Source organism: Psammomys obesus, unplaced genomic scaffold (assembly GCF_907164565.1).
Source record: "Psammomys obesus unplaced genomic scaffold, mPsaObe1.curated_primary_1811, whole genome shotgun sequence".
Classification (NCBI taxonomy): Eukaryota; Metazoa; Chordata; class Mammalia; order Rodentia; family Muridae; genus Psammomys; species Psammomys obesus.
In genome coordinates this window covers 12,825,976-12,934,237 of record NW_026591598.1, presented here as the reverse complement: position 1 = coordinate 12,934,237, position 108,262 = coordinate 12,825,976, and the positions used below count along the sequence as shown (strand labels likewise).

At 46.7% G+C, this 108,262-nt stretch overlaps 2 protein-coding genes and 1 long non-coding RNA gene across 4 annotated transcripts in view; 2 read left to right on the top strand and 1 right to left on the bottom strand.

Annotated features, from left to right (window-relative positions):
• LOC129679523 (blood group Rh(D) polypeptide-like) overlaps nt 1–29,397 on the bottom strand; it is a 31,687-nt gene extending 2,290 nt beyond the window's left edge. Inside the window, exons 1-8 of the mRNA XM_055610723.1 lie at nt 29,220–29,397; nt 18,403–18,601; nt 14,005–14,155; nt 9,726–9,888; nt 8,144–8,310; nt 6,122–6,259; nt 2,005–2,129; nt 1,569–1,648 (exon numbers count right to left, since the gene is read on the bottom strand). Coding sequence (XP_055466698.1) covers nt 1,569–1,648; nt 2,005–2,129; nt 6,122–6,259; nt 8,144–8,310; nt 9,726–9,888; nt 14,005–14,155; nt 18,403–18,601; nt 29,220–29,397 — 1,201 coding nt within the window. The remainder of the gene's footprint in view (nt 1–1,568; nt 1,649–2,004; nt 2,130–6,121; nt 6,260–8,143; nt 8,311–9,725; nt 9,889–14,004; nt 14,156–18,402; nt 18,602–29,219) is intronic.
• On the top strand, nt 14,070–17,262 carry LOC129679524 (uncharacterized). Its single transcript, XR_008720561.1, has 3 exons — nt 14,070–14,140; nt 16,693–16,903; nt 17,112–17,262. It is a non-coding gene; the product is annotated as an uncharacterized LOC129679524 (long non-coding RNA).
• Nucleotides 29,398–39,170: 9,773 nt separating the features above from the next.
• Nucleotides 39,171–103,297, top strand: Maco1 (macoilin 1). Of its 2 annotated transcripts, none has more exons than XM_055611112.1 (11): nt 39,171–39,423; nt 57,674–57,815; nt 59,188–59,314; nt 65,311–65,434; nt 67,105–67,283; nt 69,089–69,587; nt 90,368–90,526; nt 91,743–91,925; nt 93,539–93,659; nt 97,522–97,696; nt 101,424–103,297. In XM_055611112.1, exons 1-11 carry the CDS (start codon nt 39,344–39,346, stop codon nt 101,624–101,626), a joined length of 1,992 nt encoding a protein of 663 aa, XP_055467087.1. In that variant the 5' UTR covers nt 39,171–39,343; the 3' UTR covers nt 101,627–103,297. The 2 variants fall into 2 exon arrangements, with proteins under 2 accessions (XP_055467087.1, XP_055467086.1); XM_055611111.1 differs by having other exon boundaries at nt 39,172–39,423; nt 69,086–69,587.
• The last annotated feature ends 4,965 nt before the right edge of the window (nt 103,298–108,262 follow it).

Genomic DNA, 108,262 nt, shown 5'->3' with positions numbered 1-108,262 from the left:
GGAAGGAAGGAAGGAAGGAAGGAAGGAAGGAAGGAAGGAAGGAAGGAGAGAGAAAGAGAGAGAAAAAGAAAATGAGAAAGAAAGAGAGAGAGAAAGAGAAAAAAGAAAACGAAGAGAGATCACTGAAATATTCTATGTAAATGACACTATCTCAACAGAAATCCCTCTCCCCATAGTTTTGAGACAGATAAACGGAAACTCAGCCTACTCTGGTAGCTTCCTTCATTCTGTAGACCCCCTCCTAGGGAACCATGCGTGTTGGACCTGCTGTTAAGCTCCAAGTTGCATCACCTGATATCCCCTGAGCTCAGAGCTCAGGGCTAAAATGACAGAGTCCCTTCCTCACCTGGGCTCCCTCCTCTCCACCTGATCTGGGGTTTTCAGACTCTAAGGAGTGTCACTGCCCTCAGGGAGATTACAGGCCCAACCCTTCCCCTTAAGAAGCCCCGCAGTGTGCACCTGGGGATTCCTGGAAACACTCTTCATGCTGATGACCTGTCTAGGTACCTTAGCTTCCAACCAGTGACCTTTTTTCACACCTCTAACAGTACCTGGCGGCACACACCTTAACCCCAGCACTCAGGAGGCAGAGACAAGAGGATCACCAATGATCCTCTTCATAGTGAAACCCAGGATGGAAGAGAGGGAGGGAAAGAAGAAGGAAGGAAAGAAATAAGAAGATGAGGAGGGATGGTGGATACATTTCAAGCACAAGAGAACCGCACCCCTGCCACCCACCCACGGAGGTCAGAAGAGGGCAGTTGGATCTCTGGACCTGGAGTTACAAATGGTTGTGAGCACCATGTGGGGTGCTGGGAACAGAACCTGGGTCCTCTGCAAGAGGAGCCAGTGCTCTCATCTGCTGAGCCAGCTCTTCGGCCCTCTAGCTTGCTTTTAACCACCAGTTCCCTGATACCAAGTGCAATAAGTCAAAGGAAAGCAGACTGGTCCTCACTCTCACAGCAAAAAAAAAAAAATCACTTTTTCTCCAGCAAAACATAAAGCTCCCCAGAAAGCATGGCATGGAGGCACTTGTAATCCCAACATTCAGCATGCTGGGGAAGGGGGGTAGAGAGTTCAGACCAGCCTGGGCTACTGACTGGAGTGAGGCACTGTATCAGAAAAACAAAAGTACGGAGGGGATGTGACTTCCTGTGCTGATGTTGATGCGTAGTGACCAGTGCATTTGCTAACCAGAGTGTCCATTCCAGGAGGATCTGTCTCCCTCTTCTGGTCTCGACAGACTAACACAGATCTATACTGACACAGACATTACATAGACATACATGCAGGCAAAACACCCATACACGTAAAATAAAATGGAAAAAAATTTTTTTGAGACAGAGTTGGCTTGGCTGTCCTGGACTCACTCTATAGACCAGGCTGGCCTTGAACTCACAGAGATCCGACGCCTCTGCCTCGCTGACTGCTGGGATTACAGGCTTTTAAAATCATCATTTGCACAGTCTGCTTTACGGAGCTGAAGCTGAGGGGACTGAGTTCCGGAGGACGGGGCCTGGCGTGCACACATGTATGGAGCACACTCCAGGGCATGAAAGTGTACTGACCTGTTAGGAGTCCGGCCACCATCCCCATCGCCATAGCAAAGCTGAGAGCCCCAATTTCAAGGACCATCCCCGTAGCAAACCTAGAATGGACAAAGCAGAGAGATCACTCAGGTATCGGGCTGCAGGTCCCGTGTTCGAACACATACACAATAAACCCTCATGTATTTACAGTGGAGTCAATTCCTAATAGTCTTTGGTGGTCTCATGAACTGGGAATAACACTAGCACCAGGGAGGCAGGGGCAGGTGGATCTCTGAGCTCAAGGCCAGCCTGGTCTACAGAGAGAGTTCCAGGACAGCCAGGGCTACACAGAGAAACCCTGTCTGGCCTGGGGGCTGGGGTAGACTTTCTGAATAAACTGGCTCTGAGTACATTTCCTCCCAAGCTGGACGAGGTTAAGGGGCTATGCCAAGCAACACAAGCAATGCACACGTACTCAGAGCTTCTGTACGTAGTTTCTCTCAGCAGGAAGTAGGTGACACCTCCGAGCAGACCTGGCAAGCCGAAGGTGTAGTGGACCCCACTGGGGTTAGGGTCCGGCAGCACGTGGCTCAAACACACCTGGGACAGAAACAGCTTTGTAAGTAGACCAACCCTCTTTGACATCAGGCCCAACAGGCAGAGCAGACCTGGAGGCTCACCCAAACATGCCCTGTTGGTATCGAAAGGGTTAGACTAACTTTGCAACCTGTATGTCTTCTAAAGCCTATAGTTTTGAGTTTTAGGTTCAAGTTAAGCTAAAGCCTCTTAGTACCTTTCCAGAGAATGGAGGAATGTGACCCTATCTGTGAGGACAGAAAAAAAAAAAAGGGCAAGCAAGCAATGACCTTCACTCAGCAAAAAGAAGGACCAGACCGTTGTCTTTGAGATAGTGTTTCTTAGCAACGAACCCAGACTTCTTCTGAGTAGCTTTTGACCTCCAGCCAAAAGTCCACAGCCCCTAATCTTCAAGGATGAGCTAACCACCCCCACCTTCAATTGCAGCTGCATCCACACTTGGCAGGACTGGCCAAGCTTGAGCACCTAAGACTAACCAATTATCTTACTTTATAGCTTCCTCATCCAATCCTAAATTGCCAAGACTGCAACTTCAAATCTCCCGCAATTTTTCTTTAAAAAACCTAAAGGCCTTTGTCTCCCGGTGCCACTCTTTGCTGACCGGCAGGGGTGACCCCATTGCGCAATGGTTAATAAACCTCTTGCTTTTGCAACGAGTCTTGGTCTGGGGGAGTTTCTGGGAAGGGTGCAATCTTGAACTCCTGAGCTGTGAGACCCCAGGTCTTACAGGGTCTCATGGATTCCAAGCTCCCAACTTCATGGTCCACTGAAATGTGAGCGGGCAGCTGCTACCCCCTCCTGCTGCCAGAGAGCTGCCCGGTGGCCATGCTTTTGCCACCATGATGGACGGCATCCCTGCAAACCATGATGCCCCGCTTCCCCCATCCTCAAGTAGCTTCTTGGTGGCATTTGGTCATGACAGCATCCAGCTGTTTCCACTCTGTCCTCACACTCCCTCCACTTCTGCCCTCAGCAGGCCTGAGGAGACAGGACATTGCCTTAGGTTCCTTCTGTCCTTGCGGCCTCCACTGTCTCCAGAGCGAACATCCAGAGCCCTGGTTATTCCAGGAGATATGGCCCGCACTTCTCACCTCTTGAGGTGCTGGTCTCACCAAGGTCCTGGCTAACCCAAACGTTCTGCCATGGTCGTACCTTTCTGTACCTCGGAGGGGCCACACTTCTCACGGAGCATTTGAAGGCCCTGTCCCTGCCTGGAGCCCGTTTCCCTCTTTGCCTGGCTAATCCTCCTGACTGTCTACTGCTCACCTAGGACGAGCTCCCGTCTGGAAGTATTGGCTTTTCCACTCTGACCTGACCTCGGCTAGCTTAGGTGCTCTTCTGGTGTTTGTCGGTGTGTTGTGTTTATAGGAAGCAGAACGAGGACTGGAGGATGTGTGGTGAATGACTGAATGGATGAACTAATAAACAAATGAGTCATCTTCAAAGTGACAGGGCCACCCTGCTGTGGTGAAAGAGTCAAGGGGACTGAGGCACCGAGACATCAAGGGGCTTGTGCTGACTAGTTTTATGTCAAGTTGACACAAGCTAGAGTCCTTTAGGAAGAGGGAACCTCAGTTAAGAAAATGCCTCTGAGGGCTGGAGAGATAGCTCAGAGGTTAGGAGCACAGGTTTGCCCTTCCAGAGGTCCTGAGTTCAATTCCCAGCCACCACATGGAGAACATTATATATTTAATAAATAAATAAAACTTAAAAAAAAGAAAAAGGAAAAAGAAAATGCCTCTGGGGTCATTTTCTTGATTGATGACTTTTTAAATCTATTTATTTATTTATCTATCTATCTATCTATCTATCTATTTATTTATTTGATGGGTTTTTTAAAAGAATTATTTATTTACTTTATGTATGTATTTCATTTATTTTATGTATGAGTGTTCTATCTGTAGGTCACTTGCATGCCAGAAGACAGCATTACATTATAGATGGTTGGGAGCCACCATGTGGTTGCTGGGAATTGAACTCAGCACCTCTGGAAGAGCAGACAGTGCTCTTAATCACTGAGCCATCTCTCCAACCCCTTGACTGATGATTAAAGTGAGAGGGCCCAGCTCCCTGTGGGACCTCTCAAATAGGGCACCACCTCTCTTGGTTCTGGGTTCTATAAGAAAGCAGGTTGAGTAAGCCATGGGAGCAAGCCAGCAAGCTTCACTACGTCTCCACATCATTTCTTGCCTCCATGTCCCTGCCCTAACTTGTCTAAATGACTGACAGACTACCAACTGTAAGAGGAAATGAACCCTTTTCCCCTCAAGTTGCTTTTGGTCTTTATCACTGAGATTAAAAAAAAAAACAAAAACAAAAAAACAAAAAACAAAACGAAGACAGGACTTGAGCCCAATGGGAATGTGTCACCCGAGGAACCATTCTCTGCTGGTGTAACAGCTGCTTGCAACTCAGGGTTTCAAAGTCGAAAGAGAGAAGAGGATTTGTTCCCACTGCAGATGAAAAGCAGTCAGGCCTAGCTTTGATCAAATCGAACACCTGATAAATTCTTCTTTGAGTTGAAATCCCTCATCCGAAGTCAGACTTCAAAAACCTGTGGGAGATGGCACAGTGGGAAAGACGCTTGCTGCCAAACTGGATGACCTGAGTTCAATTCCCGGGACCCATCTGGTGGAAGGTGAGAACAGACTTATGCAAGCTGTCCTCTGACTTCTACTGGTGCTGAAGAGTTTAAGTGAGCCTGGGTATAACTCCATTTTGAAATAAAGATCTTGACTGGGAGCTGAATTCAGGCACCAGGAAATATCACAGAATGTACGCCCGGCAGAGAACAAAGTTAACTCTCCTAGCAACACCCCCTAGGAAATATAACAGAATAAATGCTTCATAGAAAACAGAGACAAACTCCCTGGCAATAATCAGGTGGGAAAATTCTCCCCAATATTTCAGATATGTTTTAGAAGAATAGCCATTGTGATTATATGCTTTACCCATTGTGATTACATGCCTTAGCCATTGTGATTGTGTGCCTCAGAGAAGGTCACCCTGCCCTGCTAAACTTCACCCAATTCTGTAACGCCAAGGCTTGTGCCCCCTTGCTTGCTGCCATGGAGACCCCCTGATCACAGACTTTCCCTTTAAAAATCCTGTTCACTCAGGGCTCAGGGTCCCACTTCTCTACTGCTGCATCAGTGAGAGTTGGGTCCTGAGTTCGATCACTCTCGTAATAAAGCTCTCTTGCTATTGCATGGAGTCGTCTCCTGGTGGTCTCTGATGGTCTCAGATCTCTGAACCTGGCATGACAGTACTTACAACAAACAAACAAGCAAATAACTGAACAAACAAACAAATAAATAAATGCAATTTAATTTTGTTTATTTGAGACAGGGTTTTTCAAATAAACAGAGTACCGCTCGCTGTCCTGGAACTCACTGTGTAGACCAGGCTAGCCTGGGATTCAGAGATCCACCTGCCTCTGCCTCCCAAGTTCTAAGATTAAAAGTATTTGACACCACCAGCTGGCTGCAATTTAATTTTTTTTTTAAGGATTAAAATGATGGACAGAAATGCCTCTGGGTGGGCTGGAGAAATGGCTCAGAAGATAAGAGCACTGGCTGCTCTTCCAGAGGTCCTGAGTTCAACTCCCAGCAACCACATGGTGGCTCACAACCATCTATAATGAGATCTGGTGCCCTTTTCTGACCAGCAGACACACATAAAGGTAGAACAATGGATGGATGGATAGATAGATAGATAGATAGATAGATAGATAGATACTTTATTTTAAAAAATGCCTCTGGGCATGCTCAGCTTGTACCATAAAGCTTTACCTGATACAAAGGCTTCTTGGAAGCCACACCGACACAGGTGTCTTCCCCTGACTGTCCCCACCTGCTTACTCACTCACACATCCCGGCTTTGTATCTGCCCTAAGAAAGTGTCAATACCTGCTTCATGAACCCATGACCCATCCAGGTACCCAGATCCCACGAGACTGAAGCAAAGCAGAGGGCGGTAGCTTTCCAGTTCATTACCGGCTGGCACTTGGCTCCCGCGGCGGAGATCAACCCAGCTGTGAGGCCCAGCACCATGGCAATCCACGGATGAGTAATCAGGGGGCATGGGGTGCCCACAGCCACACCGCCTGCCAGCACTGCATTGTGGATGTGAATCTGCAAAGAGACAGTTTGTGGGTGGGTGGGTAAGTCAGAGAGGCCATTCTCTTGCCCACAGCCTGATGAAGCACCAGGTGACCTTCATCCACAGGCTCCCTCAGGCTCAAGAAGTAGCCCTTCTGACTGGGCCTCCTGGCGACCCCTTAGTAACACACCCTTGAGCTCTTAAAAGAATAGGGTTTGAGCTGTGCTGCAAGCCTGTAATCTCAACTCCCAAGATGCTAGGACAGGACTATCTTGAGTTCAAGGCCAGCCTAGGCTATATGGTAAAATCTTGTCTTCCCTCCCCCCCATCCCCCATCCCCCACCCCCGGTTTTTCAAAACATGGTTTTCATTCTCTGTATGGCCCTGGCTGACCTGGAACTAGCTGTGTAGACCAGGCTAGCCTTGAACTCAGAGATCTGCCTACCTCTGCCTCCCTGATGCTGGGATTAAAGCCATTCACCACCACCATCCAGCTATGTCTTTTCTTTCTTTCATTTTTTTTTTTTTAACTTTAAAAAGATTTATTTTTTTTTCTTTTTCTTTATGGGTGTTTTACTGTCTATATGTCTGTGCACTATCTACATGTCTGCTGCCTGTGGAGGCCGGAAGAGGGCATCAGATCTCTGGTAAAGGAGTGTGCCACCACCGCCTGGCACTTTTAGAGTTCTGGTAAGCCCTGAGTCAGACCTTAGCCCAGGGTCTGGCACAGAGCCCAGAAGCCGCTGTTACATTGTTCATGAGTACTAGCTACTTGCTGCTTAGGATAGCTATGACCACACTGGGCTCCAGTATGCTGTCCCTGGCTCCTGGGTCACACCTCCACTGTTGTCCCTCCATCCCCCTTGCCTCCTCTGACCCCTCAGTTCTAAGCCTTAGAATGGTGACACCTACTCCTTAGCCTCCCTAAGCCACCCTGCCTTTGTCTGCTCTTAGAATTCCTGTCACCAAGCTGGAGAGATGTCTCAGAAGTTAAGAGCACTGGCTGGCTCTTCCAAAGGTCCTGAGTTCAATTCCTGAGTTCAGCAACCACTTGGTGGCTCAAAACCATCTATAATGGAGATCTGCTGCCCCCTTCTGGCCTGCAGGTGTACGTGCAGTACAGACTACTGTACACAGAATAAGTAAGTAAATAAATAAATCTTGAAAAAAAAAAAGAATTCCTGTCACCACCATGTTCACCTTTGGGCATACCCACCTCCCCCCAGTGACTGCACTGTGTTGGGAGCCTGTCATCTGTGGCCTGGTTCCTCTCAGGTCCCCCTCTCTTCCCTCCCCCCCCACCTACCCCATCTGGCAGCTCTTCCCAGTGCTGCTGACTGCTGAGCCTGGCTTTTCTCTTTCTCCTTTCACCCATCCCTTTCCACAGAGTGTCCTCCAGTGAATTGGTACCAGCTCCACTCCACATTAAGTACTTTTCGTGTATTACCTATTTTTTCTTCCTTTCTTTTTCTTTTCCTTGAGGCTGGGTTTCTCTTTGTAGCCCTGGCTGTCCTAGAACTCATTCTGTAGACCAGGTTGACCTTAAACTCACAGAGATCCACCGCCTTTGCCTCCCAAGTCCTGGGACCACTGCCCGGCTAAATTTCTTGAGGGAAGAGGAAAGGCTGACTAATTTCATTCCAGTTTGTTCTGCTGACTCTTAATCATGGCGGTTGGCTTCAACCGCTAACAGAAACGAGGTCTACTGTCTGGTCAGTGTGATATTAACATGATTCAAACACCCGCACCAGCCCCAAGACAGCCCGTCCAGCTTCTGGTATTCTCCCTACAGGGCAGACACGGAAGGGCTTATCACAGGCTTTCCTCGTCCATAGCCTGAGCCCCTGGCAGAGCCATGAGCACGTGTGTTAGGCACAGAGACACATGTGCTGCCCACACAGCGGCCTTCTCCTCACCATGTTGATCTTCCCCTTGGGGTGAGTCAGGGCTGACACGGCGGTGGCTGCTACAGTGCTGACTGCCAGGGCGTAGTAGGTGTTGAACACAGCATTCTTCTTGTCGTTTATCGCCTCCAGGAGAGCAGAGTTGAAACTTGGCCAGAATATCCACAAGAAGAGGGTGCCTGGAGGGCAGAGGGCCATCAGCCAGAACCAGGCCCTCGTTCTGACACCAGTCTTCCAGGGTAACAGAGGAATGGCCTGAGGCTTACAAGTGAGGCTGGTCACTTTCCAGTTTGGTGACTAGTCGCCTCTCCCCTCTGAAGTCTCAGGTCGGTGGGAAACAGACAACACGCTCTCCAGACAAGGGATGGAAGGCCCAGAGCACTGAAATCTCCAGACGCCAGGCCTCACTCTAACGCTTCCCTTTAAGATGCAAGGCAGAGGCTGGAGAGCTGGTTCTGTGGCTAAGAGCACTGGCTGCTCTTACAGAACACCTTCATTTTTCTCCCAGCACCCACACGGGAACTCACAACCATCTGTAACTCCAGTTCTAGGAGATCCAAAAGGCACACACACGGTGCACATACATGCATGTAGGCAAAAGAGTCACACACAAATAAATAAATAAATATATATATATATATATATATATACACATATATATATATATAATACATATATATGTATTAATGCAGGGCAGTTGTGTGTGGTGGCTTAAAAGTGTTGTCTCAGTTCTTAGGAGGTGGGAGTCGGAAATTTACAGTGAGCTCACGGCCAGCCCAGGCTACATAGTGAGCTAGGGGCTAGCCTCGGCAACTGTACGAGCTCATCTCAGAACAAAAATCTTCCTCCTGCTGTGTGTCACAAGGATGAACTCAGGTCGTCAATTTTGGTGGCAAGAATCTTTTCCTATCGAGCCATCTTGCTGGTCCATAACTCTCTGTATTTTTTAAAAATATAATCTTTTAAAAATATTTTTGTGCATAATAGGTGTTTTGCCTGCATTTATGTCTATCCACACGTGGGTGCTTGATGCCTGGCAGAGGCCAGCGGAAGGCCTAAGAGCATCTTAGGCCTTCTAGGAGCTGGAGTTATAGGTGGTTGTGAGCCACCATGTAGGTGAAGGGAGTAAATCCAGGTCCCTTGCGAGAGAGCCAGTGCTCTAACCACCGAGCCATCTCTCCAGCGCCTCTCTACATTTTTTTAAAATCTTAATTCTTGCTTTTCCTCATAGTGTTTACTTGCCCACATGCTTCCTTTCTGTTAGACACAAAAATGTCGGATAAACTTAAAAGTCAAGTGTAATGAGACTCTCTGAGTGTTCAATCCTCTTGCCTCCACTTCCCAAGTGCTGAGTGGTCCAGGGTTTCACCACCATCCCCAAGTCTCCACCCAATATTACTGAAGAGAGGTTCCCTAAAATGAGAGGCTTAGTCCGGAGCTATAAAGTAAACAGCGTTTCTAGAAGCAGAAGGCCTTGGTGGAAGGGAGCAGGACGCTGGGGTCAGAGGCCAAGGAACGATTTCGCAAGCAGGGCTCACGTACAGTGTCTCGGCTCCATTTCGGGCTAGAGACTACCCAGCCCGCTTGTCCTTACCCAGCATGGCAAACAGATTGGAGCTTGTGGCCATCTGAACCTTCTCTGTCTGGGCTCTCATATCCGCTTCCTTGGGCAGAGACCTGGAGAGGCACCAGGCCACAAGCAGCCCGAAATAGGCCCCGAACACGTGCCCATGCATCATGGATATGTGCTTTTCTACCTGTAACACAGCAGGACTGTGGTGAGCGTCCTGCCCTAGGCAGAGCGGTCAGCCCTGCCCCCCGCCGCCCCACAGTCCTGAGCTTCCTGTGGGAGGTGAGACTGGAGCTCTTACCTGGTGTTCAGAGCTTATCCAGCCCAGCCAGCCAGCTTCCCCTCAGAAGAGCCCATGGGCAGCTAAGCCTGGGCTGACCAGTGTCACAGCCTGTCCTATGACACCATGACACAGCTGAAGAGATTCTGGGTTCATGCTAATCGTGCCTTGTGGATAGTAATTTTGTTATTGTTATAGTTTTGTTTGTTTGTTTGTTTGTTCATTTGTTTTTGGAGACAGGGTGTCTCTGTGTAGCCCTGGCTGTCCTGGAACTCACTTTGTAGACCAGGCTGGCCTCGAACTCACAGAGATCCACCTGTCTCTGCTTCCTGAGTGCTGGGAATAAAGGTGTGCACCACCATGCCCTGCTTATGCATAGTAAATTTAGTAAGCCTTAGGCCTCATTCTTAGTGGGTTTAGAGTAAAGGCTGCTTTTCAGAGTCTTTCAAAAACACTCAGAATGGATTGGCTCTTCAACCACTTGCCCCTGATGTTGCCTTGGCCAAAGCCACCTTCACAGGCACTCCAGATTTCTGCAATAACCTCCCAGCTGGACTCCCTGTTTCCACCCTTGTCCCTATTGAATATTCTCCAAGCAGCTCTAGACCCTGCCAGTCCTGGCTCAGAATTCTCCAGTGACTTCCGTGTCTCTCAAAGTGACAGTCCTTTCCATGACCTGCAGGGAGACCCCATGAGATCTGCTCTAATCCTACCTCTCTCCCTTCCTCACACCTCCAGTTGTCTCTCAGTTCAGGCAGTTCAGCCTCCAGAAATGCTGGTTCCCTGGGCAGAGGGGGATGGGCAGGGAGGAGGCAACCTCAGACCTGGATGGTGAGCAAACGGGCAGGTGCAGATCTGTCTGCTTTCTATAATCACCAAGGGGCAAGATAAATGGGCAACGTAAGGGGTGTGGGCAAGAGATACAAGGGCCTCTGGACAGATGCAACCTGCCATACACCCCGCCTGGGCTGGCCAGTGTTGCCAGACCCCCTCCAGGGCTGGCCTCAAAAATTCCTTGGTCAAGATGTCCTACTGGGCTGTCCTGGTATCTTACCCCACCCCCTCACATTTCTGCAGCACCCTCCTTTATTTTATTTTTCACCATAGAATTGGTTAATAACATGACACATCTTTTGCCCATTTCATTTTTTCTCTTTTTTTTTTTTTTTTTTTTTTGAGACAAGGTTTCTCTGTGTAACCTTGGCTGTCCTGGACTTGCTTTTGTAGACCAGGCTGGCCTTGAACTCACAGGGATCTGCCTGCCTCTGCCTCCCTGAGCGCTGGCGTTAAAGGCAGGCACCACCACACCTGGCTCTTTTTTATTCGTTCCTTCCAAAGCAGCAGTTTCCCTGAAGTTGCATTTTCCCGTGGTCACAAGAGTGACTGGTATGTGACAGGTACTCAGTAAAGCACTTGGTGGGTGGATGATGCTAAGGAGCCCTCTCTCGTGCATAAAAATGCAAGCTCCCCACTGATGCTGCCTCAGCCAAAGCCACCTTCACGGGCACTCCAGATTTCTGCAGTGACCTCCCAGCTGGACTTCCTGTTTCCACCCTTGTCCCTATTGAATATTCTCCGAGCAGCTTCCTCCTAAGGACCAGAAAGAGGACATGACTGTACTTTCTGTTCATAGAAGGTTGACGCAAGAGAACTCTGTGAGTTCAGGGCCAGCCTGGACTACAGAACTGAGACCCTGTCTTAGATCCACCTAAAATTGGAACTTGTATATAGTTCATTCTGTTGAACAGTTGCCTAGTATGGAAGGCAGGAAGGCAGGAAGGCAGGAAGGCAGGAAGGAAGGAAGGAAGGAAGGAAGGAAGGAAGGAAGGAAGGAAGGAAGGAGGGAGGGAAGGAAGGAGGAAAGAAAGAAAAGGAAGGAAGGAAGGAAGAAAGAAGGAAAGAAAGAGCATAAATATTTTGTGGGGGTGTAAAATGTACATTTCCAATGTCATTCAATATTAATTTTTTATTTCGAAATATAATTTTTATGTTACTGTATCTTTTAATAACATGCAACTACCTAGACAAAACTACCTATAACCTGGCATGTTATATAATGGATATAGAATTGTGAATTTGTTCTCAATTCTCTAGGTAGTCAACAAAACTTTAAAGGCAGTCAGTAGAATTCCACAGCCTTCCTTACTCTCCTTGGCCATATTTTATGTCTTTGAATTATTGGCAAGGACCACAGTATACCTCTTTGGGTTCCTAGATTCAGAACTTCAGCTCTGAGTGTACAGCGTGGAGTAACTGTAGAAAATACGAAAGGGCAGTGTAGGAGGCTTGAGTCGCGGCTAGAAGGGCACAGGGGATAGGGATTGATATGGGAGGGCCCAGACCCCTGTGGGCGGTGCCTGCACGGGTGGTCACGGTTCCTGAACCAGCGGTAAGCGGCCATCCTCCACGGCTTCCGCTACAACTCCTGCCTGGAGTTCCCCTCTCCTAATTTCCCTTCTTGGTGAACAGGAAGCTGTAAGCTGAAATAAGCCCTAGTTGTTTTGGTCAGTAATGAAACCATAATTAAGAGTCCCTCTTTCTCTTTTGATGTGTGATAGGTGTTTGGGGGTGTTCGTGCATATGTGTTCAGGTCTGAGCGAACAAGCAAGAAGAAGATAGCACGCACCCTGCTCAGTCTCTCTCCACCTTATTTCCTTGAGACAGGGTCTCTCACGGAGCCTAGAGCTGGGATGGCAGGCAGCCCAACCCAGCAAAGTCTATCTTCCCGTGCTGGGAATGTGAACTCAGATCCCCTGCTTTCGAGGCATCGCTCTTGCCCCCTGAGCCATCTCCCCAGCCCACCACACTTCTGCCATTTTGAAGATCTGTGGTATGTCAGTGAATAGATACAAGTACCCCCCAGGCCTCTGAGGCAGTGACGACGCCCACCTGGGGCAAATGAAGAGGCTGAGGCAAAGTTATTGTGGTGGGTACCATGGGGACTCTGCCGGGGGGAAAGTTGGGGTGCATACCCCGGTCTTTTTCTCCTGGCACAGGCTGAGACACTCGTGCCCAAATGGCCCTGCTGCTGTCACGCTGCCTGATGTGGGTACTTCCTGCCCCTCTCTGGGCATTGGCTTTCTCATCTATGAGGTAAGAAGGCTGGCCATCTCATCCCTCAGGGTCACGGTGGGGTCGGGGTTTGAGCCGAGGAACTGGGAGAGCCACTTGGACTGGCACCGTTACAGTGGGCTTCAAACCTCGACTTCCAAGAGTCCCCCCCAGCAGAAGGGGGGGGACTGGCCTTGCGTTGCCCTAAAGGAAGCCACTAAGGCTGGGTGTGGTGGCGCAGGCCTTTGCTCCCAGCTCTCTGGAGGCAGAAGCAGGTGGCCGGATCTCTAGGAGTTTGAGGTCAGCCTGGCCTACATAGCAAGTTCCAGGGCAGCCATGGCTACACAGTGAGACCCTGTCTCAATAAAACAAAAAACAAACCATCAAAATAAAGTAAGACACTCAACATGTAACTTTCACCAGGGCGACCCTGTGGGACAGCAACTCTTAGTTGTCGCCGACATCTGGACTCAGCTGAAACCCAAGAGGCTGGGTATTCCTGTGAGCAGTTTTTCTTGACTGAATCATTTGAAGAGGGAAGACCCCCCTTAAGTCTCAATCTTTTGAGGTGGGGAGATCCACCTTAAATCCGGGCCACTCCTTCTGGTGTGAGCTTGCTCTTTGCCTGCTCGCCCTCACTCTCACTGCCAAGTTTATTCCTTCACTGGCATTAGAGCCTACTCCTTCAGGATTCCAGCGTCTGCTGAAGACCAGCTAGGGCATCCGGCCTCATGGACTGAACGACTACTGGATTCCTGGACTTTCCTATATTTTGGGAGTTCACCTTATGCATCCCATAATAACCCTGTGTGGCCCCAGGCCTTCCCTTGCTGTGTTTAACCTTCAGCGGAGTTGAACCTCTTGCCGCCCCACTTGGGGCCTGTCCGTAGTTTTAAAACCGCGGCGCTTCATCCAGGTGGGACAGCGTCCTCCCTTCCCACCCTCTCCCAGGGCCCCCGGGACGGGACTCACGTGGAAGAACTTCCTGCTGACAGCACCCAAGGCACTGAAGGTCACCGCCTCTATCAGCACCATCGCGGACAGCTGCACCAAGTTGACCCTCCCCAGGACAGCGCAGGCCGAGATGAGCAGGGGCACGGTGCTCATGGTAGCGATCTGGAATCTGGGGGCGGGGGGGGGGGGGGAAGGGAGAGGAAGCGCGTGAGACAGAGCACCCCTGAATTCCACCCCTAACCCCACACTTCCTTCCCGCCGTCAGCGCCCCCAGATGCTCGCGAGGGGGCGCTCTCCACCAGCCGGCCCTCCACCGTCCTCCTTTCCCTCCTCGTGCCGGAGACAGGGTTGGGGAGTTTGGATGTGGGGCGAGCCTGGCTTCCCACGCCAATTCCACCACCCAAGCAGCCGGCTAACCAAACAGCGCGCCCATCTGTGAATTGAAAACGCCCCTGTTTGTTTCCCGGAGCTGCGGCCGGGGTTGGAAGGAAAGCTTTGGGGGGGGGGGGCGGTATAGACCACAAAGGCTGCCAGGCGCCCAAAGAGGGAACTCGGGAACGGAGGCAACTGCCAGCGTGGAGGCTGTCGAATCTTTCCTCCTGTGGACAAACATGCAGCGTGGAGATTCGGGTAGAGAAAAACTTTTTTTTTTCCTGTCTTCAGAGGTTTGGCTGGCGAGACACAGGCTTCCTAAGTCAGCTGTGCCAACTGGACTTATCATGGAGAGCTCCCTAGAGGAGGCGGTCTTCCCCTGAAGCCCGTCCTTCCTAGGGATTTCATGAGGCTGGCATCTGGATGCTGTTGAGATGCCTGAGGTTAAAGGTCAGGCCTCCAGAGGGAGGTGCTGTGTCCCTCGTGTCCCTCACTGTGTACAAGAGGGCATGCAGCTGGAAGGATGGCCACTACCTACTGAGAACAAGCACTGAGGTTCAGGCCCAGCTGGCCTAGATCTAAGCCCACATCCACCGGTGTAGACACAGCCTCCCCAGTGTTCACTGCTGTCCATGGGGCTGAGGACGTGAGGGAAAAAGTAAGGGAATGGGTCCTGTGTGGACCGGGAGTGGCTCAGTATATGGGCTAACTCGGCCAGGCATGGTGGCACACACCATGAGTTTGATTCCAACTCTTGGGAGGCAGAGGCAAGCAGATCTCTGTGTGTTCAAGGCCAGTTTAGTCTACAAAGTGAGTTCCTGGACAGCCAGGGATGGGGTCAGTGGCAGATGGCTTGCCTAGCCTTTGCAAGGTCCTGGTTTGATCCTCAGCAGCAGGTGTGCCGGGCGGTGGACATCACTCACTGAGAGATCCTTTTGTTTTCATTTTTCTTGCGATGAGCATTTGCCACGCCCTTACTGTGTGAGCAATCCTGAAGGCCTCTGCTCTACAAGGATTCATTTGGAACCCATTTGGTACCAAGCCAAACAGCACATGCTTGAGTCAGGCCAGGGAGCAGGGCAGGCAAAGCCCACTAGCCCAGCCCTGGCCTGACAGGCCGGCAGGTGCCCCTGTCCAACCCTGCAAAGCCAGTGCCAGCTAAGTCTCCGCTGGGAGGATCCGAATGGCTTCCTGTGGCATGTCAGCTGGGTGGCACAGAGGGGTAACAGGTCCCTGTGGACATCAATGTCCTGGAACACTGCTGTCCTAGTTTGCCTGGGTGCTGAAGGCTAACCTCTGTTTGACCTTAAACCAAGGCAGCAGCAGCCCCAGCCAAGGTTCACCACTGTCAGAAGCCCCCAGGGAGGCCTTTGACACAACCCGGGAGTCTCCAATCCCCGAAGGCAGTGGCTGCCCTCCAACTCGCTATGTGACTGGGGAAGACTTTGAACTTCTGATCTTTCCACCTCCACTTCTCAAGGGCTGGGGTGACAGAGCATGTCACCATGGCCAGTTTTTGCGCTGTTGAAATAGGACCCAGGGCTTCATGCATGTTAGGCAGGCGCCCTGCCCTGCTAACTCAGCTATATCCCCAACCCTCTACAAAATTTAAAAAGGGATGAACCATCTCTCTCTGTCTGGTTTGGTTTCTCTATGTAGCCCTGGCCATTCTGGACCAGGCTGGTCTCAAACCCACAGAGATCCACCTTTCTCTGCCTCTCAAGTGCTGGGATCAAAGGCAACTCGCCACCCCCCCCCCCCATGCCACCCTGCCCTTGAGAGGACTATTTTGTGCTCTACCTGTCTCTCCCCTTAGCTTCGGGACCCCAGCCACATGTCCTGTGCTCTCTGAGCCTTTATTTTCCTTGCCTGCGTATGACCGTAGACCCTAACTCTGGATGGACCAACCAGAACATCAGCGACGCGTCTGGCACAGTGTTTGGGTTCACAGAGAGCTGTCCAAAGACAACCCCCCTCCCCCGAAGGTAGAGCGAGGCCTATGAGGGACAGCTGGCATGGCCTTGACAGGGCCCAAGAAGTTCCCAAGACACAATGTTCTGAATCTTAGAAACTCAGGGTTGGATAAAACAACAACAAAACTTTTTGTGGGGGGCAGTGGTGAGAGTTGAGACATGGTCTCACCATGTAGCCTTGGCTGGCCTGGAACTCCCTGTGTAGACCAGGAGATCTGCCTGCCTCGCAAGTGCTGGGCACCCTCCTCCGGTACACTGGCACTCATGTGGGCAGAACATTTTATACATAATAAATAAATAAATCTTTAAAAAAAGAGAACCATCTTGTTTTTATTTATTTATTTGTTTATTATGAATGCAGTATCCTGCCTGCACATGAGCCAGGAGGCCAGAAGAGGGGACCAGATCTCACTATAGGTGGTTATGAGCCACCACGTGGTTGCTGGGAATTGAACTCAGGACCTCTGGAAGAACAACCAGCACTCTTAACCTCTGAGCCATCTCCCCAGTGCCAAGAATCATCTTGTTAGAAGGGACCCTCCAATGAGGACTTTTCTCCAACAAATTGGCCTGTGAGTATGTCTGTGGGGCATTTTCTTAATTGCTAATTAATGAGGGAAGACCCCCCACTGAGTGTGGGTGGTACCTGCTGGTATTAACCCAGATAAAAAGGGACTTGGCAGAAGGAGGCTCATTTGCCTCCCGCCCAGCCGGCCTTCCCTCTTGCTGCAGAATTGATCCATCTTGCTTCTGCTAATTCATTTGTTGATAAGTTTCCAGGCTTTCCTTTGTGGACTAAGGACATCACTCTCTAAGACTGAGCAAGCGCAAACAGGGTCGTCAGCCTCTGGACTGTGCCAGCTGCCGAGGTACCCAGCCTCAAGGATCAAGTAAATCAACCATGTTCTTTGCCTCTCGATTGTGAGACACCTGTTATCATAGTTTTAATGTAATCAAATTCAATAGATTCTTTTGTTTATGTTTAAATTTTTTTCTAAGACAGGGTTTCTCTGTATAGCTCTGGCTGTCATGGAACTCTCTCTGCAGGCCAAGCTGGCCTGGAACTCAGACATCTGCCTGCCTCTGCCTCCTGAGTGCCAGGATTAAAGGTGTGCACCACTACCACCCAGCTCAGTAAATTTTTTATATGACTATATTTAGATAGATAGATAGATAGATAGATAGATAGATAGATAGATAGACAGACATTGTTTGTGTATGTATATGTATATACACACACAATCATCCTGTTGGTTCTGTTCTTCTAGAGAACCCTGACTTACCTGTATCAATCTATCAGTCATCTGATCTCTATTAATCATCTGCCATGTATTAATCTGATATTCCCAGGTGATCACAGAGATTGTTCACCGAGCCCATGGTGCTCCTTCCTAATCAAAATTTGCCTGTCGCCTGGGGAACCACTATTCTACTTGGACTTCTGGAGTCATAGTTTGGTTTTGCCAGTTTGCACCATCTCATTTAAGTACATCTACATGGATCAATGTTATCGTAAAGAAAATAAAAGTATGATACTTCCCGTCAACTGGCATCTCAGAACTGACTCTTCCTCTGTTTCTCCTCCCTTTCTCCCTCTTCCCTCTCCTTCTCTCTCCTTCTCTGCCTCTTCCTCCTCCTCTTTCAGTTTCCTCCTTGAAGGCTGGGCATGGAATCCAGGATCATTGAATGTGCTAGGCAACTGCCTTGCCACCAAGGTACACGCCCAGGACACCCTGCTTTCTCTTTAAGACACTGCCTCTCTGGGTAACACTTCTGTTTGCTGTTTTGTTAGGTGGACTCTTTTTCATTACTTTTCTATGGACCTGTGTTGATCACCTGACTTTATACAATCAGAATCATTAATAACAAAATAGGGAGACTCGAGGGAAAGGCTATAGCTCCAGATATCCAGTAGGGTCCAATTAAATTAGATTTTTGTATATGCAGTGAAAATCTTGTAGAAAAAGCATGTCTTACCTATTTTGTATGTCAGAGATAGAGCTCACGAGCTTCTAGAACCTTCCTCTGTGCATTCCTCTGCACCCCAAATGACCCAGCTGCTTTCACTCACCTGCTCACAAGGCTTTTGTCTTTGCTTTCACCATTCCATTGGAAGTACTGGTACAGAAAATAGTTCATCAAGATTGTCCCTTGTACCCCGAGGGCCAACATGAAAAGGTTGAAGGCCACGCTGCTCCAGCCGTGTCTCCGTAAAGATGAGGAGAGGAACCCGAAGCCCAAGGCTGCCACAAGAGTCAAATCCTGGAAGACTGTGAAGGGGAAGGGGGGAGTGGACACAAAGGGAAAAGCGGTGAGAGTGGCCAGTGTGGCCACTGGAAGGGACATCTGAGATCATTTACGAGAACTTGGTGTGCACAGTGGCTACACAGAAAAACCTTGTCTCAAAAAAAAAAAAAAAAAAAAAAAAAAGGAGAACTTGTTAAATTGCCTCTCCTCTTTGAGCCTCAACTTTCTCATCTGAAAAAGGGGGAAATGACCACTCAGCCTGAGATGGGGGAAGGTGAGTTAAAGCTGGTGAAGAGCTTCAGGCAGGTAGGAAAGCACAGGGAAAAGGCAATGGTTATGAGGAATGAACACTATGACTCGGACAAGTGCAGTGTCATGGCCCCTGCTTGGCCCATCATTGGCACTCGGTGAAGGGAAAATTTCACTGGGGTTGTGGGGGCAGAATTCCGCCCTGGTCATGCACACTAAGATCTCAGCAGCTGAATAATCCAGGTGAGACAGAAATGAGAAGACAGAGGTGACTTCAGAGTCCCTGTGGCATGAGCCAAACCATCTTCATAAGAAGCAGGTAGGAAAAAATTATGTATTATTATAATATACTACATTTATAATACACACACACACACACACATAAATAAAACAACCTGGGTGTTGGTGGCAGCACACGAGAAGTGCTGGCGTGATGAGTCAGCAAGAAAAGGTACTTGGCGCTGGAGAGATGGCTCAGAGGTTAAGAACACTTGCTGTTCTTCCAGAGGTCCTGAGTTCAATTCCCAGCAACCACATGGTGGCTCATAGCATCTATAGTAAGATCTGATGTGCAGGCAGAATGTTATATAAATAATAAATAAATCTTAAAAAGAAAGAAAGAAAGAAAAGGTACTCATTTCACAAGCCTGGGTTTGGCTTCCTGAATCCATAGGGGAAGGAGTCCTGGAAGTTGTCCTCTGACCTCCACTAGGGCTCTCACACCCACATATTCACACAGGTGAGCACACACACATACAAATGATCAAAGTTTAAAAAAAAAAAAAAAAAAAAAGAAGCTGAGCAGCGGTGGCGCACGCCTTTAATCCCAGAACTCAGGATGCAGAGGAAGGAAGATCTGTGGGTTCCAGGCCAGCCTGGTCTGCAGAGTGAGTTCCAGAATGGCCAAGGCTACATAGAGAAACCCTGTCTCAAAGAAAATGAATGAAAGAAATAAGGAAAGGAAGGAAGGAAGGAAGGAAGGAAGGAAGGAAGGAAGGAAGGAAGTTGTCTCTTTGCCAGTTCTTGTGAGAGACTGGTGGGCCTCGGGGCTTGAGCAGGAACTGAAACAGGTGAAGCAAAAGTCATCCCAGAGGCCCCAGCAGAAGGATGAGGGGGCTACTTTCATGTGATTCCAGTTTTGAAAAATAATTAGCACATGTAAGCCAGAACCAGACAAACTTGGCTTTGGTGAGACTGGGCACTTCCCAGCTGTGTGGTCTGGGTGGCTCTGAGCTTCAGAGGAGCCCAGTATTTAATGGCCAGTGACGGCTGTTCTTGACCAGCAGCTTGCCTGGACTGAGAGGTCCCCAGGAGATCAGCAAACTGACTCTGGACAACTTAAGGATGCGTCTTGGCTCTGGACCCCACCCTGCGGCTCCCCTGCCTCCTGGCTGCTGCAAGGTGGGCATCCCTGCCCTAGAATGCCCCTCACCCATTACATCATCACCACAGCCCAGAAACAGCAGAAGCCAGGGGCCCACAAACTCGAAAGTGATCTTCCCCCCTCTAAACTGTTCCTTTAGGGTATTAGCCACAGCAGTAAAATAAAATTAAAAAAAGTCCAACTGGAAGTGGGTTGCTTTAGATAAAGCAGACAGAGCCGGGGTGGTCTTACCCTAAACCATTGGTTGGAGCCTTCACCCTAGTTTCAGTACTACCCTCTTCCAGTTCTCACCAGTGTAACAGGAACAATTCCACAAGTTCCTCAGACTCTCCCCGATGAAATGGGATGATACATGGAAAGACTGTTTTACCAGCAGACATTGATCATTTTCTTTTCTTTCTCTCTTTTTCTTTTCCTTTTTGAGACAGGGTTTCTCTGTGTAGCTCTGACTGTCCTGGACTTGCTTTGTAGACCAGGCTGGTCTCAAACTCAGAGATCTGCCTGCCTCTCCCTCCCTGAGTGCTGGGATCACAGGCATGTGTTGATTGTTTTTCTACATACCTGATGGCTGCACGGATTCCCCCCCACCGTGACTACTGTATGAGGTTTATGAGAAAATACTCATAACTCATCTTTTTTGCTATCTTCTTTTCATCAGTATGACTTTGTGCCAACAGTTTACAATCGCCTCTAGTTACTCACTCATTTCCCCCCTGTAAAACAGCTCACAGCCATTTATTATTTTAAAATAGTCCACCTGTCATGGTGGTGGTACAGACTGGTGACTGAAGGGCCAGAGGCAGGAGGATCAGAAATTTAAAGCCAGCCTGGGCTGCACTGTGTGTATATGTGTATGGGGGGTGGGAAATGGGATGGCTGGAGAGATGGCTCAGCGGTTAAGAGCCTTTTCTGCTTTGCAGAGGACCCAGGTTCAGTTCCCAGCACCCACGTGGTGGTGGCTCCCAAACACCTGTGATTCTCTTTCCAGCATACCTGATGCCTCCTCCGGCCTCTCTGCAGGCACTAAGCATGCCTATGGTGCACAGACATACATGGAGGCAAAACACTTATATTAAAAAATAAAATAAAATACACTAACTCCCCACCACCACCACCACACATTATCACCAAAAAACAACCGGATCCCTCTGAGGCCTTGGCTTATTAGGAAAAGGGGGCCGTCTGAGGACAAAAAGCCACAGCAGATGTCGCTCACTTATGATTACATACACATCCCACAAGCCTCTACAGTGGGCTGGCCCAGAATCCCAAAGTCCCTGGATGGCAGTGTATGCTTCACCTTTGACCTCATGCACAATGTTTAAAAAGCCACTGAGGACAGAGAGCCCCTCCCTCATGGCCACACCTAAGGTTCTTCCTAAAAAGAATGTTCTCTTCCATGCCTGTCTCACTCCCAGTGCGGTGGATCAGGCCTTCCTGTCTTCAGGGAGTGAAGCTGGGTGTCCCTCTCACTAGTCCTGTGGTCCCCCAGGGCTCCACAGAGTCAGCCCAGGGCTGGGGCTGTGGGTCTCAGCCAGCTCTGCAGAGAGCTTCCAGTTCATGGAGGTGACAAGCTGGAACTCATCAGAAGGCTCCACACTGGGCCCCTGCTGTCTTTGAACCTGGCGGTGGCATCAGCTGTCCAGTCCCCGACGGGTGCTCTGAACACTCCCACCTCTTCCTCTGTCTTCTTAAGTAGTGCTCAAAGCTGGACTCCAATCACATTAGGCTAAGCCCCTCCAGGACCCAAACTGTCAGGTGCCAAAGAAATCCGGGACAAATGGCTCTTTGAGGCGTGTCCATTAGCATAGCAAAGCCCACCATGGCCTCTGGGCTCCTCTCTGCTCTTCTCAAACCAGCCTGCTATCTAAACTTCTCCAGCCTACGGGGCAGGCTTCCCTTCCCATCCCCCAGCTTCTCTTTTCTATGTAAACCTGAAATTTTTGGCTACATGCTCTCTTGGGTTCTCGCTCTCTATCCACTTGCCCCACTCTCTCCTCTCTTCCTCTCTCACTCTTCCATCTCCGTTTTCTTGTACGGCCTAGTTCAGTCTGGACCCTTGATGATGCCTCTAGCTGTACTTTTCCTCTTAGCTACAGTAAAAACCTTGGCCTCATGCCAGGCATGGCCTTTAATCCCAAGCATTCTGGAGGCAGAGGCAGTTGGATCTCTGAGTGCTAGTCAGGCCTACAAACGGAATTCCCAGACAGCCAGGGCAGAGAAACCCTGCCTTGAAAAAAAAAAACAAAAAAACAAAAACAAACCAACAACAGCAACAATGAAACCTCCTCATTCTGCCTTGGAGTGTTCACGTCCTCCTTTTCATTCACAGACCACAGGGCAAGCCGACCTACCTGCTGTAAAATCACCACAGCTGATGGCTGTTACCACAGCGTAAACATGGTGCTGGCCACTCCAGCCTTCTGTGTGCAGGCACAGACTGGGGAACTCAGCCACGGACAATCTGCTTAATTGCACTTTTGGCAGTTTCTTTCCCAAGTCCCAGACAACAGAATGCCCCCCCACCACAAAAAAAAAAAATGGTGAGAGATATTTCCCCGCCTTCTATGCACAGTGAGATGTTTCCAAACGGTCTCTGAAGGAATTCGGGGCCATTGTGATGGGAAAGGCACTGCTGAAGCTATTTCTGTCCAGGGCCTGGCATGAGGCCAGAGAGAGCTGTTTACTAACCATCACCACAGGAGGAAATCACCTGCCTCAGGTCTCAGTCTTAGCTGTGCATACTGTTGGCCTGCAGGTGGTTGGTTCTGTTGGCCTGCCCCCAGGGACCCAGCAATCGCTCATGTCATGGACTGCCTGCAAGGTGCAAGTGTGTGCAGGCTGATAAAAGGACCACCAGCTACTCAGCCCTATCTCTGCTCTCTCTCTTCATTTCCTCTCTCCTCTGTGTGTTCTCCCCCGCCCCGCTCCCACTTTCTGTCTCCTCTGGATGGTGACTTGATGGACCCCCCTCTTGCGAGGTTGGCAAACCCTCCCAAGAGCTGCCTCCCAATAAGCCTGCATTTATACTCTCATTTGGCTTGAACGGGCAGGAGAATACCTTGTCACACACAGGATGGACATGCTCATTACCGGAAAGTTCCTTTGGTGTCAGAGGCCACTGAAAGGCACTTCCTTTTTAGAACACAGAGTGTCTGTCAGACATAGGCATTTAAAGGGTAAACACCCCTGAAGTCTGGAGCCTTAAGAGTTGTCATTCAGGAGACTGTACCGTCTCCCCTGACGTGGGTGGAAAGGAGGAAAGGTACGCTGGTGGGGTTCCTTCTCCTGTCCATCTTCCTGGCAATACTATAGTGTGGGGGGAGGAACATGGCATCCTTTGCACTTCCTCTTGGGGTGATCCAAATTTCCTCGGGAGCCAAGCAGGAAATGTGTGTCTGAAGGTAAGATGCACATTTGGGAATGAGAACTGTGGCCAGATGAAAAGCCTGGAAATATTTCAGTTGAGCCTATGGTTGCACATCGCCCCTAAACCTGCCTGCCACCTTGCAGCAGGTTTACTGAGGTTTGGAGGGGACTACCGGAGTGAGCTCGGTGACCTTCCCTCATGGCCACACAGCACAGGAGATTCTGAACTGGTACCGTGAGTGCCTTTCTGCCAGGAAGGCTGTCTCTCAGTCTGGCTTGAGCCTCAGTTTCCCTCTCCAGAAACCATAGCATTGGGCTTGATAGTCTCTGTGCCCTTTACAGCTCTGGGGTCATTCTGAAGATGAGGTTAGAGGAGGGTAGAGAGGAAGAGGGTAGAGTTGAGCCTGAATGAGAGGATGGGGTTGGGAAGAGGCATTTCCTGGCCCAGCTGCCACTGATGCCAGGTATGGAGGCCTCATAGGGTGGGGTCTGTTAGTTCACAAGCTGTCCCTCCCTCTCCGCCCCAGGAAGAGACCTGTGCCTTAAACTGGATGAAGAGACTTAGGGCAACAGTTTCCAGACAGCTCTTTCGCTGTTTTAGGAACCTGTGTAGTCAGTTCAGATCTTCACTGATAACATCTGGCCTCAGGCGCCCTCCCTGCCCCCACCAGGCTTTCCCATTTCCTCTCCAGCCTCCTGAGACTCCAGACTCACAATGACTCTTCTCAGGGCTCACTCCTGCCCCTTCCCACCCCCACCCCAGGTCTGAGTCCCCCTTAGGCTCGGGGCACCTCCCCGGCCATTAGCCTCAGCCTCTCAGAGCTACTCGGCCCCACGCCAGCCGCCAGCCGGGCCTGATAAACTGGTGGACGGCCAGGTGTTTGGGGTTTGATAAGGAGCTGAGAGGGTGGAGTCGGGGAGGAATTTTACTGCCTGAGTGAAATTTCAGAGCCCAGCAGCGAGACACAGGACTCAGTCCCCAAGACTGGTCCCACTTCTCAGCCTCACAGTCTGCCATAATCACCATTTATCTTTCTTGTTTTACAGGAGGAGGAGGGAGACACAGAGGGCCGCTATGACCTAGCACAGGTCACACAGGGAGACATACGTGTGTGCCACCTCCCAGATCATTGTTTATTTACGCCACGTCTGACCACTGAGTTTGCTGTCAGGGCTGAGGCCTGGTTCTCCCTGTGTGTCTCAGCTTCCTAATCTGTAAAATGGGTAGTGGCACCTGCTCCCTGGCTCTTGTTTGGTCTGGCGCTGTGACGGGGCAGGACCGGCTGCCCGATGGTCAGGTGTACTCTTTGGATGACAGTTCCCTCTCTGAGACTCCCATTTACATAACTGCAGCTCAGCCCTTGAATTATCTCCACACAGACCTTTTCCCTTTCCCCCTTCCGGTCCTGCCCACCCACTCTAGTCTCTTCTAATAGCCTGAGGAAACAAGACTTCAGGGAGGCACTCTAAAGCCTTGGGGGCCATAGCGCTCCGCACCATCTCCTTCCCCAGAGACTCTGCTCCCTCCCGAACCCCACCATCACGGAGCAATCTGGGAACAGAAACAGCTTTCCCTGAGAGGGAGGCCTCAGGTGTGGGGTACTCACTCCTCGCTGGGAAACCCCTCATGTTTTCCCATAACCCCTTTCCTTGCCCCAGGAGAGCAGGGGCCAATGGGTGGCTTACAAAGCAAAAGTCCCCAGGGATGGTACCCCCAGTTTGGCAGATGGGCTGTCTTTGGTAAACTGTTTCAGTAATGGCCCCCAGAGGAACATGCCTCTGGGTGGGGGTCACTCTCCTGTGAGTTTGCCCTTATAATTAGCGTCAGACAATCGGGTGTGGGTAGACATTGTACAAACACCCCCCCCCCCCCGTTTTGTTCTCATAAACTCCTCTGCTGTCATGTGACGTCTAGGGTAGCCTGATGGGAAACCAACTGCTCGCCAGAAGGAAACGAGGCCAGGTGGAGCCATCTTGCCCCAGTTAACCTTCTAGGTTTTGGACAGGGGTGTGACCCTGAGTGAAACTGCCAGCTGCGTGATGCCCACTTGCACGGTTGGTTTATTTGTGTGTGTGTGTGTGTGTGTGTGTGTGTGTGTGTGTGTGTGTGTGTGTGATAGGTTTCTCTGTGTAGCCCTGGCTGTCCTGGAACTCACTATGTAAATAAGGCTGGCCTTGAACTCAGAGACCCACCTGCCTCTGCTTCCAGAGTGCTGGGATTAAAGGCATGTGCCACTACCACCTGGCTTGACATGGTCGCTTCTTTCAGGCACTGACATTGGGGATGGTTGTTACACAGCTGTAGATGACCGACAGAGTCGGCTTCCCTGAAGCATCTCACAGACATCTCCACCTCCGGGCCAGAACGAACATATCACTGTTCATTTACACCACATCTGGCCTCTGTTTTTGTGTCTCTTAAGAACTGGCACAGAGTGGTAGTTTGAATGAGAACAGCCTCTGCAGGCTTACAGAGTAATTGGTCCTTTGTTGGTGAAACTGCTTGAGCATGGTTAGGAGGTGAGGCCATGTTGGAGGCTCTGTGTTACAGGGTCAGGCTCTGTGTTACAGGGTCAGGCTTTGAGGCTTGAAATGCCTCCTGCCATCTCTAGTGTACTCCGGGCGCCTGCTTGAGATCAGAAGTGTGAGCGCTCAGCGTTCCTGCCTCCACGCCCTCATTCCACCAACATGGACTCTAACCGTCCAGAAGGGCAGACCGATCAAATGCTTTCTTTCATAAGTTGCCTCCGTCACGGTGTTTCATCACAGTGATAGAGGATCAATAGAAACTAAGGCGCACAGCTGTAGTCCAGCCACAGGTTGGAGACATTCCCGGCCCTTCTCTTTCCCCACGTGTAGGTGATTTCATCTCCTAAATGTGGCTTGAGGCTGACTCTGCTCCCGCTCTCCCACCCTGTGCCCATTTGGCTCCATTACAGGTCAGCAGAACAAGGAGCGTGCACCTTGGAAGATGTCCAAGACAGTCCTTACAGGCTGCTGGAAGAAAAGATTAGCACCTCCAGTTTTATGTTTTTATCTAAGTCTTTATCTATATATATTAGTTCTTTCTTTTCTGCTTTTTGAGACAGGGTTTCTCTGTGTAGCGTTGGCTGTCCTGGACTCGCTTTGTAGGCAGGCTGGCTTCAAACTCATGGAGATCCGCCTGCCTTTGCCTCCCAGAATGCTGGGACTACAGGCATGCACCTCTGGGCCCGGCTGTAGTTTGTTCTTTATTTTTTTTTTTTTAAGTCAGTATTTCTCTGTGTAACAACCCTCGCTGCCCTGGCACTCTTTGTAGACCAGGCTGGCCTCAAACTCATAGAGATCCACCTGCCTCTGCCTCCTCAGTACTAGGATTAAAGGGGTGTGCCACAATGTCTGGATTTGAAAAAAAATGTTTTTTACATGGTAATTTTTTAAATCCTTGTTATTCGTTCATTTAAAATTATTATTATTATTATTATTATTATTATTATTATTATTATTATTCCTGGTGTGGGGGGATTTAAAGAGGGCATTAGAAGCCTTAGACTTGGAGTTACAGATGTGCGTGGTGGGAACTGAAGTTGGGTGGGTCCTCTGGCTTTTAACCGCTGCATCACCTCTCTCGCCCTATCTATATCTTTTTAGATTTCTGTTTCATCACAGAACTTTTAAAAAAATAATTTATTATTTGTTTTTTTATTATATGTATGTTGGTGCTCTCACTGCATTGGTGCCTGTCTGTGAGAGTGCTGGATCCCCTGGAACTGGAATTAGAGTTCTGAGCTGCCATGTGGGTGCTGGGAATTGAATCCGGGTCCTCTGGGAAGAACAGCCAGGGCTCTTAACCACTGAGCCATCTCTCCAGCCCCCTTATTAAGAATTACATTTGTTTGTTTGTTTGTTTGTTTGTTTAGAACATGCAGAAGTTGAGGTCAACCTGCAGACACTAGTTTGTCTGATTGGCTCCCACCTACTGTTTAGGGGACAAGTGGCTCAGCCCTACTGTGACAGAGGCCATGAGACATACTGTTCAGACACAAGCAAACAAACCCAGCATGCCTGACTGTCAACCCGATGTGCCAATGCCTGCTGAATGACCGTGGGCCAATGACAACAGCAGAGTACCGACTTCCTCAGTAAGAAATCGAGGGCGTAGCAGCGCCTCCTTGGGTTGCTGTGAAGATCCAACCGGAAGCTGTTTGAATAGTGCCTGCTGTACAGCAAAGGCTCAATAAAGACCGACTGCCCAATCCCTGCTTCCAGACCCCACGCTGGGTGCAATACTCAAGTCAGTGGAGGAACAGGGCTGAGCGGAGTTAAAATAAACATTGGGTTGGATTTAACAGGAGTGAGTGAGTGAGCCGGTCGATGGTGGTGCACACCTTTAATCCTGGCACGCCAGAGACAGCGGCAAGTGAATCTCTCTGAGTTCAAGACCTGCCTGGTCTGCTAGTTCTAGGACAGCCAGGAATACATAGAGAAACCGTGCCTTAAAAGACATTAAAAAAAAAAAAAAAGCACATGCGCGCGCGCGCACACACACACACACACACACACACACACACACACACAGGAGGAATTGGAACTGTGCCAGGAGCCTCTGGCTTCACCTCTGCTTCCAGCTAATTGGTCAGTTCACACTGCAGAGGACCAAACCCCGACTCTGCCAGACTCAGGCTCTGTCACTGGGACACCCCTCAAGGAGCCCATCTGTTTATCCTGAGCATCCTGTCAGGGAGAGGAGAGGCCTCAGACATGCCGAGATGGTTTGTACAGAAGCGAACACACTCCACTGTGGTCGTGTGACTTACCCAAGTCGCCCTCATCACAGCCACACATGAAAGAACCGTCTCTAAACTCCCCTGCAGTCACTCATTTTGGTTCTAAATTCACACCCGAGGCAGGCTTCCCAGCCTTGGAGAGGGTCAGGGAACAGGAGGGATGGAGTATAGAAAAGAGCCAGCAAGCGGGGCTGGAGATGCAGTGAGGGTCTCGTTCTTGCAGAGGACCAGTGTTCGGTTCCCAGCACCCCCCACCAACTGACTCACTATTATAACTCCAGTTCCTAGGGGATGTGGGGCCTCTGGCCCCGAAGGGGCTCTACATTCATATCCACACCCCCACACACAATTAAAAAGGAGGGAGACACCCTACCACACAACACAGTGACAGTCATCGCACAAAGAGAGAAGGGGAGCAGAAACTAAAACATCGTAAGGACAGGGAATTCAGGACCAAAGGCAAGCAGCTCTGTGCCCAAAAATCCAGGTGGGGCTCACGGAGGACAGAAATCAGGTGCACTCCTGAAGCTCAGCCCACACTGTCTCCACACAACCGACGGAAGGGCTGGAAATCCTTTCTTTTTTTTTTTTTTAGAATAATTTATTTTACGTGCATTAGCATGAATGTGTCATTCAGTATGAATGTGTACGATTCCTTGGACAGTTGTGAGCTGCCATGTGGGTGCTGGAATTGAACCAGGGTCCTTTAAGGAAGAGCAGGCAGTGCTCTTAACCACTGAGCCATCTCCCCAGCCCCTGGAAATCCTTTCTTTGGGAATGCTGTAGAAAGGAGTGCCTGTACCCTTGGAGAGCTGAAGACCTCCCCTCCCCTCAGCCCCTTCCCCCCTTTGACCCCTCTCCCAGGCACCTCACCTCGATAGTGCTCCAAGAACTTGTTATCCACCTGATCCACCGAGGGAGAGGGAAGAGAGGAAGAGGAAGAGGAAGTCTGATAGGGGATGAAATAAAAGAGAGGAATGAAAGCCGCCTGCAGCAGGAGGGCCCCCAGCGGCAGGCAGCAGCGCAGGGACCGTGGGTACTTAGAACCCATCTTGGATCTGTTGCTGTGCCCAGTCTCTGCCGGCACCCGGCCTCACTGGTGTCCCCCCACGCCGCTCGAAGGAGTGATAGGAAAGCCACCGCCAAAGGTCTTATCTGAGGCTGCAGGGCTGGCCGGGCTGGCCTAACACAGAGTGGAGGATTGTCACAGGAGGAAGAGGCAAGAGGCAACACGTTTATTCAAGGTGCTTTTCCATCAACCAGTCCTGGCCGGATTCCTGTCGGGAGCTCCTCCTACACTCAGTTTTACTTATTTTGTCTGTCGTTTCTGAGCTGGGGGATCGCCATGTGGCCCTGGCTTGGAACTCATTCTGTAGACTACACTGATCCCAGACTTGCAGCCATCCTCCTGCTTCTGCCTCCTGAGTGCTAGGATGGCAGGCAAACGGCACTACGTCTGGCTCTGTGCTCAGTTTGAAGGAGAGCATCCTGTTCGCTTGATATCCACCCATCATCCTTTATACGTGTTCCCTTGGTCTACCCTGGAAGAAAGGCAGGGCCTGGGCTTAGAGCTGATGGCTGGAGTTCTGTGGAAGAGCATGAACCAGGCCCAGGAGCCTGGTCCCAGCAACCGTTTTGACAAAAGAGAAGGCATCTTGGTTTCTTTTCTCTCTCTCTTTCTTTCTTTGGTTTTTCAAGATAGGGTTTCTCTGCGTAGCTCTGGCTGTCCTGGAACTCATTATGTAGTCCAGGCTGGCCTTGAACTCACAGAGTATGCCACCGCATGGCGCACAGTTCAAGATACAGTTCATCCTGATGGGGAAGGCGACAGCAGCTTGAAGCAGCCCCACATCGAGGCTGCAGTGCAAAGAGAGAAGTGCATGCTGGGCAGTGTTCCGCTCCCTTCCCTCACTTACACAGCCAGGCCCACCCACCATTAAGATGTGTCTTCTCACGTCAAGTTACAGAAACAAGGTAATCCCCCACAGGCAAGATTCCAGCCCAAGTGATTTACCAAGCTCACAATGCTCTCTCACAGAGGGATGAATCAACGTCCCAACTTTTCAAAAAGGGAAACTGAGGCTCAGAAGTGACTTTAGATTCGAAAAAACTTACCTTTAAAATTTACCACATGGTGGGTTGGGGAGACGGCTCTGTAGGTAAGGACACTTGCAGTGCAGGCATGAAGACGAGTTCAAAATCCACGCATGACCTCTTGGGCTTGTACTAGCAGTGCTACGGGGCACGGAGACAGGAGAATCCCTGGGGTTTGCTGGCCGCCAGCTTAGTTCCACATTCATCAAAAGAATAATGCAAAAAGCGACAGAGCCGGACATCCGACATCCTCCTCCGACTCCATACATGTGCACATGCGTAAGCATACCTGCACATATGAACCACGTACCCCACACAAATGAGCAGTTAATAAGCCTTACCCCGTAAATCAGGGCACCCAGGAGGCTCTTGTGACGCACACTTTGAATGAACAGAGGAGAGTAAAGCAGGCTGCTCAGCTGTGCTGGGGGAGGCAGACGGGAGCCACGCAGCTCCAACTGCTCAGTTATATGGTTAACCTGCCTGCATTGAAACGCTTGCTTTTGATTTTTTATTTTTCTTCTGAGACAGGGTTTCTCTGTTCGCCCCTGGCTATCCTGGAACTCACTCTGTAGAACAGGCCGGCCTTAAACTTAAGATCTGCCTGCCTCTGCCTCCCACTCGCTGGGATTAGAGGTGTGCACTGTCTCTGCCGGTGGCACATGCCTCTGATCAGGCTGAGGGGGGCAGCTCCAGCCTGAGTGTGGGCAGCACAGGTTCTGTGGGCTGGGATCCTGGAGTGGAAAGTGAGACAAGCACCGGCGCTTGTCCTCCTCCTCTTCAGGGTTTACTTATTTATGTGTTTTGCCTGAATGGATATTAATGTAGCCCACGTGTGCCTGCGGTGTCCAAGGAGGGCAGAAGAGGGCATTGGATCCCCTGGAACTGGAGTTCGGGATGGGCCTCCATGTGGGTGCTGGGGACTGAGGCCTGGGTCCTCTGGAAAAGCAGCGACCGGTGCTCACAGCAGGGCTGTCTCCCCAGTCTCTCCCTTTGTTTCTTGACTGTGAATATGAGCAGCAACCTGGTCCTGTGGCCATGTCCTCCTTACCATGTTGGACTGTCAGGAAAAGTCAAGCCGTCCTTCCACAACTTGCTTCATCACAGCGATAGGAAAGGAACCGATACAGAGCCAGCCAGTGGTCCGTCCTGAGACAGATGGAGAAAGCAGGTCGCTGGGGGCGTGTCTTTTCTGTATTTTCTTTCTCTCTCCTTCCCATCTTGAGTTGAGCAGCCCAGTCTCGTGCTGCCAGTGTGTTGAGACTCACACTCACCACAGACCCAGAATCAGCAGAGACAACCACTCCGGCATAAAAACCTACACCCCCATGAACTAAAACAACAATTCCTTCCTTCAAGTTGTTCCCCTGAGTGGCAATGGTTGAGGTCAATGAACACAGAGGTAGGGCCTCCATTCTTCTCCAGAGGATTGTCCACGCCAAGCGTGTGAGCTTGCTCTGGGCATTGGGTGTGGTCATTCATTCAATACCAATGAGATTTGGAGCTAGGCAGTCTGGGTTCAAATCTGCAATTTATTAGCTGTGGTCTTGGGCAAGACAATAAGTCAATCTCATAAAGTTGGTGTAAAGATCCAGTGAGGTGATGGCAAGGTGTCTCATGTTTACCCAGCATGTGTAAGGCCCTAGGTTTAACCCTCCAATACCAGAAAAAAATATAAAGAAAACAGAAGCGTTTTGTGTATGTGTCCTTTCAGATGTCTTCCTATTCACGTGAAACTGCACCCCCACCCCAGAATTATATAGCACACACTTGTGTGTCTTGCTTTCTTTCATGAACAGTTTGTCGAAGCAGTTTCCAAGCAGAAAGGTCTTTCCACAGCATTTTAGCACGGTGCCTAAGCGTCCAGGCCATGGGGGCAGATGGGATGGATTTGAATCCTAACTCTTTCCCATACTGTGTGACCTTGGCTAAGTGAATTCACCTCTACTGCAATCTTCTAATTTATGTTATGGTGTCAGTAGTCATTTCCCCCTTCACAGCACTGTTGTGAGAATTAAAGCAGAATGTATACGATCTTTAGAGCTTCAGCAATAAGTGCTTGTGCCAACAAGATGGCTCAGCAGTGGTTTGCCACTGAGCCTGACATCCCAAGTTTGATACTCCAGGACCCACTTGGCAGAAGAAGAGAAGCAACTCCTTCAACTTGTCCTCTGACCTTCACACATGCCCAATCTCAAATAATTAAATGTAATCTAAGTGCTGTGTATAACCGTGCTCCATGCTACATAGATTTCCAGGTAGAAACCTGTGATCCTCCATTGGACCAATATGCTTTGTGGGACATCTGAGCTGTTTCCTGTCTCAATTTCTTTCCCATTTCCTACCGGGTAGGATCTCAGATAACCCAGCCTGATCAAATTCTCTGTAGTCAAGGATGACCTTGATCTCCTGATCTTTCTGCCTCCACCTCCCAAATGCTGTGGTTACAGGCTTGAGCCATCACCCTTGCTGTGTGGTCCATCCTGAACACCATGGCGAGCTTCCCTCCTCAATAGGTTCCCTGGGGATAAAGGCAGGTGTGTAAGCCAGCCTTCCCAACACCTGGTCTTTGCTGGGACTCTGTGGGCACAAAGCTCAAGGCAGCTGGCCCACTGATACCCAGTGGAAGCTACAGGGGAAGATGCTGTGCCTATTTGTAAAACAGGATCACTCCAGTTTTGCTCTGAGCTCAATTGAAGCCCAAATGCAAACCCCAGCATCTTGCTATCATAATGTGCCAGGAAGGACAGGCCTAACTTCCCATCTGACCTTGTACCTCTGTTTTGATTCTAGACAGCTGTATTAGTTGCTTCTCTTCTCTAGTTGCTGTGACAGTAACAAAATACCCAACAGAAGTAGCTGAAGGAAGGACGGGCTGGCCTCCTACCTTGACCCACAGTCTGTGGTGTGGGTCCATCATCTGGAGATGCCTTCGCATTGGGAGCTTGAGGTAGCTGCCCATACGGCAGCCACAGTCAAGAGGCAGAGAGAGATGAACATGGGTCAGTTCACTTTCCCCTTTTTATTCTGCCTAGAACCTCTAACTCAAGGAATGGTACTGGCATGGGTCTTTCCATCTCACTTGGGAGTTGGTCTGATGCTGTATTTTGGTGCTAATTATTGGCCCTCAAGATCTGGTTACTGCCTGCATAAACCTATCCTTGTTGTGTGAACCTGCCAAAGACCAATCAACATGATTGGCTGATTAAAGGCCTAAAACCTAAGCAGGGCAAAATGGGGTAGCCCAGGGTTTCAATTCAAGAGAATCATGGGAAACAGAAGGATGGGAAGAGAAGAGTCAGGAGGATGCCACAACAGCGTGGAGAAGGAACCATGTGGGCTGGAAGGAAGGATTCTGAGGATGGTGTGGATGGAGAAACACCAAGATAAAAAATATAAGCAAGTACCTTGGGGTTATGATGGAAGGATTGGTTGGTTATTGATTATGGATGGAAGGGATGGTTAGGAAATGGTTAAGGAAGATGGCATTGGATGGGGGCTGGGAGATGGTAAGGTTATCGAGACAGCGTAGGTGAAATATCTGCCCAGCCCAATGTAAATAAGGTAATTATAAAATTTAACAGGTGTCTGTGTCTTATTAATTGTGATATCGGGTTAAATAATACCGCCAATATAATTACAGGGCAAAAAGTACATAACAATATATAGCCCAATCCCATTTTATCGCCAACAACAGTTAACCCAATCTAGAAACTTCCTCACACACAAACGGTAATTCTAGATCCTCAAGTTGGCATTGAAGATTAAGGACCACAGCAGCAGACTCTAGTAGCCCAGGCTGACCTTGAACTTCTGATCCTCCTACTTTCATTACCCACTGCTTCGATAAGCACACACCAGAGTGTCTGACTTAGGAGGGGGCAGGGATGGAACCTAGGGCTTTGTACATGCCAGGGAAGCAAGCGCTCTACTGGCTGAGCTACATACAACCTCGCCCCCAACCTGCTAACAGAGCAAGTCATCTCCTCCTTGTTAATCATCTGTGAGAAGGCTACTGCTCATCCCCTCTGCTTCCAAATGGGTGGTGAAGCAAGGGAGCGGGGGTGAGACCTATCCTGGAAAGAGGCTGACATAGGTCAGCTTACTTCTGTGCGCTCTGGATCTCAAGAGGCTATCTCAGGGGAAAGGGAGGCACTTGGCTAGAGCCCAAGAGACTCACCGACTGTGTGTGAAGCGATACATGCTGCTCTGAGAAGCACAAAGGAAAGACTCAGAGACAGCAGTCCCCTTTGGGCCTGTCCCTGGGCTGGCGGCAAGAAGACCATTCTCTTGGGTTGACCGGATGGCTCTGTGGGTAAAGATCCTTTCCATCAAGCCCAACAACCTGAGTTCGATGACGGTACACTGTAAGGTAGGAAGGAGGGCGACCACGCCCACTCAAGCATGCACTCGCACCGCCCCCTCCCCAATAAACAGGATCTAATAAAAAGACACCGCTCTTATCTTCTCGGCCCAGACAACGGCATCAACTCTGGCTGCCGGCAGCTGTGGCAGGCTCAGGTGTACGTGCCGGTCCCCGGTAGGCTGGTGCTGAGCTAATAGCTTTTCTCTACGAACTACGATGGTCAGGAGACTCTGTAAAATGGAGCTAACAGGACTCAGCCTCTAGACGCCAGGCTAGAAGTGGGCTCTGGCACAGAGTAGACCGGTGACTCAAGGACACTGAGTTGTCATCAGAATAAGGAGTGTCACTGGAGTTCCGAGCCCGGGCCACTGGTCCTTGAGAAGCCAATTAGGCAGACACATTAATAGAGAAAATGGGGGTGGGAGGAGGGACTTTATTTACCTGCCCACACCGAGATAGGGACAAAGCCACCAGTGACCCTCTCTACGCCTCCGCAGGCTCACATTCAGTCCTAACAAGAAGGCAAGATCTACAGAGAGGCAGGGTGTTCGGGACACAGCAGTCTGGGTCAAGGTGTGGTCCCGCCCATCGCTGACCCAGGATTGTCTCAGCTCTAGGCATTCGGGCAGGGTGGTTGGTGAGGTTGTGAGGCTTCCCTGAAGCCCCTGTTCTGGCTGCCCTGTGCCTCAGGCTTTTCTGAGGCTGATACTCCTGTGGGATTCCAGGTTCTTGGGGTCTACTGTTTCAGTAGTCTGATGGCTAACGGCAGCTTGAGGGACCCTGTAGAACATCCTCACTCACGCCAGGCCGGTTACAGATGGAAACCCACACCTCCAGGCCATCTGGTCGCTGCCTCTCAGTCATCACCCCGGGAGTCTCTCCTGCTCCATTTAAGATCTCCACAGTAACTCTTGGCCACACCCTCCCACTTCTCCTAGCAACAGCACACTTTTCCCTGCGCAATTCCAACACCTATAAAACGCCCTTGTTGGGCACCTGGCTGCAGACTGGACTGTGAGCTACCGAGAACCAGCACGTGTTCCCCGGTGCTGTGTTGTAGCTCTCACCTGGCTTGCTCACCTGTCTAATCTGCAGTGGGATCCTAGCAAAGACAGGCTGAGCAGAAGGGAGTGCAGAACCTTCTAGTCCCAGGGAGTAAGGATGTTCCGGTTTGGAGGGGCCATAGTATCCAGAGCCCAAACCTACAAGCATCTGTTCCCGCCAATGCATTCACCTCTCCAAGTACCTGCACTTCCTCTGTGAACCAGTCTGCAGCTGAAGTCTAGACTACTCTACATGCTCTGTTTCGTTCCTTTCTCAGTGATGGACAAACCTGAGCAAAACTTGGATCTCGGAGTCTCTAATCCCAGCCACCCAGTGTTACTGTGGAGTAGAGGTGGGAGAGGAGAGCCAGTGTGAAGAGCTGTTCCTCCAGCTAGGTGTGATGCTGCACACCTGTCGTTCGTGTGGGCACTGGGATGGCTGAGGCAGAAACTCAGCAGTTCAGAGGCCAGTCTCCAAAGGGGGAGGAAAAGAAGACAAAGAGCAGAGCTGGGTGTGGCGGCTCATGCTTATAATAATGGCACTTTGGAGGCTGTTGCAAGCTCAAGGCCAGCCTGGACCTTAAACTTGTGAGACCTTGTCTCTTTCCCCAGGGCCCAAAACAAACGGGCAGAGCAAAAGAACAGAAAGGCCCGGGGAAAAGAGAGAGAGAAAGAGAAGCTCACTTCACCAACAGCTGGATGCCAGGCCCTGAGTGCTCATTACCCTTCTTCATCCTTAACACAGACCGGGAGTGTAATCAGAGGCTGTTGGGGACTCAGTAACTTGCCCAAGCTAGTAAGTGGCCAAGCTGGAATTTCAACTTTGGCCTTAAACAGCATGAACCGCTGCTGTTTTTTCCAAAACTGCATCTCCACAGGGTATGGATCGGATCCCCAAGGAGCGTCCTGCACGGTGGACACTTTAAAGCGCTGTCAGAGACAGAGGCGGGAGAGCAAGGGAAGGAGGGAAGGAGTGAAGATCGAGTTGTGGCTGGGTTAAAAACAGAGCGTGGAAGCCAGGCATGGTGACGCACGCCTTTGATTCTAGCGCAAAGGAGGCAGAAGCAGGTGGGTCTTCATGAGTTTGAGGCCAGCCTGGTCTATAAAGCAAGTTCCAGAACAGCCAGGGTTACACAGAGAAATCCTATCTTGAAAAACGAAGAAACAAACACACACACAACAGAGCAAAACAACACAAAACAGGGCTGGAGAGATGATTCAGTGGTTAACACTAGCTGCTCTTTCAGACAGGAGACAGATTCAATTGCCAGGCTGGGTGGTGGTGGCCATAACTTTAATCCCAGCACTGGGGAGCCAGAGGCAGGTGGAGCTCTGTGATCCTGGCCTTTATACAGATTTTGGGGCAGCCAGGGCTATAAAGTGAAACTTTATCTTAAAAAACAAACAAAACAGAAACCCCAAATCCAGAGCAGAAAAGGCTTGCTTGCCTGGATGACCTGCAAGGGGAGAGTAGCTTCCCACGGTGGAACTGTGGGTGCCATCAACATTGGGTTTTCCTTTCCAGGGACTGCGGGATCTTTGAAGGCGCCGGTAGGAACTTAAGAGCTTTGGAGTGGTGTTGACTAAGATGGGTGACCACAGGCAGGAGAGGTGCGCTGTAGTCCCAGGGCAAAACAAGATGGCACCTCGTTACTGGGATAATAAAAACGAAAAGAGTGCTAGATGACTGAGGACACTTTACTGAGGCAGTAAGGGGGAAGAGCCACTATTCTGCAACCCTCGTAAGAAATATTCATAAAGGGTTGTAACAACACGTAAAATGAAAACCAAGGTATGAAATTAAATGTCTAGTATGGGCTCTATCCTATTTTATAGTAGTATTATCAACTATGCAAAACCCCCCAAAAGTAGAATACATACAATAAAATGTATTGTAGTCATGACCCACCAGGGCTTTCCCCAATGGTTACTCTTCTACACTTCCCTAGCTTATTTAAAGTTGTTATTTATATATATATATATATTTTTTTTTTTTGGGGGGGGGAGGGTTCGAGGCAGGTTTTCTCTGTGTAGCTGTGGCTGCCCTGGATTCGCTCTGTGGAGCAGGCTGGCTTTGAACTTACAGGGATCCACCTGCTGGGTGGATGTGTGCCACCACCGCCTGGCCGCCTTCTTCTTCAAAGATAGGGTTTCTCTGGGTAACAGCCCAGGATGGCCTCGAACTCAGAGATCCATCTGCCTCTGCCTCCGGAGCGCCGGGATCAGAGGCGTGCGCCACCGCGTCCGGCTTTCGTGGCTGTCTTTCTGCTTGTAATATTTACTTAGGAAGCGCGTCTGTGGACGCGCGGGGGAGGTCAGGAGTCGGTTCTGGGGTTCGAACTCGGTCGTCGGACCGGGCAGCAAATGCCTCCACCCGCTGAGCATCCCGTCGGCCCTCTGCCGTCTCGCCCTCGCCCGTAGGCTGAGCTGCTAGCGGACCGAGGGAGCAGGCAGGGCGGACGCCGCGCCGCGCCAGTCTCCGAGGCCGCCGGGCGCAGCCTCGGCGTGCGCCAACCTGCCGACGTGGAGCCCGGCCACGCCGCCGCACACGCCCCCGACAGCCCCGCGCGGCGTCGCGCGCAGCCCGGGCCCCGCCTCCTCGTGACGCGGCCCGGGGGGCGGGACCGCACAGGCCCCGCCCCGCCGCCTTCGATTGGCCGGCGCGCTGTCAGCACGTCGCGGGAAGCCGGCGGGGCGTGCGCGCGTGTGTGTCCGTGTGTGTCCGCGTGTGGGCTTTGCTTTGTCATTCGTGCCGCCGGCTGACGCGGCCGGCGTGGCTGCGCGCTCGGGCGCCCGCCGGGGGGCCGCGCCGCCGCTCCCGGGACGCCCTCTTACATAAGGACGCGGCGGAGCGAAGCACATGTCCGCGCCAGGTCCCCCCCACCACGCAGCGCACCACGCCGTTCGGTCCTTACGCGCCGGGCGGGAGCCCGCGGCGCCGCGCCACCCGCTGTGCTCCGACGTGGGCCTTCCCACAGCGCGACGCGGCCCAATGACCGCGAAGCGCACCTTCGCAACAAGGCATAATATAGGATGTTATATTTATAGGGCCTATTTATAAGCCTCTATTTAGCTCTTTTCTGATAGGCCCGGCCACGCGTCTGGGCCCTGTCCTGATTGGCGGGCCCGTCTGTCCTTCAAAGAGGCGGGCCCAAGGGGCCGTGTCGCCCCAGCGGGCCCCGGGATTGGCGGGGCGCGGCACGGCGGCGCCTCCCATTGGCTCGGCGGGCCGTCCGTCGGGGCGAGGGAGGCGGGGCGCGCGGCTGGCTGGTGCGGGGCGGGCGGGCCCCGGAATTGTCATTTCTTTGTTTCCGAAGGCGGAGGAGGCTCGGCGCCCCCCTCCCGGCCCCCCTCCCCCCGGTGCTGGCTCCATGTCTGTGTGACCGGCCGCAGGGGTAGAATCCAGGCCCGACGCGGGGCGGGCGGGCGGGCGGCGGCGGCTGAGGTGAGAGGCGGCGGCGGCGCGGCGCGGGCACCGGCCCCCCAGCGGGAGGATGAAGCGGCGGAACGCCGACTGCAGTAAGCTCCGCCGCCCCCTGAAGCGGAACCGGATCACCGAGGGTATCTACGGCAGGTGAGCGGCGGCGCCCCGCGTGGGCCGGCGGGTCGCGGGCGCCGCTCCGGAGGGGGCCCCGGCCCCGTTATGTAACCCCGGACTAGGCCGCACGCCCGCGCCGGGGGCTCTCCTGAGGCGCGCCGCCCGCGGAGCGCCCGGCCAGCCCGGCGAGGGTCCGCCCCGGGCCGCGGGGTGTGGCGAGGGCCGGGCGGAGGGCGCGGGCGGGAGCCACGGGGCCGCCGTTGGCCGCGGTGTCCCGGGGGGAGGGGCGGCACCCCCGCGGCCCGGAGCCCAGAAGCTCGGGGGGTCCCCAGCAGGCTGTGCGCCCGGCCCCCGGCGGAGCCCGGGCCACGCTGGGCTCGGGAGTTGGCCGCCCTGAGTTCGAGGCTGGTGCACCCGTGCGGGGGGTCCGGAGCGAGGCAGCCCAAGTTGGGAGCTGCGGGGGGCCCTGGACCCCCGAGCTCGGGGCGGGGCCGCGCCGGCTACTCTTCCGGCCTCGGCTGCCCTCCTGGGATCCGCACCTTGGTCGGGAGCGCCGGGGCCGGTACCCCCAAGTGGTGCCCGTCACCTTGCTCCGGGCAGGCTGCTGCCAGTTTCTCGGCAAACATTTTGACAATTGCAAGCAGATCCACTGCTCTGAACCTTTAGCAGAGATTCTCCTCCCAGCCTACTTTTTGTTGTTGTTGTTGTTTTCAGTCACTTGTTCGTGAAGGAAAGTGGTGTCCCTTTAAATAGAAATTGAATCCACTCCTCTTTGGGAGAAGGACAACAGGTTCACGGGGCAACTCGGTGACTGTCACAGCTTCCCCAAGCCCAGTTTGTGTATGGCGGTTATTTTCTGGGAATGCTTCGGAAAGAACGATTTCAGTGGACAATTAGTTTACAAGAGAGAATGCTCAGCGTGTGGCTCTAGGCTTCATTGAGTTCTCATGGCGCCTTAAGTTTTAGTGCTTCTTGCTGTGAGTCTTGGAGAAATACAGGAGCATGCTGGTGTCAGTCACGTTGTAGCTAGCTGTACACCTCACACATGCAGTTTACACATGTGAAGTGTCTGCCCTCCACGGGCAGGTGACCGAAGGGGGAGTCTTCAAGTTTAGAAGGATTTAAGTAGTCAGAAAGCCTTGGATAGGTGCCTATGTAAGGAGCCATCGATCGTTGAACCATTCATTCATTCATTCATTCAACAAACACGAATACTATTTGCCAAACAGTGTTGGAGTCAGTCAGCACACAGCTGTTAGTAAAACTGAGGAACATGGTTGCTGAATCAGATGTGACAATAAGTAAAACTGAAAAAGCAAAACCAAAATTTCCAGCAGATTGAATGGGTGGAGGCAAGCTTGCGTCTTTTTTCCTTTTAGCCATCGAAAAGATAAGAACTTCCCGTTAATGGCAGTGCAAGAATAGAAAAAGTATGTTAAAACAAAGTTGTCAGGTTAGGACCCTGTGGTATTTGAATTTCTGTTTACAGCCAATATAAGATAAAGCCCCTCATAACAAGATTGGAAAGTCCTTGTTTTTCAAAGCCTGTTCTGTGGTGTATTTTAGCTTCCTTTTCTATTTAAACAAACAGCTGGTTTCTGACTTGTACCTGTGCAGCCGCACAGCTTGACATGGAATTCCTCTTTTAATGAAGATCTGTTATGCTAACTTTGAATTTCCGAACCCTAAAGGTTAATAGTGGATACACAGTCCCTTCATTCAGTTTCATATATAAAATAAAAAACAAAACAAAAACAAAACGAAATAGTACTTTAGTCTCCTCTGTTGGGCATTCTTTATTAAATGTCAGTAAAGGAACTTAAGTGTATTTCTACCTGTCTTTCATGTTTGGGGCAAAAGAGTATTTCAGTTTCCTTATCTATTTTTAATGTTACAGAGTACTGCTGTGGAAAAATCATATAGTGTGTTTTCCTCCTCATTTTGTTTTTAAGGACTGACTGCTTTGGAAAACTTATAGTATTTCTTAAGAAAACAGAATGAGTGGGCTAGTTATAAATTAGGACATTTGAGGATTCATGAATATCACGTTTCTGTTGATCATCAAATTAAAGGCTGTATTCAGTTCTGTTTCGTGCCATCTATTGCCTGTTTTGTTTCTGAACATCTGGCCGATTTTGTCTCATTAAAAAGGAGCCTTCCTCCCAAGGGCTGTGTTGACAATTTTGATAACCACTGTCTGCTGTTTCATAGCAGCCTTTCGACCAGTACTGTGTTCTGTTCTTAGTCTGCTCAGCTCTCTTGAGCCCTGGCCGTATGTGAGGAAGCAGCTGAGGTGGAAAGCACTGGACTACAGCCTACCAGGGACCTGGGTTCAGACTAAAAGTCCAAGTCCTGATGTTTTGGATTGGCAGAATATTCACTGCTTTTGAAGCTGACTTCTCCCATCTGTTAAATGACCTTTGAGGACACACACACACACACATATATATATATCGTGTGTATATATATAACTATATATTATATATATACTGTATATTACAACATATATGTATATATTATACATATGTATGTATTATACATGTCATATATATGCATGTTTATGTATGTGTGTAGTTTGTGCAACTCCTTATAAATTCTAATGTGTTATTCAGACATTATTTACCATATTATTGCCATTACAGTTACTGTGGCTTATTCTTTAAGGAGGCAAGGAAGGCCGTTAGATTTGATCCAACCAAAACCAAAAGCTGAGTAGTCAAAACAAGGGGCCACAGCCTGGCGGTAGCGGCACCTGCTTTTAATCCCAGCACTTGGGAGGCAGAGGTAGGTGATCTGTGAATTTGATGCCAGCCTACAGAGTGAGTTTCAGGACACCCAGGAGTACATGGAGAAAGCCTCTCTCAAAAAAAAAATCCAAACCAACCAAATAGCAACAAAAACCAAGGAGCCACTTGATGCTTGGTCTTGCTTTAAAACAGCAGTTCTCAGCCTTCCCAACGCTGCGGCCCTGTAATATAGTTCCTCATGCTGTGGGGACCCCACCAAAAAATTATTTTTGTAACTACTTCATAACTAATTATGCTACAGTTATGAATCAAAATGTAAATATCTGTTTTCTGATATTGATGGTTTTAGGGCACTCCTGTGAAAGGGGTTGTGATCTACATTTTGAGAACAGCTGCTTTGAAAATCCTGGTGCTTTTAATCATGGGCAGCTATTACTTAGGTGATTGTCAGAGGAGAGTGCTCATCGCTCCCTTGGAATTCTGTTAGGGGGCTAGGATGCTAGGGAGTATTAATCTGAGGTATTATACTAATACTGTATATGTAAATACGCAGTTTTGTATATAACCCATATATATAGTATATATACAGTACTATACACACACATTCATAAACATATCCATCATCTAAAGATCCAGACATTCTCTGTTTTTTCAGTCAAATTAGTAATCAGGATCAAGAGGAAAGAAATAGGAATGGTGTTTTTATTATTATTATTACTACGAGCTGCCATTAAATGTAATTAAAAAAAAAAAAAAGCCAAGCTACTACAGAACCTAACAGCTAGGCAGTCACTATTCAGATGTTAAATGACTAGATAAATATATAAATATAAGCTAATAATTCATTGAAAACCTACATTGTTGGTGGAGCTGTGGAAGCTACAGGGTAAGACATAGGTCCCATCTTGACGGTTGTACAGTCTAGTAGGCCGTAGTAATACTCTAGAATTTACACATTGGTGCAGAGGTTCCAGAGAACCTGGGTTCTGTTGAGGTGGACATACTTCTGTTGGACCGGACTTTTAACTTCGGCTTTGCTTGTTCCCCTGGCACATTAGCAACTGTGTTTTCTACCTGTGCTATTTTATGAAGGAGACAGTTGCCACCAAGAGAGGGAGTGCTTCCTAACTCAAATGAGATAAACTTGGGAATTAGGAAAGCAAGTTATTAATAATTACTACACATGGAAGTGCCTGGACTTCCTGGCAGTGAGTCCCTTCCCAAAGCTGCCCTCACATTCCTCAGTGCACTAGGCTGCTAAGCTTCCCATGGCTGGTGGTGATTCTCCTGGGAGGTGGGTCTCCTGTTGTGTGCTTCTCCCCATCTCTCTTCCTGCCACACTCCCCACTTTTTTCTTCTAAGACTCCTAAGAGGGAGATAGGGAAGTAAAAATATGTTAATTATAAGACGTAGACAGCAACATATTAAAGTATGTTTCAAGCCTCTATATTTAAAGTTGTTGCTTAAAAGAGTAAAGCGAAATAAGAATTTTAGTTTACTTACACATTTCCAGCCTCAGGACATGGTTTTCTATCGCTGTTACTAGTGGCTGAAAGTAATGCCTCTTCATTGTAACTTACAACACTTCCTGTGCGACGCTACACTTGAAGTATGCCTGAAGCTTACAGTGCACTTCTGGGCCTGACAGCTCAGGCGTTTAGGTTGTGAGACTTTCCTACCTTTTCTCAGGAAGAGTCCCCTGCTCTTTCCAGCTCCTCCCAAGTCACTGTTAGAAACCGTCAGACCTTGCACCCTCCTTTCCTTTCTTATTTCCTTTTCCAGACCCTTGTCTAAACAGCACGTCTCCCGAGGGTTCACTCGATTGTTGTTCCTGCCTCCTTAATGATGATCTCTAAGCCTGCTTTTAGATTCCTTTGGGCTATGCTTATTAGAGTCACTGGAGGCTGGCTGCCTTGCTTGTACATGTGTTCTGCAACTGGAACTTCAAATCCCAGTGTCGCAATCTCACAGCCTGAAAGCATTTCTGTAATCTTGGTAGGCACTGACTTCAACAGTCCTGACCTGTCATAAAAGTACTAGATACAGGCTCAGTGTGTCTTAGAGGCCTGTCAGGAAGGGGTGAGTATAATGAATAAATCAAAGTGTTCAGCTAAGCACTTAAGTTTGTTATTTCTATAAACTACAATTAAACAGTTTGTCACACTGGAGTGTTTATGTTTAATTTTTGCCTGTGGTATATTTTCTTTAAAAAAAAAAAGCACTTTCTTCCACCTTCAATTATTCTGAGTTTCTGAGTTGTTTTGGTAGGTTAGTTTTATTAGGTGTTTTTGTAAAACCCTTCAAGGGGCTGGAGAAATGGCTCAGTGGCCAAGGGCACTGGCTGCTCTTGGCAGAGGACCTGGGTTTGGTTCTCAGCACCCAAACGGTGCACCTCTTAGTGCTAGGGGATCCAATGTTCTCTTCTGGCCTCTGTGAACGACGACGGACACACACGTGGGTGTACGTAAGCACAGGCAAAACACGCCCACACAAACTAAAACATAAAAATAATAACAAGAAAAGCCCTTCAAGTTGTTGCTGTGGGCTGAGGAGTGGAGGAAGGAACGTGATCCAGTTCAGCTTATTTGCAGAACCTTCCCATTGTCTCTGTGTTGCTTGCTTGGGGCCCTTCTTGAACCTCCAGTCTTGTAGTTTGAATTAACTGTGGGCTTAGGAACTTGATACTTTTACCAATTTCTTATTCTTGCTATGTACGCTGTCTGCTATGGACTCATTTGGTGTTCTGTGAACGTTTCCAGAAGCTTTTTCTTGGACTATTTCAGATTTGTCTGTTCACTGTGTGTGTGTGTGTGTGTGTGTGTGTGTGTGTGTGTGTGCGTGTGCGCACGCGCACGCACGTGTGTGCTATTTTCTAGGCTGCGAGCATCTTGTGGAGTCTAGAGGATCAGATAAAAACCTTAGAAACACAAGGCCGGCAAGATGAGTTCCAAAGGTACAGGCACCTGTCACTAATCCTCCATGACCTGAGTCCAGTCTCTGGGACGCACATGGTAGAAGGAGAGAACTGATTCCACAAGCTGTCCTCTGACCTCCAGGTGTATATCACCGGCACATGTGTGCACCCACAAAATAAGTAGACTCAAGCCCAGTGGTGGTGGCGCATGCCTTTACTCCTAGCCCTCGAGAAGCAGGAGCAGCTGGAGCTCTAAGTTCAAGGCTAGCCAGGTCCACGGAGAGAGTTCCAGGCCAGCCAGCCTCCCCCCAAACAAAACAAAACAAACCCCCAAACCCTACAAACCTAGTTAGGTGAACTACTGTAATTGAGCTACTTTTCTTCATAGTAGTGGCATTCGATTTAAGTGCACTGATTGTTCTCTGGGCTTACTCAGTTTGGGTGTAATTATTTTACTTGGACAGTTTTCAAGAGTTGGGTTCTGAGCAACAAGTGGCTCAAGTGAGGCGGTGAGAGCACACACCTTCACTTTTACATCATGGACGTCTTCACATCTTTAGATTGCTGCTTCCTTAGCATTTCATCCTCAGGCACGTGTCTCCTGGCAGTGGAAACTATGACAAGCTTAATAACTCTTAGGGTATTTTTTGAGGCTTTATATCTTTAACTTGACAATCAGCATAACTGATATCTGGGCCTCGATTCCTCAGACCTCCAAGACTCCTAACCCTACAGAAGGCCCTTCCATGGCACTGGCCTTATTCATATTCTGTGGTTTCCTAGCTGGGCTTGTTAAGGACAGCTCATTTTGAGTAATAGGATTTTAAATCAGAAGCAGTTTACCACTGCCATCTTCTCTTGTGAGAATTCAGTCGCTGTGCCCATCTTAGATAGATTGTTTCCTGTCACTGATGCCTTTGAGCAGTTGTGATCCCAGCACAGAGGTGGTGACTGGGAATGACCTTGCTCTGTCTATAGGTACTACTGCTTTGCTTCTCTTTAAAACATCTTTAAAAACCAAGCAAACTGCTCTGTACTAAAGTCAGTACTTGGCCTGTTCTTCAGGGAGAACACTTCAACACTAGAGGGAATGAATGCCACACTTATGGTCAGAGCAAGAATGGAGGTCTCAGTGAACAAAAGCACTGGCTGGCCTTGCACAGGACCAGCCTTGGGTCTCCAGAAACAACATGGTGGCTCATGACCACCAGTTACTCTAGTTCCAGGGGATCTGATGCCCTCTTGGTTTCTGGAGGTACCAGGGGCACATATGTTGTATAGACATACATGAAAACAAATGACTCATTCAGCTGCGTAGTGGTGATGCATACCTTTAGGCCCAGCGCTTGGGAGGCAAAGGCAGGTAGATCTCTGAATTTGAGGCCAGCTTAGTCTACAGAGTGAGTGTCAGGACAGCCAGGACTACACAGAGAAACCCTGTCTCAGAAACAAACAAAAAGACTTATTTACATAAACTATCAAACAAAATAAGTCTTAAAGAATTTTTATCTCTTTCTCACATATGAACTGTTTTAGTTCAAAGCTTATTAAGCAAGGTGCTGCCTGTGGTTTATTGTTCATCTGACTTTATTTATTTATTTATTTATTTTTTAAAAAAAGGTTCTGTCGTTAAACACGTTTTAAAACTTCTTTTACATTTGTTTTATGTGTTTGACTGCATTTCTGCATGTATACCACAAATGAATGTAGTCTCTGAGGGGCTAGAAGGGGTGGGTGTCAGATCACCTGGAGCTGGAGTCATGGATGGAAGTTGTGACCTGTCAGCCAGCAATGTGCTGGGAACTGAACTGGCTCTTATGGAAGAGAGCCAGTGCTCTTAACCACTGAGCTATCTCTGAAGTCTTTTTTGCCCTGAGACAGGGTCTCTCTGTGAAGTCTTGGCTGGCCTCAAACTCAAGAGATCCACCTGCCTTTGCTTCCCCCATGCTAGGATTAAAGGTGCGTGCCATCACTGCCTGGCTTCCGGTTTTTGTTTTTTATTTAAGATTTATTCATTATGTATTATGTATATAGGCAGAGGGCACCACATCTCAATATAGATGGTTGTGAGCCACCATGTGGGTGCTGGAAATTGAACTCAGGACTTTTGGAAGAAGAGCCAGTGCTCTTAACTTCTGAGCCAGCAGCCCCCAGTTTTCTTTTTAAGTGACATGTTTCTCTGACATTGTGACCATGTTAGCTGGGCCTTCAGTACATGCATTGAATCTCAGCAGTCAGGAGACATAGGCAGGGGACTCTGAGTTTTAGGCCTGTCTGGTCTACACAGAATTTTAGGTTAGCCAGGGCTACTTTGTAAAAAAAACCTTTAATTTTAATTATTTTCTGAAATTTTATAGTATGTTTACAATTAACCTTATCAACTGGAAATTTATGAAGATAGGAGTTTTTTATTATTTAATAAAGCATATTTACTTAGTTAAAAAATACTTTGTTCTAACCAAGCTATGCAGAGAAATGCTGCCTTGGAAAAACATAAACAAAAACAAAAGGCCCGAAATTTTGCTCTCTCAAAAACTGTATTAGGTTTATTCATTTCACGTGTGTTTTGCCTGCACATACAGATGTGCGCCATGTGCAGGCTTGGTGTCTGCAGGGTAGACGAGGGCGTTAGATCCCCTAAAACTGGAGTTATGGCTAGTTGGGAGCCACCATGTAAGTGCTGGAACTGAACCCAGGTCTTCTGCAAGAGCAGCAAGAATTCTTAACCACTGAGCCATTTCTCTAGCCTCATATGCTCACGTCTTTGCATAGACATTTCTGGTATTCATTTTAGCCACAGTCATGCAAAATGAGCAATTTTTATTTTTTACTTGTTTGCTTTCTGTACTCCTTCAGTGGTGCCCTAACCTGTTCCCTTCTGGTGCCTTGGGTTTCTTTCCTGTAAAAACTGCCCTGTCTACTTCACAGTTAGGAGGAAAAATGAGGTGATATGCACACATTTAGAAAGCTTACACGTGTACGTAAATGCAGGGTGTGAGCAAGTAGCTCATTTTGTCTGTGGGAATAGTGGATTTACTTACAAGTAGATTCTTCTTATACAGTGTCAACACATTTTGTTTGTTTGTTTTAAGACAGGGGAGCCCTGGCTGTCTTGGAACTCATTCTGTAGACCAGACTGGCCTTCAGAGATCTGCCTGCCTCTGCTGGGATTATGGGAGTGTGCAACTATGGCCTGGCTCAACAAAACTGTTTAAAGTTATCTTTAAATTTTTCATTGTGAGTGTTACTGGCTCAGCAATTTTTTTTATAGAGACCATGCATTATCTTCTCTCTCCTATTTTACTTTTTTTTTTTTTTTTTTTTTTTTTAAATCCCCAACTTCATACCTTCCATGCTGTTCAGTGTTTCGGGAGTGAGGATATAGCTCAGTGGGTAGAGGAGCTTGTGTAAGTTTGGGGCCCTGAATTTAAGTACCTCACCAGCATGCAAAGCGCAGCATGGTCACTGTGGTCCTGTAACTCTAGTGTTGTGAGGTGTTGAGAAAGGAGGATCGTTGGGGCCTACTGGCTGCTGTGGGTTCAGTGAGAGACAATCTCAAGACAGTAAGGCAGAGAGCTAGAGCCTCTGGTCTCCGTGTGTGCATAGGATTCACACATATGCAACATGTGTGAACACATTGCTTCCTACAATGTGTTTTGGAAGCAGAAACTCTAGAATTTCAAAGTCTCTACTTGCGTTAGGTATCTGTTCTTGGTAGCCTTATGGTCTCTCTAGCTCTTTATAAAGGTATCATACCCCAAATTTATAAAAGCTTATTTTAGTGGTTTTCATTCTATACACTTGTGGTATTTTGAATAAGAATGGCCCCATAGGCAGTTTGTGTTTTGTTTTTCCTTGTTTGTTTTTGAGACATTTTTGCTGGTCTGGAACTTCCTATGTAGACCAGCCTGGCCTCAAGCTCACAGAGCTCTGCCTGCCTCTGACTCTTAAAGGCATGTGCCCTGCCCCTGAAGGGGTGCTCTTTTGAGGAAATGGTGTGGTGTTTGTGCTGTGGTGGGCTGGAGAATGAGCAGGAATAGAAGTGTTTTGGGTGGTTTAGGTGAAGAAATGGAATGGAAACTCTGGAGAGTTTCAGGTTTCTTGGTGAGAGGAAGCTGGTCAGCAGCCCAGAGTGAAGCTGGTCATCTGTGTGGACAGTCTCTTGCCTCAGTTCATTTTTCTTTTTTTTTTTTTTTTTTTTTTTGTAGGGAGAGGATATAGGGGTTGGGTTTTCCTTTTGAGACAGGACCTAGCTAAGTCTCTTGAGCAAGTTCCTTTCTTTCTTATGACTCTACCAGGTCGGGGTGAAACTTGTCATCCTCCTACCTCAGTCTGCCAAGTGATGGGTTTATAGGAGTATGTGCATACCTGGCCTTCTTAGGCTGCCTGCCTGCTTGTCTGTCTGTCTCTCCGTCTCTGTGTGTGTGTGTGTGTTAACTGAATACTTGAGATGTAATTTATTTAGTAATGTGTTTGTTGGCCTAGGGATGTTACTCAGTTGGTAGATAGAGTGCTTGTCTGGCCTCCAGGAAGCCCTGTGCTTGATCCTTAGCCCTGTGTAAGTTAGGCTCAGTGGTACATGCCTGTAATCCCAACATTTAGAAGGTAGAAACAGGAGGAAGAGAAGCCAACACCGTCCTCAAATACATAGGAAGTTTAGACCAGCCTTGGCTAGAGATCCCGTCTCAATGTATAAATTAGTCTTGTATAAATGAATGTCTGTGTGTCTTTCTTTCTCTCTCTCTCTTTCTTTCTTTTTTTTTTTTTTTTCCCCTGAGACAGGGTTTCTCTGTGGAGCCTGTCCTGGAACTTGTTCTATAGATCAGGCTGCCCTCAAACTCAGATATCCTCCTGCATCTACCTTCCAAATGCTGGGTTCAAAGGCTTGCACCACTACATCCACCCTGTAAATAAATACGTGATTTCTTAGGTTTCTGGAGGTGTCTCTTCCTCTTTCTTGGAGATGAGCTTTTGTTATGTTTCCAGGTTGACCTTGTACATGTGATCTCCTCCCCTGGCTTTCTGAGTGTCTTGGAGTATAGACATGTGCTGCTGTGTCTGCTGCTTCCCGTCTCCTCTATTAAAGATTTACTTTATTAATATAATGTGGGTGTCTGTGCAAGTGAGTGCAGGTGCCCAGGGAGGCCAGAAGAGGTCATCAGGTCCCCTGGAGTTACAGGTGGCTCTGAACCACCTGATGTGAGTGCTGGGAATGCCCTGTTTTCTTCTATAGCAGCAAGTGCTATTAAGTGCTGAGCCTTCTCTCCAACCCCTCTTTTGCTTATGAAGCCGTGAGCCTTTATGAAGGCCTCACCCTGTTGGCTTTCTCTAATCCCCTTACCTCTCTAAGGCCCCACCTCCAACTGCTATCAATACATGAATTAAGGTTGAAGTTTCTGAGGAGACCTCTAATCAAACCATGCCATGCTGCCCATGCTTCTCAGATACTAATATATGCCCCGGCCTCAGGAGCTGGCTAAAATAAAGGGTTAGATGAAACAGGTCTGGATGGGCCCTGAGTTCATGACACTGACACTGCGGTTCTGTAGATGAGCAGCAAGGCAGTTACAGCTGGCCAGTGTGAGGCGGGCCAAGGCGAATGTTCTTGCAGTGCTGCCTAACAGAGAAGACAAAGGGATTGTAGGAAGTGTGTCAGCACTGAAAGTGAAAGGTGATTCATAGTTGCCATCATGGGAACACGTGGAAGCCTGGGCTGGGACAGATGGCTACCAGCAGAACATCGGTCTGCCTAGGGAAAAGGTCAGGGACTAAGGATGGACAGCTCGCCCGTGGTAATCGTGTGTGCTCCAGACAGGCAGCTGTGCCAGTGGAGAGAGGTGCGGTGTCCCTGGAAGGAAGATTGTTCGCCACTCCTCTCACTAATTGTGGATGAAGAATCCATTGATGGAGAGTTTTGCCAGATGGATTCATGTTAAAAATGACACTGATGGGACCAACTAGAGTGAGAAAAAAGCTTGTAGTTAGGCTCTCTTTGCAAACATTCACCATGGTTAAACCAAGCAATAGCATTTTTTTTTCTTAATTTCACTGTCAACTCTAATAGAAGCATACAATGCTGTCAAAAATCGTATAATTTTAGAAAATATCGTGCAGTTATGCTTTAAATTTTATTCACAATATTTTATAATTATTAGCCAGTAAGTGTTGATCAGAAAATCAGAGTATCATCACATCAGCTGTAACTTATGTAAAGAGCTGTGTGTGTAAAAATATATTCAGGCATATTTTCTTCATGGTTGAAATGCTTTGAAATGCCCTTGGGATAGCATCTCCTTTAATTTGACAGAAATCTCCCAGACCTTTAGCATACGGAAGGACAGGGACTAATAAGGATGTGCTGTGGTGCCCATTTTAAAACTCTACTTTATTTGAGTTGTTTAGGCTTCAACCTCCTTTCCAACCTCCCAACCCTAGATAGGAGAGAGAAGGCCCAGACCCCTTTACTCCTCCTCGCTGTTTGGGGTTGAGGGGTTCTTTTAGGGCTATACCGATCTCCATCAACAGCAGTCTCATCTGTTTCTGTCTGTCTGATCCAAACTGCTACACATGACACACACCAACACCAAGAGCCACAGCTTCTCTTTCTCTGCTCTCAGTTTATATCTGCAGAGTCCTAGACCACGCCCCTCTCCGTGCGGCACATGGAAGGCTGTTACCAGCTGGCAAAAGCCGTGCCCCTCAGGAGATAGTTAAAAGGTGTGGACAAACTACAGTCCAACTACAACCCCCCACTTGGGATTAAAACAAAAACATATTTACATAACTGAGTTTACAAAGAAGCCAAAACTTCCATTACAGTGTGATTTTCTTTTCTTTTCTTTTCTTTTCTTTTCTTTTCTTTTCTTTTCTTCTGCCTTCGAAGGATAAGGGGAGGGACAGTGAGGCTGAGGGCCATTGAGCCAGGCAGCTCTTGTAAACTCTCCAGAACTCGGACAGCTGAAAAAACTCAGTAGGATTCAAGACTGAGTTTAGGGAAAATCAGCTTTGCTAATTAGCCCATTTCTAGATTTTACAAGAGACATTCCTGAAATGGGAGCCTGAATGTAGCCTGTGTTTACCATTCAAATTTCCTTAGTGGTCTTTCCTTTTAAACTGAGAGTTGGCAAGAAGGAATTATTGAAGAATATCAAAGGTCTGAAAGTGGGCCACCACCCCCTAAGCTGGAAGTTGCAGAACTAAAAAAAAAAAGTCACTAACAGACCATTTTTGTACTGCCTTACATTTAAATGATTAGGATATAAAAATTATTCATCAGGCTGCTGTTCTGTGGACAGTGTTGTCCTGTTACTGAAATAGTGTTGCCAGCTACCCTGGGATTCTGCCATGTCTGGGGTGCCCTTTGGACAGAGAGCAGTTGGTCATACTGTTCATTTTCCGTCTGGGGATGATGGCTATCCTCAGCCACATTGCAGGACAGCTTCAGAGATTCCTCTGCCAGGGTAGCAGCTCAGTTCATAAGAGTGCTAGCCTCCCATAAGCGAAGCACTTAGATCTCCAGCACCTCCCAGAGCAATTGTGGTGGTGCTCACCTCTAATTACAGCGTGTGCGACTTGGAGGCAGAGAATGACAAGAAGTTTGGTGTCATCCTTGGCTTCATAGTGAGTTTGAGGCTGGCCTTGGACACATGAGTGCATGAGGCTCTGTCTCAACAAACAAAACAAACACAGGGCTAGAGAGATGGCTCTGTGTCGAGAGTGTCATTGCTCTTCTGGAGATCCAAGTTTGGTTCCTAGAACCTACTTTGGGCAGCTCACAACTGCCTGTACCTCCAGCTCCAGGGGCTCCAACTCCCTGTTTTGGTGTCCTCAGACATTGTATTCATATGCACATACCTGCATTCAAACGTAATGCACATAATTAAATTATGCACATAATTAAAAAAGAAAACGGGAAAAACTTTCCTGCATTGAAAGACAAGGAGAGGTGGGATCCAGAACTGAGGTGTAGACTTAGGCCGGATACTGGTGGGATTACAGAATCCCAGCACTTGGGAGGCAGGAGCAGGCAGATCTCTTGAGTTTGAGTCTGCTTTATAGATTGAGTTCCAGGATATCCAGGGATGCGTAGAAAGAACCTGTCTCAAACAACAAAAACAAACAGAAGAATTCAAATGTAGATTTGAATTACCATTTGGAAAATGGCTAAACTAGAAAGAAGTATCTAGGTGAGAGGAGGCCAACCCGACCTTCCCCCCTGAGGCTGTGGAGACAAGTATGCATTTCTCTTGGGTGACACCCAGGAGTGAGTGTCTGGGTCACAAGGCTGGTACATGTTTAAGGAACTGGAAGCCATTGAGCATATGCTTACCAGTTTACTTAATACAGAAATATATTTTGTGCTTATTTGTGTGTGTGTGGGATGCTAGGGATGGACCCCAAAGCCTTCCATATGCTAGATAAGTGCTTTATGGCTGAGCTAAACCTCCATTAACTCAGGCTGCCAGCTATCCCTGTGCCATTTTTAATGCCTTGAAAATATGGCCAAGAGACTGGCTTTCCTTTTTTAGTTTCTGGAAACAGTTCTGGACCACAGGCAATTTTCTTTTAGTTTTGAAGTCATTTATAATTCTAAGTATCTGCAGGACTTGGTTTTCTTTCTACTAAAATGTTCATTTCTCTGCACAGGCAGTGAGTTCAAGAGTGTAGGCTGTGTCTGTAGCTAGCTGGCTGACTACACTAGAGTGCAGTGGAACTGAAGATGGGAGGGACTCCATACGGGATGGGACTGTTTGTTTACTTTGGGCTCCTTGATTTCTACGGCAGACTTCCTGGAAACTTACTACCAAACTCACAGGAGTTCTAAGAATTAATGTTAGCAGTTAGCACTAGGGGGCTGGAGAGATGGCTTAGTGATTAAGAGCAATAACTGCTCTTGCAGAGAGTTCAGTTCCCAGCACCTACATATCTGCTCACAACTAGCAGAAACTCCAGTTTTCCGGGATCTGACGCCTTCTTCTAACTCCTTGGTCATCAGGCGCACGTGGTGCACATGCATACACGCAGACAAAACACTCAGGAGCATAAAATAATTCCTACAATAATATAAAAGAAATCGACACTAGATAGCAAACTCAGTATTAATATGAATATCCCATCACTGATGGCCTGTTATGCTTGTTCTAGCCTCTCCCTGTGTGGCTTCATAGGTGCAGAGAGAATCCTCAGGCTGGATTTGGTTTTTGTTCTCAAGCATATAAACCTTTCTGTATCTTACTGAAATGTTTCTTAGTTATTACAAATCTTTATCTGTGGTAGGAGTATTATTAACTAAGTTGTGGAAATATACTTAGTATGTACAAATCCCTGGATTCAGCCCCCACTACCAGGAGGGAAAAATACCTTGATTTTTTTTTTTTTTTAATGTATTCAAATAGTTAATTTGATCACATCAGCATAGGAATGTTTGCATGGAAAAAAATACAAGACTAGAAAGTTTTAAAAAATATTGTTATTATTATTATTATTTACGGAGTAAAGGGGAGTGGTATTTACATGCCAGTAGTCAGAGGACAGCATTCAGCCTTTTCTCCTTATACTGTGAAACTCCATCTTCAGGGTTAGCAATGTTTATGCTTTCTCTTCTTTTACTTTACTTTTGTATCAATTTGCTGGTCTAAGCTCGCTCGTTCGTTTATTTATTTATTTATTTATTTATTTATTTATTTATTTATTTATTTATAGCATCTAAAGCCAGGCAAGCCTTTAATTCCAGTACTTGTAAGGGAGAGGCAGGCGGATCTCTGAGTTCAAGGCTGGCCTGGTCTACATAGTGAGTTCCAGGACAGCCAGGGCTACACAGAGAAACCCTGTCTCAAATCCTCCCCCCCCCAAAAAAAAAAAAGCAACTAAAATTTTTAAATATTTATTTTATTTTGTGTGTATGAGCATTTTGTTTGCTTGTATGTCTGTGTACCTGCCTGGTGTCCTTGGAGGCCATAAGAGGATGTTAGCTCCCCTAGAACTGGGATTATGGACAGTTGTGAGCCATCATGTGGCCGGTGGGAATCAAACCCAGATCCTCTACATAAGCAAGTGCTCTTAACCACTGGGCCATCTCTTTAGCCCCCGAAGGGCATTTTTTTTTTTTTTAATTATTTATTGGTGATATAGACAGTTGTGAGCTGCAATGTGGGTGCTGGGAATTGAACCCAGGTCTTTTAGGAAGAGCAGACATTGCTCTTAACCACTGAGCTATCTCTCCAGCCCTACATTTAACCAATTTTGGTAACAGTTCTTTGGCCTTTACTTTTTCTACCTTGGCAATGTGAACCACAGAATTTGGACCCAGGACATTGCCTCCGCAGTGGCAACAGATCTCATGTCTGTTGTTGTCATCGGTCTTGTAGCATCTACTAGCTTAGCCACAAGGGTCTTTGAGTTCACCTGGATGAAGGCAGCAGTGGTGTCTTCCTGTGGCCCAGCTGCCTCAGTTTGACTTTTCCCTGGATGCAACAATTGATGTCCACCTTTCGAAACAAGGCAGAAGACCACCAGTTCCATTGTGTCTGTAGTGTAGAATCACCACCAGCTGAGCATTCCTCTTCTCCACCAAGACAGTGACAGTATTGACCCCCACGCAAAGGACAGGTGGTCTCTCAGGAGGGATGTTGGCTCCTCCTGCCAGCAGCTTTGCTCTTAACACCAGCCATCAGCGCCTTCTGCATTGTCTTTGGTCTGTGTTTGTGGGGTGGCTCAAACAGCTGGGAGGATGTGTGCTGGTCCAGGGCCTGGACAAACTGGTTAATCTCAGGAGGTGCTTTCAGCAGTTTGTAGGAGACAGACAGCCTTTCTCCACAGCAGCCAGATGTGATAAGGTCTCTTGGTGAGATGTACTGTCCAGTGCCTAAGTTCTTAAGATTTCTGTCTGACTGGGCTCACTTCTCTTAGCCTTCTCCTCCTCCTATTTTGCTGGCCTTGAGCTCACAGAGATTGGCCTGTGCTGAGATTAAAGGTGTATGCCACCATGCCTCATTCTTCTCCTTCTATTGTCTCTCTGTCCCTGAGCTTTCTTGCTCAGTTAACAACTTCCTGAAGTTTTACTGTGTTTCTGCCCAGCTTTTCGAGGGCATAGTTTTGAGCTTTCTCCTGAATGGCTTATTTTCTGTGAGCGCTGAGTAGTATTACTTGGTATAGAACCCTAAAATTGTGTTTCTTTCCTATATTAATTTACTTTTGGTCTGTAGCTGGCTGCTAGTATCAGAACAGTTGGTGGTAATAGTCCCTGTCAGCCTGAACCAAGTGTGCATTTTTCTTGGGAGTCATCCCCTCTACTGTGTGGAAGTTCATTCAGCTGCTTACATTTTCACCAGTACTCATGGATGGTCATTTTTTAAAATACACATTCATTCATTGGCTTTTTGAGACAAGGTTTCTCCCTGTGTAGTGTTGACTATCTTGGACTTGTTTTGTAGAGTAGTCTGGCCTTGAACTCGCAGCGATCGCCTGCCTCTGCCTCTCTCTTTTGAGTGCTGGGATTACAGGCGTGCACCAACCACTGTCCCTGGCATATGGTCAGTTTTTAAAGTTTTAATTTTTTGAAGATAAGATCTTTCTAGCCCAGGATTGGTTGAAACTTGCTATGTAGCCCAGGCTGCCCTCAAACTTTTGATTTTTCTGGCCCAGCTTTTTGGGATTGTAAGTGTATGCCACCATGCCTGGTTTAGAAGTCTTTTTTAATAGCTGAATTTGCCCTGCTCTGGAATTGACAGAATTGGGACTATAAAACCAGAGAGTTGTTAGTAGATAAATTTTTCAGGCTTTATTATTCATCTGCAGCTAATGAGTGGAAAGTGGACTTTTAGGTTATATGAAAGATACATACAGACATTTTTCAGGTTTATTTCTTCTGTCTACAGTTTGACTGCATGTACACCTATGTGCTGACCTCATTATAGTTGGGCGTGAGCTTAATCCTCTGTGGCATGTGCGTGTGTCTCCTCAAAACATGCATCTCTTTGACATGATCAGGAAGAAGCTCGGAAGACACATTATCGTCTCAAGTCCTGGATATTTGAAGACTTTTCCTTTAGAAGACATTTCTGTGCCTTCAGTCTTTGGGAGTGACCGTGTCTGCCCCACGAGTTAGCTTTGGCGTGTTTCTGGGAAGTCCGTTATGTTTTGTTTGGTTAGTGCAGATGAATGCTGTATAGGGAAGCAAAAGAAGAGAGAAAAGCAGAGATCCTTGAAGCATGCAGAGGTGCCCAGCAAGAAGTTCCAACTCTTAGGCAGGTGTGGAGGGTGAGGAAGCAGCATGTTGGAAGCCTTTCAGCCTTGGCGTTTTCTTCTAATGAACAGCTTGAAAGCTATCCTGAGAGTGTGGCAGTATTTTAAAGTCACACTTTTTTTTTTAAATAGTGGTGAGATTCAAATGTTTTTCTTCCATCTTAAAAGGAACTGAGCAGATTTGGTCATCATCTGGTCTTGATGGTTGTGAGGCTGAGTGAAGGAGTCTTTTACAATCCAGATAGGCCACAGTAGCAGCTCTTTGAGCTTTACCGCTGTGTTTATGGTAAATGAAATTTTTCTATTCTAAACAGAAACAGTGCATTCCTATTTCTGATTCTTCATGCATGACCTTGAATCCCTTGTTTTTTTTATTTTGCAGTACATTTTTATACCTGAAATTCCTGGTAGTGTGGGCACTTGTCCTCCTGGCCGACTTTGTCCTGGAGTTCCGATTTGAATACCTGTGGCCGTTCTGGCTTTTCATCAGAAGCGTCTATGATTCCTTCAGATACCAGGGACTGGTATGTGTCTATTGCATGTTCTCTGAGGGATTTAGTTACCCTTCTAATTAAGAGAATATCTTTAGTGGCTGATACTGACCTGTGTGTGTGCCGTGTGCACGTATGTATGTATGTATGTATGTATGTTGGTGTTTTGTTTGCATGTGTAAGGTTCCCCTGGAACAGGAGTTACAAACAGTTGTGAGCCACCATGTGGATGCTAGAAATTGAACCCAGGTCCTTTGGAAGGGCAGCCAGTGTTCTTAACCTCTGAGCCATCTCTCCAGCCCCTGACCTGTTTTAAGTTGATTTTATTAGCAATAAATTAGCTCTTAATGGCCGAAGTGCTTGTGTTGGGAGGAGCTAATTGGGTCTGTGAATTAAAATGTGGCTGTTTTAAGCTCACTGATAATGATTCTGTTTTCTCCTCCTCTCCCACTTGAGTGGAGAGAAGAGGCTGGGGAAAGGATTATAAGAGAGAGGAAGCACTGGAGGACTCAGTAGTGCCTACTCTTACTCTGGAGTGCCCTGTCACTAGGTTTTTAAGCAGTGGTTCTCGTTGGTCTCAAGACTCCTTTTATATAAAAAATTATTGAGAATTCCAAAGAGCTTCTGGTAATGTAGGTTACGAAATATTAATTCAGTGAAAATAACTATTTACCCCAAAAATGTAATAGAAGAGTGGCTTTGGTTTTTTTAGAGCTCCCTGTTTGGAAGAATCTCAGTGCTCCTTCAGGAGTCTCCAGACCACAGGTTTTATAGCATCCAGATAGAGCCTGGGGCATAGCCTGAGCTTATTTTTTTGACTTACGTGTTATTTCTATTGTAATCCGTAGCTACACCTTACAACTAACTCTTCAATCCAGGCCTGACATTTTGGTCAGAGCAAATCCATGCTCTGAAAAGACAGTTTCAAGCTTATGTCTCACTGGTAGTGAATAGTGGTGTCCAGAGGAAGGCGGCCTTGTATGATTATCTTATAATATTACCACCAGCATAGTTCTTGCCAATATTTTGGTTTAGTAGTCTAGCAAGCTTTAAGAATGAAGCTCTTTAGGAATGCTTTATGAGGAAACAGGAGGCTTTTCAGCGTGAAAGTTCTTGTTCCTTCAAGTAGCCTGCCAGTGAGTTCACAGTGGTGCAGCCTCAGTCCTGGAGTTTACCTCTCGGTCTCAGAACCGTGAACAAGAGCACTCCTTAATGTTGCATTAGCTACTGCCTTGTAATAGATGTGCTGGTCAAGCAAGCTTATAACCAAGCTTCCACAAGCTCTGTGCTAAGTGTTTAAGATTTCCTCTCGTTAACTTGCTATAGTAATTTTTTGTTCAGCAAAGCTTTTAATGATGAGTTTGGAAAGACAGTTTTTAATTTGCTTTTTTTCCCCTCTCTTTAGGCCTTCTCAGTATTTTTTGTTTGTGTAGCATTCACATCAAATATCATATGTCTCCTCTTCATCCCCATACAATGGCTTTTTTTCGCTGCTAGCACGTATGTATGGGTCCAGTACGTATGGCACACAGGTAAGTCTTAATGACTTCTTGGTTAGAAATTTTAGATGCAAATTAAGTACTTAAGATTGACATTTTTAAAGCCAGGCTTGGTGGGGCACACATGCAATCCCCACACTTGGGGATGCAGAAGCAGGCGGATCTCTGTGACTTTGAAGCCAGCCTGGTCTACATAGCGAGTCCAGGACAGCCAGAGAAAACCTGTCTTGAAAATTCAGGGGAGAAAAAAAAGATTGCCATTTTAAGGTTGCCTTTCCCCAATACATTGTAATATGTTGTTTGGCTTGTTGGTTTGTGGGTTTTCATTTGTTGGCTGTAGGGTTGCTTATTTGAGGGAGGGTCTTGCTAGGTTGTCCTGGTTATTCTGTAACTCACTATGTAGACCAGGGCAGCCTGGAACTCACAGCAATACTCCTGGACTGTTTGCTGTGCCCTGCCTTGCTTGCTATGCTTTTATACACGGCTTTTATCTTTCTTTGTTTCTTTCTTTTTGAATCAAAAGCTTAAAGTTTAGGCATTTCATAGGCAACCTCTATTACAAAGATTCCAGTTTAAAATGAGCTGAAGTGATTTGTGTTTAGTGGTTGAAAACATTCATGCGCTACGCAAGATGTTCACAGCATTTCAGTATTGAGAGGTCATTCAAGTGAACTCAATACATTAACAAAAATATCTCCCCAGCATCCCAGGCACACGGTGGCCCTTCTGCAGTTGGAAATGTGTAGCCGTAGCGACTCCTGCCATTCCTACTTCTCTCATTCACTTTGGCTGTGTAGGAAATAGCTCTCCACATTGGGTCACAGGCCCTCCTTGCACTTTTACCCCTGGATGATATTATAGTTTAGGGCATAGTGACTCTTAGAGAATCCAAAAAGGATTTATCCAGAAACATATGGAAATGGACAGAATTTGACCTTAAAAGTTTCAGGGTGCCTGGCCTCTGAATGAGTGGCCTCCCTCCCAGCTGACACATAGATCTAATGATCTGAGGATCCTGCTCCAGCTTCTTTAAGTCTTTGTTGTTTTCTGTAGGAAAAGACATTTCTGACACCACCAGCTTTTTATTATATGACATTTTGTGCTCCTAACTCTATGGACTGTAAAGAGATTCTTACTGATAGGATACCCTGTCAGCTCCCTTCCTTTTTTTTTGCACTGTCCTGTTATTTCAGACTAAATCAGAAGAGGTATTTTGACAGCTCCAGCCCACTGTGAAAGCACACATAGTGTGCACTGTTGGGATTTGAGGATTGGCTCTCAGAGTCACACTGTCTGCAGAGCTTTGTGAAGCAGGGTTCTCGGACCCGGCTGACGTAGGATTTTGACTCTTGAGAGTGTTCCCGATAGTAAAAGTTCTCTGGAGCAGCGTCTTAGGCAAAGCTGCTGAAAAGGGTGGTGCTGGCCACTGGCCACTGTAGAAGACAGCTGAACCTTGCTGTTAGAGGTCTCCACTGTGGGAGCAGACTGATTGAAGCTGTCTGGAATGTTCTCCAGTTGGCTGTTGTCTAGTCTAATTAAAGAGATTTTTTTTCTTTGAATTAGCTTTTGCTTGTATTTCCTTCTCTGGGCCATTTGGATGCACCCCTGTTTCTAGGTCCCTGTTTCTTCTCTGACATCTGGAGATCAGGCAGTCTAAATGTCTGAGAGGCTCCAGCCCAGATGTGCTAGGACTATGCTGGGCAAAGGCTGGGCGAAGGCAGCCTTTCTAATTCCTTCAGGGTTGTTATCATGGGGAGGAAACCAACCACATAGCTCTGAATAGAACCTGCGGGGAAGCCACCAGGTGTCAGCAGGACAGTGTCATAAAGTGACGTACACACTGGAATAGCCAGGTTGTTAAATGGGTTTTAATTTGAAACCGTTAATGCTGAGACAAATTCCATTAAACAGAAATACTGTTTATTGGAATTTATTGGCCCTGGAAAGCAGGAGTATAGTGCTTATAACTTAGAGGCCTAATATTTTCTTCCATATGTTAAAATTTAAAATTCCTTGAGGTAAGAATGGTGACAAGGGCTGGCAAGACAGCTCAGGAGGTGTCACGGCACTTGCTGTCAAGCCTGAGGACTTGAATTGGAACCCCAGAATCCTATTGGTGGAAGCAAGAACTGACTCTGAAAAGTTGTGTACTGACAGACTTGCTGTGGTGTGCACATATGTATGCATCCACACAAAATAACCGAGTAAGAGTAAAAATTTAAAAAAAGAATGTTTGGTAAAATTGTATATAGCTACAAAAGAAGGGCAGTATTGTGTCATAAACATTTTGGTGTTGGTAATGGTTTTGTTTTTTTGAGTTTTTTTTTTTGGTTTTGTTTTTGTTTTTTCAAGACAGGGTTTCTGTGTGTCACCTTGGCTGTCCTGGAACTTTCTTTTTAGACCAGACTGGCCTCTGCCTCCCAAGTGCTGGGATTAAAGGCATGAGCCCCACCCAGCAGGTGATCTTTTTTTTTTTAATTGAATTTATTTATGTATTTATGTTTGAGTGTTGTTTGTATGCATACCTGCATGCCAGAAGAGGACATCATATCCCATTATAGATGGTTGTGAGAATTGAACTCGGGACCTCTGGAAGAGCAGCCAGTGCTCTTTTGTGTGTGTGTGGCGGGGGGAGTTGGTTTTTCCAAAACACAGTTTCTTTTTGTAGCCCTGGCTGTCCTGGAATTCACTCTAGACCAGGTTGTCTTGGAACTCACAGAGATCCACCTGTCTCTACCCTCTGCCTCCCAAATTTGGGATTAAAGGCATGTACCACCATTTCCTTAACCACTGATCCATCTTTAGTCCTTGTGGTGATGATTTTTTTTTTAATAATTTATTTTTATTTTCTATGCATTGGTGTTTTGCCTGCATTTGTGCCTGTGTGAGGGTGTCAGATCCACTGGAACTGAAGTTGCAGACAGCTGTGAGCTGCCATGTGGGTGCTGGGAACTGAACTGGAGTTCTTTTGAAGAGCAGCCAGTGCTCTTGGCCGCTGAGACGTGTCTCCAGCCCTGGTGATAATTTTCTTTTGAGGCAGGGTCTCATGTGTTTCAGGCTGGCCTCAACCTTGTAATTTTTAAGGTGGCCTTGAACTCTTGTTCCTCTTGCTTTCCAAGTCCTGGGATTCTATGTCTGTGCCATCACATCCAACTTTTATAACCCTTTTCTATGCTGTTAAACCCAGGGAGCAAGATACAATCTATAATGTGGTTCTACATTTACTTTAAAAAGCTTCAGTGGAGTTATTCACATAATAGATGGAGAAATAACATCCTATATTTTTCGTCCTATTTTTCTGTTGTCCAGTAATATTCTTATGTTTATTTTAACCTAATAGATTAATGTAGGAAGTAGGACATAGTTTAAAAATCATTGTTGTTTTGAGGCAAGGTTTCACTGTGTATCTCTTTCTGGCCTGGAACTTTCTACATAGAAGCAGGCTGGCTTTGAAGAGACCCGTGAGCCTCTACCTCCCTAGTGCCCGGATTACAGGTGTGTGCCACTACACTCAGCTGGAAATAGAAAATTTGATATTATTTTGAAGAATTGGTAATTGTGAAAATGCCTGTTTGGGGTATTTTAGATCTGTAAGGACAGTTGCACTTGTTAGCTGCCTTCACAGATTGTACGTTAGCGAAGGTCCAGGCATCAGAGTGCTTGGGTTTTCCTTAGACGCTGCCTTGTCTGTGAATTTGGGCCCTTTTGTGTCATTCATGCTCATAAATACTCCACTATCCGTCCTTTCCTAACACTGATGGATGCAGCTTGTAGATTTATTTTATTTATTCTGTTGCATGTTGCTTTTACCTCCCTGGTGTTTTCATGCTCGCGTAAATGAACATCTGCTCCTGGAAACAGTACAGACCCTGACTGGCCTGGAACTCAGAGACCACCTGCCTATGGCCAGATCTTCATTCTTTAGCGAACTTTCTACATTTTATCATATAGCTTTATCATAAGTAAACAGTTTCCTGTTAGTGAACACTTAGGTTAAATCTTTGTTACTGTAAGTAGTTTTACGGGGTTGGAGAGATGGCTCAGTGGTTAAGAGCGCTGGCTGCTGGCTGCTCCTCTAGAGGACCTGGGTTCAATTCCCACCCCCCACATGGCAGCTCACAACTGTCTGTGACTCCCAAGATCTGACACCCTCACACAGACATACACAGAGGCAAAACACCAATACATATAAAATAAGTAAGTAGTTTTACAGTGACTATTGTGTCTTGTATTTCTTCAGGGTGACATCTAGAATTGAGATTTATCGGTTAAAAGTACAGGTATTTAAAGTTTACTTACATTGCCAAGCTGTTTCCCAAAAGAGTCGCGATAATGTGTACTATTAACTAGTTTGAGAGTAAAACTTTCCCAATTCTCTTTCTATACTATTGTCTGTCTGTCTGTCTGTCTGTCTGTCTGTCTGTATTTTTCCAAGCAGAGTCTCCCTGTATAGCTCTGGCTGTCCTATGCTCTGTAGGCCAGGCTTGCCCAATGATCTGCCTGCCTCTGCTTCCTGAGTGCTGGGATTAAGGGTGTGACCACTGCCTGGCTTTAATGTTTGTAAATAGTGAATTAAATTAGGGATCTGGTTGTTTTAGTTGTAGTCCCCTTAGTAAAGTCTTGGTAAAGCTGAACATTCCATTTCTATTTAGGACTTACACTTTTTTTTTTTTAATTTGCCTCCCTCCCTCCCTCCCTCCCTCCCTCCCTCCCTCCCTCCCTTCCTTCCTTCCTTCCTTCCTTCCTCTTTTTCTTTCGCTCTTTCTCTCTTTCTTTCTTTGAGACAGGTTCTTACTGTGTGGTTCCTTTGGCCTGGAACTCTACAGACTAGGCTGAGCTTGAATCAAAACAAAACAAACAACAAACCACTTGCTTCTGCTTTTTGAGTGCTGGGATTAAAGGCTGTGCACCGCACAAGGCACTTTTCCTTAGTTTTTCTTTTCTTGTTTGTGGATATGATTGTTGGCATTGAGCCCATGGCTCTGTCACTGGGCCACACCCTCTGTAGTTTTGATTGGTTTTATTTGCTTGTTGAATCAGGATCTCATTATTTGCCCAGGCTGGCCTTAAAGTCAGGAGCCTCCCCCTGCCTAGTCTTTCAAGTTTGGGGATGACAGGTAGGCACACAGTACCATACTCAACTTTGATTGCCCCCCCCCCCTTTAATTTATTTTTAGGAACTCTTTTGTATGTCAAGATTATGAACCTTTTGTTTGATGAATATTTCCTGACAGATGTTTACCTTTTATTTTTATCAAGGATTTTGTTGGCTTGTTTGTCATAGAAAAGCTTTCCATTTTAGATCAAATTCCTTAAAAAAAAAAAAAAAGATTTATTTTTATTATGTATACAGTGTTCTGTCTGATGCAACCAAGGACCATATATGAATGTAACCTAGACCCTCTGCTCAGATGTAGCCTGTGGTAGCTCAGTAACCAATTGGTTTCCCATAGTGAGGAGAACAAGTACTATTTCTAACAGGAACTCAATGACTGGCTCTTTGGCCTCCCCACCCCCCCCCAAGGGAGGAGCAGTCCTGTTAGGCCACAGAGGAGAGCTTTGCAGCCAGTCATGAAGATACCTGATAAAACAGGATCAGATGAATGGGGAGGAGGTCCCCCCTATCAGTGGACTTGGCAAGGGGCACGGTGGAGAGGAGGGAGGGAGGGAGGGACTGGGAGGGAATGAGGGATCGGGACACGGCTGGGGTACAGAGTTAATAAAATGTAACTGATAAGAAAAAAAAAAAAAACAACAATGTTCTGTCTGTATGTACACCTGTATGCCAGAAGAAGGCACCAGATCTCATTATAGATGATTGTGAGCCACCGTGTGGTTGCTGGGAATTGAACTCAGGGCCTCTGGATGAGCAGTTAGTGCTCCTAACCTCTGCACCATCTCTCCAGCCTCAAATTCCTTTTTATTTTAGTTGAAAATTGCTGTCATTGACTGACTCTCCCGACAGCCAGCCTGCCTGTTGGGTCAGCCCCTGTGTCACTGATGGTTGTCTCTCTGCTGCTTTTCCACAGAAAGGGGAGTGTGTTTGCCTACAGTGTCCCTCTGGATACTCTTTGTTTATATTGAAGCAGCAATTAGATTTAAAGATCTGAAAAATTTTCATGTAGACCTCTGTCGACCATTTGCTGCTCACTGGTGAGTATTACCTGTGTTCGTAGTCTACATTTCAGGGTAGAGTGCGAAGTTCAGCTGAACTGGCCTTTTCAGACAGATTGGATTCCAGGTCTGTCCCAGCCTGTATTGCTGAGCCTGTCATTGTCTTTAAGCTTCAGCTTTCTGCCCTCTCTGCTGAGGTCATGGGAAGGAGGGGCAGTGTGTTTAAGTGTTTAACTTGATGCCAAGCTTCTAAGTATCTGACAAATGATGTGGATGATGATTCCAAAAGTCTTAAACTTAAAAGGAGCGTTTCTTCCTATGAAATATAAGTGAATATTGAGGTATATTTAACTTAACCTTAACTAAAATATTAGAAAGTAAACTTGATTTCTGTTTATATCAGTTGTAAAAAGTACAAACCCCTATATAGGCAGGAATTATTATTTCTAGTACTTTTAGTTTTTACAAACACATGAGTTAAATAAACCTTGTCATTTTAAATTTGTAGTGAAACCATATTTAGACTAATTAAAAATCACAAATTTTAACATTTATGAGTCTTAATATGGGTTTGACAGTGCTTATAGAAGCTTTGGAAAGCATTAGACAATCTGATTAGTTGGAGGAAATATTTTTACTTTCTTTGAGTTATGAGTACACTTGCTTTAACTTGGTAGCATAACCCAGAGGGTGGTTTCTGGTACATATTTAAATGATAGCTGACACATAGGTGAATTTGGAGTTGCTGTGTGAGAGTTTTTATTAATAATTTTACAAAAGCAGCTATTGCTCTTATTCTTCAGACACAAGATGATTAATTATGTAATTGCCTACGTTTGACTCTACTTTCTGATGTTCAAATTTAAATAATGCTGTTTCAGCTATTTTATTTTAATTTTTGGTTGTTTGAGATAGGGTTTCTCTGTATAGCCCTGGCTGCCATGGAGCTCGCTCTGTAGAGCAGGCTGGCCTCAAACTCAGAGATCCGCTGTCTCTGCCTCCCAGTATTGGGGTTAAAGGCATGTACCACCACTGCCTGGTGCCCTTTTGGGTTTCTTTTTTTAACATTTTGCATGTTTATTTGTGACTAGCATAGAAATTTCCCTATTCTGCTTAAAATTTTTATAGTTTGAGAATTTTATACATGAATATAATGTATTTTGATCAAATCTAGCCCCCTATTTTCACCCCTTAAACTCTTTCTATTATACCTTCCATGCACAAACTTACTCTTCCAATGTTATGTATTCTTTTTTTTAAATCCCGCTTAGTGCTGCCAATGTGTGGTGGGTTAGGGCCATCCATTGGAGCACGGGGGTCTTTAACAGCCCCTCAGCTGGAACTTTGTCTTTGATGCTGTGCAGCCATAGGCTCTGTGAGTCTCTGAGCAGTGGTCCTATCATGTCCAGATACATAAAATGCCTAAATTCTAATGCATACAGCTCCTTGTTTCCTCAGAAAACATTAGTTGCTGTTATTTGTCAGTTCCTGTGGCACCTCTAAGAGTTAAAGCGGCCCTGAAGTGTGATGGGAGGTGTTTTCCTGTGGCTCAGCAGACCTGTAGCATAGGGGCTGGTTCTGTTTGCATTAGTTTATCATCATTAACTAGAATTGATTTTCTCATTTTCAGTCTCAGTAGTCTTATGTGCTTGCTGCACATGTTGTTTGTTTTAAGCTTGCAATTATTGGCTGGACTGTCTTCCTTCTAGTATTGGGTACCCTGTGGTGACTTTGGGCTTTGGCTTCAAAAGTTATGTGAGCTACAAAATGCGATTAAGGAAGCAAAAGGAAGTTCAAAAGGAGAACGAGTTTTACATGCAGCTTCTGCAGCAAGCCCTCCCTCCAGAGCAGCAAATGTTGCAGAAGCAAGAAAAGGAGGCCGAGGAAGGTAGGTCTTTACTCTGAAGCTATGGGTCTAGTAGTCTAGTCAGATTCTGGCTCAGTAAGAAAATGGCTGAGATTTTAGGTTTTCCAGTTTTCTAGTATTTCTCCTTGGGCCTTGTTTGTTTTGTCATGAAATACAGAATGTGAGTGCAGCATTTTGCTGTCTTAAGAGCCATCTGCTTTTTAATAAGGTACTTGTTTTACATACATTTTTATTTTGTATGTATGGATTTTTTTTTCCTGAGTGTTTTGTGTTTACCACATAGTAGTCTGGAGCCCAGAAACTGGGGTTGCTGGTCATTCTGAGCCACCGATTCTATGCTGCTGGGAACTGAACCTGGGTCCTTTGTAAGAGCAACAGGTGCTATTAGCTGTTGAGCCATCTCTCCAGTCCCTGTCTCATTATTTTTAATTTTTAAAAATGTAAATGTTTTGTTAGAAGTTTTAAGAAATAGTTACTAATAAAATACATCTTCACTATGACATTGTAATTGAAACAAGTCAAGAACCAAACTATAAGCAAGATGGTAGTGTGGACATGTGATGTTGCTTTCTGGCAGAACAGGGAAATGTAGATCTTGTTTGAATGTTTCATATACTGTGCAGTGGTTCTTAAATGGAACCATTTCTAAGGGGGCTTTTCTTGTGGATATTCAGCCAGTAGTGATAGATGAGCTGTTAGTAATACTAATTTTATTTTATTTTTTAAATTTACTTATTTAATCATGAGTACTCTATCTGCATGTACACCTGCACACCAGAAGAGGGCACCAGATCTCATTATAGATGGTTGTGAGCCACCCTCTGGGTGCTGGGAATTGAACTCAGGACCTCTGGAAGAGCAGACAGTGCTCTACTCTGACCCATCTCTCCAGCCCCAATACTAATTTTCTTTTCTTGGGAGTTAGAAGTTAGAGGTCATACTTTTTATTTAATTTATATTAAAATTCTTTTTTCTGAAGCAGTGCAAGAGCACAACACATTGAAATGTACTGCACTGATACAGAAAGCTCTTTATAAGCGTCTTGGGATGCAGACATATTACCCCAAGGCTGGAGTCACAAAAAGAGTAGACGTCTGCATCCAAGAGACGCGGCTTTCATTTGAACACTTTTCAGTAATATTATCAGGTGTTTGTTTAATTCAGGTGTCTTAAAAAGGTGGTGTGTGTTTGTCTGTGTCTGTGGAAATGTATGTGTATGAGTTAGTGTGCGTGCTGCAGCACACGTGGAAGTGAGAGGACAACCTTGTGGAGTCCTTTGTCGCATACCTGCTTAGGTCTTGGAGATTCAACTTGGTCACTAAGCTTGTGTGGCAAACATTTTTACACACTGAGCCATCTCCTAAATCCAGTTTAGGCCACTTTAAAAGAAAGCTTCTTGGGAAAGTAGACATTGTTGGACTGTTGTGCCTGTAGCATAAGCCAGTAGAATAAATCTCTTTTCAAAAAAACAGGTCCTCTTAAAAAAATGACCTGCTTTTGCTCTCTTGCTCTTATGACAAACTTAGTTGACTCGATTTATGTTATATTAATTATGAAATTATGAAATCTTAGTCTTACTTTAAAGCCACGTCTTTAATGGTTTGAAGTTCACATTATTGTGATTTTTCTCCAGTGTGCCTGGACTTGCTCCTTGGAGTTAGTGAAATTATACTTAATGCTTTTAAGGTTCTACTGTGATTAATGTAGTGAATTTCTAAGCCTAGCTAATACATTTTACTAAGTCAATGTAGTCTCTGTTTTTAAAAGCTAAATATTCCAGTATGGGTTTTTGTTTGTTTGTTGGTTTGTTTTTGGTACTGTAGCAGCCAAAGGATTGCCGGACATGGATTCCTCGATCCTTATACACCACAATGGAGGCATCCCAGCCAACAAAAAACTTTCCACAACGTTGCCAGAGATAGAATATCGAGAAAAAGGGAAAGAAAAGGACAAGGATGCCAAAAAACATAACCTTGGGATAAATAACAACAATATTCTACAACCTGTAGACTCTAAAATACAGGAAATTGAGTATATGGAAAACCATATCAATAGTAAAAGATTAAACAATGATCTTGTGGGAAGTACAGAAAATCTCTTAAAAGAGGACTCATGCACTGCTTCCTCAAAAAATTATAAAAATGCCAGTGGAGTTGTGAACTCCTCACCTCGAAGTCACAGCGCTACAAACGGAAGCATTCCTTCCTCGTCTAGTAAAAACGAGAAGAAGCAGAAGTGCACCAGCAAGAGCCCGAGTGCACACAAGGACTTAATGGAGAACTGTATTCCTAACAACCAGCTGAGCAAACCAGATGCGCTGGTCAGGTGAGTGTGTGCGGTCCTCCACCTCCTGCCGTGACTCCCAAAGTTAGGCTCCATGGGGTGCTGGTCTGTTTGACACACTTCATAGCCACCTGTGTCAGCATATGGAAATATTGACTTAGCCTTTTCTGTATTCTGAATACCAGGTGATGGTGACTTCTCACATGTGACAGATTTACATGTAGCCCGGGATTGGTGGCCTTGAAGTATGCTGTGTTTGTCCTGTTCTTTTATGTTTGCATAGTTAATGCAAATCTCTCTTGATCAAATTGACATAGATGGAGAGAGGAGTAAGAAAGTTGTCCTTGCTACTGTAGACTAGTTTGATTGGATAGTTTCTCTCTCTGCAGTTAGAATTTAAATTATTTATAGATAAGTCTGGGGTGTTCATGTTTGAAGAGTAATCGCTTGGGCTGACAAGGTGGCTCATTGAGTAAAGATGCTTGCTGCCAAGCCTGATGATCCCTGGGACTCAGGTGGGAGGAGGAGGGAGCTGATGCTGACAGGTCGTCCTCTGACGGACACACACACACACAGGACACTTGCACACACACAAAATTTTTTTAAAAAGAAAAAATCTAGGCATGGTGCTGCAGGCCTGTAATCCCAGCACGTGGGAGGCAGAGGCAAGTGGATCTCTGAGTGTGAGGCCAGCCTGGTCTACAAAATACAGTCCAGGGCAACCAAGACTACACTGAGAAACCCTGTCTCGAAAAGGAAAAAAAGAAAAAGTAATCTCTGACTAACAGTTTTCTATGGGAACATAATACTAGGTGTGAATTTTAATCGGAAACATTCCTTTTCCCAATCTCAGTTTAAAGAGTAACACTGTTCTGTCACACTGGCTGGCTTCATTTGATTAATTGGCAAACAGCTTGGCTTTTAACTCTGGTCTTCAGTCTGGGAGCTGAGAGTTGAACCAAAGGGTTTTAGTTTCTGTTTTTGCTCTAGGTTAACTCACAGTTCAGTACATTTCTTATATTCCATTTTCTTTGTTTTATTTAATAGCCAAGGACAATTTATTCTTCGAGGAAGAGTTTTCAGCATTGTAAATGATGTGAACCAGAATATTGATTAGTTTTGATTTTGTGATAGCCAGATAAAAGGAGTGGACGTGGGTTCCGCACTGTACCTCACTCCTGAAGCAGGCCCTCGGTGGCTCTGAAAGGAAGCACGCCATTGTTGCTTAGGGGCAGACGTCCATGTTCTTTCCCACTGTTCTGCAGAGTGGTCCGCAGAGAGTCCTTCAGATGTCTGGAGGAGAAAGACCAGTTACTGTACTCCTTATTTCAGAAAGAATTTCCCAAAATCCACTCAGTGAAGCAGGTGAAACATTTGATGTAAGTTATTTAACATCTTTAAATGATTCTGGTACCAAAACAGGTTTCCAGTGTTTGTTGTAGCAAGGGAGGTGAAAATGCCTTCTGGGACACTAATTGTGATGCTAATTGGCTCTAGTACCTGATCTACCTTTGGCATTGAGGATTGAGGACACAAATGGCTGGTGAAGTAGGGCTGTGGTATTTCTGTTCCTTGCCTGCTCCTGGGGACTGCTGCCCCCTCTTGTCACCAGTGTGGACTGTATCTTTACCTGTTTGCACCCTCAGAGTAAGTCTCTCTTTTAGAGAAGTACTTGCTGTCAGTTAATAGAAAATATATCTAAGTAATTTTATCAACTTCTGTGGAATCACTTTCATTTTAATGTAATATGAAAGTAGAGGAAGCCAGGTGTGGTGTTGCCACCCCTAATCCTAGCACCCAGGAGGCAGAGATAGTGGATCTCTGAGTTCAAGGCCAACCTGGTTTACGTAGTGAGTTCCAAGACAGACAGGGCTAGACAGTGAGACAAACAAGAAAGGAACCTACTGTTGCACAGTGGGAGAAATGTATACAAATAGTGGCCTATTCCTTTGATCCACCTGCCTCTGCTGGGATTAAAGGTGTGCACCACAACCACCGGTGACTTTATTTTTTATTTACTTTGGAGACAGGATCTCTCCATGTACCTCTGGATGTCCCGGAACTCACTGTGTAGATTAAGCTGGACTTGAACTCACAGAGATTTGCCTGTTTCTGCCTCCTGAGGGCTAAGATTAGAGTGTGCCACTGACTTCTAATATAGATATTGTAAAAATCATACTTTTAGGCCATATTAGAGAATTTGAGAGAGTATTCACAATATGCTACTTCTTGAAGAAGGAGAAAGCAATGTAATTAAAAACATTTTCTCCAGTGTATACACAAAAGAGATTTGAAGAAAAAAGCCAAAATGTTGACAAAAGCTGTAGCCTATGATAGAATCAGACATTCATTTTTTTCTTTTTACATACATTTTCAGAATTTTCCACAGTGAACAATAATGAAAACATTTGAAAGGAAAAGTGTTTTTGATTTTTTTTTTTTTTTTTTTTTTATATGCATGGTATTTTGCCTGTATGTGAGTCTGAGGCTGTTGGATCCCCCGGAACTGGAGTTACAGTTGGGAACTGCCATGTTAGTGCTGGGTACTGAACTCAGGTCTTCTTGAAGAGCAGCTGGTGTTCTTAACTGCTGAGCCATCCCTCCAGCCTGGAAAAGCATTTTTCTAAACAAATTATCCACCTTTGGTTAGAGGAGGCCTTATCCCTTCATTTTCTCTTGCTTGTCTCCTAGAAAGGTTTTGATTTATGTATGTTTTGATGAATGTTATTAAGGCTGCTTATTTAAACCTGATGTGTTTGAATTGTTATCTTGAGTGTGAGCGGGTGTATCACCTTTAGGTGATCACATGGAACTTGGTTGTCTCTGTCTTAGGGTTATTTTAGCTGTAATGAAACACCATGACCAGAGCCACTTGAGGAAGAAAGAGTTTATTTAATTTATGCTTTGGCGTCACTGTTCATCATTGAAGAAAGTCAGGATAAGAACTCAAGCAGAACAGGAACCTGGAGGCTGGAGCTGATGTGGAAACCATGGAAGGGTTCCTCTTAACTGACTTGCTCTTCATGGTGTGCTCAGCTGACTTTCTTAAAGAAAAACCCAGGACCACCAGACTAGGGTGGTGCCACCCACAAAGGGCTGGGCCTCCCACATTAATAACTAATTTAAAAAGCCGGACATGCTTGTCTATAATTGAGCTTCCATCCTCTCAAATGACGTCAGACTGTATCAAGTTGACACAAGCTAGCAGTCTCTAAGGCTCTTAACATAGGCATACAGGGCCAACTGTGGCCATGTACCTTCTCCAGGCCTGCCATGGTTGTGCCTAGTTCTGCCCTGGCTGTGATTCCACAGGAATGCATTCTACACGTGAATGCAGTGCTGATGAAGTATGAAGAGAGCATTGGATTCCTTGGAGCTAGAGTTACAGTCATCTGTGGGCCACCCAAGGTGTTGGAAACCAAACTGCACACGAACGGTATTCTCTTTTCCCCACCGAATCCTCTCCAGTCTCACACACTGTTCTTAGACATGTTTTTGGAGCACAGCTTACCTGTTTACACAAAGCCAGTGGCTGCTTTTGTGGCAGAGTTGAGTAGCTGTGACAGACTCTGTAGCTACAGAGCCATAAATATTCACCTTTTGGCCCTATTCAGAAAGTGTATTGACCTGTTTTGTACAGCACTTGCTTCCAGAATGTCTTCATTTTTGTGTCTTTATGAAAGGAAGGTTCTTAGCGAATGGATATGTGTTGGTTAAAAGTAGCGAGAGCAAGGAGCTGAGTGAATGAAGGCGGCGGCAGAGTACTGTGCTGTGATGGAGGTTCTTGCACTGGGTAGATTGCTAAGTAAAGGCGCCTAGTTGGGAGGAAGGTAGGAACATGGGAATAATAAACGTTGCCTATGGGCTCTTTCCAGAGAACTTAGGGAACTGGCCAAGGCCAATTCCTCTTTTGGTTTGAGAACTACATATCTTACTAAAGGACCCTATTCCAACTTGATTCGTGGTTTCTTTTTTTTTGTTTTGTTTTGTTTTGTTCTTTCTGTGTATGTATATATGTATTTTAGACAGGGTCTCTAAATAGTCCCATCATGGAACTTGCTCTGTAGACTAGGCTGGCCACAGAGATCCATCTGCCTGTGTCTCCTGAGTGCTTGGATTAAAGGCATGTTCCACTCTGAGCAATTTTGTGAATTCTTAACTCAGGATATTTGAAAAATACTTAGAATGTTAGTAGCCAAAATGTTTTTCTTCCTACTGTAGCAAAAATCGGATCTAAGCCAGAAAGCAGTGACGTCAGTAGTGTCAGTCAGTTACTGTCCTGGGAAGGAAGAAGGTACATCAGAACAGGCTTTGTCAGTTCTCGAGGCTGGTGTGGGCTTTCTAGTGCTGCAGAATTCCTGTGAAAGCTTCTTAATCAAAGCAGCTGGGCTGGACTAGTACTTCAACAGTTAGAACTCTGGTTACTTTTCCAGAGGACCAGAGTTCTGTTTCTAGTGTGCAGCTTACATCTGTAACTGCAGCTGCTAGGATCCGGTGGGTACCCATACACACACAGTCTTTCTCTCTCAGAAAAAAAAAAAACAAAAAACACCTTTTTAAAAATAAAACAGAAATGGCAGTGGTAGTATATGCCTTTAATCCCAGCACATGGAAGGCAGAGCCAGGAGGATCTCTTTTAGTTCTAAGACAGCCAGAGAGGAACCCTGCCTGCCCCCCCAAAAAAAAATAAACAAAAAGGAAATTACCCTAGATACAAGTCCTGAAATTTTTGTTGTGTTTTCTTTTATTATCTAATTCTAATTGATAATTGTGGTTGGTACTTGTGAAAATTTTTAAAAGACTTTATTCAGAACAGTTTTTAAGTTCATAGAAAGATTGAGCAGCACGTACAGAGATTTTTTTCTCCCACATGACACCCTCTGTTACAGCTGACAATTCGTATTGAGACATTGCTATCACCCCAGTCCTTGGGATTGACATACATTTATTGTTGTTAGGCTGTGTTTTACACGCTTAGACAATTCATAGCAGGTACTTAACCAGTCAAGAATCACACACGGAGTTTGTCTTCAAAATCCTATTCCTCATTTGCTGGTTAAACCCTGGGAAGCCCTGTTCTTACTGGCTGTAGCTTTGCCTTCCCAGAATACCCTGTTACTTCACTCAGTGAATACATGTAGGATTCTGTCTTGGTAACTTATTTTAAGGCCGACTGTCCAGGTAGATGGGCGATTCCTGTGGTCCTTTGTCTACTGCAGTATAGCTCATTGCTTCTGGGTTTTGTAATAGGAATGAAGCCACCATGAATATGGCCACATGATGGCGCGTGCCTTCTCGTAGCTCATTTGCACTTTATATTATTTTCTTTGATAAGGTATTTTAAAAAAAAAATTAGCCCCAGTTTTTAATCAGGTTGTTTTCTTACTGTTGAGTTTTAGGCTTTTGTTTGTTTTGTATACTTGTATCTTTTTCATTTGAGACAGGGTCTTGTTGAATATGAAATCCTTTCCAGCTTCAAAATACTGAAATTACAGGGATATGCAATTTCATACCTGGCTGGGTGACAGGTTTTTATTAGACATCTTTTGCAAATATTTTATCTCTGATGAGTCATCTCTCCAACCCCTTTCTTTCTTTTTTTTTTTTTTTCATTTTCCTTTTTTGTATATGACTGTTTTGCCTGTATGCACTGTGTCTGCACCAAGTACATGGCTGATGCCTGAGGTCAGAACAGGAGGCATTGGATCACCTAGAACTAGAGTGGGGGCGGTTGTAAGCCACCATGTAGGTGCGTGGGCACTGAACTCAGGTCTTCTGCAAGAACAAATACTTTTAATTGCTGAGCCGTCTCTCCAGCCCCAGTGGTTTTGTTTGCTTTTTAAACAGGGTCTTACTGAGTAGCCCTGGCTGGCGTGGACTTCCCTCTGTAGAACAGGCTGGCCGCAAACTGACAGAGACTGCCTTTTGACAGCTCTTCCCCCCCCCCCCTTTTCCCTACTAGGGTCTTTTGGTTTTGGTTTTTTGTTTGTCTGGTTTATTTTGTTTTGTCTTGTTTATTTTACTTTGTATGCACCTATGTCACATGTGTGGGTATTGGAACATCTGGTGCTAGAGATCCAGGTGTTTGTGAGCTGCCTTTCCTGGGAACTGAACTTGGGTCTACTCTTACCCACCTCTCCAGCCTGCCTTGACAGTTGTTTGTTTGTTTTGTTTTTCGTAGAGCACATCTTCCACCCAGTCCCCATATTGGATACATACCCTTGCTTATGCGAGGCAAGGATTCTATTGGTCAGCTGTAGTCCTAACCCCACAAATTTTAAGTTTTAATGTACTTTAGCTTCATAGTTCTTTCTTGCCTCATTATTCTACAATAGGTAGCTTTTATGCTCCTCTGTTTTTTACTTAAATTACATCAACATCAGTTCTTCCACTTATCCTCACCCTGAATTCCTGGTGAATAAAATATTCCATTGTAGGTTGTCAAAAGTTCCTGTTTGAGATCTGTCAGGTCAGGGTGTGACACCTGACTTGCTGTTCTCCTGGAAGGGTCAGCAGTTCCATGTCCATTTGACAGAGTTTCTTCTCAAGTACAGCCTAAGACTGAGAGTTCGTGTTGGTGATTGTTACTTCTTTTAGTTCCCTGGTTAAGGGAGAAGACTCAAAACAAAAATGTAAATTGTTCCATATTCTGTAGAAAAGCTGAAACAGAAGTCTCTTTTCAGTATATTTCTGTCCCATTGCCTTTTATGCATCAAATATGGGAGACTTTTTTTTCTTTTTGAGAGAAAGTTTCTCTCTATAGCCCTGGCTGTCCTGGAACTCATTCTAGGCCAAGCTAGCCTTGAACTCAGATCTACCTGCCTCTGCCTCCGGGGTGCTGGGATTAAATTAAAGGTATATACTACCATGCCTGGCTTAGAAAACTTTTTTTTTTAATTATTTTAATATGATGTAAACTTGCTAAATTAGTTGAATTATATATGGTATAAAGAGTCATTAAGAAATGAGTATCCATCTGCCCAGTGGTGGCGCACACCTTAAATCCTAACACTCGGGAGGCAGAGCAGACAGATCCCTGAATCTGAGGCCAGCCTGGTCTACCAAGTGAGTTCTAGGACAGCCAAGGCAACACAGAAAAATCCTGTCTTGAAAAATGAATGAATGAATGAATGAATGAATGAATGAATGAATGAATGAATGAATGAATATCCAGATGCTGTGACTGATGGAATAACATTTAACAGCCGTATAGAATTTAGAATGGTTATTTTGTTAACTATAGAAAAAAAACCTAGGGGACATGTAGACTGACCTCTCCGACCCTGTGTTATCAGTGAAGTAGATGAGACCTAGAGGTGAAGACTGGGCACAGGGGATCTAGCCAGAGTGGCAGGGCCAGGGCCAGGCTAAGTTTCTGGGACCCTTGAAAATGTTGGTCAGCCTGCTTTATTTTTCTTCTTTTTTCACTTTTTCTTGAGACATGGTTTCTTTATGTAGCTCTGGCTATCCTGGAACTGTCTGGTAGATCAGGCTGTCCTTGAACTCATGTAGATCCTACCTCCTGAGTGCTGAGATTAAAGGTCTGCCTGGCTGATTTTTCTTTTTAATCTTGTGTGTTTTTTTAAATTCAAATACAACTACCACTGCCTCAGATTGGCACCAGAATTAGATGTTTTGGTCTTAATGCTAAAAGTTATAGAAAGGATCTTTGAAACTTGTTACTTTCCTGTCCTGGGTATCTTAAAAATTCTTACTCTTTATAAAGATACAAGGGGCTCCATACCGTAATGTTAGCAGAAGGGGCCAGCTGTTTATGCCCCTGATCTTATGTAGTCTCTGACAGTCAGCTCTAGTGAAGCTAGTTTAGGGATTAGTCTGCCGAGAGCCTGGAGTCCCCAGCATGGGCTCTGTGCTGGTTTGTTGAATCGGCCTAATTTGGCAGCAGCAGCCCTTTGGAAGGAGCCCTAGCATAGAACTGAGCTTACCTGTGAAGGAGAGGTCGTCCTTGCTCTTCTTTCTGCTTAGGAGGCTGCTGTGCTGAGTGTGAGCACTGCTAAGAGGGCAGGTCCTGGGGATTTTGAAGATTTAGAAGGAGAAAATCGGGGGGGGGGGGGGGTGTAGAAGTCTAGGTAACACTAACATGCTGACAACTTTCTCCTTTATTCCTTTCTAAATTTATGGGGTTCTTTAGCTACATCAAAACGTCATCATTTAAAACTTAGTTTGCCAGCAGGGCATGGTGATGCATGCCTTTAATCCCAGCACTCAGGAGACAGAGGCAGGGGGATCTCTGTGAGTTTGAGGCCAGCCTAGTCCACAGATGAGTTCCAGGACAGCCAGGGTTACACAGAGAAAGCCTGTCTTAAAAAACAAACAAACATACAAACAAACAAAACTGAAAAAACTTTAGTTTGCTCTTATAATTAATTCCGTTTATTTGTTGACCTGACATCCAGGGAAGGAGAAATGGGGAAAACAAGTCTCAGATTTTCCCCCAAATCTTTAAACAACAGATGTTTTGCCTCAGAGGGAAAGGAGTATAAAAAAACACTTCCAGAAATTTCTGTTAGTTTATTCACACTAAGGAGTGTGTAATTTGCACTCAATAGATGAGGCTGGCTCCTATTACTAGGAGAAAATAGAAGGGTCCCGGTCCAGGATGCAACAGGGAGTTGCAGAAGGTTCTGAACTTCAGCTGGAGGTTTCAGGGACAAAGCAAGAGTATTACCAGAGCTGTGGCCTACCTGGCAGGAGGAAGCCAGATCGATGGTACTCAGGGACTGTGCCTGTCTTAAAAACTAGGCACAGATGAATGTAAACAAGCAGTTGATCTAGTGTCAAGGAAGGAACCTTTTATTGACCACTGTACTCTTCCCCCAGGAAAGTCTAGAAGAAGCCTACAGAGTACTCTAAGGAACCAGTAGTTCAGGAGGAAAAGTAACTGTAAAGGTGGAAGCCTGATGTGTTTCTCAGGTACACAGAGAATATTTAAACATTACCGGAGGCCAGGGCTTGTTCATAGGGGTACTTCTGCGTGGAGACTTTCTGTATTGTTTACCCTTTACAGCAGTGGTTCTCAGCCTTCCTAGTGCTACTGCCCTGTTGATACAGTTCCTCATGTTGGGCTGACCCCCAACCATAAAATTATTTTTGTTGCTACTTTATAACTGTAATTGTGTTGTTGTGTTATGTTATGAATACTGTTTTGAATCGTAATATAAATATCTGAGTTTTCCTATGGTCTTGTGGTTATAGGGTCATTTGCCTCCCAAAGGGGTTGTGACCCGAAGCTTAAGAACCACTGCTTTACAGCGTCTTAATGCCCATAGTAAAATGTAAGGTCATTTTAAAATGTAAGAGGCTTCCTTTGCTCTCGTCCATCATGGAGTGAAGCCCAGCACAGAGGAAGCACTTGAACTGGAGTCTCACATTGCAAGAGTTTTCTTTTTTAAATTTTAGTTCGTTTTCATGTAGCTCAGGCTGTAAGTGGGGATGATGTTGAACTCCCCATAGGCCTCTGCCTGTGGAGTGCTGTGTTTACAGGTATGTGCTACCACACCCAGTTCTTAATATTTTGAGGAACCCAAGGTTTCCTGCATGCAGAACAATTAACTGAGCCACATCTGCAGCTCCTCAAAGCCTCTGGTGTTAGGAAACCTCGGTAGTAGCTAGGACAAGACCTTATTGTTTCGGGGGGAGTTAATAGCAATTTCATTTAATAAAGAGGAAAGAAGGAAAGAAAGGCTTTCCATTGCCACCCCTTCATTTCAGATTCTAGGAAGTTTTTTTTTTTTTTTAATTTATTTATTTATTATGTATACAATATCTGCATGTATGCCTTCACATCAGAAGAGGGCACCAGATCTCATTATAGATGGTTGTAAGCCACCGTGTGGTTGCTGGGAATTGAACTTGGGACCTCTGGAAGAACAGCCAGTGTTCTTAACCTCTGAGCCCACCTCTCCAGCCCCTTCTAGGAAGTTTTACAGTTGGGCATCTGCCCCTACTTTTTCTAGAGGTGTGGTAGAAGGTAAAAGGAAGCAGGAAGTTGCAGAGGGAGGAACAGGGCAGAATCCTCTGGGAGACCAATGGCCAGCCAGCAATATACCAACTGTCAGTTGGTTATGTCCAGGGCCAAAGGATTTGACACAGGCCACCTCTCAGCAAGAATAGGAAGAGATCTGCCTTGTCTTCCTTCTCTGTCCTGCTGGCTCTGGCCCTCTGTCAGCGCAGGACCAGCTCCTGCCTTTGGCTGCTGGCAAGAACTCAGGCTGTGCTTTTCTGAAGCGCCTGCCCTAAGTGGGGAGCATTGTCTCCAGCGAGGGAAGGAGGGTCTACATTTGCTTATGCTCTTTGTGTGTGAATACACTTTGCCTGAGCATAGTCCGTGGAGAGAATCTGAGCTTGGGGAAGAGCTGTGCTACCTGCACACCAAGTGTTCTGCAGACTGACCTGCTGACCCCGCCAGGCAGACCACTCTGTTTCAGTAGGATGCATCAGTGGTTATTTCAGATGGCTGTCCCCCACTAAGAGATGAAAGGGTGTGAGATTTTAGAATGAGAACTATAAAAGCCAGATACTTAGGGGTGCTGGCCAGATTAGATTAAATGTGTTGGAGAAAGTAGCTACTAAATTATTTAAGTACTAAGTGGGAAAAAAAAGTAAGCAGTAGATTCATAGGTCTATTTTTAAAAGTTTAGTGTTTTTTTTTGTTTGTTTGTTTTTTTGTCTCTTTAGCAACAAACTTAATTTATATTTGTTTGGCACTATATACTTTGGCAGACCTGATTTATTTTCTTTTTCTGCTGTGTCCATAATATTTTAGGCTCCTGTAATTTTAGTTGGTTGGTTTTGTTTATATTAATTCACAAGACAGGCTGTACTTATTTTAACCATTGAAGGAATTTTAAAGCTATATAAAATATAATTGTGGTAGTAGGAACATGATTTACACTTACGGAGGGCTACTGCGTGACCCGAGCGCCCTGCAGCACGTTAGAGACTAGACACAGGTAAAATAAACACACATATTGCATCTGTCTCCACATCTAAGCGGTCCAGCAGGATTGTGGTTGTTGTGGCTAGAAGTTTCCTGTACCTGGTACATACTCATATAACAAACCTTAGAATGGCAGGTTCTGAGAGTTTTCCCCGTCAAAGCAGCAATCTCTTAGTGGACGGAAAGTGTTGCACTGCAGTCAAGGTTTGCTTCCGTCCCACAGAGTCAGAGCCTCTAGAACCGAGGCTTCCAGCCTAGGGAGTGCAGGGGCCTCTCTGAAGGAAGGTAACCTTGAAGAATCGAGCCACATTCTTGAAATACGCTCATGCTGTTGGTCTGAAATTGGCTTCTTGGGTACCTTGCTGGACAGTGTGGCCTCACATCAGTTTTCACAAACCTCCTGGGTTGCCACTTAGACTTTTCTAAGTGCCGCCTGGGACTCTCAGGATAATGAAAGTTTACTTTGTGTGTGAGTGTTTTGCCTGCATGTGGGTCTGTGCACCACATGCGTGCCTGCTGCCCTTAAATGAGGACCTCAGATTCTCTGGAGCTGGAGTTACATACGGTTACAAGATGCCGCATGGGTGCTGGGAATCAAAAATTAAACCTGGCTCTTCTGCAAGAGGAGCAAATTCTCTTAGCTGCTGAGCCACCTCTCCAGCCCCTCATTTCTTTTTGTAAGGGAAGAATGGCAACTTTCCTTCCATGATAAGGGCAATTTCATCTTGCTAGTTAGTGTTCCAGCAGAGCCAAGTCGGAAACATGAAATAATGAACTATAAAGGACCCTTGTCTCTGCGCACAGCATGTTCTAGAGCAAGCAGTGCAGACTCAGAGGCCTTGGGGTGAGATGGCCCCTGGAATGAGTACAGCTGGAGCTGTGGTTCCTGGGGTCTGTGCTGTCATCATTTGTATTCAGGACTGTCCTAATGCCAGGGAACATGAGGACATAAATTCTTAAGGGGATGGCTAGTTGTTGCCATTAGAGATTATAAATCACTGTTGCCAAAGCTTAAATGATGTTCTGGGAAGGTGCCAAAAATACAACATTTTTTTAACATCGTGGTGGTGGGGCGCCAAACAAAACATGGTATTGAGGCATATATGCTTACCAGTCAGAGCCTCTGTTCCTGCCATTATTGCTGTGTTTGTTCTCGTCCCTCTTCCCCTGCTCCTACAGATCAAAGTTACTTGTAGATAGTTTGACTTTTCTGTCAGGGTGTAACTAATAAATCCTGTGAACAAAAGAGATCCAGTTGCTTTCTCCTCTTCAGTTTTCTGTGCTCATGGAAAATAAGCCTAGCACATGATGACAGTGCTGCTCCTGAGTCACAGATCACCCGTTCCTGTTGAGTTTCCACACCTACGCGAGCTTTCAGCCTTGTTGGAGAGAGCATTGTGGTTGGGGCTTTCTGGCGTACCTCAAGTCCTGTAGTCCCAAGAGTTGCTTAGGCCACTGTGACTAGAACTGGCAGCTTCTTCTATGTGAGAGCATAAACTCAGCACAACTCAGGGTATGGCTCTGGTTATGCAGAGACTCACGCTTCTTGGAGATCGGAGCCTACACAGTGTCTTGTGACGTGTGCTGTGTGGCCTGTGATGGAGGAGGAGCTGCTCCGTTTAGAGAGGGACTGAGCCGGGTGCAATGGCACACACTTGTAATCCCAGTGCTCTGGGAGGCAGAGGCAGGTGGATCTCTGAGATCAAGGCCAGCCTGGTCTACAAAGCGAGTCCAGGACAGCCAGAGCTACACAGAAAAACCCTGTCTTGGGGGGAAAAAAAATGTATAAGCCACCATACCCAGGAAGATGCCAATTTTGGGCACTCAGCTTTCTTCTTGAAGAATTTAGAAAGTCAGTTCCATGTTTCCCCATGTGACCAGTTATGTGAAGGCCTTTAGAGTACTTTCTCTGTCTCTGTATTTTTAATATTTATTTTTCTTTAGCTTTATTATAAGTCAAAACACCACAGACCAAGATTTTAGTGTGTGATGTCCCTCTATATTCTTTAAGGAAAATTAATGCATTCACCTTTTGTCTTAGTTAGTGTTTTATTGCATGGAGACACCATGACCAAGGTAACTCTTATAAAGGAAAACATTTAGTTGGGTCTGGCTTACAGTTTCAGAGGTTCAGTCCCTTATTGTCATGGTTGGAACCATTGCGGTGTGCAGGCAGACATGGTACTGGAGGAGCTGAAAGTTCCACATTTTGGTTTGTAGACAGCAGAAGGAGACATGTACCACACCCAGGTGTAGCTTGAGTATGTGATCTCAAAGCCCACCTCCACAATGACACACTTCCTTCAAAAAGGCCACACCTACTCCAACAAGGCCACACCTCCTAATAGTGCAGCTCCCTATAGCCAAGCTTTCATACGCATGAGTCTATGGCGGCCATACCTTTTCAAACCACAGTGTCTGACTGAAGATGGAGCACATTCATAAGATACTTTGTAATACAATTTCACCTAATAATCAGGTCATCAGGATGTTGTTGAATTTTGAATGTTTGTGTCTGGTAAGCATTTGTCCTAGTGAGGCACAAGGCAGCTTCACTTTGTAATTGCTGAGCTATGGCTGATAGACTATACTGGAACAGCTTCCATCAGTGTAGGTCTGGTAGAAGAAGGGCTGTATCTACCATGTGCATGGCATATGGATTGCCCTGACTGACCCACGCTGTGTGTGTGGTCAGCGTGCGTTACCTGGAAGGGAGTGGAAGTTGGTATGGAGATCTAGCAGTATTTCTTCTGGGGTTAGATCTTTGATTTACCTAAAGCACACCCTGCCTTTTCCAGTTAAAGCACACAGGGCATGCTGATGATTGGATACTTAGCTTGATGAGGCTCTTTGTTGGCTTTTTCATGTGCACCCACCTTCTTCTCAGGCACACATGCACCCTCTCTCCGAAAGCTGAGTTTAAAACCTGGCCTCCGGTTGTGGGTATACTTGTTGCTTCCAGAGTTACAACACTGGCCTGCTCTATTGTGTTCTGAGTGTTGAGTAGGGACACTGTGGGGCACTGTGAGGATGAGTGCCCTGATCTATTAAGAATCAAATGAAACTTGAGGAGTATAGTCTGTTTCCAGTATAACCTCTATTTCTTTATCCAGTTCCTGGCATCAAAGAGTATATTCTTCTTCCTAGAACTAATGCACTTGAGCAGGGTCAACACCAGCATGACTGAAGTCCATCATCACGCAGTGAGCACTGCATTAACCATGAGGACATCAGGGCTTCTCCAGAAGGCATTACGGCATATAGTGCTGGAGTTTGTTTGACTCTTGTTCTTTTCATGACTGGGCTTTGAAGAGTGGGTGGTATTCTCTGTCCCCACAGTACAGTTATAAGCAGGTGCCTGGAAACAGATCAGTAGTAAGTTCACTTGGAAACCTGCCTCGGTTGCATGTCTCTGTAACTTAGACATGGCTTTTAGCCTCCTGTTTTCTTTGCCATTAGAAGTGTAGCGATGGTCTAGAAGCAGAGAGGAAAGTTGCAGAGCCAAGGGTCTGGTCCTGACGCCCAGCGGCCCACAGAGGCACATGGTGGTGCATGACTCGCAGAGTGGTTGGAGGGCCTAGCCCTCCTCCGTGAATTCTTGTTTAGGGAGATCAGCTTGTTTCTCACACAGATCTCCCTCTTGTCAAAATTCATACCCCATGCCTTACACATCCCCTGTGCTTACAGGCAGGCCTTGTCAAAGCTTGAGGTTATCGACAGCACCATTAGAGACCTTTAAACTCCAGGGAAGTCAGATTCTTTGGTCTGTGATTCAAGGCAATCACCAGAGAAATACAAACATTTAGATTCTGGCTCTCCCTGCCTTTTTACATATTTAAAATATCTCTTCCAAATCCAGGCTGGCGGTCGAGGACTGTGCAGATGTCTTTCTTACCCTGCCTGCCTAAGTGGCTCCTCTGCACTTCATTCCTTCAGTTTGGAGACTCCCCTTATTACAATGAAAAGTCTTTGCTCTTGAAGTTAAACAATTATCAACTGCCTAAGAACTTGCCTTCCAGGATAGGATTACGGAATAAGTGAGATTAAGGAAGAGATAAGGATTAGAGTAGGTAAGAAGGGCCCTCAGCTTGTCAAAACTTGCTAGGCGCCCTGAAACCTGACCTGGGGACCTGTGGGAGGGCTTCTGTAGATGTGTTCCAGCTCTGGAGAGTTAGTGAGTGCTTATAGAGCTTTGGAGTGGCTATCAGGTTGTCATGACCTGGTAACAGGTTAGAACTTGACACAAATGCACAGAGCCTCTGCCTTGCTGCCGGCCCAGTCCAGAGTAGCCATTCCACAGAGCAGGTCCAGAAGAGCTGGCAAGCAGGAAGGATATTTGTTTCTAGCTTGATGAAACTGTAGCACTTCTAGGAAGAGTTCCTTCATCCCTCAGAATCCCTGGTAGGATAGAGCAGGCAGAGTCCAAGCTGACAGGGAAATTGCTGTCCTCCACCTTTCTCTTGTTTACTGAAATGATTTCAGAGGGTTATAAAGTGTTACTTGTACCTTGTTTCTCTCTAGTCATTTGTTTCTAGTTTAGGTAGCTCTTGGCAGTTGAATAGTGCCTTCACACTATTTAATCAGAACTTCTTACTTCACACTAATAAATTATACATAAGTGTTTCCTAGGGAGGTACAGACTGAAGCACAAGGGGTTAAGTGTGCTATTAAGACAAGTGGTCATATCTGTTCAATAAATATCCGTATCACCTGACTGTCTTGATTCAGTTCAGTTTACTAATTCCCATAGTTCTCTTGAAATTCCCAGCATCCATTATTCTGTTAAGCAGATACAGCAATTGAGCCATGGCTTAGAAAATTAGAAAATCGAGTAGTGAGGCATGATGGTGCACGTCTTTAATCCCAGAACTCAGGAGACAAAGGCAGGTCAATCTCTGTGATTTCAAGGGCAGCCTGATCTACATAGTGAGTTCAGTGAGTTCAAGGCCAGCCAGGGCTACATAGTGAGACCCTATCTAAAAGGAAGGGGAGGGCTGCTAGGTGCTGCGGAGCACGGCTGTGATCCCAGCACTCCGGAGGCAGAGGCCAGCCTGGTCTAGAAAATGAGTCCAGGACAATAAAGGCTACACAGAGAAACCCTGTCTGGAAAAAAGGGGGGGGGCATGGGGGGAGGCTACTTAAGTACATTATACAGTGCATTTTTCCCCATATACATATCATATACATATATATACATACATATATATATATGTATATGTGTGTGTGTGTGTGTGTGTGTGTGTGTGTGTGTGTGTGTGTGTGTGTGTATGAGGGAATATGCTTCCATACCTGACGTATGGAAGTAGAAGACAGCTTCTGGAAGTTGGTTCTCTCCTTTCGTGGTGTGGGTCCTGGAAAGTGCCTTACCCGCGGAGCCATCTTGCTAGCCCCATACAGTGGAGTGCTGCGCAGTAGTTTAAGAAAAATGTCTGTGAGTAGGTCAAAGTCTGACAAGCAGGCTGTGTACGTGTTACCCCTCTTTATGATAAATGCTGTTACATGTATGAAAAGTAGAAAAAGGACTCAGGAAAGAAGTGTACCAGATCCAAGCTGCGTGTGATTTGATTCAGCCTAAATGAGAGGAGTATAAGGTGTTTACATTTTGGATTTTATAAGACTTTTACAAACCCAATAAGAGGTTATAAATTATTTTATCACCTATTTTAGTAAAGATTTAAACCTTGTAGTAGACCTTCAAAGTTAAAGCTTTCTGTAGAAGGCCATGAACAATTACTCATTATTAAGTTTTGACTTGTGTTTTAATTCAGAGCTTTACTCTACAGCTCCGGCTGGCCTTTTGCTCATAGAAGAGTCTCTTGTCAGCATCTGAAATGCTCGCGCAGCTTGTGAGTGTCTGAGGTTACTGAGAGCTGCTATTAGCACACTAACTTAAGTCATTAGGCAGTGATCCTGAAGCCCGGTATTTCTCAGCTAGGGACACTCACCTTAACTCACAGTTTGCTGGGCTGTTTGGAAAGCAGTAATTCAGGGTTGATAGAGCTAATGACAGTATTAGGAAAAGCCAGAAGCATTTTAGTCCTGGGTTTTATATTTTCAAAATAAACCATTTGTTTTTCTTGGTTTTGGTTTTTCAAGACAGGGTTTCTATGTGTAGCCCTGGCCGTACTGGGTTTGTAGATTAGGCTGGCATTGAACTCAGAGATCCGACTGCCTCTGTTCCCCACATGCTGGGATTAAAGGCTTGTGCCACTAAGCCCAGTTCAAAATAAGCCATTTCTAATCACAGCACTCTGGAGGCAAAAGTGGATGGATCTCTGAGGCCAGTCTGGTTTCCATGTGAAGTTTCAGTCTACCCAGGCCTATGTGGTAAAATAAGGTCCTGTCTCAAAAATGATTGGATGGAAGGAAGGAAGGGAAAGGAAGGAAGGAAGGGAAAGGAAGGAAGGAAGGAAGGAAGGAAGGAAGGAAGGAAGGAAGGAAGGAAGGAAGGAAGGAAGGGAGGGAAAGAAAGAAGGAAAGAAACCATTCCAGGGGTAGGAATGTAGCTCACTGGGAGAGTCTAGTGTACAGGGAGCTTCAATCCCAGCAGCAAAAGCAGCAGTTTCTTAACCACAGTATGACACAATACACACGAGTGTGCAAATCTTAAATGTATACTTCTAAAGAGGTTTTGTTTTGTTTTACACAAAGGGAACATTTTTGTAACTTTATTTTTGTTGTTGTATAGTACTGCTGGTTTGGCTTTGACAAAATTCTCATAGAATTTCACTCCTGAAAAAGCATTGTGGGAGACCAGAGAGATGGCTCAGAGGGAGAAGGCACTTGCTGCCAACTGATGACCTGAGCTAGTGGAACTCACACTGTTAGTGGAAGGAGTACGCATACTCTCAAAACTGGACCTCTGACCTCCACGTGTGTGTACACACGTAAATGTACACATTAAATAAATAAGTGGAAACAAACTGTTTTTAAAGCATTGGGTTCTATGTTTTACAAAATTATGTATGTACCTTTTGTTCTCAAAACTCTTTAGATTATTGCAATTTTCAGGAAATTCCAAAGCTTCATTCATAGTGAATATTGTTTTTTGTTTTTGTTTTTCGAGAGTTTCTTTGTATAACAGATCCCTGGATGTCCTGGACTGGCTTTGTAGAACAGGCTGTCCTGAAATTCTCAGAGAGAGGGCTGGAGAGATGGCTCAGGGGTTAAGAGCACTGTCTGCTCTTCCAAAGGTCATGAGTTCAATTCCCAGCGACCACATGGTGGCTCACAACCATCTATAATGTGAACTGATTCCCTCTTCTGGCAGATGTAAATGTGGATAGAACACTCATATACATAAAATAAACAAATCTTTAAAAAAAAAAAAAAAAAAAAGAAATTCTCAGAGAGGTACCTGCCTCTGTCTCCTGACTGCTGGGGATTCAGTGCATGAACTGAAGGCCCAGCTAATGTGGTCACTGTGTCAGAGAAACATGTCACTTAAAAAGAAAGACTGGAAGCCAGACAGTGGTGGCACACTTTTAATCCCTGCACTGGGGAGGTAGAGGCAGGTAGATTTCTTGAGTTTGAGGTCAGCCTGGTCTACGGAGGGAGTTCCAGTACTGCTAGGACTACTTAGTCAAACCCTGTCTCAACAATAAAATATACAAGATTTCAAAAGGAAAGAAAATGTTAACTACAAAATTACTGAAATGTAGCATCTGCAGGGAGTTTTCCTTCATCCCTAGTGGTTGGCTGTGGCTGTTGTGGTGTGGAACCAGATCCCTGTGTCTGTATCTGATGCCGCCTAGGCTGCTGGTCTAAAGCAGATCATCACCATTAGTAAGTGTGTCAGGCCACGAAATCCTAGAGCAAGTGAGAGGAACCTTAGAGATGGTCAGCCGCAGATGAGGGACAGCGAGGCTATGTGCAGAATTGGCACCAGAGCTGCTTAGACCCTGATGACAGAGCCCGTTACCAAACCATACTGTCTCTGTCCTCACTAAGGAGCTTGCCTTTTCACTAAACAGTGAGTTCTTCCTCAGCTAATGTGCCTTCGGCCAGACTTGTTAATGGGACAAACCCGACTCAGCAGCTTGTTTGGAGTATAGCCCTTGGGTTACTTCAGGTGATTGAGGGACAGCATGGCTATGATCTAAACGTTGATCTGAGAGTACACTGAACTGAAATAACCCTGGTGATAGGGACAGTGTGGTGTGATGCGGACCTGTGACCCTTCCCTAGGGAGTGAGCCCTGGCAGGACACCAAGCAGTGCTGCTGGAACTCACCATTTTTAGGCCGTCCTCTCACACCTGGGGCGGGAACACTGGGGACAGCACCTACGAGGCCCCTATTGGGGCCTTGAGGCTTGTTTTTAAAGTTGTCTAATGGTAGATAGGGAAAGAAAGCTGCTCTTTGGTTTTCTCTGAAAGGCCAGGAAACATGACTGAGTATTGATTTCTGTAGTAGGCCCTGAGGACTTTGTACATAATAAAACATGTCTGTGTATGTAGTCTGTGGAGCTGACAGCTCCAGAGAGAGACCACCATTGCCCTCCAGAAGTCTCAATTCTGTTAGTATGCTGGATTACAGACAAAAAGAGTTTTATCAGGGTTTGAGTAGTTGAGGTGGCTGAGCGTGAGCAAGCCCTGGGCCGTCCTTTCTGTACACAGCAAAAAATTTAAGCAAACGGATGTTTCCACCTGGCCATTTGTATCTTGTAGGAAAAAAATGTCTCTTCTCAGAGCTCCACATGTAGTGGACATCCTAGGCCTCCTTTAGCTCTGTTGGCAGGGTCCCATTCCTACTGTTTCTAGTATAGTCTTTCTCAGTCCAAATACCTGTGGCTGTTCATGCCTCTGAGGTTTTGAGTGTGCCCACTTCGTTTAGACCAGCCCTCCTTTCCTGCGTCTCTAAATCCTATGAGCCATCAGGGCCTTGTTCCATTCCCATCCTCTCTGCACAGCCTTTCTCAGACTCTGCAGAGTCACTGCTGTGCTGGGGTTAGACTGGTGGGGAAGAGAATGGATCCTGGGGTTAGTGCCTAAGGATTGTGGGCTACAAGTGTTTCTTACCTGTATTTCTTCATCTGGGAAAAATAGAAAGAATCACTGCAGTTGGCCCTTAGTTGTGCTGATTGAATTTAGTTCACATTGCTGTAACCTATAGAGCCATGTGCCCGCTCCCGCCGTGGAGTGGCTGCTGCCATTATTCCTCCTAGTATGTATTTGATTGTAGCCTTCCTTGTATTACTGTCTAATTATTTTAATCATCTATTTTTCGGCTCCTATTGAAATTATAAAGCCTTCCTGTGAAAAAGGGACACGATTTTGCCCTTTCACTCCTGTTACAGCTTAACACACCCCCCTAGTGCACACCACTTAAAATGGCATTTTTATGGGTTAGATGGAGCAAGTAGGAAAGAATGGCCAGAGTAGGGTAGGTTTGAGCTCACCATTCTCATATGCGTCCTTTTGTTGAGTCTTAATGAACTGTTCCGCAGTACCAAAGTGTACATGTTTCATAGCCAGGAGGCTAGCAGTTTCCGGAAATGGACAAAGATCCTGTTTTCTGGTAGCCTGCTATGTGAGGATAGTGCACTACGGTCTAGGAGGGTGTCAAAAGTCACGGCAGTGGCTGGGTCCTGAGTTGATTGTCTTGACAGGCTTAACTTGCTGAGGAAGTCAGCAGTGGGCAGGAGACTTCAGTGTTTCGTCCTTCTGTTTTTTTCTCCTCCTTTATACACAGCTCAGGTACTTGCAATGTCACAGACATTGGGGACAATTGAAATTTCGTTAGCCCTCCTGTGAAGGGAGTCATGCCATAGAATGAATCACATCACAGGTAGTCCGTTGGAGACCGGTGCTGAGCCTTCGGGCCCTCTCCCAGACGAAAATGCCACCTTTCTCCCTCTCCTAGGCTGGAACAAGACATTAAAAAGCTAAAGGCTGACCTGCAAGCCAGCCGGCAAGTGGAACAAGAGCTTCGCAGTCAGATCAGCTCCCTCTCAAGCACGGAACGAGGGATCCGCTCAGAAATGGGCCAGCTCCGACAGGAGAACGAGCTGCTGCAGAACAAGTAGGTGCACCTTGTGGGCCTTGGGCAGGGCCTTCTGTTCCCCGGGGAGGACAGAGTCTCAGGCTGACCAGGAGACATGGCCAGTCCTTCTTGTTCACTGCCTGGTAGATGCTCAGTGTTCCCGTCAAATCTACACTTATTTCATTCCAGCAAGAGTTTATTAATATTACCTTTCCTTTAATAACAAAATTTAACTATTTAATACTAGTTACTAAGCTTTTGTGGTTTAAAAAAAAATTGATAAGGAGTTCTGCTACTGTTGGAAAATCTTGACCCTTTCCTGAGGATTAGGCCACATTCACCTTGAATCTCAGAACTCAAAAATGACATTGAGGTTTGGTTTTATGTGAAGAGCCAGGCAGAAGGCAGCTCTTCTGTATGACTTCCTCTAAGCTTTCCTTTTAATTCATTCTGGAGTTGGTTGCTATCCAAGGTAAGGTTGTCTTTTTAGTCTCTAAGCAGTGTGTCTATGGCACTGATGCCTCTCATAGGCTTCCCCACAAAGAAGGCTCTTACTCACGGTTCTAGGAATTAACTGCACTAGTAGAGTCCAAGAGGCAAGAATCCTTGCCATCACTCTAAGCAACTTCTGCAGCTCTTAGTGTCGGCCTCTTGGGGACAGCCTGGTGACTGGCTCCCTTTACCTTGCTTGGTGAAGCTGTAGGGGACTTACTGACAGGAGAGAAGGCCTTGCACCTGGGAAGGAAAGGCAGCAGCAAGGCTGTGATTCAGAAGGGCCACTGTGGCAGTGTACATCTTTAATCCCACAATTTGAAAGGCTGATCCATGAGGATTGCCACAAGTTCAAGGCCAGCCTAGGCTACAGACAGACAGACCTTCTCCTCCCACCCAGTTTCGATTCAATAGGACTGGTCCAGTCAGTGGTTCTTTGGTCTGTTTTTTTCACAGTGTTCTGGGGCACTAGAGTTAACGCTACCTTCTCTAGTGGAGACTTTCTGACCCACGGCTTCTGCCTGCCTGCTGTGGGCAGAGCTGACTCTAGGTTACATAAAGCAGGTGGATTATTAGTGTTTAAGAACTGTTAAATAGTAATGAGCATGTTTTTCTCGGGCACACTGGAAGTTGATACTTGGCTGTTGGAACCTTCCATTTATGCCTGCCTAACAGAGAAAGGCTGCATGGAGGCTGTGTTTCTCAGGGCTTGTGGTGAATCTGTCGAATGAGAAGATTTTGTGTGACAATCATTTCCACACAGGTTACACAATGCTGTGCAAATGAAGCAAAAAGACAAGCAGAATATCAGCCAGCTGGAGAAAAAGCTAAAAGCTGAGCAGGAAGCGCGAAGCTTTGTAGAAAAGCAATTGATGGAGGAGAAAAAGAGGAAGAAGTTAGAAGAAGCCACTGCTGCGCGGGCCGTTGCCTTTGCTGCTGCATCCAGGTATGTCCATGTTTCTGGAGTGGTTAGTCGAGGTTAGCTTTCCTTGGGAGTTGATGTTTGAGTGGGTTGGGACAGGCAGTAATTTGTGTGCATGGTTTGCCTCGTGAGTTGTTCATGAGCTTGGTTCAGCTCTGTCTGGGCCTGCACCCACTGCCCTCCAACATTTGATCTTGGGGTGACTGCACCGAGCAGGTGCAGAACACTGTGCTCCACACAGCTGAGCTTCCTCCCATTCTCTGTGCTCACTGAGTGCTTCGAGACCCCGTCTGCAGTCTATCAGCTCAAGGCTGTCCGTGCTTCCAACACAGATGTGGGTGGGTGGGGGTCCTAAAATAGCTTTCAGATTAATGCATTTAATTATATGGTTATGAGTATAGTGCCTGCATGTGTGGCTGCACCATACGTGCAGTACCCGTGAAAGTCAGAAGGCTTTAGATTTCCTGGTGCGAGAGTGATCAGTGGTTGTGAGCTGTCCAGTGGGTCCTGAGAAACAAGCCTGGGTGTTCTGCAGGAACAGCAAGTGCTCTTAACTGCTGAGCCATCTCCTTAACCCCTGATTATTTTAGAGGGCTGAGGAGATACCTCAGTTAGCACAGTGCTTGAAGTGTGAGCATAAGGACCTGAGTTCAGTCCCTATGTAAGAAAACTGGATGGTGTTGCCTGGCACCAATGTGAAAAAGCAGGTGTGGTAGTACACATTTGTAATGTGGCACTGGGGGTCCAGGACCAGCAGGTCCCTGGGACTTACTTCCCAGAGACCTTGTCTCCGAAAACAAGGTAGGTGGCTCTTGAGGAGAGCACCTGAGGTTGACTGCCGTCCTCCATAGCACACAGACACACTACAAATTTTTAAATAGCTGGGTAGAGTGACCATGCCCTTAAACCTAGCACTCAAGTGGCAGAGGCAACCAGATAGCTGTAACTGAGGCCAGCCTAGTCAGCAGGCCAGCCAGGGTTGCACAGAGAAGAGACTTTGTCTCAAAACCAAAACATTATTTTCCATCATTGCTGAAAGTTTCAAAGAATAGTGAGAAGACGCATATTGAGTCAAAAGTTAAAATCCGGCAGACCCTAGATTATCAAAAGACTGTGCAAGCCCTGCAGCAACAGCGCTCAGCCCACCTGTCAGCTCTGCAGATGGGGTCAACTACAGAATGTGGTAAGGGATGACTGTAAAGAGACTGAGATGTAAGGATTGCAAGATCAAGGCCAGCCTGTGCTGCATAATACAATTCTGTCTCAGCAAGATCTAAAGGAAGTTGGGCAGTGGTGGCACACCTTTAATCCCAGCACTCAAGAGGCAGAGGCAGGCAGATCTCTGTGAGGCCAGCCTGGTCTACAGAGCAAGTTCCGGGACAGCCAGAGCTACTCAGAGAAACTTGAAAACTAAAAAGGAAAAAGAAAAGAAAACATTTGAACACCTAAAGTACAGCATGTTTACGTTGTACTGGCTGTTAGTAATTTAGAGATGGCTTTATGTAAAGTCTATGCAAAAACTGCTATTTTATCTGAGGAATCTGAGCATATGCAGATTCTGTATCCAGAGTGGTTTTCATGCCAATCTCCCGTGATAGAAGAACTGTAAACCTTATATCCTGCGTCTTTTTCTAAAGGGGAGAGTGCACCGAAACCTTACGGAGTCGGATCAGAGAGCTAGAAGCTGAGGGCAAGAAGCTCACAATGGACATGAAGGTGAAGGAGGAGCAGATCAGGGAGCTGGAGCTGAAGGTTCAGGTGAGGAGTGGGGCAGGCCTTCTGTCCTTGCAGCGCCCTGTGCTCCAGTGTCAGATAGCACCTTTGCACAAGCCCCTGTTTCATCATCTACCTGGAAGGGCACTTGATCTCGTCCTACTTGGTTAGCCAGATCCTAACTCGAGCTGCATGTGTTCATGTAGTGAAGGTGGTTTCATAGATCAGCAGGAAAGAATAAGATGAGCCAGTAAAAGGGTTGGAATAGTGGGGCAAATGGGGGAAAATAAAACCTTACTAACACAGGAATGGAAATTCAGAAAAAGAATTAAATGTAGAGAGAGATAGGGAAATAAAGGATCATTTATTTGATCTTGAGCTACAAGGAGACTTTCTAAGCATAATAACAGTAAACAAACTCACAGACAACAAAACGTGAAGAGATACTTAGCCTGGCATGGTGGCACATCTCTGAAATCCCAGCACTCAGGAGGCAGAGGCAGGTGGAGCTATGTGAGATCGAGGCCAGCCTGGTCTACAAAGCAAATCCAGGACAGCCAAGGCTACACAGAGAAACCCTGTCTTGAAAAAAAAGAAAGAAAAAGAGAAGGGAGGGAGGGCTAAGAAAGATGGCTCAGTGGTTAAGAGCACTGGCCACACTGGCTGATCTTCCAGAAGATCTAAGTTCAATTCCTGTATCCACATGGCAGTTCGCAGCCATATGTAACTCCAGTTCTTCTACACACAAGATAGAGATACTTGGGGGTAAGTGCTGGGCTGGAAAGGTGGCTCAGCTTGAGAACGTTGGCTGCTCTGGCAGAGGACCTGGGTTAGATTCCTAGCACCCACACAGTCGCTCACACTGCCTCTTGTTCGAGAGAATATGATGCCCTCTTCTAACATTGCCAGGGACCAGGATCACATGTGGCAAACAGATATGCTTGCAGGCAAAATATTTATGCAATAAAAATAAAGATATAAATATTTAAAGGGAGATACTCACTGAGTGCGGTGGCACACGCTTTTGATCCCAGCTCTGGGGCGGCAGGGGCAGGCGGTTCGTGTGAGTTGCACAACAGCGAGGACTACATAGTGATACCCTGTCTCAAACAGACAAAACACAGAACAAACAGAAAGACAGATACCAATAAATATCTAAAATAATTAGCACCTTTAGGATATAAATAGCTGGTGAAAGCTACCAACATACACAGAGAAATAAAGGGTACAACATAATTTACAGAAGACACCTAAGTGCTAAAAGTGGATCATCAGGATCAACGACAGGGCTCATCAGAGAGAAGTGCTCACTGGGAGCCTGATGACTTCGGTTACCCACATGGTGAAGAAGAGAATCAACTTTCATGGCCTCTGATGCCCAAATTTTCAACAGCTGTATCAAAATAGGAGCTGGAGAGATGGCTCAGTGTCTAAGAGCTCTTACTGCTCTTTCAGAAAACCCAGGTGCCAATTTTAACACCCACAGAGTATCTTATAATTGTTTGTAGCCCTAGTTCTAGCCATTCTATTAGAATTATTTGGAAGGGGTTCCTATGCCCCCTTTACTTCTGAATATCTGTTAAGGGTTTCTACCCCACTTGAGACGGTTAAGTTCCTGAATAAAAGACATAGAGACCTTTTAGATTTATAAATTTAACTTTAAAGCACTGGAGCTGGGCAGGTATCAACCCTCTAGGCTATTTGGCTATTTCCCGGCTACATGTACCCCAATGTTATTTGCCGTATGTTCCGTTTGGGCTGTTTCTGCTCCATCAGGACAGTCCTCATGGCCACATGCTCAAGGTCCATACTGCCCCATGGCAACTTCCTTCTTCCTCCTTTCCTTTTTCTCTCTGCCTTGTGGTCCCTCCTTAGACCTCACTTGGGAACCAAAGCACTGCCTGCTTCTCTTCTGTCCAGTTACAGGCTTAGCTGTTTATTAACAAAACAACTTTAAACTGGGGAGCAAGGTCTACACAACATCACCTGGCATACATGAGAATGTGTTCCTCGGGAGAGCGGTGAGATGTTGTGCTCCAGTATTTAGCATTTGAATACATAGCACCAGACCAACCCCCAACACAGTCTGACCCCTCATGACCTCCATGTGATCCTGCAAGCACATGGTGCACATACACACACCCAGACACACATATGATCACATAAAGTAAAATACCTTTAAAAATTGAAGTTAATATGAAAATTTTTAAATGTCTTTGTATTACCTAGAAATGACATGAATGTAAAATTTAACAATCATTTCTCTCCTAAGAAATTGGCAAAGAATTTTTGTTTTGCTTTGACACAGTTGTCCTGCTTCTGCCTACCACATGTTGAGATTGCAGTTGTGGGCTGACATGCCCAACCATAGGATTTTAAAAGATAATCTCAACCTTAATGAAGGTACTATAAAATACTCCACATTGGGGGCTGGAAAGATGGCTCAGAGGTTAAAAGCACTGGCTGCTCTTCCAAAGGTTCTGAGTTCAATTCCCAGCAACCACATGTTGGCTCACCGCCATCTATAATGAGATCTGGTGCCCTCTTCTGGTGTATAGGCACATATGCAGTCAGAACACTATATATATATAGTGTTCTGACTGCATATAAATATATATATATTTTTTATATAAAATAAAATATATTTTATATTTTACTGCATAAAATATATATATATTTTATATATATATATAAAATAAATCTTAAAAAACAAACTAAAACTCCACATTACAGGGAGTAGAGCTTCAGAGAAAAGATCCCATACTTGTAGAATGCTCCTTTAGGAAGCCAGTCGAGAGAAAACCTCACCAGTGACTGGCACCATGTTCAGTGTAGTGCTCTAGAGATAAAAAATAAAGTATTTGTGTTTGTTTATTTTTCAAGACAGGGTTACTCTGTAGCCTCAGCTGTCCTGGAACTCACTCTATAGGCCAGGCTGCCCTCGAACTCACAGAAATTGACCTGCCTCTGCTTCCCAGGTGCTGGCATTAACAGCATGTGCTGGCACTGCTGCCCAGCAGGAAACAGTCTTAATAACGGGGCAGATACTTGCTGAAGGTACAGTATGCATACATACAGGAATGTCACTGAGCCATCCAAAGGGTTGTTTTCAGCCAGGTGTGGTGGCTTGTGCCGATAGCCCAGCACTTAGGAACCTGAATAGCTGAAATGATGTAAGGTTTAGTTTTTTTAAAGGACTTTAATCTAGCTCTGTACATATGGTATGGTTTCTATTATATTAAAAGGGTTATGGGTAACTTTCAATTTTTTTGTGTTTTTTAATTCTCTGAAATAAGTTTGGATTTCTGTCTTTAGAAAAACTCAGGCCAACCATAGTGGCCCCAGCACTTTGAAGGCAGAGGCAGGCAGATCGCTGTGGATTCAAGGCCAGCCAGGGCTACATAGAGAGTACAAGCCAGCCTGGTTTACATTATAAAACCATGTTTTAAAAAGAAAAGAAAAAGAATCAAGTTCAGTACTTACTGATTGTAATAACAACTGTTGTGTGGGCTCTCCTGCAGTTTGCCTTATCAAAATAAACATTTTTGCAATTTTTAGGACACATTTTTACAAATGTGACTGCAGCATAAGACACTTTGCAAGGAGCTAAGAACAGTGTCTCTGCTCTGAATAAGTCTCCCGAGCGAGAGCTTGGTTTGGAAGCAGAGGCCACTGTTTTCCAGCCACATGCTCCAAATAGCCCTCTGAATGCCTTTGAAGATCTGAATCTTACATGGGCATTTCATGGTCCATGCTAAGAATGAAGTATAAACATACAAGGTATTGGGAGTCTCTCTTCTAATGGTCATGTCAATAGGCCTGGAACTTAATTTTTGAGTTCAAGCTAGCTTATATACATCAATGCCAAAACTGCCTCGTAACATCACTGTTTGAACGCTGTTGATAGGAGCTTCGGAAGTACAAAGAAAATGAGAAGGACACCGAGGTATTAATGTCAGCACTCTCTGCCATGCAAGACAAAACGCAACACCTGGAGAACAGCCTCAGCGCAGAAACGAGAATCAAGCTGGACCTGTTCTCTGCACTGGGTGATGCAAAGCGGCAGCTCGAGATTGCCCAGGGTAGGAAAGCAGTGGGCCCCAGTAGGTGGCGGGACACAGAGGTCATGGGGTGTGTGGAGTGGTCCTCAGCACTTTCCTTACTCTGTTAGCGTGCCCAGCTTGAAATTAGAAGTCATATTAGTTCATGCTGCAGGGGGATTCTGAGATGGGAGTATATTGTGTGCTGGACTCACAGAGAAGAGTGTGAGTGTCTCCTCCAGGGGTGAGTGTTTAAGAATGTGTGTGCAGTCTGTGGGGACAGAGAGAGGCAGGGCGGGGTCTAGGCCTGGCTAGGAAGCGGGGTCACAGGAGCTGATGTTTAAGCTGGGCCTAAGTGATAAGGAGTTTCACATGATGAGAGTGAGGGTCAGTAAGCCTTCTTGCAGAAGATAGTTTCCACCTTCCAAGTGCAGCAGGCTAGGGTGGCTTGGGTAGTATAGCCGAGGAGGATAGAGAACAGGCATCCACCCAGCAGAGAATTGCTGAGACCTGCTCGTGTCTCTGATAACCAATAGGCAAGGACAACGGTGAGCAAGCCCATTGTGGTATTTGTAAGATGGAGGCAAGGGCAGTGGGCAAAGTAGGGAGGAGAAAGGGGAAGGGAAGACAGAGATACCTCGTCACATGGCAGTCACAGAGGAGCCCTTAATTTACAGCATTTGCATAGAGACTGGGGCCAGGAGCAAAGCCTGTGGGTGTGGAAGAGGCTCACCAGTCTGCTGGCCCAGGTGAGGCAGGGCAGCAGCAGCCAGGCTCTAGAGGAGTGGCCAGTGCAAAGAGCATAGAACTTCACTCCAGATGACATGGAGCAGATGGGGTTCTCAAACAGGGTGGCATGACCTGATGAAAAATGGATTTTTGTCCACAAAACTGATTAGTCACCTAAATGGCTCAAATACTGAGAAAACCTTTCTACCGGTTGACCTGGAGCATGGAAAGGGTTCTTAAGCAGGGACTCTCCAAGCTCTGGAAACCGCCATCCTGGAAAGCCCAGAGTCTACTAGGGTAGTGCGGCCCAGATGCTTAAGATTCCTGACCACCCTGGATGAACTTATTTCATATAGATTATCTAGCTGTGCCTACCTACTGTAAATTAAAACTTAAAATAGCTAGTAATCCATTTAAAGTGGGGTAAACATTATATACTAACATTGTCATTTTATGAAAAGTGTCATTGTTTTATGTTTATCATATATAGTTACTGTCTGACTTAGTAGAAAATATTTGCCTTCTCTTCTGTGTTGCTGTTGACCTTGTTGAGATTTTCTACTGCATGGTTCACCAGCGGCCCCACTTGCGCTTACTACAGAAGGCAGTGGTGCTCTGGCACTGTTCTGTGCTGTGGACTCTGTGGGTGCTGCCTGCATTTTGAGAAGTACTGCCCTAGGCAAGCCAGGTAGAAAGGATGGTGGAGAAGGGAGACTAGTGGGTCATCATGCAGGCAGGAGTCAGCGGGCTTGTGGGGTGAATCCTGAGAGCAGAAAGCAGTGGGGGGGGGGGGGGGGGAGGGGGGGGGGGGGGGGGGGGGACGGTCCAGTGGAGAGTGGTACAGGCTGTAAAGACAGCACTGGGACTGTTTAGGCCAGTAAGCTGGTAGCCCCAAGTCTGGGGGCCATGGAAGAAAAGAGTAGAAGCTTAAGGGGACTGTGAATGAAGCATGCTGAAGAGTGTATGTAGTCCCTAGGTGTTCCAGAGAACGCAGCTCTTCCAGTGGATAGTGGAGCAGAGGCAGAGAGGCCAGTTCAGAAACTGGTGCTATCTCCAGTACAGTGTGGGAAGAGCACAGTGTATGAAAAGAGCTGAGACGCCCGAGAACTGCCTTGGTGCTGGAACCAGGGCAGGAGCCCAGAGATGTTCTAGGGACTGAAGAGGGAGTATGTTTGGGCTGGGACACTGCTCCTCAGACACCCGGGTAAGGCACATCCATTGCTCCCTGGGCACATCCCACCTTGCCTGTCGATGTTTAGAAAATAGAGAAGCTGTGACGTTTGTTAGCCCACCTATAAGGTTTGCGGTGACCCAGGTGATTGAGCAGGGCCTACCTTGTCTGTGGGCTCAGGGACAGGTGCTTGAAAAGGTTTCCAGGGATCCTGCCTTTCAACTGAGCATCTCACCACCCACTGGCCCCCATTCCCCCCCTCCTTTTTTCTGTCTGGCTTAGCACTGCGGAATGGACACCTGCTTAACCAGCGCTCTTTGCTAGGATCTGTACACTTGGGAAAGATCCTTCTGGCACCGAAGGAGCACCTGCTCTCTGGGGCCAGGGTATCAGGCTTCCTGGCATGGTTGTGCTCCACTTTAGCCCACAAATGTTTGGGAAGAGAAAAGGGTCCATGCTGAAACTCTTAGGGTGTTTTCCTGTAACTAATTCAGTCAGACTGAGGTCTGCGTTGGGTAAATGTATCAGGTGCCACTCAGTACTGTATTCATCTGAAGTGCATCGTGTTCAAAGAGAAAGTGGCTGTTTGGTGCTTACTTGAAACTTAGGGGCACTGAAGGAAGTGAGGGTGCAGTTCTTTTCTCCCGCTCTTGCCTCCCTGCTTTTTCACTGCCTCCTTCCAGATCTGGTCCAACTTAGTAATTCAAATCCAAACCTGTTCTTTCCTGTGCTGTTAGTCATCTTGGTAACAATGACTCTTTATCTCCACTACACCCTTCTGAACCATTACACCCAGCCTTCTCACATCTTGAACACACTGTTGTGTTCTCACAGTAAGGGCTGCTCGCACACAGCCTCTTCCTTTCCCTTGGAGGTCAGGCATGATGGAGACTGCATGGATTGGAACAGGGTGGTCCTGGCTTCAGTTCTGCTGTGTCTTAATAACAGATGGTCTGAACAAGATGCATAATCTGGGAAGCCGTGGCTCTCTCCTGGGCTGGATGCAGGGATTTAGCAATGGGAAATTAGTCTCTGCCCTCACAGAGCTCATGATCCAGCAGAGAGATGATGGGCCATTGCCCAAGGGGGAATGTCGGTGCTATAGCCAGGCTGTATGGGGTCAGCTCCCAGCTGTTTGTGGCAGGGCACCTTGACCGTGTGGTACAGCTTCCTCTTCCCTGTTCTCTCATCATAAAGTAGATGGCGATAATACTTATCTCTTTTGTTTGTGAGGAGGAGAGGGTTAGTACCTGTGAGCGATTAGAATCCCTGTGCCACGGATGCTGGTTGTTAGCTGCTGTCATAATTACAGAGATCCAGAGCAAAAGGGAAAGCTTGAGGTGTATGGAGAATGTAGGACTTTGGGCATTAATTGAGATTGATCAGGGAACCTCATCTTCTAGCACAGACATGGGACACACAGAGGGCTGAGCTGTCTGACGTGCTGAAGCAGCCGGCTAAGTGCTGGGCAGAGGTCAGGGCACTGTGCCAGCCAGCTGGGCACCAAACCCATAACTGTCTATTTTCTGTCAGAGAACTTGAAGGCCCTGGTTCTATGTTCCTTGGTTTAAAACCCAGAGCCCAGCCTTCCAGAAAAAAGCCCCAGCTCAGGAGGCGGAGCTGTAAAACCATCACCCCTCAGGCTGCTGAGTGACTGCTGCTCTCTTGAACCCCTCCCCCAATGTTTTCCATAATTAAAAAGAAAAATGACAGGGAATAGCATATGGACCACAGTGCCTGAAAATGCCCTACTGTTGGGCTCTTACAGGAAATCTGCCTGACCTCACCAAATGGTGCACCTAGGGCTGGCCTGGGGGGTGTGTGTGTGAGCTCTCCCTCCTCACTAATGCTAGGTCTTTGGTCTTGCAGGGCAAATCCTTCAGAAAGACCAGGAAATCAAGGACCTAAAACAGAAGATAGCTGAAGTCATGGCCGTCATGCCCAGTATAACATACAGTGCTGCCACCAGTCCCCTGAGCCCCGTGTCCCCCCATTACTCTTCCAAGTTTGTGGAGACCAGCCCCTCTGGACTCGATCCTAATGCCTCTGTCTACCAGCCCCTGAAGAAATGAAAGCCAACTGTGTGTTTGCCCAACATTCGGAACCAGAAGGCTTCGAAAAGCAGCGTCTCTGGCAGTCAAGATAAAAAAGTTGATATTGTGTTTTGTGGGACTGTGTATGTTGTCATTTTTAAAGGGGGGATAACACCCAGGTCTGATTAGAACCGCCCATCAGTTGTTCTTGGAGTTTTTAGGAGACCTCACAGGACTTTGCAGTTTATTTTTCTTGGCCAACACATTAAAACCATTCTTGGATTTCAAGTAGCCAATTTTGCCTTTTTATATGTTTTTCCATAGTTTCCTCTTGAAGAAAAAAAAAATCAGAGTTTTTGCTTTTCAATTCTATTTTGTTCTTAAATAAGCAAGAAAAGTGCACGCTGTATTTACATGGATGACAACGAAAGCTTAGTTCCTAGTGTGAGAGGGCTAAATAATCCGGCACAGCTCTGATTCCAAAGCTGCAGTAAAGATGATTATTGCTATTACAGAAGAAAGAGTGATTGCCCCTCCAAGGACCAGACAGATGAAGGGAGCATCACTTGGGCTGAGAGAGACCTAAGGAATGAGGCTAGCTGGCAGGCATGTGCCCACGTGTTTGGGGTATTGACATGCCTGTCCATTTTTAGTTTTAGATCACATCCAGAGTAGTCTTTGAATTGCCTCGAGAAAAGACATTTCAAGAGGAAACTTGGTCATTGCCAGCCCACCCCGACCCCTTCTCTGTCATCTGTCTTCTATCTGTCCAGTTCACTGTGGATCCTGTTGTACAGCTGGTAGGTGGCTCAGCTGCTGGTCACCATGCCACCACTTGGGTTTTTTCCCGTGGGAAGCACACAGGGTTCTGTGCTTGCTGCCAGTCAAGCACCTAAGGGAGGCAGCCTGTTGGGTGTGAAAGAGGCCAAAGGATAGCTAATGCAGCCGGGGTCTAGGAGTGGTTCCCCACATGTCATTTGCTGCTTTCTCCACTCTCATCATTTCACGTGTGATGGTTTACAGATGCTTGACTGTTCCTGAGCTCTTGTGCCAAGGAGATTTGTTGTTTTTTGTTTTGAAGACTTAAACTCTGCACAAAGGTCCTGGTTCAACTGTGTACTATAGGTTGGTAGAGAGAGTCTACACAGACGTTTGGAAGGGTGTTAAAAACCAGGGAGTGGGAGGGCTGGGAGAGGCGGGGCAAAGCAGAGTTGCATTTGGAAGTTTGGGGAAATGAAGAAACCAAACTGATTGGCTTTGCTTCCATACCATGTGTTCTAGAAGGACATAGTTCTAAAATTTCCTGTTGATTGGCATGTATCTCTCATTTAAAGCAAATTAGGTAGGACAAACCAGTCAGTGAAATTAGAAGTATTAAAGAGAATCACCCTTTTAATCACAGATCTTACTTTGGAATAAAGCAGACTTCTAGCTTAGCCAGGGGTGCATGTTGCTGCCATTTGCATTTTTGAATCATCTGTGTAAACGTCACCACGAAAGTGTTACTCAGAATTGTCATAGTTTTTTGTTTTGTTTTGTTTTTTTTCTCCCCCATCTTTGTGCAAAAACATGGAAAACTGTCACTGTGTTGAGGTTTCCCCCATTTTGCTGCCTTTGGGACACTGTTTTCGTTACATACTTGGTCTTGGCTGCATTCTTTTTTTTTCCCCTGTGGGGTTCAAAAGAATAAACATTTTCTTACTGATAAAACTAGTTTTCTGCCTTTTTGACCTTTCAGGAAGACACAGCAAGGTAGATGCTTCTGGTGGGGCTGAGGTGGTAGCCAGTTTGTTTTCAACTCGTCTCAGCCCCAGGTCGGATGGTGGTGCCAACACGGTGCCGAGCAGGAAGCAGGCCCGGGGTTTGAGAGGACCGCATCAGGTGCCACAGCTGTTTTGATTTCTAAACTCGACACATCCATCCTCATCTGCCACCTGCCCGTTTCTCCCTGTTCCAAGCCAAAACCAGCTTTGCTTCTATGCAACCTCCTTTCCCAAGACCCCAACTGCAGCAGGCCTGGAGGTGACTGCTTGAGAAGGAGAATCCTGAGAGCAAATTCCCTTCACATTACCTTGCCCTCGCCCACTTCCCAGAATCTTCCTTGGCTACTTAATGACCAATGCCCTGTTTGGTTTCCCCCTGCTATGGATCCTTCACCAATTTCCAATGTGAGCACCTCCAACCCTACCCCACCCCACCCCAGTGTGCTTGTTTCAGAGGCTCTGTTTTCATTGGAGAACCAGTGACCTCTCTTGGCCAATGCTCTCCCATCTTGGCCATTATTACAACTGATCTTGGCTCAAGACTTCAGAGAATTCTGCTCTTGGCATCTCCCCCCTGTTCTTGCTGCTGGATAGGCATCTGAATCTTGGCCATTAAGGCTTGCAGACACACCACTCTTAATACCATGCACATAGTCCCCCAGGAAACCTGTGGGCTTCGGGCTCCCCTGAAGGAGTGCTTCTGCCCACGGTGCTCTCCCTGGCACGGTCTTCACTGTTGGAAACTGCCAGTTGTCTTGTCTGCCCCTCATAAAACAGCCCCACATCCTAGGATTTGTGACTTATCACATGCCATAAAGCAATGTTTGCCACTGTAGGTGGTTCCATTTTTATAGGAAGGATGGACTGACTCTATTGTGACTGACCAAGAATCCTCTTGGTTGACATCCCCCAACTGTATACTTAAGGAAATGGCTGTTCCGTGTCCCTCCTTCCCCGGTCATCATTCCCAGAGATCCTGAAAGTGAGCAAGAACGGTTAGTATGTCTCAGACCTGAGCAAAGGGGTTAGTGCTTCACCATGTCATATCCTTACCCTGTGCCACCCAGGACAGCTGTCGTCTGATTGCTGCCCCTGAAATTTCACATGCCCGTGACCCAGCACTGAGGAGAGTCGCAGGCCCAAGTCTAGTGAGCTTGAGGCTAGCTATATTGTAAAACCCTGTTTCAAAGAAACAAATGATTCAAACTGCATGGAGGGAACTGAAGGAGGTGCAATCCAGGCTGGCCCAGGGGTAAACTGGTTAGCTCTTTTCAGGGTGAACTAGAGGAAGGATGGGAACAAGGTTCTTAGAGTTTTAGACCTGATGGCGCTGTGGTAATTGCTCCTCGAGTTCACGTCCTTGCTGGTTTCTTTCTTTTTACACCCCCCCCCCCCCCTGTGTGTGTCTCTGTGTATGCCTGCACCTGTATACACATGCTTGTGAAAGCCCAGAATCAGGCTCAATCCTTCCACCTTACTGAGGAAGAGTCAAGAACTGGCTATGGCTAGTCTTGCTAGACAGCTTGCTCTGGGGATCCCCTGCCCCTGCCTTCAGAGGCTGAAATTGAAGGTGGGCACCATGCCCCATGGTACTTACATGGGTTCTGAAGACCCCAACTCTTGTTCTAACATCTGTATTGCAATCTCTCTTAACCCCTGAGCCATCCCCAGCCCTCAAGCACTTGCCAAAGAAAGCCATGCAGTGTCCCTGCTCTGCTGTGGTCCATCAAGACCCCTGTGGCCTGGCCGTGCCCTGAGCCTCTCTGGGTGCTGCTTCCTAAGTCTTGTCCCTTGTCACCCTCCCGACTACTCAGAATCTGACCCGACATCAGCAAGGAATCTCTGCAAGACAAACCTGATAGCTAAACCAGTGTGGCCTGACCAGGTGTGCTCAGCGGCTCTGGGACCCCAGCCCACATCCTTGCAAAGTGTAAATACAACACCTACATGCCAGAAGAGGGCATCAGTTTACATCATAGATGGTTGTGGGCCACCGTGTGGTGGCCAGGAATTGAACTTGGGACCTATGGAAGAGCAGACAGTGCTCTTAACCACTGAGCCATCTCTCCAGCCCCTGGACCCTGCATCTTAATAGGATCTGCTGCTTAATCAGAGGCCCCTTCCTGAGTGACATTCCCAACCTGAAGACTCAAAATACCATCCCCTTCTAGTTCAGAAAGGCCTGAGATTTTAGGCCTTTGGAATTTTAGAATGACGAACTTAGCTGATGAGAGGTGAAGGAGGTGAAGACGTCTAAACCCTACTTCCTGTTTTGTTTTTTTTCCAGAAGGGCCTCACCAGATAGCTCTGCCTGGCCTGGAGTTGGCTATGCAGACCAAGGTGGGACTCAAGTTCTTGCCTCTGCCTCAGCTTGTGCTTTGACTGCCTGCCGCTCTCTGCCCCCTTCCTCCCTTCCTCCTCCTCAGAGCCCAGGCCCCAAGAATGGAGATTCTCCTTTGCTCCACAGAGGAGTGCCTTCGGCATCACTGACTGACCCGGGTCAGCTAACCACCAGAGCGTGTGATCCCAAGTGTGTGTTGTCTTGTCGGAGCATCTTGTAACAGTGCCGAACCTCAGGATTTTAGACAAGCCTAACCAGACTGCCTCCAGGACAGGCAGGGAGCGGAAGGCGCCTATTTAGCGTGACGCCTCCCATCTGCCTGTCTGCTTTCCGCTGAAACCTGTGCTGCTTGTCAGATGTTCTCCACAAGCGCCTGCTTGTTCTAGCCAGGCGCAAAGATTTCTTCAACAGCTGGGTGCTCTGAAAAGAAGGGGTTCTCTGGGGGGCACCCTGGCAGCCAGCGGGAGACGGGCAGAGCTAGCCATTCTTTCCTGGGGTGCTTTTTCTGCCAGGAAGGAACCTGGCTGACACATGGATACAGGGATCTTCAAGATATTCCACCAAGGCACCACCATTTTCTTCCCTCCCACCTTCCTTGGCGGGCTCTGAAGAGTTCTGCTTTCTCCCACTCTTTAATTCGTCCGCCCCTGCTTGGGGTGCAAGCTCGGGCCTCCTTGGGCTGGGCTGTCTAGGGAACTTCCCTCTAGTGCAGTTGTTCTCCTAAGAATCCCAGGCTTAGCCAGAGTTTGACCCGGAACCTGCATTTTCTTTCCATTTCTTTATGTGTTCCTCTCCTGTGGCGGGGTAGAAGGAGGTGTGCCACAGCAAACTTGTAGAAGTCAGAGGACGACCTGCAGAAGCCGGTTCCCCCCTCCACCGGTGGGCTACAGGAATGGGCCCAAGGTACCGGGTTCGGCTGCACACACCTGCTCAACCATTGCTGGTCCCTAAAGCTGCACTTGTACATCTGTCTCAGTTCATCCATTCTCCCAGCCCCCAGCTAGCTTTGGGGTGGGTCTCAGACATGGGGCTTCACTCTCAGAAGCCTGTGGTGGACCCATGCTGACTCAGGATAGGTCACTATCCCTGTTACCCAAGGCTCAGGGAATGGACTGGAGAATGCATACTGAACAGGCTGCCGCTGAGGCTGAATCCTAGGTGCCCTGCCCTACCTAGAGAGCCACTGACCAGAACCACTGCCTGAAGCCATGTCCATCAGCTGCCACCAGAGGGCACAGACCACCTCAGCCAGAGGCCCTGGCTTCTCCCCAGCCACCACTGGGCACAAGGAGCCTCTTTCCTAAAGACTTCCTCACAACCGCATGGCTCTCAGAGTCTGTCTCTGCAAGCGCCAAGTCACCTCCTGGAGGTGCTGAGTGCCCAGGCTTCCTTGGCCTCCCTCCTACTGGACAGGGGACCTCTTTTCTGAGGTTTTCCAATTAAAATGGTAGGTGATGGTGAGGGTTGTTTTCTTCTCTGCGCCTTGTGTGTATCCCCAAGTTTGTGACAGTAAACTTTGTTACTTTTATAAGAAATGAATTTTAAAACATTTTAAATGTAGTTAAACGACAAATCAAGGAGCTGGGCATGGAGGCGCACGCCTGTGATCCCAGCACTTGGGAGGCAGAGGCAGGCGGATCTCTGTGAGTTCAAAGCCTACAGAGTCCAGGACAGCCAAGGCTACACAGAGAAACCCCATCTGGCAAAACCAAAAATAAATAAATAAATAGTTGAATGAATGAATGAATACGTGCATACATACAAATCAAGGGAAGAAAGGAAAGAAGAAATAGGGACTAGGGGTGTTAAGAGGATCTGCGTTTGATCCCCAAGTTCCATGGCAGAAGCAGGGAACGGACGCTGTAACATTGCCCTCCGACCTCATGCCTGTCACGCAACTGTGCACTTGTACTCACAGGCACAATAATAGGAGGACAGAGAAGAGGAAGAGAGAGAGAGGATGGAGGGGAAGAAGAAAAGGGAGAGAAGGATGAAGAGAGGAGGAAGAGGAAGTAGGGGGAGAAGGAGGAGAGGGGGAAGGAAAAGGAAGAAGAGGGACAGAGGGAGGAGAAGGAGTGGGAAGAAGACTCAGAAGTTTGAGCAGCTTGAAGAAGGCCCCGCTGGTATTTACTCCTCAGTTACTGATTCTCCTGGGGTGTCCGCCTGGGGCGAAGGTTTTGGGGTCACCGTTGGCTGAGTGCTCGGGATAGCTGAGGATTTGCTATCTCACTCTCTGCACTGCTCTGTCCCTAGAGTTGGAGTCCACGGAGTGTTTGGGTTCACACTGCCCAACCCAAGCACAGTGCTCAGGTCATGTTCAGACATGGCTGTTTCCAAATGCTGAGGATGTCAACAGCCTAAGTGGCCAGAGCAGGCCAAAGCAGTTAACCTCAGAGGCTTCAGGCTAGGCTCCTGTGGTTGTGAACAGACTGATTTGCAGAGAATATCAGACATTTAGAAACTAGGAAAGTTCATATTATCAAGCTTTTGGGGTTCTGTTCATTAATCCCCTATCATCTGTCAACTATCTATCTATCTATCTATCTATCTATCTATCTATCTATCTATCTA

Excerpts from the sequence above, each read along its gene's own strand:
- Maco1 (XM_055611111.1), top strand. The coding sequence starts at position 39,344 with ATGAAGCGGCGGAACGCCGACTGCAGTAAGCTCCGCCGCCCCCTGAAG. Across the intron at positions 59,315-65,310 it reads CCAGTACGTATGGCACACAG|AAAGGGGAGTGTGTTTGCCT; the intron begins GTAAGTCTTAAT and ends GCTTTTCCACAG. Across the intron at positions 69,588-90,367 it reads AAACCAGATGCGCTGGTCAG|GCTGGAACAAGACATTAAAA; the intron begins GTGAGTGTGTGC and ends TCCCTCTCCTAG.